General features: G+C 41.5%; 1 long non-coding RNA gene across 3 annotated transcripts; it reads right to left on the reverse strand.

The window, feature by feature from the left end:
- Positions 1-1,036: 1,036 nt before the first annotated feature.
- On the reverse strand, positions 1,037-59,566 carry LOC136009107 (uncharacterized). 3 transcript variants are annotated; one of them, XR_010610334.1, is made up of 6 exons: positions 59,480-59,566; positions 50,199-50,345; positions 32,784-32,841; positions 2,132-2,231; positions 1,984-2,048; positions 1,037-1,487 (listed from the first exon to the last, which is right to left on the reverse strand). It is a non-coding gene; the product is annotated as an uncharacterized LOC136009107 (long non-coding RNA). The 3 variants fall into 3 exon arrangements; XR_010610333.1 differs by lacking the exon at positions 1,037-1,487 and adding an exon at positions 1,644-1,860; XR_010610332.1 differs by lacking the exons at positions 1,037-1,487; positions 1,984-2,048; positions 2,132-2,231; positions 32,784-32,841 and adding an exon at positions 42,998-43,580.
- Between the last annotated feature and the right edge of the window lie 84,613 nt (positions 59,567-144,179).

Genomic DNA, 144,179 nt, shown 5'->3' on the forward strand with positions numbered 1-144,179 from the left:
GGGATTCTATGATTCTATGAAGTATTTGGGGACTAGATGAATGATCTAAAAAGACTGCAACAAGCACACGTGTTGTGAGTGGGGTATTCTGGCAACATATATGGCTGCACTGAGCCCAGAACAACCATCATCCACTGAACCTAGGTACAGTCAGCTGGAACCTGCCTTTGCAATAGAGTTGAACAGTATCTGTGCTTTCCTGTTGAATCTTCCAGTTCAGTTTTTACTGGCTCTGGCTTCATTATGTGAATTGTTTTTCTGTTGCTAGAGTACACTCAAGCTTTCAGTCTACTTTCAAACAGAGTAAAACTGCACGGGTACATCACCACCCGAAAAATGAGGTTCTGGGAGGTAAAACGTAATTACACAGAGACCCTCGGCAGGGTGAGAAAGGGAAAGGAACATTCTGGGACTGTGAGAGGAATACAACAAAAGAAGGTATGAGCAGGGTGGGGCATTGGAAGGGGTGAGAAGGTGTGGGCATCAGTCTGAGAGAGATGACAAAATGGCACAGAAGCATCTCATAACCACACACTGCTTTGTACCCATGCTGGAATAGGAAGGTTTTGCCCTTCCATGGCAAATTCTGATCCATATGAGCTTCCTACTCTTCTGCTGGTGCTTGGGGAAGAATTTTATAGCAGCTTGAGAACAGAAAAAGGAGAGACAGAAAACCAGACACTCTTTTCTATTCATCTACTTCAAATTACTGTAAACACCTTCTGAAAAGCTACCAGTGTTTGGAGATACAATAGCTCTCAGTCGGTTTCACTGCTGGACCTATTAGCTATTATACAGTTCAAATATTTACAAGCATTTTTTTGAATACATACATATTGCAGTCATCCTCAATAGAATATACAGGATATATAGAAATACGTATATGTATGTGTGATCAATTAATTTCATTCTAAACTGTGGTTATAGGAGAAGAGGTTCATGTGAGAAAACCAGTAGGGAGTCCCACAGCACCCCTTATCTTGGCCATATTAATGACAGAGCTGCACACATACACACCTACTACAAGTACCTTTATCTGAAAAACCAAATCACTTCTTGAAAAAACCCTTACAAAAGTCAAAGAAATGGCCTCACTGACTGCTTAGTAATTGTTCTGTTTCTGTCTAGTGGGAGAAAGAGGGAGAGAAAAGTCACCAGACCTCCCTCAGTCCAGCCCCTCTGTCTTAGCCACATGATCCCACTCTAGCAAATACTGTCATTCTCATACTATTTGAGTCAATGAACAACAACAACAAAATCTTATTGTCTCTCTCTTTTTACTTCTGAGCCAGCTGTCTATTGGGACAGTTGGTCCAATTGGCTGTTGAAGGGGAACTGGCACAAGTTAACTGAAGGCAAGCGAAGCTCTGGTAGCTAGGGCCAGGTATTCCTTTATCCCCAGCTGAGTACACAAGCTCTTATAGCTCTTACAGATAAGCAGGAAGGTGCTAATGTCACCTCATTATAGCCGGGGCCCAGCAACATTCCTAGATGGGAAGCACAAGTCACAAACTGTTGGCTCTATGCAGATGCATCACCTTGGCAACAGCAACAGTTCACCTTTCTGTTCTATCTCCTCTCTTGTCTGCTCACTCATACCTGAAACATTTGATTTTTAATCCAGACTGACTCTGCCTGCCAGATGCTGTTCAACCCACTTTGAAAAAACATTTTTAGCTCTTTATACTCAGCAATCTTTTACTCCACAGGGGGCTGAGAAACCACTCTGACATGCAAGAAGGGCTCTCACCATTTTGCTTGCAATAAACAGTGAAAATTCACAGAGCGGCTATTCTGCTTCTGTCTCAGGTTTGTACATTGTTCACAAGTAGAAATCACTCCTGCAGTTTCCCAAAAGCACTAAACCAAACAGAAACATTGTTTGATGAGCTACAAAAACGTTACGCCCTGCCAGACTTGCTACCTAGGTGTAATAGCCACGCTTCTCTGGGGAACTGTGAGTTTAACAGCCCAAATGCCTACCTGTGCTGCAGTGAGAGGCGGTGGAGGAGTAAAATTACTTTTCCAGACAGAACAGTGCACTTCTCCTGCATAAACACAGACCAGAGATCAAAACCTTTTGGGAAACACATGGCTTACTCATGGAGATAATCTGGCCTTCAGCACTAACCTGTGTTTATTGTTGAGCCACTGTTGCAGCTCACCGCAGAACTATTGATTCAGGGTAACGTTCCAAGTGCTTTATTGTCAAGTAGTCACTCACAAGGCAACTAGAGACAAGAATAATATAATTAAACTCTGAAGCTGTGTCACAACATCTCCAAAGAAAAAGCCTCTTGATGGGAATGTCTACACAAGAACAAAGGAAATGACACTCGATGAACTTTGTCAAGAGAACCACTATGGTCATAAACCACAGGAGCATTTTACAGGTAAGAGACTGTGAAGAAAGACAAGTAAGGAAATGCTGCTTTAAGGATGCAGATGCAAATCTGTGAAGACAAATGCAGAAGGACGAAAATACCTGTGTAAGGAGATGGGGAAGATCAAAGACACACGACTATCTCCATAAATCCGTGTAGCTGTATTGACTTAAAAGGAGCTTCACAGATTGACTAGCTGAAAAGATTTGCAATTAAGAACTGTCATTCCACCAAAAAACCTAGCTGTATCTGGGCATGTGTGATTTTTGGTTCTCCTTCAACTCCTATTAACACTGTATCAAAACCTGCCTAAGTAATTATGTTTTCTTTTTTAACAATTACACACAAGCCATTACACACTTCGCCATTAGAGTCTTAAAAGGCTTCATTTTAATGTGTCATAAACCTCACACCAGTTTATATGTATTTGATTATCACCTAACATCACTATTGCTCTCCCCTGTTCCTATAAATGAACTGTTAAAGAGCTAGCAGGTTTTGCTTTAAAGGACAGCCACACAGAGCTACCTACAGCAGCTTGGGAAACTCTTCTTCCTCATGTCACAAGAGAAGTATTACATCTTGAGAGCCAAGTAAGTATCATTATGTATTTCTCCTATCAGTAAGGCATAGCAAAGGGCAGGCATACAACTTCTGCATGTGGGCTGCCAGAATTTCACAGCTATTTTAAGTGACTGAGCTAGTATCTAGCACTTGCTGGCTCTCCTCTGACCTCTGTTCAGGTCTCAGTGCAGGAGCAGAAAGTTTGGGGGAATCTGGAAGGAGGAAAGCTTTTTCCAGCAGAACACATCTGTGGGGGCAGGGAGTACTTTTGTGAAGGTCAAACAAAACCTTGTAAGACCTCTGCTTAAAATCCCAAATGTCAAGCTGTCCGTTTTAATAAAATACTCCTTCCTTGGTTCCCTCAAAACTTCTTGCTCCAACTTCCCGAGTTCTGAAGAACAGAGTCCCACACTGAACCCTTGCAGCGTTAGAGTGAACCCCTCTTGGGGGCTTCTTCCACCAGCTGAACATTCTAGTGCCGTGGTGCTTAAACAAGGAACAGGAAGATGACAATTCAGTCACCCTGTGCTCAGATGGTAGAAAAACAAGACTCGAATATGTAGGGATTCTGTGAGGGAGAAGAAACTACTTTTTGTCTTTGTGCATGCTCTGAAGAAGACCAAAACAATTTGAAAGTAATAGGCATGGGGAAAAATAAGGGAAGTGCAAAATACTTCCCCAAAGGGGACTGAGGAATTTGAATTATAATAATTGCTACATATCAGTATAGTATTAGAATTAAATTATTCAGTGACCCAGTGCAGCAAGTAATAGGAGAGCCCTGGATCTCTCCCCAGGTCTAACCACCCTTCTCAGTGCAGGGCCAACACAGTAAGTATTTGGGCATTGAGACAGAAGGGTTACTTAGGACTTACGTATTCTGGTCCCATTCACTGATCACATGTTGGTGTTTGGAGGGCTTTAAGTTCCCCCAGTCACGGTTTAACCCCAGCTGGCAACTAAGCACCACACGGCCACTTGGTGTGACAGCTGAGCTGAGCCTTTTGTACAAGCATTGCAACTGCAATTACATTCGGAAGTCTGATTTCATTCTGTTTCTTCTAGCATACGAGGTCAGTCATGCAAGGTGTAGTGAAGGCTGACAGGCAGAAAGACAGCTTTCTCTCCCTCTCTGTCTCTTCCCCCTCAAAGCATTTTAATTTACTGAAGGAGTCTGTCATAACCCTTCCACACAGCTAGATGCACTAGTATGAGTATGTACATTCAGGATTGCATGGCAGGTGGTTAAATACAGTCTCTGGCTTTGCATTCTTCAGTCTTGACTGACTGCTCTATCTGCCCATCGTCTTCTGAAGGCCTTTCTTCTCAAAGAAAGGTTGGGTTAGATCTAAGACTTGAGCTGGAAACCCTACTGCTTTTTTTTTCCCCAGACTTGACACAGCTGACCCCATCTTCCCAGTTCAGGCTGTATCTGTGGACTGGAACAGCAGCACACATCCTAACAGTCTTCTTACCTTGTCCAGAAGTCCCCTTGTACTTGTACTGTATGTTTTATACTCAGAACACTAATTATGATCTTTGTCTGTGCCACTGCAGTTCTTATAGTAGTGACTTGGCACTGCAGTCTTTACAGTAGTGAAGCCAGTGCAGAGAGTACTTTAAGCAACTTATTAAATTGCCCTAAAATGTCTGTGTATGATAAAGACATGCTTTTTGAGTGTCATCAGTGTACAGAACCAGGACGAGAGCAAAGAAAAAAAGTGTTCTTCTTAGAAATGTCCAACTATGACCCACGTTCGCCAAACAGGTTTCAATTTCATTCGAAACATGTGTCCCCAACATCAGAAGGACACGGCCCCATAAACAGACTGGAACTACCAGCAGAAGATTCATATAGAAATGTAATTCAGGAAGAGTTCCTGAGAATGGAAAACATGCAGGTTATTTTTACTTTATTAAAATTCCCCCAGTTCCGAGCTTCAGGATGTGTATGCAGCCTGTACCAAAACACGGTTTTGAAAGGATTAGCAGCCACGAATAGATGGAAGGAACAAGATACAGAATGTCACTGTGCTACATAATTTCCTCTCCATCTCTCTGAAAGGCTTTAGGATTTTTTGAAGATTAGTCAGACTAAAATTTTCTTTTAATAACAGGCAGTTCCTTCAGGTGTCCATTGCAGAAAGCTATTTAGAGCCTTCTGATGTACTGCAGGTTTTATAGCTATAGATAATCATTACCTGTGGAGAGCTACATAATCCACAGCCAACTAACTGTAAGGTTGCTTAGCACACAATATCAGAACAAGCAGCAAGACCCTTAAAGCTGCTGGGACTCATTTGCTACAATAACAGTTTATACTGTGTGATTGCCAACCCAAAAATATCCTCTTCCTCCACACAAGGAGATGCAATTTACCTGCTTTCTGATGGATCTCATTTTCGCCTCAAAGGTGATAATCTTAAATCCAATACCATATATACAAAGTATGATTCCACATTCTGCAAATACAAATCCAGACCAGTTTTCATCCTGCTGCAATATTAATATATTACTTTCCAATTTTGCTGGACACAACATACAATGTGCGTGTGTCTCTATATGCAATTTGTTCATCAGCTCATCTTCATTTACTAGAGGCTGGAATGCTCACTGATAGGAAACATTCAAGCACACATGAGTTGACTTAATTAATATTTAACAGGCAGTTTACAGAACTGCAGATTAACTCATCTGTAACTAAAATCCGAGGCTTGTGTTGTGTTCAGATCCACATGCTTCGCAATGAACTTTATGGGAAAAACCAACACACAAAAATTAGCACCAAAGAAACCAAATAAAATTAACAGCCCCCAAAATGATTTCTATATGTAGGTATTTCCACACACAACTTTTTGTCCTCCCTGAATATGATTTGTAACCAACCGGAACAGGACTGAACACATTCAAGTCACGTAACCTTTAGATTTCAGTATTACTGTCTCACTAACTTTGTGTTGATGCACTCATTATAAAGATGATTACAAGATGTCTGAGATGCCAGTGTGGGCACATGTGAGTTAAGCCAGAGAAGGATTCGATTTAACAAGTAAAATATATTAAACCAATGTGGGCACATGTGAGTAAAGCCAGAGAAGGATTTGATCTAACAAGAAGAATATATTAAATAACTTCCCTTATGAAAACTGTTTTATTTAATATGGTTCTAAATGCTCTAAGAGTTTACAGGGGAATTTATTTCTGAAAAGAAAACAGAAAGAAGAAAACCAAAGAAAAATAAGAAAAGGGAAAGAAAAAGATCAGCAGAGTACTGGAGATTCCTACACACGGAAGCTCAACTGCCTGCACTCTGTGCTATGACCTCCTCAAGAAGGGTAAGACACGGGAGAGAACAGGCTTCCCATTCCACCATCTACAGTTCCTCAAGATGTAAAAACATGTCAATTCATGCCCAGAGTGACCTCAAAGAAAGAGAAGTCAGCTAAGGGGAGGCTGTCAGCATAAAACTGAGGAAGACACTGTTATTTTCCAGGATTTTTGAATAGAACTCCTTTAATGTCTGACAGACATTTTGGTCAGCGACAGTAATGCACTAGCAGTATTTTATATGGGACCTCAACTGCCAGGGAGCCATAAGCAACATAATTAGTGTTTTATTTTCATGAATGTGTGAATTCAGTTGATAACAAATGTAATAGTTATTTTGCACAGCTGAATTGCTGTTCCTAGGTGGAACTGTCAGGCTACCATACAGAGCATGTCACAGTTACAGAGCAGATCACCAGGGGCTGGGGAATAGTTGTGCCAGGTAGATTAAAATAGTCAGAGTAGATATGAGACCTTCGAGGACAGCTTTGTCCTGAGCGTGGGGCATGACTGCACTCTTCATCTATGACTACTGTCATATGTCTGAATATTGTTCTGGCTTGATTCTTCTTGTCCATAGCTCATATTTGTTCAGGGACAGGGAGCAGAGCCAGAGCAAGGGTGTGGGATAAAGCCGGACAGAACTTAACTGACTTGCCTCTTCTTATAATAATTATCATAATGAAGATTAATACATTGAGTAGTGTTCAAGAAGACAGAAAGAGTTGAGACATTATTCAGTTCATCCTACTGAAAAAGTCATGTTTACCTTTAGCCTCCCCTTTCGGTTTTAACAAACGCAACAGTACTGACACAATGCTTTCTGGATCTGTTTGTGTGCCAGTGATTTAATAGCACAACTATGCAAGGTCAGGCTTTCATCTTTATGTAAGAAACTTCCAAGAGTCACAGTGAAGAACCCGCTACCATATTTCACTTAGGAAGGGAAAAACATTACCTCTGACCATCTACTTTGTTTTTAAGCATATTTAATTTCACCCATAAAGTAAACTATCAAAAGACAACAGGAGTTCAAATCTTTTGCCCTGTTCAAGCAGAGAGCTGACAGCTCATTACTCCTGGTCAACAAAGGCAGAGAGGACTTGGTGGGCTCCAATCCCACCAGGAAAATGGAAATAATCCTTTAGGGCAAGGATTTTAAAGCCTGTGAATGATGCACGTACAGAAAGACTGATATGAAGTAAGAATCTCAAATTGTCCTTTTGTTAAAACAAGCCAACAACCTTACAGGGAAGGGTGACTTCTGACCCCACAGGATGTGTTCCCTCAAGATCGTGGTAGGTTCTTTCTCATCAAAGTTCCCTGCAATGCACTCTTTTACCCCATTACAACCTGCTTTGATTTAGATTAAAACCCCACAACTGTCTCAAGGCCCAGAGAATGTGCAGGCAAGGTTCTGACTTTGAGGCATTACTTACATGATGCTTACTTCATTACTTAGCATTCAAAGGATTCTGAAAGGTTGTACTCCTCAGTCATGATGGACATCACATAAGGCTGTGGAAATGTGATGTGCTCTACTTACAAATGTCTCAACTCCTCACCAGTTACAAGCTACAAACCTGTAAAACCTGCACGGGTTCAATACAGTGAACTGCTAAGGAAAGAAGGAATATTTTTTACAAGTAGATTTATACACCAAAAAAAAAACCAATAAGAGGCTTCATGGCACTTCCCTTTTACGTATCACAGAAGTATTGATGAAAATTATGCAGAACATCAGCTTGAAGAACAGGCAAGGAAATTCAGTGCTTGCCTGAAGTTTGGAAGACCTTAGTTTCATCTCTACATATCACACACATTCAAGATCCCAGCAGTCTCAAAGACCGGGCCCTTTGTCTCTGCATTTCAGCTTCTCCACTTATAAAGAGGCATAAAAAGGATTTTTCCTGCCCATGGACACACCGGTGACACCACCACTTAAAGATATGAATAGTTAGATATCTTAATGAATCTTAGATATCTTAACTGCTCGAGTGATGGGATTGTAATACATCAGCAGATACTTTGACCAACTTAACATTTTCAAGACACCTTCTAGGGTCTTATATTTAAAACATCAAAAGACTTTCACAATATAGAATCATAGAATCATAGAATAGTTAGGGTTGGAAAGGACCTCAAGATCATCTAGTTCCAATCCCCCTGCCATGGACAGGGACACCTCACACTAAACCATCCCACCCAAGGCTTCATCCAACCCGGCCTTGAACACTGCCAGGGATGGAGCACTCACAACCTCCCTGGGCAACCCATTCCAGTGCCTCACCACCCTAACTGGAAAGAATTTCCTCCTTATATCCAATTTAAACTTCCCCTGTTTAAGTTTGAACCCGTTACCCCTTGTCCTGTCACTACAGTCCCTGACGAAGAGTCCCTCCCCAGCATCCCTATAGGCCCCCTTCAGATACTGGAAGGCTGCTATGAGGTCTCCACGCAGCCTTCTCTTCTCCAGGCTGAACAGCCCCAACTTCCTCAGCCTGTCTTCATACGGGAGGTGCTCCAGTCCCCTGATCATCCTCGTGGCCCTCCTCTGGACTTGTTCCAACAGTTCCATGTCCTTTTTATGTTGAGGACACCAGAACTGCACACAATACTCCAGGTAAACAGGGCACAGTTTAGCTTCACAGAGCACCTGCAAACGCCATCCTTCCAACAGACACTGAGCAAGCATAAGGAGCACGAAAATACAGAGTCCAGACCATTTGTCCTTTAGCTTCCCATTTTGCAAGATCTTAATGGGTATACACTTTGGTAGCCTGCTGGAATTTGTGCTGAACTCTCTGTGATTAATGCACTTGTGATTACACAGCCCTTCTAGAAATAGTTATAGATGTACTTATAGGAGAAGATATACTTACACTTACTCCAAATGATCCTTCTAGATCATTTAAAATACATGTTTACCTCCTAATTGATTTTAAATGCTCCCTAGTGTGTTTGTTGTGATGCTGTTCTTAACACAGGGCACATATTGAGCATGTATGTCTGCATTTGTGAGTAAAATAGAAAAAGAAACCAAACAATCTAGAGATGTTTTGGCCAAGAGTAAGTGAAATAAAAGTGCTTTGTTAAACAGCGTGTTAGACTGATACATAGAATCATAGAATAGTTTGGGTTGGAAAGGACCTCAAGATCACCCAGTTCCAACCCCCCTGCCATGGGCAGGGACACCTCACACTAAACCATCCCACACAAGGCTTCATCCAACCTGGCCTTGAACACTGCCAGGGATGGAGCACTCATAACCGGCCTGGGCAACCGATTCCAGTGCCTCACCACCCTAACAGGAAAGAATTTCCTCCTTATATCCAATCTAAACTTCCCCTGTTTAAGTTTTAACCCATTATCCCTTGTCCTGTCACTACAGAGCGAGATCATCATAGGACAGAGATAAAGATATCTGGTAGTCCCCCACGTAAGGTGATTTACTATGGAATTAGGCAGACCATTCTGGTAGATTCCTAGAAATGCCAAATCCTTAAGCTGGCTGCCCCACAATAAAGCAGGAAAATGCTGAGGACTCAGAATCTGCTTTTCAGTATTGCTTCTCCGATAGTTTCCAAAGCCCTGAAGCTAGTGGAAGGTGCAAGCATCCCCAGCAAAGCTACTTCTATGATATGCTGGTGACTGCAAACCTTAAAGAGCAGCTCATCCAACTGTGCTTCTGTTACCAGCTGGTTTCATTCTGAGAGTCTCAAACACCAGTATAAATAAATATTCACAAGGTGAAAGCAGGTATTCTCACCCTTTCTGTAATTTACAATGTACTGTATGCTTCTGAGTTTTTTGGAAGTCACACTCAGTAGCTAATAGCAATACTTAGTAGTAAAGGTGGATGCTTTCCCTTTTAGTCTTAAAGTCATCATTTAAGATAGAAGTAGCGCTTTTCTCTAGAGGTAGGAAAATAGAAGGTGAAGGAAGCAAAATGGGCTGTAAAACAGCTGTGTGGCTGCCCTTGTTATACAACTTCTCTCTGTTTTCCTCATTTAACTCACACCATCTATCCATCCGTCCGTCCGTCCGTCCCATGATGAGGACACCTGAGGAGCACAGAGATGGACGTGGCTTCTGAAGGATGCTGAGAGCTCAATGTTGACTAGCAACCACTGCACACTGGCTTTACTACAGGGCAGTCTCATATGCTACCTCCTGCCTCCTCCCCTGTACACCCATTTCACCTGGTGCTGTGAAGCCTTCGTTTTCCTTGTTGATAATTTCTAGTCTAGAAGAAAGCAATCCATAACAGAACATCCCTGTGTGCTTTTTAATGCTGAAGATGTACACAATAAACAACAGGAAATTATTCTTGACAGTAACTCCATAAATATGTGCTATACATTATTGTGGTGGGACTCGTAATTGACTAATTGCTAGAACTCATAGCGGCCTTCCAGTATCTGAAGGGGGCCTATAAGGATGCTGGAGAGGGACTCTTCATCAGGGACTGGATGATAGGACAAGGGGTGATGGGTTCAAACTGAAACAGGGGAAGTTCAGGTTAGATATAAGGAAGAAGTTCTGTACCACGAGGGTGGTGAGGTGCTGGCACAGGGTGCCCAAAGAAGTGGTTAATTCTCCATTCCTGGCAGTGTTCAAGGCCAGGCTGGACAGAGCCTTGGGCGACATGGTCTAGTGTGAGGCATCCCTGCCCAATGCAGGCGGTTGAAACTGGATGATCTTAAGGTCCTTTCCAACCTAAACCAGTCTGGGATTCTATGAACTGAGCTATTAACATTCAAGAGGCAATATTACTCTAATGGCATCTGGAGATAGATGCCAGCTCTGTCAATACTCACTGTAAGGTGCAGAAAATTAGAAACTGAGTATATTTGGTTAGTTATCACTACTGACTGTTATTGATGGCTATTTGATTATTAATCACTATGTCAGAGGCTAATCATTCCATTTTCCACAAAAAAGCCATTTTGACTAGCTTGACGTGATTCCTCACCCATGCTCAACAAGGGAGCAGAAAATGAATGCAAAAGCCACGAGTATCTATATTCCAGCAAAACCGGAATGTTAATCGAACCATTTGTTCTGTGTGGTGTATCTTGAGAGAGTCAGCTCTTTCAGAGAACTCTAGCTGAGCAGAAAGACACCTTCCTGCCTAGCAGAAAGCAAACCGAGTTGGGCAGTGAGCTCTGCTTTGTGGTGCATTTCACCTACGCTGCAGAAATTGCAGAATATCAGCACTTTAAAATGATGAACATGTGCCGCACCTGGTTCCTGAACAAACAAAGCACAACGTGGGACTCTCCCCCGATGACTTATTTTTGATGAAATCATTGAGCCAAGGCAGAAAGCTTGAATTACAAAAAGCAGCAGCCTGAATAGGCCTGCTTACTCCTGCTTCAATTACCTTTTCTCAGGGAAGACTGCCTACTTTATCAGTAGCTCCGTCAACACTTTCAAACCCCTCACAGGAATTCAGAACATTGAATGTAAATAAGCCACCTGCTTCCAAAGATCAAAACAGGACTGATTTATTTATTTATTTGAACTGATAAAGATAGGGGCACGCATGCAAATAATGAAACACTCCCTAGCTCTTTCCTTAGTCTCTGTGTTTGAGATGTGCTGATAATGCCTGAACTGGAAACTTCCACTGGACAAATGTGTGACAGCAAAGGAACTTAAAGATGCATGTACTTGCCTATGTAACATCAGACAAACGCAACCCAGAATTTGAGGGTTTGTGCATGTATCACCTAAACAGTTCACTGCAGTACAAAGGAACTCTAGGAAATAACAGGGTCTTACCACAGAGGATGGTGAAATCAAAGACCCCCTTTTTCAGGCAATGCTGTCAATGTTGCAAGGAAGGCACTGACCTTCGTAATCCCCCATGGAGGACAGATCCACATCTGTTGTTGGCATGTGCAAAATCTACCTCTGTGCTCAGAGCTGGCTGAAGGCTGGGGCATGAGGTCCAGCACAGCAAACAGAGCACCCTCTTCCAGAGTGTAAAGTTATCTGGGTGACAAAAATGCTTAAGTACGGTTTTGGTTTGGGGAAAATTAGACCAAGCTCATCCTTCCTTCCCTCTCAACATTTTATACTGCCATAAGAGTAAACACAGACTCTGAACAGAAGACAGAAATGGAGTATGTGTAGTGTGACAGACTCATTAGCATAAGTATCCTTGTCATTTTAACCTTGAGCTGTCAGAGCCTGTCAAGCCTTATTTTCCTATCTGCCTCCTTTTTATGCTTTCTCCATCTCCCCTCAGCTCCAGCTTTCCTGAGCAGGCAAGAGGGGGAGATTTTAGTTCACATTTCATAAGCCAAAACTCACTTCTGAATTCTCTGGAATTCTGCCCATTATCTCCACATCTGTGCTTGACTGTCACTTATCTACACAACTAAATATTTATTTTCACTTTTCATTATCTTAGGATGTACAGCATAAAGCAAATACATATATTTAATTCTTGAGCATTTTCTACCTGACTTACTTCACCAGCAGTACATTCTGCAGCGTGTATATGAAGAATTTCGTGCAGTTGTAACAGCTCAAAGATGCTCTCACAGCTGCCAGTGGGAGCTTTGCCATTAGCTTCAACAGGGATAAATTCATGCTTCATGTTTGTAATGCAGGCATCCATAGGAAATAACTTACTATCTTTTTAACAGCCCTCCTCTTACCTTTAGTACAAATGGAATTACTTACATTGACTATATTCCAGTACACACTTTTAATAACCTTTTAGGAGCCGTTTTCTCACTCTTTGTTTTAAGGTTTTTCTAAGAATACAATTCTCAGAGCATTCCTTTCAAAAACATGCTTCTTAACCAGCACATTTTTGGTTTCAAGGCAAAGATTCTCTGTTATTTGTTCAGTCTTTCCACTGACATTGTTCAGAATAAGATTTGAGATTTGACGGCAACACATATTCCTGTGTCAAACATAGTCCTTTCTCGTATGCAGCACAACCAAATTAGACAATAATGACAAGCAAACAAGGCTTACAGGTGTTGGAAACACACAGACAACAATCCTACCACACTTATATCAGTGAGTATGATTTAAAATGGAGATTTTGATATTTCTAGCATCCCACATGCTTTGGGTCATATTCAAGCAATGTAGAAGCAGAAATGGTGTGAAAGATAACTATAGTGTAACAGAAACTCTATTTTATGACAGAAAACAGTTTCAGATAAGCTACCCTGTGTAAAAGCTATGGATCAATTTAGGTGAACAGACAAGTCAGTACAGAAGAGGCTCTTGAAAGAAAACTAAGCAGATGGTTCACTGGCACATCATATATCTTCATCTTCTCATCTCATGCTGGTGGGAGATGGGGAGAGGGAGATTCAGAAGAGAAAAAAGTGTTTTGAAGGAAACCAAGGGCACACATGGGTATTTCAGTTAAAAACTACATGCAACCAGGTTCAGGGTTTCAACCCGACTCCAACCTTTCACAGTGGACATACCTACCCCTAATATTGCTAACTAACTCGTACCTGCAGCATGTCAAGAGTAAAAGAGAATGAAACTGGGAATTAACCTCTTTTTCTGAGGTTGCTTCCCATCCATTGAGGTAGTGCTGTGAAGACAGTGGCAAAGGCACGGAAAGGCAACTAGGCACATGCCATGCATGGAACCTGAGCCGTTTGTTAAACATGGCAAAAGCAGCCTGAGTTGTAGTCACATCCAAGCATCACAAAACAGTGACTAAGGTTAAAAATGCTGCCTTCATCCAGTTCCTATTTATATGCATATTAATTTCAGAGGCATAATAATAGATTGACTATTGGTGTTAGGAAGATAAAGGTAGCAAGAGTGGTATGTGTGTCACAGGTATACAATCTAGCCAAGTTTAAGGCTGAAAGTTTTCAGCACTGCATTGACATGCCTTGGTAAACTCTTTGGTTGATGATCACAGCTTCTTTTTGTCACATTTCCCTTGGAGTATTATTGATTTCTTTCTTTCTTTTTTCCTTCAACAGATACACTTCAGATACACTTAACTCCAAGAAAGAGATGAAAACTTCTAACATGCTGCCACAAATGTGTAATGTTGCTGGCGACGAGCATCGAGTCCCAGCTATCATTTTTAGTTGGAAACTGTTGTAGAAGAGGTTGCTAACTATTTTTGGAAGTAGTGCCACAGAAAAAGCAGCTTTGAATCCAAACCTTTTCTAGCAAGGAAAGCCCAAGTCTTCAGTGGCATCCAAACATTATTTTTTTAGAAACCAATGGATTCATGCTTAACAATTATTTATCTGTTCCCAAATCCTGATATGTTTCTTTCCATTGAGAGATGATATTCCCAAGAGGACTTCCAGGCATGGGGGCTTGGGAGAGGTACTAAAAATTATTTAAAGGCTTACTTGTAGTAGATGAAACCAGCAGCAGCTTAAGTCTTCAAATCAAGCCTCCAGCCTGCTTTACAAAACCTCTTGAAATGCCTGAACAAAAGACAGTAACTTTCCCTTTAGATACCAATATTCAAAATTTAAACCTTAACACTCCTATTCAGGCAACGCCCTGGGAGCATTTTGATATATTTCCTGAAGAACGATTTTGTAATGTTTCAAGGCATTCACATTTCTCCCAAGGTGCATGAATGCCATCCTCCAGATGCATGAAGCTGCTCTGCTCCTAAAGGTGAGGCAGCATTTAACAGTGAAGAGAGAAGGATCAATGGATATCTGTCAGGCATGAGTGTGGTGCACACTCGCCCAGAATAAACAGCTTTCCTGATCTCCTGACCTGCAGGTTAATGTTTTAGCGTAGCCAAGTACCACAAAATGCCCCATGCAAACCCCAGAGAGTGGGAGCTCGGGGATGAGCTCAGTCGAGGAATCAGTGCTCTATTACTGATGGAAATAGGAGGAGTAAGTTGAGTTCTGCAGCCCCATCAGCCTGTTCTAGGCTGGGATTTTTGACTTACTGGATCCTGAGTTCTGTGACCTAAGTCTGCTATGACAGCTGCTTTTTGGCTGTGGATATGAAAGCTTAGCTGTTCTTTGAGTAGTTACTGCTCCTGGGTGAAGAACTATATAAGCTAGCCCTGCTTCCCCACTACTGGTGCTCCAACAGTGCTGCTCACTATTGGCAACTAACGGCAACCCTTAGTCACACAGAGCTAGAGAAAGCTGCTAATGTCATCACTTATAGCTCAGGCATTATAGCACTTGCTGAAAACATATCTCTCAAGGTATGGTTCAAAATGCCTTTTGGGCCAGAAACCATCGAGCTATCTAATATACAGCTCAAAACCAATGAAACCATTCTTGCTTTTCAGAAACAACTGAAGATTCATCAAAACACAATTCTGATTCACCTACATTAGCACTTTGCCACAAAGTAAGAGTTATTTTCTCTCTTCCTCCTCTCTCTAGGCTGCTAGATATCTACACAGTATCAAAGAGTTTCAGCGGGGGGGCCTGGTGCACAGTGGTCTATCAGCAGGTGATGACCTCAATTTAACTGGAAAGCCAAATTCAGATTCTTTATCTGAACACAAGATGGCTTCTCTAACTACAGCATTAATGGGTGCTGGCTTGACGTCATGTTTTGAGTAAGACTTAGATTTGTAACTCAAGAAGAAACATCCTGGCTGTCGATACTGAGGGAAAGGAGGCATCCAACTCCAGGTTGCACTTGGCTACTCAAGCCCCATTTCTACCTTATCAACCAGTAAAAACTGGTTACTTCAGGCAAGTCCGTCATATAAAGCATACAGATGCCTAGCTTGTGGTTGGAGGTTACATGCAGTAGTGAGATGGTATGTATATCCAAAGGATTCAACTGTTGAAGGAAACTGGAGCTGTGAATAACTATTCAGGGAGAATGCAGCTTAATCATCAGACTGCCAGTTCTAGGAAATTCCCTCTATGTAACAGTGAAACTCCAGGACTGTATCTCCTCACTAAGGAAGGGTAGAGACAGTTTCTACTGTGAAAAGAAAGCACTGAGTTTCACATCATTATCTGCGTGAGCATGAGGTGATGTCAACTGAGAATGTGAAGGATGCAGAACAGTAACCAAAACAAGAGAAAAACCTCCTGTTTGACCTCAGGAGTGGCTAAGACAGCAGATATTTTTGAAGAAAATATGTCTGGCTTGAATATGCACATGGAAACAGGGTTTTAATTCACTGCATCAAGTGGAGATAGAGCGAGTCTTGTTGAAGGGCCAGATGGTTGGGTTCCTAATTGGTATATGCAGTTTGTTATGCTTGCAGATTACATCGCTCTCATCTTCATGTAATGAATTGCTTTTCCACACGTTTCACATCAAGTTACTGGGAACAGAGAATTCTTCACTCGGTAGCAGTGAGAGTACAATTGCTGTAGGTGCAGTGGGTTTCTCATTTTATTTTCACTATCTTCATTCCAAAAATTCTTCAGCAGACAGATTGTCTGGCCTGCAAATATAGCTACATAGAGGCATTTTCCTCACTGTGGGTACTCCAGGGAGTCAGGGAGAAGCAATCTCTCAGGAGGCAGGACAGAAGCGATACCGTGTCCTTAACTTACTCTAGCTCCATCTCTGGGCAGACTCAAAAACATCTCTTGCAGAAGGTTTATAACAAGTAAGAACAGGGAACTTTAATCTAAAGATCCACCGAAACACCAGCCTGGTTCTGAAGCTGGGAACTTGGGAGAGCTGATTTCTGGATCCCCTGAATAGTTATAGTAGGTTCTTCAAATGTTTTCTAATTCGGTGCTGTTACTCTTTTGGGGCTTAGAATTTGTGAATAAGGGAAGAAAACAGTAAGAACAATTCTGCAGTCAGGCTGTACCAGAACTGATGGGTGGGATCACCCCTAAACTCATGAGAACACCTGGACCTGCTGATCACCCACACTGTAAACCTCACACTAATGGCACTTCCTTGCGTATAGTTCCCAGCCTGTCTCATCTGTCAGGGTGTTTAGAGCTTAACTGCAGCACTGGTGCTAAAAAAAGCTTGCCTGACAGCAGAAAACCTATCATTCCTTGCTTCTTCCTTCCCTTTTTTGCCTGCTTTTCAAGCGAGCTTTAAGAAAAGATGTACCAAGCACTATAAAGTGACTGGTTCTTATGGAAGAAGGGAACTTGGAATAGCATTAGCATTTTGCCCAAGAGATAGTAAGTCCAGGTAGATAGAGTACCTTCAATGCCAACTGCAAACATGGGGTAGTAAAATATGCTTCACTGTTAATGGCCAGTACCAAAACAGGCACAGAGACTCAGCCATGTAAGAGGAACTGCCAACACAAGCTCAATGCCCATGAATGTCAGCAGAAGCCTTCTATCAGACTCAGTATATATTAAATAGGGAGATTTTTTTGATCATTGCTCAAATAGCTTGCACTTTTGCTCTTCTGGTGTGCCAATGGGACTCACTCTTTGTACTTACTCTGACAAGATCTTCTGGGTGAAACATCTGCTTTCACATCCCCTTCTTTTACCACCCCAGAAGCAATCTCCTGTTGCTGAAGATAGCTCTGCAGATATTAATAATCCTCAGATACATTGAGGAGCATTGTAAATAAACAGCATAATGAGGACATTCTTAATAAACGACAGTAGTGGTACCTTAGGACAGGTAATCACATTAATTTCTAATACCAGCATACAAAAAGGGTATCCCTGGTGCTGAAGAGGCTTTTCTTAGCATCTTCCCAGACTTTGAGTCAGATTAAACCTCTACCATTTTCTTGTTTGACTTCAATAACAACCACAATTTTGTTCTGACTGGAGTAATGGAATATGAAGAAATGAGAGCAGAAGTACAGGAAGCTGTAGGTTAAGCAGAAGAAAATAATTGTGCTGTGGTTCACTCTCTGCTCTTTCTTCAATACTCAGGCTGAACAAAAAAGGGAGAGTAAGAAAACAAAACTCAAATTCAGCACTTACACTGAGAAACAAAATGTGCATTTACTGTTCCTGCTTAGATCTTACGGCTCCCATTGTTCAACAGAAAGAGAAGTTTTAGTTTAAACCATTCTCATATATGCTCCAAATACTTCAAAAGCAAACATCCATTATTTGATCTTGGATGTCCTTTTCAAACAGCTGAATGGCTTTTAGTTACCTTACAGCCGTCTTCCACAGGAAGCTGTTTTGTTCTATTCAGTTTAGCTGGACAGCATACATGCAATCCTCTCTGGTAGTTCCTTTACCAGTAAGACGTCCAAATCCCAAATCGCTCCCTCCTCTTTACTCACAAGGCCACAGCATTGTGCGTGCAGATGGTGGCAGAGGATGGATGAGCCAAGACACAGTAGCACTCCAGATTTTCTGCAACCCACATCCTCCTTAGCACACAACAACAATGGCAGCCTTTGAAGTATGTTCCTTATTGCAATAGGAAGAATAAATTTCTGATCTAATATTAGGAACTTTCTTCTGCATACAGGTGCACAAAATCTAGCAGATAGACTAGCTATTCCTGAACCTTGGAATAGATGCTCTGCTGTCATCTGAAAAGGAAATGCTGGCACAGAAAATGAGATCTGGATTGATGAAATATCACCGAGATCTGAATCTTGCTATGAATACAGATTGATGGTTCCTGGGGGTACTGTTCCGCTCCTGACATACCTTCAAGCTTGACTTTAAATTGCCAAACCAATTTAATCTCAACATTTATCTTGGCCATGCCCTACACATATCATCATCTTGTCTTTTACACTGCTGCTTTCTCAAGGTATCATTTTATTGTCAGAACCTCTCTCACAGGGGCAGTATACCTACAACAGGGGCACTTGACTGCAACTGTGTCAGACTTTTGATGAAAACCCATTATATTATACCGATGCAGTAATATATAGGAGAGTGCATAATTTAGCAAGTGCATATTTTTCGCACAACCATTTTGATAAGTAAAAGGAAAAATATTCCTCGTTAAAAACTTTGGAAATGTTTCACGAATTTTCATTAAGACACTAGGGAGGCCTAGAGGGATGGGCCAGCAAATGAAAGGGGACAAATGAACTTTTGTTCAAATGAATTTTTGTCGACCGGATCCACCCCACAGGGAGGTCTGCTGCCTGCCTGGGGCTCGGATTAGAGATGTTAAAAATAAGCTCTCTGAACTGGTGCAGCCGTCTGACTACTACCCACTGCTGGTTTTTCAGGTTGGCAGTGACGAAATTATTACGAGGAACGTAAGGGCAATGAAGAGAGACTACAGGGCCCTGGGACGGCTGGTTAAAGGGTCTGGAGCGCAAGTGGTGTTTGCCTCCATACCTGTTGCAAGCGAGGGTGAAGGGATATATAAGAAGACTCTGCAGGTTAAAGTATGGCTACGTGACTGGTGCCAAAGGCAGGGGTTTGGGTTTTTCAGTCACGGGCTGCTGTATGGGACACCTGGTTTGCTGGTGACAGGCGGGATACACCAGTCCCAGAGAAAAAAAAGGGTTTTGGGGCAGGAGTTAGCAGGGCTTATTGACAGGGCTTTAAACTAGTTAGGAAGGGGGGAGGGGATTTAACTGGGCCTGTTGGGGACAAGCCCAAGAGGAACATGCTAGGGATTGAAGGGTGGCGGGCTAAGGAGGACTATCAATCTCTTGTTTCACTTGTGGGAAAGGATAGCTCTTTAGACCCTGTCCCGCAGGGGAAAAAGAGTACTAGGACTGGCTCCCTGAAATGCCTGTACACCAATGCACGCAGCATGGGGAATAAACAGGAGGAGTTAGAAGTCTGTGTGCGGGCTAAAGGTTATGATCTAGTGGCGATTACAGAGACATGGTGGGACAGTTCACATGACTGGAATGTGGTCGTGGATGGCTATGTCCTTTTTAGGAAAGATAGGTCAGCGAAGCGAGGTGGTGGAGTTGCTCTTTACGTGAGAGAGCAACTAGAATGTATTGAGTTCTGTCCGGGGTCGGATGAGGAGCAAGTGGAATGTCTGTGGGTACGAATCAAGGGGCTGACTGGCACGGGTGATACAGTTGTGGGGGTCTATTACAGACCTCCTGATCAGCACGAAGGAGTTGATGAGGCTTTCTACAGGCAACTGGAAGTAGCCTCGCGACTACATGCCTTAGTCGTCGTGGGGGACTTTAATTACCCCGATATTTGCTGGAAGACTCACACAGCCAGTCATTCACAGTCTAGGAGGTTCCTCGAGTGCATTGATGATAATTTCTTAATGCAAATGGTGGACGTACCAACTAGGGGAGCAGCGCTGCTAGATTTAGTACTCGCCAACAAGGAGGGTTTGGTCGAAGTGGTGACGGTCAATGGCAGCCTTGGCTGCAGTGACCATGAGATGGTGGAGTTTAGGATCCTGTGTGGGAGGAATAGAATACCTAGCAAAGCCACAGTTCTGGATTTCCGAAGGGCCAACTTTGGCCTCTTCAGTCAACTGCTAAGGGAAGTCTCATGGGAAAGTGTACTAGGCGGTAAAGGGGCTCAAGATAGTTGGTTAGCATTCAAGGACCGCTTCTTCCAAGCTCAGGATCGGAGCGTCCCAATGAGTAGGAAGTCAAGTAAGGGATCTAGGAGACCGGCGTGGTTAAACAAGGAGCTGCTGGGCAAACTCAAGTGGAAAAGGAGAATCTATGGATTATGGAAGGAGGGGCTGGCCGCTTGGGAGGAATATAGGACAGTTGTTAGAGGATGTAGGGAGGCAATTAGGACAGCTAAGGCCTCCTTGGAACTCAATCTTGCTAGTCGGGTTAAAGACAATAGAAAGGGCTTCTTCAAATACATAGCAAATAAAACTAAAACAAGAGGCAATATAGGCCCACTGCTGAACGAAGTGGGTACCCTGGAGACAGAGGATATAAAGAAGGCAGAGGTGCTGAATGCCTTCTTTGCCTCTGTCTTTACTCCTGCAGACTCTCCCCGAGGGCCCCGGATTTCTATAGCCCCAGAAGGAGTCAGGACAAAGGAGGAGTTTGCTTTGGTAGATGAGGATTGGGTTAGGGATCAGCTATGCAAACTGGACATCTGTAAATCGATGGGTCCGGATGGAATGCACCCACGGGTGCTGAGGGAGCTGGCGGAGGTCATTGCTAGGCCACTTTCCATCATCTTTGGTAAGTCGTGGGAAATGGGCGAGGTGCCTGAGGATTGGCGGATGGCAAAGGTCACACCAATCTATAAGAAGGGCAAGAAGGAGGACCCGGGTAATTATAGACCGGTCAGCCTTACCTCCATCCCTGGAAAGATGATGGAACAACTTATTCTTGACTCCATCACTAGGCATATCAAGGATGAGGGGGTCATTAAGAACAGCCAACATGGTTTTATGAGGGGGAAGTCATGTATGACCAACCTTATAGCCTTCTATGAGGAAGTGACTAGGTGGAGGGATGATGGTAGAGCGGTAGATGTAGTTTTTCTTGATTTCAGTAAGGCATTTGATACTGTCTCCCACAGCATCCTCATAGATAAGCTGAGGAAGTGTGGGCTTGACGATCAAGTAGTGAGGTGGATCGAGAACTGGTTGAAAGGAAGAAGGCAGAGAGTTGTGGTCAATGGCGCAGAATCTAGCTGGAGGTCTGTGACTAGTGGAGTTCCTCAGGGGTCGGTGCTGGGACCGGTGCTGTTTAATATTTTCATCAATGACCTGGATGAGGGAACTGAGTGCACCCTCAGCAAGTTTGCTGATGACACAAAACTGGGAGGAGTGGCTGACACACCAGAGGACTGTGCTGCCATTCAGCGAGACCTGGACAGGCTGGAGAGTTGGGCGGGGAGAAACTGGATGAAATTTAACAAGGGCAAGTGTAGAGTCTTGCATCTGGGGAAGAACAACCCCATGTACCAGTACAGGTTGGGGGGTGACCTGCTGGAAAGTAGTGAAGGGGAAAGGGACCTGGGGGTCCTGGTGGATAGGAGGATGACCATGAGCCAGCAATGTGCTCTTGTGGCCAAGAAGGCAAATGGCATCTTAGGGTGCATTAGAAAGGGAGTGGTTAGTAGGTCAAGAGAGGTTCTCCTCCCCCTCTACTCAGCCTTGGTGAGGCCGCATCTGGAATATTGCGTCCAGTTCTGGGCCCCTCTGTTCAAGAAGGACAGGGAATTGCTTGAAGGAGTCCAGCGCAGAGCCACAAAGATGATTAAGGGAGTGGAACATCTCCCTTATGAGGAGAGGCTGAGGGAGCTGGGTCTCTTTAGCTTGCAAAAGAGGAGACTGAGGGGTGACCTCATCAATGTTTACAAATATGTGAAGGGTAGGTGTCAGGATGATGGAGCTAGGCTTTTTTCAGTGATATCCAGTGATAGGACAAGGGGCAATGGGTGTAAACTGGAGCATAGGAAGTTCCACGTTAACATCAGGAAGAACTTCTTTACTGTAAGAGTGACAGAGCACTGGAACAGGCTGCCCAGGGGGGTTGTGGAGTCTCCTACACTGGAGATATTCAAGGCCCGCCTGGACAAGTTCCTGTGTGATGTACTGTAGGTTACCCTGCTCTTGCAGGGGGGTTGGACTAGATGATCTTTTTAGGTCCCTTCCAACCCTTGGGATTCTGTGATTCTGTGATTCTGTGATTCTGTGAACAGTCACATGAGAAAGAATCTCCAGTATCTTAAATTCCCCTTTACCCCTCTTACACCAGAAACATTTTGTGCACTTTAACTTAACTGGCACATTTTGTTTCTTCTCCACTGCTCCTTTATTCTACTCTTTTTTAGACCCTCAGAGCTACAGAAGAACACAGACCTCTGGCTGTATTTATATTGCAGGTTTAAGGGGTGGTCTTAAGCGAATATTTAGGCATGCTAAGCCCCTCAACTGCTACCTATCTGTTATTATTATCAGATGAGCTTGGACTGGAACTCAAGATTGAGATACAAGCTCAGAGTACTTACTGTCACACTAAGTTATAACCTGAAAAACCCTAATTGTGCTGTGCTCAACCCCACCATGACTCATTCTTGACTCAAAGCATGCTCTAGCCTTACCTACCACGTGCTTCTGATTATGTACGAAAGACCTACCTTTATATACAAGTATATAAAAAATTGTATGTGCACATCTATGCATGTGTGTACATTTATATATGTAAATGTGCATACATGTGGATGAATAATGCAGATAATAGGTCAGATACATAAAGACAACGTGCTCAGTAACATGTTTCGTCTTTGGCTGAGCTTATACTTCTCATAGGGAGAACATGCCTCTTTGGAAAAGGCTGCCTTGGAAACATAACAGCAAGAGGATCTTTCACCCCGTAGAAAAAAGGTAGACAGAAAATCCTACTTTTGGCTTACATGTTTTAAGCTTTAAAACTGTTACCCACTATAGTTCCTTATTTCCAGGAACATGAAAGCTTTAGATAACAGCGTTATTATTCTCTTGTAAAATGGACACACTTTACCATGAAGATCTAGTCAGACTTTTAGCTGTGGTTTCACCCTTCATTGCTCTTTGTTGCAATGTTTATTTGTGTAACAGATTGCAGTTAAAGCTGAGGTACTCAATGCCTTCGTTGTCTCAGTCTTCACCAACAAATTCTCTCCCAGGTCATTCTGCCTAAAGGTAAGATTCAGGGAAGAGACTGACAGAAGCGGAATAGGATCAAGTCAGTGATTGCTTGAGAAATCTTAACCTATGCAAGTCCATTGCACTTGATGAGTTGTATCTAGGGGTGCTAACAAAGCTGACCAATGTCACTGAGACACTCTCTCTCATCCTGGAAGGGTCATTTAATCAGGGAAGTCCCACAACGGATGAAGAAAAACAGATGTGGCACTCATCCTCAAAAAACGCAAGAGAAGCATGACTCAGGGAGCTACAGGCTGCTTTGCCTTACTTCAGTGCCCAAAAAATCATGGAGAAAGTCCTCCTGGTGCACATTTCTGCACAGATGAAGAAACAAAAAGGTAACTGGAAATTAATAACCAGCATGCATGCACCAAGGATGAATGATTGCAACCTGATTGCCTTCTACGACAAAATGACTAGATTAGTACATGAGAAGTGAGCGGTACCTTTCCACACAGTCTCTCACAGCATTCGTAAGACCTTAGTGTCTTAAGACATAGTGTTAGAACACTATGACTGGACTATCAAACAGGTAAAAACTGGTTCAAAATGGTATTGGTAAACAGTTTGCACTCCATTTGGCTGCTGGTTAAAAGCAGAGTACCACAGAGGCCTAAAGTAGTTTAATATCTTTATCAATTACCTGGAGGAGATGGAGGGCCCTCTAATCAAGCTTGTAGAGTATTCCAAACTGAGGTGTATGTTTAGAGGCAAGGTAGAAATTCAGAGAGGGCAAGAGAGGCTGGAGAAATGGGCCAACAGGAACTGCAGGGAAGTCAACAAGGATAAATGACATCTCTGGCAACTTCTAGGGGACTAACCCTGCAGCTGTACAGGCTGGGGAGTGGACGGCTATGGAGCAGCTCTGCTGCTGGTAGCAGATGAGAAACAACAGCCATAAATTGAAACAAGAGAGGTTCAGTTTGATGAAACTTCTTCCCTGTGAGGACAGTCAAGCAGTGGAACAGGCTACCTGGAGAGCTTACGCAGTCTCCAACCTTAGAGGTTCTGAAGACTTAAGTGGATAAAGCCCTAAGCAACCTGGTCTCAGGTTAGTGTTGGCCCTGTTTTGAGCTGGAAATTGAATTAGCGGCCTCCTCTGGTGACTTTCAACATAATGATAGCGTTATTGTGTGTTTGCTGCATGCACACGGCTGGGTAACTACCTCCACCCTTACGCACGTACACTTTGAGTCTTTCTGCCTAGAAACCACAAAAACACTGAGATACTGCGCACTCTCTTCAGACATCTATTGTCAAACATAATCCACTGACCTATATAGTGCCAGAATAAAGGCTGCCACTACTGAGCTGCCATCCCCCTTTTGTAAGATTCCGCCTTTGTGCAGTAAGAGGGTTATAAATTTTACACCTAAATTCAGTTGTCATTTTCCTAAGGAAATATCAAAGAACACTAAAGTCTTTAGAACTGACAAAGAATTCATGTTCAAATCAAAACAAGTTTAATGGAATTCTCTATTCTTAAGAGCGAGGGGAGAAGGAGTTTTTCCTGAATGCTCTATTTTCCTCCACACAGACTGTGTCAGTCATCTGCTTCATAAATAGAGTGAGTAGGAAAAAAAGAAGGCATTTTGCCAGGCAAAGATGACCCATGAATGCAGAACTATGATTAGTTCCATTTTAAGAAATTAACAGTAATGAGGTGGGGAAGATATTTTTATTAAACATTAATGGTACATTTACGTAGCTGTAACTCTTCCTACAGCCTTACACAACTCGAGGAGCCTACTCAGTTGCTTCCCTTCCCACTTCACTTGTGCGTGGCACTGCCACTCATCTTGGTGGCATTTAAAGAGAGTGTCTCCTGTCAGTGCAGCATTGTACTTCAGTTAATTTTTAAGTATGTGAGTGTAGGAGGTTTTGGCCTCAGAAATACACGTGTTTATCTGAGCTATCCAAACCTCTAAAGTGTGGGAGACTGGGCCAAAAAACTCCCTAAAGACTGCTGTTCTCACGAAATTGCTACAGTGAGCTGCAAAACAAACAAACAAAGAAGGACATACGAAAACCCAAAGTGCTTTCACAAATTGCAGGTCGGGAACAGTACGGTTTCAGGCTCCATTTTTCTGAAATGCCTTCTTGGAAAGAGTGGGAATGTAATTGACTTCCGGTCCATCTCTCACTGATAGGTAAAGCCACTGAGAAAGTAATGCCAAGAAAGCTACAGCAAAACATCATGCCTGCCAAAGTCCTGAAGCCTTTGCAATCAGGCTTTGAGCCAGGTCACAGCATTCAGAAAGCAACAGCAGCACTAAAAGATTGCCTCCCTGTGGCAACGGATCAGCTCTTTCTCAATGCTGAAATTACTCCAACTCACCATTGTCTCCAGCAGTCAGTCCCTCAGGGTTGCTGTCCCACTTAAGTGACATTTATAAAGGTAGTTTTTATAGCTGTACAATGAATTACTATTATGAGGATCCAAAGAGTAGTAATGGTAAATTGTTACTCTACTAAGGAGTAGTGGAAAAAAGATAAACGAGATTACAGCTGCACCCTGTCAGGAGATGTATCAGGTTTTTTTGGATTATGAGAAATCCTGTTCTACATTGGTTTAGGTTGGAATTGAAACGAGTGACCTGCAAGTGTGCCAGGATGCTATCCATACCGGATCAATTATGAGACCACCTGGCTGTCCTGGAAGTCCAGCAGGCACAGAGCCCTGCCAACAGGCTCCGGAGGTATGTGTGGATAACCTCATCCTCCCGGGGCCCAGGACAACAGATGCAGTGCCCGACTTCAGCAGTTAATGGATGATGCTGAGACAAGACCTAGCATTAGCATTTCCTACCACAGGAATGTTAGTTAAATGCCAGTTAATACATTTGTAAAGTCTACTCTGGAAATTCTTTAGAAGTCCCTTCCATGATACAAATTTCTGAGTTTTCTTTGAGTTCTACTGTTACCAGAAGCTCTTTACTGTGAGCGTGGTGAGGCACTGGCACAGGTTGTAAAGGCTCCATCCCTGGCAGTGTTCAAGGCCAGGTTGGATGGGGTTTGGATCAACCTCGCCTAGAGTGAGGTGTTCCTGCCCATGGCAGGGGTTGGAACTGGATGAGCTTTAAGGTCCCTTCCAACCCAAACCACTCCATAATTCTAGGGCACTATGGTATTAGAAGCAATAGGTTTACTACTGTAACAGAATTACTGAGGCTGACACGGTTTCAGTCCTAGGAATGAAAAAACCCAAAAGCTGAAATGTGGAGGACAGATACTGAAATATTTTAGGGGCCCTCTGCTCTGATCCATGTCTCTTAGGTGGTCAGAAGCATATTCCCTAATATATTTGTTCTGTGGTTCTGCATTTCTTTTCCAGGTAAAGTCTTGGGTGTCTTTTTTTTTCACTCTTCTCTTTATTTTTTTACACTTAATTCCTACATTTTCTGCCAACCTGACAGAATATTCCATAACTGATTCATCTCGAAATCATCACAAGTATTTAGAGTGCACCAAACTAGATGTCTGGGTAAGGGCAGGTCTGTGATAACAGCATTTGCTTGATACACATTTGCCAGTGTTAAGACCACGAAAGAATCAGTTCTTGTCCTGAGTTTGGTTCTAATCTTGGAAGCATCTAGATACACCAAGCTCTCTCCTGTCCCCAATTTATTCTGCTGCTGTAAGCACAGTCTAAGCTTCATTTATTATTATTTGGGTGTGAAATGCTCTTATTGTAAACTGAAGAGAACATGATTTATTATTCTGGATATGAAAGACATTCAGCATAACAAATATCTTGAACAGTTCATGCTTTTGGATACTTGCTTGGTAAAGAGTATTTCTAGTATAAGACACAGGGTGAAATGATAGAACAGGAAAAGTAACAGCCATGTTTTAAAAGCCTAACCAAATGAGGCAAGTTGACTTTGAATACATGTTTGCATTCACAGGCTGACTCAAAGGCTACATAGTTGATGAAAATTATTTCAAGGATCCATGGTGTAGGCCCTGATAAATTTCTAACTTTTCAATCTGCTGTGTGATCTGGTTAATTCTAGATCTAACATCACCATGAAATTGCTGGGTACATGGAAGGTTATTGTCAAGTACTAACACAAAATTTAACAGCACAAATCTGTCCTGAACAGTACGCAGTAACGTTGCCCTTCCTACATAGATCACTCCCTTGACTGCTGTTAATATTTTCACATTACCATGTCCTGGTTTCGCCTGGGATAGAGTTAAATTTCTTCTTAGAAGCTGGTACAGTGCTGTGGTTTGGCTTTAGTATGAAAGTAACGGTGACGACACACTGATGATTTAGTTGTTGCTAAGTAGTGCTTACTCTAAGACTTTTCAGTCTCATGCTCTGCCAGTGAGGAGGGGAACGAGAAGCCAGGAGGGAGCAGAGACAGGACCCCTGACCTGAACTAGCCAAAGGGGTATTCCGTACCACAGCGCATCATGCCCAGTACAGGAACTTGGGGGGGAGCTGCCCAGAAGCCATGGATTGGGAATGGGCTGGGCAACAGTCAGTGGGTGGTGAGCAATTGTATTGTGCCTAATCTGTGTTTCTTGGGTTTTATTCCTCTCTGATTCCCTTATTATTACTATTGTTATTATCATTATTACTATCGTCATCATCGTCATTGCTGCTGCTGGTGGTGTTGCTATTGTGACATTTAACGTTATTTAAATTATTAAACTGTTCTTATCTTGACCTACGGGTTTTACCTTTCCCAGGTTCTTCTCCCCATCCCACCAGGGGTGGCAGGGGAGGGGGAATGAGCAAGCACGTGCATGGTACTTAGTTGCCAGGTGGGGTTAAACCACAACATAACAAATGAAGACAATTTCAAGACAAAGCTCCTGGTCTCTCAGTCCTGATCCCACTGTCCAAAACCTTTGTTTTATCAAAGGGATAGTGCTCTCTCCGTGTTATTACTCTATACTGGTACTGCAAGAACAGCTATAAACTATCTAGCTCATTACTGGATAATGTTTCTGTTTGGCAGTGTGAGAAAGGTTCATATAGAAAGTCACCAGCTGATGCTAAGCAGTGTTCCTAATTTTGATGGGGATGGTGCACTAAAGCAACATTTGAGACTCTTGGTAATAGACTTTGAGGTCCATAATGGGTTGTTGGGCATTTTTCTAAGCCAGGCAGTTCTTAGCAGAGAAAGCTTTGTGGTTTTACTGCTTGCTTTGCTCACTGCATCGGACTAAGGCAGCCACAAGTACAGAGGTATAAATATCGTTAGCAGACTGTCACTAGCATATTGCTGACCTGGTGGATCTATATTACTGTAGTCAAATTTAGTATTTTCCAGGAAAGTCAGCAGCTGATGGAAGCTCTGAGTGTAATACACCACAGTGTGTATGCCCTTACTCCCTTCCTGTTATTCCTCAAAAAAATACATCTCCTTAAAATCCAAAGTGTAGTATACATTGATGAAAACTATGTTGTGTAATGATAGGGGACCAGGACCAGAAAGTCAAGACAGCTGGGTTTCCTTCTATAACCTGTCCATAGTTTGACTCTGTCACAATTCACTCACTTCCCTGTGGATCAGTCTTCCCCATTAAAATGTCTTAGGCCAAAATCTAGCAAGAAGGCACCAAGTAAATTAAGGGTCCTTGCAAACAACAGATAGTAACCCAAATCCCACTTAAATCATAGAATCACAGAATCATAGACTAGTTAGGGTTGGAAACAAGTTCACATCGATGTCCATCTGTCCCCCAGAAGGCTGGAAAGATGTAGGCAAGAAGCTCAGAAAACACCAAATGATTCATTAAGACAAGATGCTCACATCATCTTAAATCTGGTTTCAGCCTAGTTACTTTCAGCACCTGTTCATGAGATGGTTGCTTCAAACTGTCCTTGCCACCAGCTCAGTTACTCTATGCGTCCTCTACATTTACAAGTCAGTTCTCAAAAGAAAGCATTCAACAGGAACAACTAAGGTAACTTGAATAAGATCAATAGATTCGGGTTCTTCCCATCTTCATGTAACACACACTGCAGAGGGGAAAGTAAGGTTCTGTTTATGCAGGCAGAATGTGGGTTTGCCCTCAGAAATGAAGAGCGCTTTCTCCTCCACTGCGACTTAAACACACACACACTTTGCATGGAATAAAAGCAGCTCAAGAAATGAGGCTGAGGTTTTGAATATCACTAGAACTACCTATTCATGATAGCAATCATAATGCTTGCTACCTTAAGGTGACAGAATGAATAAGGCTAGACTGTATCTGAGTAATGCAACTTATTAAGATCGGCACTGTTCTACACATGTGGGATTTTGCATTAGCGCTTATCTGGCTTATATTAAAAAAAGGCTAGACTAAAATACTTGAATGAGTAGATCAGATTTTGCATTCTGACACTACTTTGTTAAAGCCCCTCCTGCCTTCTGGGAGGCACTGCTAAAATGAGTAAAATTTAAAGAAATACAATAAAATGCATTAAAGAAAGCATACCAGTCATGAAGTCCATAATCCTTCATCACTGGAAACATCAAATCTCTCCCACTTTAAACAGACAAACTCTATCTTGGACAAAAATGTTAGCCAATGAGAGAGACGGTTCTTCAAAAAGCCAGGAATATATCTGCAGAGATGTGAGGATTGTTCTTTGCCTACACGAGCTCCAGGGTTTAATAAAAGAGAAAAGATTAGTTGCCTTGGGAACTACGCTGCCTCCTTTGCTCCTCACAGTACTGACTTTTTCTCTTTTTCTTTTCTAATAACTTGTTGCCTCTTCTACATACACTTACAGGAACACAGCCACACACAAACGGACTCTCTACTACCATTTCCACACATTCTGCATGCACACATCAATCATCTGTAGTGGGGAAAAGTTGATGCCTGACAGGAATAAAGCAGCACAGTGCAAAGGGTGGAGACTCACCTGCATGACTAAGCATGCAGTCTTGTATCTTGTACATACAGAGAACTGGCAAACCTTTTAATGACCTGGTTTCACTTGGAAGCTGGAGACAGGCAGTGCTTGTGAGAAGATTTTTATACCACTGTAGTTGATAGTGTAAGGGCTTCTACTGCTGAATTTGTGTAAACCATGCCAAATTAGTTTAAAATATCATTAGTTTAAAGCATGAAGTTTTAGCATTAACATGTTTTACTTTGCTGTGAAATCACCTAGGGAGTAGTCACTCATATGCACAAGTAAGGAGGCTTAAGATGCTGGTATCTGTTTTCACTTACCCTCTTCTCATCTGAGGAGCTAGCAACACTAACATTATGACCGGGTTTAGTATGCTTCAGCTTGTCTAACATGGCCATAGACTGGAATAGAATAGATAGGAAGGAAAGAATAAACTTGGGAAGGAATCCAATATTTGATTTTATGACACACTGTGTGACATTAAAGCAAGTCCTACAACCTTAGACTCTAATAGTCCCTCTTCCCTTCCACTCCAAGCCATGGCTGCTTGTTAAAAACACAAAGGTAATGCAAGAACACTGAAATTGCCAGCAAGACTTATTTCTGTATATTCTAAATGTACACATGAAGAAATGGTTTGGTCTTGACAGCTTGGCCCCTTGCACTCTTCTGTTCAGGTAAGTCCAAAACCAGAGTCCTTTCTTCCTTGCAGGAATCAAGTTTCACACTTGCGGTGGATGGTTACCTCCCAAAGTATAGGTGTTTTACAAGAAGATGTAGTCTTTATGCAATTAAAGCACTCATGCAGATTCAGGAAAGCACAGATTCTATGTGCTTTAAGTGCACATTTCCATACTTAGCAAGCAAAGCCTTCAGGGCTCCCATTGGAACATCTCTGTCTTCTCTGTGGGCTAAGAGAGAAGGAAACTTGGCCAGGGTGCAATCCAGTGCAGACACCTTACTCAATGTATTCTAACCTTCTAGTGGAATGTGCCCCTGCCCATGGTAGGGGTTGGAACTACATGACCTCTAAGGTCCCTTCCAACCTAAAGCATTCTGTGATACTATGAAAGGGCAGTACCCCATGTTTACTAGGCTCAAAGCACAGTTCAGGCATACCACTACATACATGTCATGACTCATCATGTTCATGAGGCAGGAAATGAAAGAGTAGTATTCATAATTACCATACAACATAGCTCAAATGAAACTCAGCGCTGTATTGAATAAATATATACAAACCTCATATATATACGTGGTCTGTTCATGCAGTACCTAAAATTGAGGTATTTTTAAAAGTAAAACAAAATACTATATAAGGCAACACTCAGTGACACAGACTCCTGCACTTCCCTCCAGTCTTCACATTCATGCTTAGTAACCCGAAGAGAGAAGACAGGAGAAAGAACAATAAACATGCTTCTGACAGGCAATACAAGTAGCAAAGGTTCAAGTTATTGTATCTTCCTGGCCTCACCACATGTCACTTAAATCTTACACCTTAGCACCTGCTAATACAATTCTAGAACTCCAGAAAACTCTTGAGCATGGTTCTGGCAGCTTGCTTGAGGTGGGTTGGACCAGATGACCTCAAGGAGTCCTTTCCAATCTCAACCCTTCTGTGATTTGATCATACGTGACTTTTTAGCACAGTGCTGAATTGTGCATGGTGCTGTTATACGAAAGGCAAAGAACACTGACAAAACTTCTGAGTTCAAGGTCCTCCCCACTGAGGTCAACAATAACACTGTCATTACTTCAATAGAGCAGTCCAGAGCTCAATTCACCCAGAGCTAAATTCAATCTTACACTACAGAAATCTAGCGATTTTCCCAAAATAGTAAGAAACAATTCTAGTATTTCACAAAGTATCAGAGGAACTGAATTCTCTTTGGAAAAGACTGGCCACAGGACTGGCAAAACACCAACCCAATTTCATGGCATTTTTAACATTTTCATCTACCACTGCCATTGACCAGAAATGCCAACAATGTCCCACTAGAGGCTGATATTGTAGCATCTCAGTTATGAAGTATTAAAGGAAGATTTTTCAGACTACATTTTCTGAACCAGAAAATCCAGTCAGTTCAGATATACATAATCAATTAGGCCAAGAAAAGCATCAAGCCCCATTAGTAAACATGCATTAAGGAAACACATGTACATACAGTTTGTGACGGGCACTGATGAAACTGTCAGTCTAACACCGATGGGATCTGGTGCAGTCTGTAAAGGAGGAAAATAAAACATAATGTTTAAGTGCTCTGTAAGGAACACATTTAATTTCTGGTAGTGCCCGTTGATGAAACACGAAGTCCTGCAAAATCTATTTCATGAATGCAACTTTTTAGGATGTATCAAAGTAATATTTTTAATTGGCCTAAACATATTCCTATCTTTTTATTATTTACATAATGGAAGCACACATATTAATCTCTCTAGCCCATACGACAATGGCACTGTCAGTGTGATATTTAACTTCTGTTATAGAACATGGAAGCAAAAAAAGAACACATTATACTGTATTTCATGACATTGTGCAAAATCAATGTTGTAAATCCATTCACAATCTCATAATCATTTACAGTCAAGAGCTACACAGCACCTCTGCTAGTTAGCTATTTGCTTTAGTGACAGATTTCTCTAGATGATCCAAGTCTCATTGATGCTGCACTGTAATGGAAATCTACTGCACACTTGGGATGATTTTCTGTATTATAAGGGATAAAAAGCATTTCCACTCTCCAAGAAACACTGATTTAGTGTCAAATTCAAAACATTCACCTGAAAATGTATACAAATTTTAGAGAGAAATGACGAGGAGGTAGAAAAGACAGCAGACTTAAGAAGAACATTTGAGCACAGTATTTACTAACCGCCTTTTCCAGAGAGTTCTGTTTCTATTTTACTCTGCTCGTGTTACAACATTCTCAGTGTTCTCTGAGTACAAGAATAGAACGATGAAATTATACAGAATACTCAGTTCATTACAGTTGAGTGCACTACCGTAAGCTTATCAAATGAATACTGGTGGGTTTACTGCTTGTTCCTGAATAGACTTAATTTTAGTAAGTTTCTTATTAAAAATTCATGTTTAATGGAAACAAAAGAAAAGGCTATGTTAGCTGTATGTGTATATTACCTAATGCTGGTCAGGTACTATCATGTTCTTTTCCTTGATCTAATGAACTAATGCAAGCAGCCAGTGTTTATGATCAGATGTTGGGGTTTGTATTTCTTCATTGAGTGGGTGGCAATAAGAAGACTGGAGAATGTAATGAAATTTTTATATATTTTGCTTTTAATATTCAAGGAAAGAGAGGAGGTGAAGGAACCAGAACAGAGGCATTGAACTACCAAGCAGATAAAAAGCCATAAAAGGAAAGAAAGACAGCCAATTTTCATTTTACTTCTCATTTGAACTGGTTTAGCCAGCATGAAATTCGATGCATAAAATTGCTGACTCCTAATTTCATTGGATAAAAAATAAACCCTCTGAAAGTTTGCCCATATACATTGGACGTGGAAATTAAGCTGGCCCATTGCTTATGCTTGAAACAATGAGCAAAGCCTTTCTTCCACACACTGCTGCTTGTTATGCATCCTCTTGTGCTGAGCTGTCAAAAGGAACTGCGACAGTTTACGCAACACACTATGCCTTTAAGTATATCTCTTCTTCATGAGATCTGGCTATTTTCTGATGCAATTCCTTAGGCCAGGTTCTATCCCTTCTTAAACAGCCACAAATATCAAGCATTCCTGTTACTGCCATCATTTTGTAACACTACAATTATTCACCTTATCAATGAAAAATCAACTCCTGGATATTAAAAATAGAAAAAAAATGTTATTTTCAGTTCAGCTTTAAAAGAATAGCTGCTTGCAATTAAAAAGCATTACTACAGTCATCCTTGTGTTCACTGCAAGCCAGATTTTCTATGTCCCTTAGGCACCCCTACCATGGAAAACACAACACGCAAAAATGCACACGCCAGTTCTTCCTTCTACACTGCCCTAAAAAGTACATGTCCTCAGAGCTGGGAAGCAGTAGTCAAGGCTGTGACACCATCTGATCCTGTGAAGATCACAAGGGTCAAGTCATGCGAGGAGTATATCCTGAAATAAAACCAGGATTTTGTGACAGCTCAGGAAATGGGTATCAGCCTTCAAAGAAACTTCTTTCGTTTAAAACAGAAGGGTCTACTTCTGCAAGAAACAAACACTCTACTGTTTGTGCACAACAATAGAAGTTTAGCAGCACCTGAGTGCAACCTAAAGACAATTAACTTCAGTAGCCAACACAGCAGGAAAAGTAAATTGATACTGTTACAAACTGCTCCCTGTCCCCACAAGAGGATGAAATTGTATTTCTTGCCCTGATTTCAAGGCTGTTTTTCATCCTACTACAGTCTCATAACAGAAGCGCTTGCTTAGAATGGCCTTACCTTCTTGCTTGTTTTTCTTAGTGTCCTTTTACTTAATCAACATATTCACACATAAACATTCCCATAAGGTACCCACTATTCACAGCCACTCATCTCTAGCAGTGTCACAGTCACAGATTTGCAAGAAGTTTCCCAAAAAGGGAACAACGTTAAGACAAAAAAAAAATACTGCAAAACTAGCTGCTATTATTAGCAATGCCTTTTTACCTATATAAAGATGCATCTTTAAAGTCTTCCCATCACATTTAACAAAGCAGCACGGTTTTGGATAGGCAGCATGAAATTTGCAGTGTGCTTACAGTTGTGCTGCTTAGCCTTTGTGTAGCTTCTGAGCAGTTTGTTAGTTAATCAATAGAGCATCACTGCCATCGTATCTGAGATCTTCAGAAACCCAGCTCAGACTTGGAATTTAGAACTCAGAAGATGGTGGGTTTCTTATTATACAGGTGAAAAGTAGAGGTGTGATAATCTAAGAATCAGACATTAAAGGAATCCCGAGAGGGAAGTAACGGATATAAGCATTTTCCCTCAGAAAAGCCAGGATTTTCATTTGGAATCCAGACTCATTCCCACCGCTGTAGTTTTCTTCATCACTGTTATTTGGTTTTTTCTTTACCTTTTTCTTGCTTTACTTTTCTGTTTTGTTTTTTTTTTTTTTTTTTTGTTTTTGTGAGAAGCAGCAGAATGCATTCGCTATCTGCACTGTTTTCTTCTGATAAATGGATGTGGAAAGATAGTCATCACTGTTTGGTTATTTAAACTACAGCAACACCCTCTTTTTGCAACAAAACAATGTAAGCAACGCACTGACTTTCATGTTCCACCCTCTAATGAGCATTTGAGGCTAAAACTGTAAATAAATTATGGACTTCTTATCTCCAGAACAGACACTAATCAATTAATCATTGGGTTTTGGCTGTTGTAAGTGCTCCACAGAAATTGTTTCTATGAGATATTTATCACTTGCCAATCAACACACCCCACGGGGTTAGAAATAATTGTTGTCCTATTTGTAGCAAACCAGATAATGCAGTTCAACTTTAGCAATAAAACCAAGTTAACATTCAGCAAGGCTTTTGGGCTGCTCATTTCCGAGTTGGAACTTCCACAGGCTGGAGGTTTGCAGTACACTAAGTTAATAAATAGGCGACAATAACTAAAATATAATAATAAAAATAATTAAAAATAGAATAATAAAGGTGTTTTGGGTCAAATTCAGCCCTGGAAGGACTATACTAAAGGGCATGGAATTTTGCTAGGAAGATTACTGAACTATTGTACTTGAATATTGGAAGCGTAGTGCTGATTTGACACAGCGACATTCTGCTACACGTTTCTGCTCCAACAGAAAACTTTTTACAGTGGTGGTGAAATCTTTTTCTCCAGGGAAGAAGTTTCCCTACTTCTCAACACTGCAACTAATGGTTTAACCCACCTGTATCATATAGCGCTTTCTGTCTATTCAGAGAGCACTTTTACAGTTCCAAATTCAGTACTTCAAATGGGAAAGAAATATTGACTCTTTCCAAACCAGCAACTGCACTTAGTCATGGACCTTGCTGCAACCTGTGGAGGAAAACACAGTGGAGCAGGTATCCACAGTGGAGCAGGTATCCACACTGTAGCTAACATGGGACTTCACACCGGAGCAGATGGATTACTTCCTGGAAGGAAACCTACAGTGGAGCAGGTTTATCCTGAAGGAGTCCATGCAGAGGACCCACACTGGAGCATGGGAAAAGTGTGAGGAGGAAGGATTAGCAGAGAGTAACTCTTACAGACTGACTCAAACTCCCATTAACCGCCCCCTGTGGCATTCAGGAGTTGGAGGAGGTAGAGGAGTCAGGAATGAAGGAGAGAGTTGAGATGGAAATGAGGGACATGGGGGATGGTGTTTTCATTTTTTGTCTTTGTTCTTTTCCATCCAACTCTATTTTAACTGTCAATAAATTAGTTTTGCCCCAAATCAAGGCTGTTTTGCCTGTGATGGTAATTGTTAAGTGATGTCCCTGCATTTATCTCGGCTCACACTCCCTTTTATCTTATTTCATCTCCCTGTCCTGGTGAGAAGGAGAGTGAGAGAGCAGGCAGGTAGATGTCTGGTAGCCAGTCAAGGTCAGACCACTAGGACAGTTTACACAGCCTTTGCTACAGATGGATTTCTCCACTGAGTTAGGACCCCAATTACCAAAGAGATACAGCCAGCACATCAGACCTTACTCGCAGGATGCCGAGTCTGCTTTCCTGTCGTACAGCAAGAGGGCTGCAAGGCTTCCCCACAACACCTTAAAGAAATGTGGTGGAAACAAATGCATTACAAAAACGTGCACCCAGAGTGAAAGAAGGAAGTTCTCAGACAGGCTACATGCCTCGCTGGGCTGAACAGCAGAGACTCCTTTTCTTGTATTTCTGCTTAGGGATATATCCTGTTACAGTGAGTGCTACAAAACAGGTGGCATCATCTTTGATGAGACGGAACGTTACACTTGAAGGTTAAACCAGGGATTCTCTTTCCAAGTCACACATTAACAAAATTCCAACCCTATGTGCCTCAAAAATTAACAGGAACTTTACTTTCCAGGGAGCACGGGGTCAGACTTGAATGTTTTAGACCTCTGTACAGCTACCCATGAAGGAACATCTTCCAATGACTTGTGTGATTTTTTTCTGTGACTAGAAGAGACAACAATCTATCTTGCCTCCTACTCAGTGTATGCCCTGTTTTGCCTGTGCTATCTTCTGCAAGCCATTTAGCATACCCTACATCTCGTACAGGAGGTTACTCAGTCTAGCAGCTACTTCAGTCTTTTTTTCTTCATGTTTCCTCTTTAATTTTGGCAGCACCATAAGAGCGCAATGTAGGCTGAAACAGCTGAAAAAAGCACAGTAGTTGCTCCAAGAACTTCCAATCTGCAATTGAAATGACTCTTTATTTCTTCCCACATGCCTGTTAAACACTTCTAAAGCTATCTGTAGTTCTAGAAAAGCTGACCTTCCAAAAGCATACCAGAAGCAGACAAAAACCAGGCGCTTCCTTCACACCCCTGCGCATCAGCCTTCCAGAAAATCAGGTTTCAAAGTCCTTACCAAGCCTAGAGTATAAATCTTCATCATGAAAAGTCAGAATAAAAGAGCTTCTTCACCCCTGCTCCCCCCCCCCCCCCGCCTATCAGTTTCGTCAGATAAAAGAATCCCAAAATGGTTGAGTCTGGAAGCAACCTCTGGAGATCATCCAGACCAATGCTGCTGCTCAAGGCAGAGTCAATCAGAAAAGGTGGCTCTGGATCTTATCCAGGGTTTTGAGTGTCTCCAAGAATGGAATCTCCGGTCTCCCTGAGCAACCATTTCAGTGTTTGATCACTGCCACAGTAAAAAACGTGCTTCTTACACTTAAATGGAGTTCTATATATTTCAGCTTGCACCCACTGTCTCTTGCCCTTTCACTGGACACCACTGGTAAGAATCCAGCTTCATTTTTCCTTACTCCCTCCCGTCAGATATTTAAGCACTTAAGCATATTGCTGAGATTCCCCTTTATTCTTCTCTTCTCCAAGCTAAATAGTCCCTGCTCTCCAGCCCCTGTTGATGTATCAGATACTAACTCCTCCATCATCTCTGTGACCCTTTGGTGGATCCACTCCAATACATCCATGCCTCATACAGGCAGACTCACAACTGGACTCAGCTTTCCAGATGCAATCTCACCAGTTTTATAGGGAAATGTCTCTATCCTCCCCTCAACAACCTTAACTCCTTTCCCACCTGCAGCTCATGTAAATGAATACACTTCTAGAGAAGTCAACGGAGTTACAGCAGCTTAGAATGGCTGAAAAGCTGTCTCAAAATGTCATGATTCTGTGATATATTCTCAAGCCATTCCCTTTCTAGTCACCTTGTGGTTGCTTACAGCTTCAGTATATGCTAGAATATTTGAAGACACATTTCTTTCACTACGAGTTTCAAACGACCTTTTAATGAAGGACTGAACTGATTTTAAAACCCAATTATGTTGTTAATTAAACTTCTATTTTCTCCTCTTTTCACCACCAGCTTCATATTTTCATATTCTTGTTTTCTGGTACAGTCCCTGAAGTTTTTGCTTTCCTGGGCATTCTCACAGTTACCTTTACAACCGCTTCTGAAATACCACCTCCAGCATTAACTTTATTAGATTCTTCTTGAAGCGGCAGTGGGTCAGTTTCAGCAGCACCATTCTGATCTCCTCAGCCAGCATCCTCAGGGCAGACTTATTTTAGTTTTCAAAGTTAATAAAGTAGTAGCAGTAATCTGCCTTCCAGTGAAATGTTCCGACTGACTGGAGCATTTTGCCAATAATTTATTTTTCCCTGCGCTAATCTCTGCAAATGGTAAGTCTGCTTAACTGCAGTCCTTCCTGCCCACAGACTGCCCTTCAATACCTCTGCTCCATCATTAATGCTTTTACAGCCCATAGTTTTCATCAATATATCTCAGCCTATGGATTGCCCCCTGGACTGTTGGTGTCAGCATCAGTGTAAAGGAGGAAATCCAGCAGTTTAAGTTTTAGCAAAACCAGACTTCCAATGGACAGGGATTTCCACTGAGCATTTTGTGGCTTGCTGCATAATTACACAAGTTCAGTATAATGCTGTCTGTTATTAAAGTTATACGCTGACATCCATGTGCCTGACATGTCTGGGTAATAGCAGCAGCTACGTTTTAGACAAAATCTGGTATTTATTGCTTTTGGAAATAGATATTCCCATGGGGGTAAGATTTGGTTTCTTGCATTTTTGAGTCTCTGGCCTAAGTGGTACTACAGTGTTTCTTTTCTCCAGTAGTAAGCACTGAATCCCGAACAAGGGACACGGTATTCCCTCTGATGCAAACAAAGGCACAAAGAACTTTTCTCAAGGAGCTGAATGGTGCTGCTGTTCTACTGCACAGAGCCCAGCTCAAGAGTAAAGGTGATCCCTCTAAATCAGAGGGATCCCTCTCAATCCAGAGGGATCAGGAAGGCAGTTAAAATCTAGAAACACTCTAAGCATCATCCTACATTCTGGTGCTCTCACTCACTTTAAGCAGTATCAGAAAGACCACTTGCATATGGAGATGCTAACATGGAACTGGCATATAGAACCTGTTCTTAAAGAGGTAGAAAGAAGAAAGATTGTTTTAAGAGTGATGCCGTAAGTGAAAGGTTCTATGTGGAGGAAACTCTCAGTCCATGGCCTGCTGGTCAAGATTTCCAGCTGCAATAAATATCACTGACAGTCAGCAAAAGGCATGAAAAGCTTTCTTTTCAAAGGTTTTGGGCACTCCTTTTTCCCCACGGACTTCACCAGGGAGCTGTCAGTCCTCAAAACTCGGGAAAAAAATCAAGCTCATTACTTTTCCAAACAGCCATTACTTTAGGTGTTTTAAGCATTAGAAACAGGGAGCCTGGAAGGAAAGGGGAGAGCTAACCTACAAAATAGGCTTATGAATAAACTGGCGAGTGTAGCATCCATAATCACAACACGATTGGGAAAAAAAAAATCAAACAATAAGGTCCGGGCAGGAAAAAAAATAGTGTCATTTGTTTAAAACATCCAAAACTGCAACTTTATTGTTCAGATGCCTGACAGTTAAAGATTTCCTTCTTCCCTTCTGTTTCCAACAGACATTTTAACCTTTGCCAAAACTGCTACTTATGCATTAAATGTTATAGACGGAAGTAATTTTTCACTATATTCTGCAGAACATTTTTAGGGGCGTAATTTCTCAGACTTAAGTACCAATCCCTTTTGAACTACAGATTCCCAATCAGCTAGCCTTTGTAATATTCGGACCACTTTGATCCATGCTTAATTCATCAACATTCATATTTACACAGGAAATACTGTTAACACTCCCTGTTTGATCTTTGTTACAGTATGTCCACTTTGTTTCCCTCAGCCTTTGCCCTCAGTACAGAGCGAAGAAACATTGAAGCAATTTCACGGTAGAGCACAAAGCAAGAAAGGCAAGCACTGAGATGGCATCAGATGTTTAGTTTGTGCACTTGCAGCTTTGCTATACAAAAGCATAAATTAGAGCAGAAAGACATGCAGGAGGAATCGCAATGGTTCCGATTGTGTTGTACATACCATAACTAAGTAGTCAGCAGGGAAAAAGCGTTAATACCTTGACCGAAGGATAAAAAGTGTTATAAAACCAATTATGTTGAAACATGGGCCAATCTTCTCATCTGGAGAGAAAGGCTTTCAAAGGCACCATGTTTAAAGAGTAAACGGAGCCTTACTTTTAATCAAAACAGTGGAGAGGTAAACAATCAAAGGCCAAATCTGAACAAGGACTTAGGTCATATTTACAAGGCAGCTATAAAAACATGACTGCCAACACCACTCAAGTAGGCAGCTTAAATTTACTTGAGTTTGTTTACAGTACATATCGGTAGTTTACTGCAATCACTTTTCAAACCCATCAGTTGCTTTCAATTGCTCTGCAGGGTAGATACACCTAGGCTGGCTTTACACTACCCACCTGAGGTGCTCTAGCAGCACAACAGATGTCTGATTTCCCCATGTACTATAAAACCTGCCTGGTTTTCTGAGGTTTCAGCAAGTCAGAACCCACTTTGTTTTATGACAACTAATGATCCAAGCTGCAGCTGGGCACCTGTTCAAGGTGGGAGCTGTGGATTTATGTCCTCTTGAGCAGAAGAGGAAACAGAGGAGCCTGGAAGCTCTCAAGGCTGAGTGCTCAGGATCAGAGTTCTGAATGTGGGTGGGATACAAGGCTTAGGGAACTGAATCCTAGTGCAAATTTCAGGTCACAAACCAACAGCATTTTTAGGGAGTAGCCAGTTAAAATTTGTCTTAGTTTGCATAATAAAGAAGAGGCTGAAATCTTGGAAGGAGTTCACATGTTAGACGAGGTGAGTGCATGAATCAGCAAATACACTTTGACTTCAAATATTCATGTACAGTTGATATCCCATATATTAAACATAGTTGTAAAGTCAAGCTCTGACAATGAAGGGTTAGGTGGGTATACACCTTCTGCTGCAGATGCAATGCTATATAAGCTATCCTGTACTGTATTTTGAAAGGCATGCTTCTACTCAGAAACATAGGTGAATATTGGACAGATTTCAGGGGTAAAAAGGACACATTTGAGGAGTTTGCTCTGTAGTGTTTTTTCTGCAGTGAAAGACTTGATATCTGACATTCATCTGCCTCCTGCCAAGCTGAAACAGGAAGCAAGCAAGGTAAAAAAGCTCTGCATTACGTTGAAATAATCCTTAATTTTAGCACTGAAGAGTGGTAAATTTGCATCATGTTTGCTTCTGCTGTTCAAACACACAATATGCTCTATAAAGACTGTGATAACTTTCAGGTGACTCTGTAGAAAGATAAACCTATTAGAGGAATAAACACATAGCCCTGTTTGTCTAATACACAAAACCCACATAAAAATGCTGCTAAAGTCCACTTCAGATACCTACTTACTTTATTGAATCTGGTTATGACTCCTAATGCCCTTTTGAATTTACCACCCTTAACTTCAGAGATTTTTCAAACAGCCGGGACGTAAACCAAAGACCTACTACTCTGTGATGAGCAGAAGCAATAGAGGCAAAATGAACTCTTCTCTTTCTTATCCAAAACAAGGTTGGACAGGGCTTGGAGCAATCTGCTCTAGTGGAAGGTGTCCCTGCCCGTGGCAGGGGGTTGGAACTGGATGAGCTTTAAGGTCCCTTCTGACCTAAACCATTCTAAGATTCCGGTGGTCTAAAATGCAATGCAATGCAAATAAGCTACGTGTTACCTATATTCAATGAGCAGCAATGAAAAACAACTCACATATGACCAGTTATGCTTCCCAAACACTTACTCAGCATCTTTCAGCACTCTATCTCAGGACACTGAGAATTCACAAACACTTTTAAATGATAAACTAAAAACTTTGCTTCGTGCTTTATTTTACTTAGCCGGAGTATTTAATGGATGATGATCTTCAAAATACACATTTTATTTAAATATCAGTTCAGACACAGCACAGCAATATTTTGCTATGAGTCCCAAGTTAAAAGAACATGGTCAAGGGGAACAAAAAGCCATTTCACCAAAGCCAGATGTGGAGAAGCCACAGCCAAGTTCCCGTAGTCTTGACAGATGTTTCAGAAAAACAAGGTATTCAAACGTTTTAAGACCTGGTTTTAAGCATTTTCCATCAAGTCCCTCATTTCTTCCTCAGGAAAATCAGAAATATCCTTCAAATTAAAACAGAAATTCTAACACTGTTATCCGACCCCAGAAATTTTGTTGTTGCTTTATTATATCTGTGTTGCTTTACTTTACCAGTTGTTTCCAAAGCTCCCAGAAGAGGCAGAGTCCCTGTTTCAGGCACCCAAAAAAACCCCAAACCAACACTTCAGAAAGACTATGACTTTGTGGAAGGATTTCAGCTCTGGCTCATGAGGTTTCTGCTGCGGGGGTCCCTCCCCCACTTCCCCTTAACATCTTATTCATGATGCCAGCGTGAGCCACCAAGCTCCTAAGAAGAAAACAGAAAACTTAATGTAAAATAATAGACAGACCCTCGAACATTAGATTTTGCTACTAATACAAGGGTAATAAGGATGGAAATAAGTAACATTATATACAACAGCCAGAAGGAAGGACTAACTCAAATTTAGAGTTATGCCATCAACATCCAAAGTAAAAATTAATACAGTTAAGAAATTAAGAAATACCAAACCAGTATCTGTCCAGAATTAAGAGGTTAGCTAATTACGAGCTAATTGTTTTGCCTGTTCACATGATACTAAGATTTCTGCGTTTCTACTGAAGCCAGGAGCACAACTCCAGGATTCCGGACATCCTTGCGACATTAAGCTCTTTGAAAAGTAGCACTGAAACTTGTTCTAACATTTCATTCCTTAGATTTATTTCCTTTTAAATTCAAAGTACACCCATACACTATTCCCCTCTTCCACACTACTAGTACATGCCATACCTTGGGTTTTTAAAAATGCATTATACAACAGGCCTTATGCATTCACACCAAGCTGATGTTAAAGAACTCTTAAGTCCACTGCATGTGATCTCCTCATTTTCAAAACAGCTATTGGGAGGTAGGACCTCCAACTGCCAAGTGAGCATATCTGTCTTCAGAGCTGCAGTCAGCTTTGGCCAGAAGTCATTCCTCTGGCCCAATTGGAATGTACGTGGCTCATGAATGTACTCTATAGATTCCTATAAGCTGACTCAGCTCACTTTGTCCTAATGCCAGGGATCTCACTGCAGCTTATGGCTATTCACATTCACTGAGCATCTGCCTCCACATGGAGAACCAAAAGCTTGTAGATGTTTGTGTCTAAAGGCATCATCTCTGACTATTAGAACACCAGTGGAAAAGGTCCACTTTACTGCAAATTGCCCATGAGCCCTTCCTTTGGCAATAAAAGAAAAACTGCTCCACTCATGCCAACTTCTACAGAGCAACAAACAGTTCAGGAGAAGTAACAAACACCACCCCCCCTGCTGCCCCACATTTGTGTATGAAAATCTGCTTTTGGAACTATTCACGTTTCTTTTCCTACAAGCTTCAGTTCTGGAGGGGAGAGGAGGAAAAGGAGTGACAGTCTTCTTAGAACAATGCACTGAGATGTGTTTGGGTCCAATAGCCAGAGACTAGTAATACAGCTAAGAGGCAGGCTCACCGGTGTGCACATGCATGTGAGAGGAGCAAACACATACCCTATGCTCTACAATGGTAAATAATAAAGCATGTATCTGGATATCTCATAATGAAAGTAATCATTAAACTTATGTAGCATTTGATGGAGAACAGAAAAAAACCCCTCTTTATGGTCTTGATGCAGCTAGGTAATTGCCCAGGCTCTTCACTGCAGGTAAAGTTTGTGGATTGTCACTCAACTGCCTTTTAAGGTTAGCATTTTCAGTGCTAGAAGGCAATACTCGGTGATTACAGGGCACCTTTCTGAACTGAAAATGAGTATGTGTGGTTTCAAGTCAAGATAACTACTTTTTGGTGCACATTTACAACAGATGACCTGTGAGCCAGCTAAACATCAAGGGTTCAGAAAAGTAGAAGAAAATATGAGAACTAACCTTTCTTTTTCTGTACGTGGCTACTGCAGGTGCATTTACGCGTGAAGTCTGAATACACTGGTCATGCAGCCAAGACATGAGCGTAAACATACAGATTTCATAACAAACGGCAAAATTAACTAACAAAAACAATAATTGTGTTTGAGGTGTGATTACCAGACTATCAGTTCTATCAAGTCACATTAAGTTGTCTATAAGGCAATTCTGATCAATACACTCTGTGTTCTCAGTTAAAAGGTGAGTGTGAGAAGTGTTGGAGAGCTGAGTTCACTGATCAAAATCTGCTTGGAAACCAGTACATCAACATGATATACAATTGATCCACAGTTCAATAGGATGCTCATTTAATTTCAACCAGGCCAATGAATGGCTTTCATTCTTATCTAAATAAGCAAGGTGCTTAGGAAGTGTAACAGCCTATTTGACTCCTGCGATCAATGAACCATGTATCACCTGGACTGAACTCCCCCTTGCCCAAAATGATGGAAGGAGCTCTGCTGAAAGAGCGCTGAGGTGGCTACTAATGAAAGCTGAAGATCTACAGAAATAGATCCAGTTTTGTCTTTGCCTCTTAGTAATTGTCTCTGTGGCAATAAACCACCCTTTTCATTATTATTATTATTTTTTAGTGGGAGAAAGGAGGAGATTTAGTTACAGTTGCTGAAACTGCTCTGAGCATCTACTGTTATTACTGTAACAAGGATGCTTTTGTACTGTGGCACCTTGTCATTTCCCTCATACAATCTGAGTCAATTTGGGCAGGTGCAACTCCGTTAAATACAGTCAACTTATGTAATAGAAACATTTATGTACCTATACATTATATAATTCTTTCATTCTACTTTGAATTAGAGTTGAGAAAATCTCCAGTGAGAAGCTAACTGCAGTATCTTGTTTTTATACTTCACTGCTTTGTACTGTACTGCCAGAAAGCTATTTTTAGACCTGCTCTGCAATTGCACAGTTGTTGCTTATATCTCGTCTAAAGGAAGTCAGGTTGCCCTACTGAGACTTCGCCCTTCTCTCAAGGGTAAACTGAAATCCATTAAACTTGAATATATGCTGTAAACCCTGCACATTAGTGGCTGTGATGGAAATATTATGTAGTTATTTATAACAAGTTATCCATTTGAGGAAGTGAAATAGATAGGCATATCTGAAAATTATTGCCTCTTCGTTCTCCTCTTAAAGTCATTGCCTTTGTGCCTAAAGCTTGGAATTTTCTTTTGCTGGCACCATGACAAAGCAAGCAAATGTATGTCCACAGAACAGACCAGTGCTGCCTACAGCCCCTCACCAAGTAACTTGCGAAAGGTAGCACACACTTTCAACCAGATCCTATACTGCTCCAAAGAAATCCACACGTATTTCTGATTACAGTGGATGTTCCTCAAATGCAGCTGCTCATGTTACTGGGGATAAGCAAACAGCAGAGTCAGGGAAAAATGTTAATCTACCTATAATATAGCTAGATAGGCATATACCTATAATGACAGAGATTAGCATCTATGCACACACACATGCACGCACACACACAAAGTTATTGTAAAACTGACTATAGATACAGTGCAGGTGTCTTGTCCTGACTTGGCTTTTATAAATTACTCAGATTCAGGTAAATATTATTTAACCATCATCTTTCACAGTTCATGCCAAAACAGGGAGCGGCAGATTGAGGAAACAGGAAAGGAGGAAACAGAAAATCTCAATAAGGGATTCCTTGGAGACCTTCTATAACCTATAAGCCATGCTGTAAGATACCAGTGCCCCTGAACTAAAAGAACAGACTACTTAATACTAGTTCTTCTAGTATTAAGTAATCTTCTTCTCCAGTCTTCTTGTAATCTTGTTCTCTGAATCTATGTTATGCATCCAAACGTACTCAAAGTTTAAGGGCAAGTGTTATATCCTAAAGCAACACCCAGTGACTTACAAAGAGGACCAGTAGCTGTGGTTTTCCCTGCTATTTTTTGAAGGGATCCTGTACAGTCCTCACATTAAATGCATCTTGATGAAATTATACACACACTGGATGCAGGAACTGACCTTGTCAGTCTCTCAGATAAGCCCTTCTACCTTCATCAACCTACAAAAACGTTCTTTATCACTTACGGAGAGAAGCAAAGACATGCACTAACAGCTAGTTGATCTTACAAGACTTGATGGGCTCTGCAGTCAGCTGTCTTATAAAGTGGTAAGAAAAACAGCCATAGTAAAATCCTTAACAGTAAGAGCTAAATTTGTCAGACTGAAAATGTAGCTTTAAATATTCTAGCTCAAAATTCTGACCAAGATTATGACTACTCTGAAAAAAACCAGAATACAGACAGCAGCCATATCTAGGTTTCTCAGTTGTGAAGCTGAACCTCAAGGCTTCTGCTTCGTGCGTTACTATAAAAGAAGGCAGGCGTCATGAGTGAAAAACAGAGTATTGAAAAAAGGATGTGTGCATATGTGTGTGTGAAAATATATCGCCTTTCTTCTTGCAATCACTAACTGCTGATCTCCGTTCTACTTGAACCAATCTGTGCATTATCTGCATCATAGTCTCATACATTTGGGGAAAAAAAACCCAGATGTCAACAATAAGGGAAAGTTACATAGAGAGTAATGGGAGGGTATTGCTAAGTATGAGAAAAACATGAAAACAAAGCCTGGCACGGCACTTGACTGATACGTGGGCAGATTCTCCTACCTTGTCTCCTGGCTTACCATGAATGTTTTGTGAGTTTGACACTGCAAGTGAGCCTGTTGCTCTTCTAGCAGTGAGAAGAAAAGGCAAGTAGGTGGTTTTTATTCAGGTAATTGAGGGAACAAATCAAAGGTACCCTTGAGAACAGACCCATCTAAAAATAATTGCATTAAACATAAGTAATCCTGAGCTAGAATGACATGTTCAGGGTATAGAATTATTTTTCTAAGGCTACATTGAGCTTCTAGGCTCAAAGAAGCCACATGGGAAAATCAAATTGATGCTTTGTGGAATTTAAAGCAGTTGTGATTTTACTAACATGTTCTGGCAGACAAAAGCATGAACTGTATATATAAATGCCCAGGATATGTTTTGCTTCAAGTTCAAAGCCCAAGCTGTCACATTTCCATGGCCATTTGCAGTGCCTGAAAACAGAGTTCATGTGCAAAGAAAGCTTGAGACAGACACCTTGAAACAAGACAGACAGGTAAGCAGGGACCAAGAGCTGTTTCAGAGATGCAAAACCAAAATATGCCAAGACACTGAAAAAGTTTGTGTCAGCTTCTTATCCTGCTCTACAAAACATCCTGAACTCAAACAAGCTCGTGTGCATGAACTGAAGAGAAACTTTCCCCTCTCCAAAAAGCATCTCACCCACCTTAAGCCCAAGAGCAGTAAAACTGATAATACTTTTGCTCCTCTGGCTATTTACCTTCTTTCTATTTAAACATACGCTACAGACAGGACTGTGATACCCATGATTAGTAACACCATCCCACCATCTTCCTCTCCAGTCTTGCTTTCCACACTGAATTCTTTTCAAAGCTTTCTTTGATGCAAGGAGATATTTGTTTCAGTGTGACTCCCCCAGTTCCCCAGGCTTGCCACGTGTCACTGCTCAACACATCCCTCAAAGTATTCTGTAGCTTCTAGGTGCTGTGTACTGGCACCTTATCTGTTGTTGCCATAACTGCATTCCTGATACTAGACATACAGTGCCCCCTTTGCTTGGCACCATCTCTAATTGAGTAAAGGGCTGGAGAAAAGGCCTGCACTGTGGTCACCTGCAGCTCCCAGCTTGCCCCTCATGAAGCAGCCGTATTTGTGCTGCTTTCTGATGGGATAGCTCCCACTCCCCCAGGCAACTATTCACTGCAGCAGCAGCACTAGATTTGCTTGACAGGGAGCAGACACAAAAAGAAGATCATCTCCTTTTCCACATGACCTACCCCTATCTTGCTCTCGCTGCTGTGCTCACAGAGCTGAGCATGTTCACTATGCCATCAATGTATTAAGAAAAAGCACAAGGGCCTAAAATACCAGACTGCAACAAACCAGCATAATAAAATGGTATAACCATCTCATGAGACCAAAGGAGTTCTTAAGAATACATAGGATGAATAAGCACTATCACATTCTTCTCTATCAGCTTTGGTACTTTGTATTCTTTTGCTCACAGTTCTAGTGTGATGATATCTGGATGAGGCATAAAATAATCCCCATAACCTGCAGAAAATCTAAACATTTCAGAAGAATCCTTATCCCAAACCAGGGAGGGGCAGGGAGGGGAGAAAACAGAGTGTAAAGAAGTTCACAGTGCAGAAATCCTTTCTTATATGTCCAAAGCAAATTAAATCCCTTTCTTTTGTTTCAGTAACTCGTAATATTCTACTTCACTAAGAACTGCTTTCTATTTGAGTTACTTTAAGTGTGAGATCAAAAATACCCCTATTTTCTACCACAGAACTGGAGTTTCTCAGTTTGCCATGTCAAGCAGTTTTACAAAACCAAAATGCTTGTCCTGTGTTAAATTATTTATGCTTTCTGTGCTGGCACTTGGTGAAGCCCATTCTGCAGAACCAGACTTCCTCCACACCCTACAGAATAGCTTAAGGCAGCCACCTCAGCACTGACAACTCCAGGATGGAACCAAACATTTCACAGCTAGTTTGAAGGGCAAGCGTTAGAGATGGTGGAGACACAAAAGCTCTACTGTAGCCCCCAAATGACCACAAATAACCACAACAGGCACTTAACATATTAAGCTTCATCTTCTTTATATATAAATACAAAATCAATGCTATGATTTTGTGCAAAGGAATGTCACTTTGATCTTCTAGTCTTTGACATCTGTACAGCGCTTTCTGAATATTTAATTGTGTTAATTTCTCTCCTGAGCAGAATATACACTAAAATCCAGCAATGGACAAAGCACTTTGGGGGGGGGGGGGGGGGCGGGGAAGGCAAGCAAACAAAAGCCCCTACATCCTAAGCAATCTTTGGAGTCAGAGGCCAGATAAAGCACTAAAAAGACAGATACATATTCTCTGCAGTTTCTTCCCCCACCTGTTTTTGGTTTTAGTGGTTTCTGCTTGTTTGTTCTTCCTCTTCCTCACTCCTTATAGAAATCTCAGGTCAACTTCCTTTTGCAAAGCTCCCAGCCAAGGTTTTTCAGAACTTTGGGCTGACACCACAGGTTCTTCTTAATTGCCACTAGGAAAAGAAAAGAAGTGATTTGCAGGCCATATTTTTAATTACTAGCTTAGCTCTTTTTAAATGTCATCTATTATTTAAAGCTCTCTTTTTGACTCCTGCTGTATGTGAGCTGCATTTGAGGCCTGTCAGGAATAAAACTTGTCATTTGGAAGACAGCCACTGTCAGCTTTGAGAAAGGTAACCAGTACTTTACCTCTTTCTGTGAGAAAAGACAATACCCAGGAATCTAGGAGGCTAAACCAACTGTACTCTTATCGTGGCTGATATTGTGGCAGCTCTCTCCCACGTGAGACAATGCTACACCATTAACACGGAAGCGTGCTGACGAAACCAGCACCAAGATATCACCACAAGCACTCCAAACAGGTGGGCACTTGCAAATCCAAATGACTGTTTCAGGAACTAAATACAGAGATAAAGTATTAATTCACGTGTTCATTCTCCAGAAAGACACACTTGTGTAATTTAAGAGGCACCAGGGTTTACAGAAGAAGGAATGGGAACTGGGACTTCTGTAATGGACTAATAGTCATGGCAAAGTGTTTTGGTGCAGTGACGCTGCTTTGATAAAACATATACTCCCAGCTTTCTCTGCCATATGATCCAAATGCATTTGACCCAGAATTTCAGCAAAACTAATCCTGCAGTGGAGGATGCCCTTTACTTTGCAAAGTCTTTATCCTATGCTTGAAAGAAATAAAAGGGCAAACAATTCCTACAGTGAATAGCATTAGAAGTATTCCTCTCCTAAGTAACCCAATAGAATTCTATATGTAAGCCACTTAACATTTTATAGAAATAGGTGCCTGCTGTCACAGGGAACAAAATCCCTGTAGTACCTAAGGGTTGGAAAGTACCCCCTTTGGTTTTGTTACTTTCAGTAACAGCTGGTATTCTGGCAACAACTACAACCAGTCTCTCTTTTGTTTCTTTGTAAAATGAAGCTTTACACTGTAGGACTTCTTTGTTTGCTGTTCTAAAGAGAAAGTAAGGAGGAAAACTATGTCAGACCTCATGGCATTTGAGGAGGATCATGTGAGACTATACTGTTACTGGTTCGTAGTTGGAATGGCAGCAAACAAGGAATTCTATCACCACCTTTTCTTTCTTTGTCAAAAGCATTACCAAAATGGATGACAGGGGCTGTTCTCATCACATTCTCATCAACACACCCTATTATAAGACACCATGAGTTTTTCAATTTCTTAATATTTTATAGGAAGACACATAGAAACAAGCAAAAAGACTTCATATTGACTGTTTATGTTAGATCACAGCTTTCAGGCATGACTTCCAACGTATATTAAACTCCTCATGATTACCACACATTCCTGGGGTCAGTATGTTTATACTAGCTATACTTATTCTTGAACCTTTCCGCTGTAAAAAAAGAACAAAACTGAAATGGCTTAAAATCTACACAGAGGAGGGGATCACCTAACTTGAGCCCACATGTACTGAGTGCTGTTTAGTTTAGGTTCTGAGTAGAAACAGAGTATCTTTGAATGCATAAGGACAGAATCATATTACTGAGCTAGGTATACGATAGCAGGCGCCTGTATAAATTGCTATGACAGTGTGCCAAGGAAGATGTGACACCTACCTCATGTAGATCAGGAGGGAGAGGAAACTAATAATATTTTTCTTATCTAATATTTTTTTCATAGCTGATTTCGAGGGCATGTTTACAGGGAAATGAAGGCTTAGAAAAATCATATTGGCAAGGCGAGAACCAAAATGGATATTGTCTGACTAGCAAGACTGTCACATATATCAAGTTCCAGATTAGTAACAGGCAGACACTTGAAAGGCTGGACACAGATCTCCTCTTCTGCATTTAGGAACTGATTCCAATTTGCCTAAGCAAATGGGGGAGAAAAAGAAATCAGTGCTCTGTGATTCAGTTATATAAGCATTTTACATCAGAATCTCAACATAGTTTACTCACTGTTTTTACTATCTGCACTGGAGATAAGGACTGGGCCTTTGAAAATGAGGTTGATCACAATGCAAATCAGTGATTTTGGATACCCTTGTTTTCAATTGGCTCCTTGATCCCAAAACCTTGGCGTATGATCTTTAGAAGCATTATACTGAGTTCTGTCACTTCAATAATGTCTAACTCTGTCATGGGGTCTCTTCACTTTGAAAAAAACACAATTTGCATAAACTCTAAGCACCTAAATGCAGCACTGGCCTATGGAAACTAGATTCAAGCTTGCATGAGTACCATACCTTCAGAAAAGACCAGCGGTACAGCTAATATCTCTTAACCATCAAGCTAACATAAGAAGGGTGTGCAAGAAGGTATGTGAATAACAACCTCAGCATAGCTACATGTTGCAGAAGCAGCAGTATAGACCTAATTAAACACCTAATTCACCTCCTGAACCCCAGTTTAAAATATATTTCCATAAATCATCCTGCCTTTGTACTTAAAAGACACTAACCAGTTATTCCCAATGATGTTTGAGCAGACAGACACTTTTTTTAGCCACTGGTAAGCGTGAAACCTTGGTAGTTTGTGAGTGGAAGTGAAACATGCCATCCCCTCTCTCAGCAGCCACAGTCTTGCATCTCTCCTACCCCAGGCAGAGAGAAGGTGCCCAGTGCAGTGCGACTTTCTCATGAAAGCAGCTGAATTTGATTGCAGCCAATTCCGTAAGGAGAGAGTAGTTGCTCTGCTTGGGAGGGGGGGCATAATTTCACAAGAGCTGTGAGAAAGCATCCCCAAATCAGTTCCTGACTGGATAGGACCACACTGACACTAATTACTTCAGTCCAGAATATGACACTTGTTTCAGAATTCCTCTGTACCTCTTTAAGGTACAAGGCATTACAGTTCTTCATAGCCCCCAGAGTTTCTGCCTCAACTATGACAATTCTCAGTTTATTGTGAGATTCAGTACTTGTTAAAAACACATTGGCCGGAACATGAAAAGTTTAGTGAAATTGAGTCTCAAAGGGAATCGCGTGTTTCATCTGAGACCTTCATAAGTGATCTGAAAATCAAGGTAAGCTGCTCTTTTCTGTATTACCCCTCCCACTCACACACACCACTCACACATCAGTTATCCCACAGATAATTTGACGACATTATTATTCCTTTGTTAACTTAAGCAAAGTGGGTCTAAACAGAGATGTAAATAAATAGCGAATAAATTTAGTTATAGCAAGTAAGTTTAGTTTTCTTTGGTATATCTGGAGTTAAGGTTGCATTGCTAACAACTTTTGATCCCATCTGAATAAACACATTTGCCTTCCAAGCCATTAGCAAGATAATTCACTGAATTCTGTGAATTTCAAGGGTCCCAGCAAATGCTTAAAGCTCTCCACATAAAGGAACTGAATAAATTCTCACCTGAATATGGATAGCTATAATCAAGAAGTTCCAAGTCACATTTTGGTCTCCCTCTTTATAATGGTAAAGAGAATGAGACTTCCAAAATATTCAAAAGCAGAAGAATGAACATGAAGAAATCTGGGAATTACATGGTAATAAATACAAAATCTTTCAGATGAAGCAGCTTTCAGAACTCTGAAGGAACCTGCAGAGGAGGTCACTTGAAGCAACAGTGACAGTGGTGCTGGTTATCAGGCAACATGCAGACAGATCTTGGTCAGTCTGATTATACATCATCCTGCACTCTCTTCACCCCAAAGTGTTTTAAGCCATCTGTTATGAAAGGGCAGAATTGGTCAGGAATAAAGACAGAGCTACTGCATTGTCTTCTGTCAAATTCTCTGCCTGGCAGTCTACACAGACTTGACAACAGGAAGGCAGCCAAATAAACAGTAAGACTGTTACATTACATCCCACTCTATCTCATGTATTTCTTTTGTTCAGCCACTGTCCAGTCTCACAATTAGATTTTAACACCTCAAGTCTGACTGATTCTGCTGCCCCTGGAGCTCAGACCCTTGGAAATCATTTAAACTTTCATGTCTTCCACTGCCAGTAATGGACTATGGGACATTATTACAAATGCAGCCATAATCTTAATGTTTTATGGCTCTAGATATTAAATGCAGTCCAACAGGTGACTTCAGATTCGACTGCATCCATAGGTCAGCAAGAAGGCAAAGCTATTTCTTAAAATAAATAGGTTATTCAGGCCAAGTGAGGTTGTCCCAGAACCCTCCTGGCATGCAGCTAACTAAATACTCCAGTTTCAAACCAGTACCATTTCTGAGTAGCTCTAGTTTAACATAATACACAGTAGTGACCGAGGAGATGTTTCTACCCAAATTGCCAGACTTAAGCAACAAAAGTCTGTGACTGCTTTGAAAAGCAGGGATCCCTGGATGCTGTTTGAGAACAGCATATTCGACTTGGGTATGTCTGTGAGCTACTCATGCACTCACAGAAGATGAGCTTAACATCCTCCCCAAAGAGTACAGCTTACCAATCAGCCACAGGAGAAAGGACAAAAGCAGTGCTATAGTGTATGTCATCACCAATTTACTGTTACTGCTAAAGCCACTATCCATAGGTCCTGATATGGGTTGTCTGAGATTTTCTCATTAGTCATTTCCTTTTTCTGTTTTGCTAGACATTTCTGACATTGACATTTGCTATTCACAAGTTGTCTTTGTCTAGGAGCTGGGGACAAACCTTTTCAACACAGACTGTGAAACAGAGAAATAGAGGAAATGAGTTAGAAATTGAAAGGACAGCTTTGGTAATGGCTTTTTGTTCATCTAGTCAACTGTGCTATAGTACAGCTGAATGAACTGTTTCCAGTGTACTTCAGAAAAATGTGAAGGAGCAATGAGCATGTATTTCTTTTCTCCTTTTAGTACAGCATATAGAATCATAGAATCACAGAATAGTCTGGGTTGGAAAGGACCTTAAGATCATCCAGCTCCAACCCTCCTGCCATGGGCAGGGACAATTCGCACTAAACCATCTCACCCAAGGCTCTGTCCAACCTGGACTTGAACACTGCCAGGGATGGAGCATTCACAACTTCCTTGGGCAACCGATTCCAGTGCCTCACCACCCTTAAAGGAAAGAACTTCTTCCTTATATCCAATCTAAACTTCCCCTGTTGAAGTTTGAACCCATTACCCCTCATCCTATCACTACAGTACCTAAGGAAGAGTCCCTCTCCAGGCCCCCTTCAGGTACTGGAAGGCTGCTATGAGGTCTCCACGCAGCCTTCTCTTCTCCAGGCTGAGCAGCCCCAACTTCCTCAGCCTGTTTTCATACGGGAGGTGCTCCAGTCCCCTGATCGTCCTCGTGGCCTCCTCTGGACTTGTTCCAGCAGTTCCATGTCCTTTTTATGTTGAGAACACCAGAACCGCACACAATACTCCAGGTGAGGTCTCACAAGAGCAGAGTAGAGGGGCAGGATCACCTCCTTCGACCTGCTGGTCACGCTCCTTTTGATGCAGCCCAGGATACGGTTGGCTTTCTGGGCTGCGAGCGCACACTGCAGCCGGCTCATGTTCATTTTCTCATCGACCAGCACCCTCAAGTCCTTCTCTGCAGGGCCGCTCTGAATCTCTTCTCTGCCCAACCTGTAGCTGTGCCTGGGATTGCCCTGACCCAGGTGTAGGACCTTGCACTTGGCACAGTTAAATTTCATAAGGTTGGCATTTGCCCACCTCACAAGCGTGTCATGATGTCTTTAATGCTGTTTCAACTTGCACAAATAAAATTGCCACCAAATGATCCTTATAGTATAAGTTGTTATTGTCTATGAAATTTGAAAGTAGTAGTATATAAAAAACAACCCTTACCACTTAAGCTCCCAGGGAACCACTGGTAACCTCAGAGAAAACTATCAGCTTGACTAACTCGCATCATGTCCTGCTCAACTGACTTTTTACACTACCTGTTCAACTGGATCAATATAGCATAAAACTACTTGTGTGAATGTGTTGTAAACTGCTTTCCAAATACAGCTCTTGGTGTCTGATACTGATGTTTAGGGGAATGTAGAAGGTATCCGACATGAGGGACTTAGCTTTGAATACAAAGAACTCACTAAATAAAAACCTGATTTAGAACTGTATCTCAGTATTCAGGGATTTCAAGACATCCTGACTCCTGGATTTGCTTCAGTGCAATTTACAAACCAGTTAAAAGTAGCAATATTTGTTTTCCCTACACAAACTTTCTTATTAGGGAAAATAATATGTATTTGCATACAGATGTATATAGAGAAATCATACTGCACATATCTGTTTGATAATTAATAAATGTAACTGTAAAAATATTCTTCAAAGAAAGGGGAAAGGAAATAGTAAACACAAGATGTATTAAATTTTAACAAGGACTATTATCCATATGAGCTAGGAAGCTCCTGGAAATCCTGGAAAATCTATAGACAAAAGTCATTCTAGACAGGTGTAATGGCCATGACCAATGTTAGGTTATGTGATTATGGATCTTGATGATGCGGTTAAAACATTTCCTACAACAGATGAAAACATGAAGCAAACTGTAATGAAGAGAACACAAAAGAGAGAATGGGAGACAATCTCAGATTTCGTTTTTAGCAAGAGTACTAAGCTTAGGCTGATACCTCAAACAGCCCCTGTGCTCATGTGCAGGAGTTATGAAACCACTCACGCTGAAATGGTATGAGATGGCACAGTAAAAGCAGTAATAAACAATGGGACCCACATTTATATGTTACACTGAGAAGAAAGAGCATATGCAAGGCTGCTGCCCATACCTTGATAGAGGCAATTTATTCCAGTTTAAAATTTAGCTGCTGTTAGGAAACAAACAGCTCACCACTGCATTCCTCCCTCTGTGCTCCTGTTGGTGTGTGTCTTGCTTCAGATATTGTGAGGAGGAAATGTGCAGCCTTGGGGAAGCTCTCTAACTCTTCCTAGTTGCTTGAGCTTCCACTGACAGCGACAAAAGCTGGTGCTTTGCTTCTTATTACTATCTCATACCCGATCAGCCATGAATTTCACATTTACCGAATTAAATCTACTGCTTACAACACTGTGACTTCACTGCGTGAAGGCAGAGACAATGTCCTATTTATAAAAATACACACACTATTTGTAGTTCTGTTTGGCCCAAGGTGCTGAATGCTGTTCTGACTACCTTGAAGAAATTACAACTGAAACTATTTCTATAAAGGAATTATCATTTTATATAAATTATATAAAACGTGAGCTCGGACTTCTGGCGTCAAGAAAGGTATTCAAACACAGAACTCTGCATTCAGCCAAGAGCACAAAACAGCACAGTTGGCACAAACCAAAAACAAATCCAAAAGCAAAAGGCCTTCCTTTGTCTACAAAAAAATTGATGTGAAATTCTACTAACATTAATTTTTAGGGTTTTTCTTCTTTTCTTTTGTTCCCATCCCTTGAGATATGGGGGCAATGTAAGTTTTGATAGGTAAGTAATAGCTACCTGCTGTAGATTTATAATGTTCTTGGAAAAATACCTTACCTTCATTCAATGGGCAGGGAAATGGAAGCACAGAATGACAAAGCAAGCTGGTAGCTCACCCAGCAGAACAGTAACAGGAACAGAAGTCAGCATCCCTGAACCACAGCTCCAAATCCTAGCATCCAGGACACGCTATTTCTCATAATTCATAGTGACACACAAAAATGCATTTTTGCCTTCAGAAAAACATTTGTATTGTTTCTACTGCTATCCCTTGTTGAACCTTTTCCACAGTGATGCTCCTAATGCACCAATATAGTTTTCTGTTACACTGTAGAGCTGCATCCCAGATAAACACGCTAGGGGAAGTCTAATTATGAGTATATTGGAACCTGCTCATTTAATTTAGTTTTAATGTTCTCTGAATGCAAACTTTTATAGTGAGTGAATACTGTAACTGATCCACTGTGAACAAACTGCTTGAATTAATTTCACTCCTGCCACAAAGCCTTGTCTTGAGACTTCAGGCCCCAGCATTAAGGGCAAGTAAAAAAGGACTTAAGAAAACAGTAATGAGCAGATCGATAACGTGTATTACAATAGATATCAATGTTTACATGCATGCAAAATGATTACAAGGTGACAAATTCTGATACGACTGAAGCCTGCCCAGTTGCAAGGTGACACGGAACCTGCTTGGATTCTCTATTATCTCTTCTCTGAGTAAAACAGACTTGGATGGGGTGACTACCGTGAAGATTGAGTGACCTCTTCCTTGTACAAAGCAAGACACTCTGGAGCTGTAATCAAAGGATCTAATCAAAGTATAAATCAATCACTTCTTCAAGTATTTCCACTGTACCAGACCTACAGAATCATGAGATTGCCTACTGGCCTCCCAGCTTTTATAATTTGTAAGAAATTGTCCTCAAAACAGAGGCCTATTCCACCCTATAAATCCAAAGGCAAGGGTGCACCATTCCCATGCTGATAAAGGGACATTCTGTTCCCCTGTCCCAAAGAACCCAGAAATACAAAATGAAATAACTTCATCACCAAGTGACCTTTCCAGCTCCTCCTGTAAATTGCATCCATCTTGACAGCTATGAATACTGAACCACAGTCAGCCCATACCTCCTCCTCCCAAAGTTATTTTTTTCTGTCCCTCAGGAAAGCTATTGTTCACAACAGTATTCCACATGGAATACAGTTAACATAATATAATATAACACATGTAGCCATTGTTACTGGAAGACGTTTTGCCCTAAGAAGTCAGAAAAACTGTTTAAGGTTTCCTGGCTATCTATTGCTGGAGTTTTGCTATAACTGTACAGAGATATCATTTGTTGCCTGACATTACTACTTCAGTACGGTGCCTTAGCTAGCTTTGTCCTGCTGTTTTCTTTTTTGCTTTTCCACTTATGTAAAGCTTTGTGTGCAGTAAGACAGGACTACTGGATTTTGTTTTCAAGATAGTCTTCTCCTCCTCCCAAGAGAAACACCTTCTATACCAAGTAAAGCTGCTGCAGCAGCCTGTGACTTGATTTAATGAATCTCATGTCTGACGTATACACAAAGTCCAGTCCATTAAAACTGAGCTTTGTGAGCTAAGCCTTATGTTTCAGAATTGACTTTAATGCTTTTTAAAGACATCACCGGAAGGTAAGAAGACAAAAAACCTCCAAAAACCCAAAAAAACCCACACACCAAACAACCACCCCAAAACCTAGAAAAGAAAGAAAAAGAACCAGCGCTTCTGAGACCTGACCTGGGTTTGAAATTAAAGCTCTTCAGAGACCTCCCATTTTAGCTCTGTGAGACTTCCCATGGTGGAGCTTTAGATTAAAGCTTTTAATGAAGCTCAACCACAGAACACAACTAAATACCAGCCTTTTATCACTGTTTCGCTGAATTACAATTAATTTCAGCTGATAGAAAAACAGCAAAGAACATTGGATAAACAGTAGCAGCTGTAAGAGGCCAATGTAATTTCAGCACTAATTTGCACAGCATGGAAGTTCCCCACACACGCATTTGTCAGTCCCAGCTCTCTAATAGGTGTGAGCTCCCTGGCTTCTCTTTTCAGCAGCCCTGGGTGCTGGGAGGTGGCAAAGCTATCTGAGTTTCTAATGTCTGCTACATTAACAGTACTGGTTTCCATCTCCATTACTAAATCTTTAAGACAGAGTCAGAAGCAAACATGAAAGTTACTTTTCTTTTTATTCTACCACTTGTGCGTTTTCACTAGTGTGGTTATCTGATGTTTCTTCAACCAAGCATCAGCTCTGGGGGGGACAATTTCACTTGAAACAAATCTAACCTAGAAAATTCCTTTAGTCTCATCTTGAAACTTCGCAAATAACTTCGTAACAAGTGAACAAATAACACCCCCTTGCCACTCAATTCTGGAACAATAAAATAAAATTAAAAAGCCTGTTTGAATCATAAGAAAGAATAGGCTGTGTTTTACTTGTTGAAAAACTGAAAAGATGGGGTAGGTAAGTAATATGCAGTTACCCAGTGGCCTGGAAAATTGGCAAGCTGTTCCAAGACTGGACCGGGTCTAGCTGGTATTGAGTTAACTGTCTTCATAGCAACCCCTGTGGTGCTGTGGTTTGGATCTGTGACTGAACAGTTTTGGTAATACACAAGTATTTTGACTATTGCTAAAAAGCACTTGCACAGCAGCAATGGGTTCTTCTTTGCCATTCTGCACCCCCATCCCTTCACTGAGAGTAAGCTGGGGGGTGGAAAAGTGTTGGGAGGGGACACCGGGACAGCTGACCCAAATTTGCCAAAGGGATGTTCCACACAAGATAACACCACAGTTAGCATTAAAATGGGGGTAGAGGAAGAAAGGTGTAGGGTTCCTTGGCTTACAATGTGATCATTACTTAGAGACTGGTGAAGCATCAGTCTGCTTGTGGGAGATGGCGAATGACTGATTTGCTTTGGTTAGCTGGGGGCTTTTTAGGGGCTCTCTGTGTGTTCTTTGTCTTTTTCCTACATGTGTTAAACTAACTGGATCTCGAACCATGAGTTTCGTGTCAGGGTTTCTGTTCTCTCCTGTCCCGCTTGGTTGGGGTGGGAGGGGGAGCAGTAAGTGGCTGTGTGCATGTTCCGCTGCTGGCTGGCGTAAAGCCATCACAAAAAGGAAGGGAGAAGAGTCAAGGCAAAATTATTCCTCTGGTAGCAGCAGTCACTTTCAGACAAAAGGGGACAAGTTCAGAGCGATACAGATGAAATCCTGTACATGCACAACAGAAGCATGTCAAATGAAAGTCATTGCACAAGGAGAATTCGGTTTGTCTTGAATTACCTTTAAATGGGGGGGGGACGACGACAAATCCCAAACTGAAGTATCAAAATGTCCCATTATGACATATTTCTGAGAAAACCTTCCTTACCTTTCCTGAAATATCTCTTGTTTTTCCAAATCAGTCTACCGTACCATATGGGAATGACTGAAAGTCCAAATCCAAGCAAAATCTTGACTAAGGCTCTGGCCTGAGGGGGAAGCAGCATTCCCGGGCTCTGGTCTGAAGTGTAAGAAGCTCTCCCGGGCTGTGGTCTGAAGGGAAGAAGCTCTCCTGGGCTCTGGTCTGAGGGGGGAAGCTTTTGTGGGCTTTTGTCAGGCCCCTGGCTGGCTGGCTGTACCTGCCACAGCTACTTCCAGCCCTTTAAAATACTTCTTTAAACATTTATTAACATTTTTTTGTTTTACAAATTCCTATTTTATTTGATTTTTTTTTTTTACTTATATTGGTTGATTTTCCAGCTTTACTGTATTATATCCCAGTCAGTATCTGCCTAACGGGCCTCCCTGTCACTTTACAATGAAATAAACCTTAGGGCAGTGTCTCGTTCTTCATAGAGGCAGAATCTCAATGATAAGGAGCCATTTAACTTAGGAAGTAAGATTAAGCCTAGCTCCACTAACATCAGTGCGGCAAAACTATCAGTGATCTTTATTCCAGTCCACACAGATTCCCAGTTCAAACTCACACTAGCTCATCTTTAGGATGTACTCATCTCCAGCATGCTCACTGGGGCCTCAGCCTGGTTGGTCGTATGCTCTTTCCATTCAAGACTTCCTACGGTTCTGTTACATTAGTTTTGCTTTCTTCTCCCTCTCAATTCAAAATCCTAAATACTCAATAGCGGCAGCTTTGCTTGCTGATACTGCAACCTTTCATAGGCAACTTCTATGCCTTTTCCTAAGAGGTCTTGGAGCTGCCATGATGTTCAACCCAGTCATCTTATCCTCATCGTTCATGGGGTTTAACCTTACCAACAGTATTTCTGTTCCCTTAAATTCTGCTGTTATGTGAGAATTAACATCTCCAAAAGTGATTCAGAGCTTTACATCTTATTGAACCCCTCCTGTACAGGAAATACCAGAGTGAAAAGAGTTTCATACTCCACTGCACAAAATTAAAGAGGAACTGATGGGTATAGCGGGAAAGATTAATTGCTCGGTTGTGAATGGAAATATTATATACAGTGATACCACACTCATGGCCACGTACCAAAGCACATCTTCATATTAATCTTGTAAATAACATTCAAAATTAATTAGAAATTCAAGCACTATCATTCCTTCTGAAACACAAATGGTTTATTTCAGCTGTAACCAGAAAGATAATAACCAGCACAAGCATCTGAAGGGAAATCATGTTCCAAGACGGCAGTGCTCAGAAGCCCCAGTGCCTTTACACTGCTGAAGCAGAGCAAAATTCTTTCACGTGTCAGCCTGGATGGAAGCCATTCCTGGAAAGATGTGCATCTCAGACTGGTACGGCGTGAATGGCTCGCCTGGAACATGACTCGTGTTTGGGGTAAGGTTCTGGCAAGTAAAAAGTCTTTGTTCCCTGCCCTTTGCCAAAACCTGTGGTTGACACTCAGCTGTTTCTGCCTGTACCCTACACTTCATACCCTGAAGTTTTGGGGAACCTGTTCCTAAGGTTAAGCCTTCAAAATCTAATGAGGAAAAAGGAACACTTTTCACATCCTAGCTCCCATTCTTTGGCTTTAACCTTCTGCCCATCCACACACCACTTTCATCTGCTTAATACATGTAGGTCAGGCACTAATTTGGGCTACACATAGCCTAAGATTAACCATTTTCATGAGTGTGTGACTACTGCAGAATTGCCACAGCCAGCTACTGACTTCAGCGCTCTGTAGTGGTTTGGAGCAGCTCAAGGTCCACTCTCGGTTGTATTTGACAAGCAACACACCCAGTGCCATGATTTTTAGACCACAGTGCAGGAATTGCTGGAAAACAGTTTTAAATATACTTCACTTATGATGAACTTCATAAGATTACAGTTTTTAGCACCTGTCAGAATTCCAGCTCCCTGAGTACAGGGAAAATGAACGGGATAGGAAATTACACGAGAAAAGGTTTACTTGTGGGTATATTTGTATTTCCAGTGATAAAGAAAAAACTGTAGTAACAGCTTCATTACTGGATTTTGTCATTGCTGCCTTGACCAGAATTTCAAGTTATTAGAGGCTGGGGATAGGGAAATAACTGTGAGGAGTAAATACAAAGATGAGGGGTTGTTTCCCTCTTATCTCCCCAGAATTCTACATTCTTGGGAACCGGTATCTAATGTGTGGCTCCCATCTCTCTTCCTCTTGTACTTTTATGTATTAATTTCTTGATAGATATGTTTCTGAAGGCTTTAGCCATTTAAGATGAAAGAATATTCCAGTATCTGAAGGGGGCCTATGAGGATGCTGAAGAGGGACTCTTCATTAGGGACTGTAGTGACAGGACAAGGGGTAATGGGTTAAAACTTAAACAGGGGAAGTTTAGATTGGATATAAGGAAGAAGTTCTTTACTGTAAGGGTGGTGAGGCACTGGAATGGGTTGCCCAGGTAGGCTGTGAATGCTCCATCCCTGGCAGCGTTCAAGGCCAAGTTGGACAGAGCCTTGGGTGAGATGGTTTAGTGTGAGGTGTCCCTGCCCATGGCAGGGAGATTGAGACTGGATGATCTTAAGCTCCTTTCCAACCCTAACTATTATATGATTCTAAAACAGAATAGCATATTGTTTCCCATATGAAATGAAGCATAACAATTAACAGTATTAATTGGGGTTTTTTTAATAGTATGTAAGACAATCAATTTTGAAGCTTACCTCTCAGCAGAACAGACAATTCAATCTCTGTGAAATTTCACTTCAAACATGTTTCTGGGGTGACAAAAGACAGAACCTGGTATATCCAGGTGACTTATCTGCTTCCACATTTACCTTTTGAATGCTGCAGTGCAGCCACAGTGGAGGAATTTTTCCTTATGTGTGAATATAAGTGTTGATATCGCCTGTCAAAACACACCACAGAAGTACTGACTTACATTAATATGGGCACAGTTTAAAGCAGGTAGCAAATGCCATTTTGTTATTATTCCCTATTACCACCTTCAATGGCCCCATTCAGTACTTCCAAGCACAGGGCTCTTCCAAACAACGTGAAGCACACTGGTTTATGAGCAGCAGGTCCTGACAGCAGCAAGGACCTCTCTCAGCCATATCTTGGTCCTGTGACAATCAGAACTCTATGATCCCACAGGTGGTTCAGCAAGTAGAGTCTGCAAAAACCTTCCCAGCGAGGGAACCTACAGCCCTTGTTCATCTCAGAAGAGACTGGGAGCACTGAGCTTTTTGTTCAGCGGCTCCTTGGTCACTCAAAAGTCCTCTATTTCAAGATGCTTGCTAACCACTTCAAATGGAAGAATAGTTCTTTAGTAGAAAGCCTCCTGAAACAGGGTCTTACTTCACACTAATGGCTGTGTAGGCCCTGATGCAATACTGAAACCTGTGGGGAGGGCTCTTACTAGAAGCAACAGTACAAATATTGGCAGAAGAAAGTGTGATACCAGAATATTTTCATACAAAATAATGGTGACTTATTCACAGTATTTCTCAAGACAAAAATACCATTCTATATGCACTAGCACATGCAGTCTTCTTAAAGAAGTTGTTAGAAATCAAATTAAATTGTTCCTACTCCCCGGTACATTTGCTGCAATAGGAGTGATCCAATTTTTCTGGGGTTTAAAATAATGTACTGGTTTTGGCTGGGATAAAGCTAATTTTCTTTGCAGTAGTTAGTATGGTGCTATGTTTGGGATCTGTGACCAAGCCAGTGCTGAGTGCATGCTACTGCTGAGCTCTGCTTACACAGCATCAAGGCCTTTTCTGTTTCTCATGCTGCCCCTCCATCATCTAGGCTGGGGATGGGCAAAAAGCTGGGAGGAGACACAGCTAGGATGTTGACCCAGATTGACTAAAGAGGTATTCCATGCCATAAGATGTCATGGGCAGGAATAAAAGCTGGAGGAAAGAAGGATGAAGGGGTGACATTTGGAAGCATGGTGTTTGACTTCTCAAGTAGGCATTGAGCCTGATGCAGCCCTGCTCTCCTGGCGACGGATGAACACCAGCCTGCTGGTGGAAAGTAGTGAATGGATTTCTTATTTTGCTTGGCTTGCATGCACAGATTTGCTTTAGCTATTAAACTGTCTTTGTCTAAACCCATGAGGCTTTTCACTTTTACCATTCCAGTTCTCTCTTTCATCCCACTGTGGTGGGACTGAGTGAGTGGCTGTTGGGCTGAGCTGCCTACTGGAGTTAACCCACAACAAATAACGATTGTTCTACATGTATGAGACACACATCACCCCCAAAAGTTGAAGAATTTAACTAAACACTTCTGGTTTTCTTACCCTCCACTGACTTCTTGGTTCCACACACCCACAGAATTTAACTATACACTTTAAAAATGTGGAAATCAGGCCTCAGCTGTTGTACTTTCAATTTCTCAAGCTATGGGCACAGGTAACATAACCTCCTTTAATCTGGTCACTCTTCTTATACATCAAAGTATCAGATCACGCATTTTTGCCACATCGGTTCAGCGCAAGTTCATGTTGAGTTGCTAGTCTCTATGCCCGTTACAAAGAATTGTCCAGGGTAACATCTCCTGTTCTTCATGTATAAATATACTCTTTTGCCTATGACTACACCACATTTGGATGCAAACTTTAATCCATTTGAATACAAATTTTCTATAATATGCATGCTCATTTTTTGTCTGCCCGTAAAGCAGCCAAACACAAAACCTTTGAAAAGCCAACCTGGATAACAATTTTAAACAAAGCTTACATATTTCAAGGAAAGTATTTAGCACATCTGCTTTTTATAAACCACTTTTCACTAATGTCAGCTAAACTCCTTTTGGCTTTTATATGCATACCGTATCAGCTTGTCTGGTGTTCTGCTTGGCTAAAAGCCCTGTAGAGAATCCGATCCATTTTCTAAAATCAGACAAGCCCTGCTTATTAATTCCTTGGACAAAGAGTATCAGAAGTAGGGGAGGAAGGCTTCTAAAACCAGTAACAGCTTCCGCTCATGTCTAGACATAACTGCAACACAATGAGAGATGGGTAAGAAGGTCAAGCATTTATGTAGTTCTTGGACGGAGCTGTCAAAGGTTTCTGCAGGTAAAACTAATATCAGAAGGTGGGAATATGAAAATGAAATTTCAGAAACAGTTACCTGAACTTTATCATGTGAGAAATCCTAACCTCTCCTTCTATAATAGCATACCTGCCTGTAACTTACTCTGGTAATAAATCCAATGCTATTCTAATTGTTTCACTGGATGGCAAAGATGGCTCAAAGTACACCTATTACCCATCCTTTCAGCTACGTTTTCATTTGACACAGACATTAAAACCCCTTGATCAGCACCTTGGTCATATGTCTCACTGTGTGGTTCTATAGAAATTAAACCAGCACTACCCAGAGGGTGACAATACATGGCTGCAAAGAAACACAGGAACAGGGAAAATGTGCAACTATCTGAATTAGCCTTGCCTCCAAGCAAAGCATTCCCTGTAATGGACACCAATGAGCCCAATGGGAATTAATGAAAGTCTTTTTCCCTCAACTGAATCCAGAGTCAACTTTAATTAGAATTCATAGCCCACAGCATCAGTGTTACCATCACTGCAAAATCAATTACAAAAAATGGCACAAGTTACTCAAACTGAGATTCAAAGTCTGCCATAATTTCAAGAAGGCGACTGTAATTACAGTGTATTACTACAGCCCGTGAGATTAAATTACACATTTAAAGCTGGTGGAGGTTTCTAGATTGAAAAGAGATGCTAGATGCTAAGAAAGCAACTTTGGCTGTAGTCTCAGGTAAGAAGAGTAACCATAAAGTGGTTATCATATCGTATATATATTCATTTGTTGGTAAGAACCAAGACAAAGTTTAGAGTAAGTTCTCTGTGAAAAAGCTTTCCCTTTGATCAAATCTACATTGCCTTTATAACAGTAATTCCTTAAAAATACAGAAGAAGCCTCCTTGGAAAAGGCAATACTGGGAAACTTCTGGCTAAGTAAAGTCATTGACATTACAAGTTATTTTCACAAGTTTATTAGCTTCAGGCTATAGAAAGTAGAATATGTTAGCTATTTATTCAGTACCACAGGATGAAAAAGCACAAATTCAGGAAAGTTTATTAGGGTAGAAAATAAAGCCAACCATTTTCAGAAGGAGCCTGACATGATTGTCCCAGTTTAGGATATCAAGCATACCAAGCGAACCTCTGTAAACCCTACCCTTCAGTCAATTCCTTCTGCATACAGAATCGCACACTGAGGACCACCTGGATGCCAATTTTTTTAATCTGGAGGGGTTTTTTTACTACTTTGATGACTTTATCAGCATCTAATTGAAACTTCTGGGGTTTTTTGGTTTTGTTTTAGAAGAGCCACACATCTTGTTTCTGAAACTGAAGGAGCAAATGTTTCCATTCAAAAACAATGAGGGGTCAATGTGAGGGAAATAAAGATCCATCACCTAATTCTGTAGGAAGTTAAATAATCCAGTAGGAAGTAAAAGGCTTTGCCTTCTTTCTTCCAAAAAGCAGGTAACAAATGCCTTCAGTCAAAGCAACTCCAATGGGATTTATTGCTTCTTGGGGTTTTTGGTTTTTTATATTTGATTGTGTTTCGTTTGGTTGGTTGGTTTGGGGGGTGTTATTTATTTACTTATTTTCCTCATTTTCTTGTTAAGAGTTAAAGCAGGTTGTGGTTTTAAGAACCAGAAATACAGCACAAATTCTTCATTGCTGTGGTGGTGATAAAATGGTGTTTTATGTAGTCTTAGAGGTATTAAGTATAAAATGAAATTCGATTTTATACGTATTATATTTTAGTGTATTAGGAAACACACTAGCAATCTCCCATTGATACATGTGTCATTTTACAGAGAGCACAGAAGCATAGAATGGTTTGGGTTGAAAAGAACCTTAAGATCATCCAATTCCATCCCCCAGTCTAGTGGGATGCCTCACACTAGACCAGGTTGCTGAAGGCTCTGTCCAAGCTGGCCTTGAACATTGCCAGGGATGAAGCATTTACCACTTCTCTGGGTAACCCCACCACCAGTAAAGAGCTTTTTCCTTAAATCTAACCTGAAAAGATATTTTATAATGATAAATTATTACATTTTGATCTATATGTTGATTTATGATAGGTAAGAGTTTACTGAAAACACGCTTATGTTGAACTATGCATTCCCTGGAATTCCTGTTTGATCAGCCAGTGGCTTTGTCATCTCTAAGTCTCAGCAAGAATGCAGAGCAGGTTTATCAAGCAACTATTTAATCCCTGGCATTTCTCTGAAAAAGATGAAGCAGAAAACTCAATTAGTCGCAATAGTGCTCATAGAAAGAGAAAATCAAATGACAATAAGGGCAAAACAGTTGCAGAAAGTGCTCAAATTAAAATGATGGGAAAATAAATTGTTTCCCATGCACTGTTTTGAAACTACTCTTTTCCTCGGAGACGAATCACTTCCACCTCCAAAACTTAGCATTAGCAGTTCTCTATTTTACTTAATAGAAGCTATCATTCATATTGGCAGTTACTATGATATGTTTCTTTGGATGCAGTTCTCACTGGAACCATTTTTGGAATAAGTTACAACATGACAGCAAGGAAAACATTCACTGAGTCTCTCAACACTGCATACCAAAGGAAAAAAGATAGGAAAAGCTTTTTTACCAGGGTAAACAACAGAGATCCAGGCCAAATTGAACGTAAGCCAATAATATGCCCTTGCCACAAGGAAAGGTAATGGTATCCTGGGCTGCATTAGGTAAAATATTGCCAGCAAGCCAAAGGAGGTGATCCTGGCCCTCTGCTCAGCACTGTTGAGGCTACACCTGGAGTGTTGTGTCCAGTTCTGGGCCCACCAGTACAAGAGACACAGACATACTGGAGAGAGCCTAGCAAAAGACCATGAAGATACAGTACTTGCGAACTTCAGTATAAATAGTGGATGCATATTCACCTTTCTCTGAGAGATCACTAGCTAAAAGGTTCATTAGTAGTGACAGGACAAGAAACAATGAGCACAAATGGAAATAGGGGGGGCTGAACACAAGGAAACACTTCTCTGCTGGGGAAGTGACAAAGGACTGTGACAGGTTGCCCAGAGAAGTTGTGGAGTCTCACTCTTTGTGTCCACAAAAGCTATCTGGATACATTCCTGGGCCACCAGGTCTCTGTGGCCCTGCATGAGCAGGGATGGTGGACCAGGTGACCTCTAGAGGTGCCTTCCAACTTCAACCATTCTGTGATTCTGTGACTCTTTCTGCAGCTCTAGGATATATAAATTAAACTACTTTAAAATAATTTTAGGTGATCAACATCGTAGTGATTCAATACGGGATATTTGTTCCTCCACAAGCTGTTGTTCTTGAAAATTCGGTCTATAAGAAGCCTAAAGAGAGCTGCAGTACGTGAGCTAGCAGTGTGCGCTTGCAGCCCAGAAAGCCAACCGTATCCTGGGCTGCACCAAAAGCAGCGTGACCAGCAGGTCGAAAGAGGTGATCCTGCCCCTCTACTCTGCTCTTGTGAGACCTCACCTGGAGTATTGTGTGCAGTTCTGGTGTCCTCAACATAAAAAGGACATGGAACTGCTGGAACAAGTCCAGAGGAGGGCCACGAGGATGATCAGGGGCTGGAGCACCTCCCATATGAAGACAGGCTGAGGAAGTTGGGGCTGTTCAGCCTGGAGAAGAGAAGGGTGCGTGGGAAGGCAGCCTTCCAGTACCTGAAGGGGGCCTATAGGGATGCTGGGGAGGGACTCTTTGTCAGGGACTGCAGTGACAGGACAAGGGGTAATGGGTTAAAACTTAAACAGGGGAAGTTTAGATTGGATATAAGGAGTGATATAAGTAACAGTTTCCTGTTAGGGTGGTGAGGCACTCTAATCAGTTGCCCAGGGAGGTTGTGAGTGCTCCATCCCTGGCAGTGTTCAAGGCCAGGTTGGATAGAGCTTTAGGTGACATGGTTTAGTGTGAGGTGTCCCTGCCTGTGGCAGGGGGGTTGAAACTGGATGATCTTAAGGTCCTTTCCAACCTGAACTATTCTATGATTCTATGTTAATTGTGTCTCAGGCTTTTAAAGATAGACAATCCACTTATCTCCTTTTAAACAACTGACTAACAGAAGATGCTCAAATATCCGCTATTTCACTTATTTCTAGCAGATCTGTTAATATCTTAAACTGAAAAGGAGATTCCAAATAGCATCTAGTCCCATCATGGCTTTGTAGTTTTTACTACCTTACCAAAAAAAGGCTGTTGAACCTGTTGACAAATCACCAGTTGCAATATATTCACTGTGATACTGAATATTCCAGTCCCTTAAAATCCTACTGCTGATGTGTCAGCAAGCAGGGAAATTTTAGGCTAGACTGCACAAATCTCAGCATTAAAACCAGACAGTTCAAACATGTACAGCAACAATCAAAACCATCCACTCTTAAGTCTTTCTTTGTGGCCTTTCTATGGAAATTTGCAAGGCTTTATGGGATGCAATTTGCTTGGTGAAGAGTCTGACAGACTTAGCAACAATATATTTGGAAAAGTCATTTTCTGTCATGGCAGATAATGAATAGTTTAGGATTTCTCAAATATCAGTAGCAGTTGCCGGATGAAGATGCTATCTTCTATTTGTGGGATTTTCAGGATGCTGACAGTTAAATCGTTCCTCCTACAGCTATGATGAAAAAGAGAACATCAGCTCAGATCCAAGACAATCTCTCATCTTCTTCCTGATTAAACAGAAATATAAACAAACTCTATAAAGAACCATGCCCCACTCTTGGGTAAAGCCACTGAGAAGTCCAGTTACTCCGGAACACTTAATTACCCAGACTGGAACAGGAGATGCAAATGGGACAATGAAGAGCTCAATTTTCCATGTGGGCATTTTGAAGTTCAATACGTTTTTTACATGTATAAAATAGGAAGCATTTTCGTTACTTTTTTCACAGCAATGAGAGTATGTGGTATTCAAGAAGACTAACGCAGTAGGAGTCCAGAAATTCGCCTGAGTGCTTGCCACAAAATCCTTACGCAACTCTAATGACTTGTCTGGTTTTGGCTGGGATAGAGTTAACTTTCTTCATAGTAGCTGGGATGGGGCAACGTTTTGGGTTCGTGACCATAACACTGTTGATAACACAGGGATTTTTTTGTCATGCTGAGCAGCACTTACACACAGTCAAGGACTTCCTGCTGGCTGCATCTTCTATGCCACAACCTTAATGTCAAACCAGCATGTCGCAGGCAACGTCAAGCCAGGCAAAGCTGCTAGAGTGCCTGATGTTAAGCAGGTATGTGCATAACCACAACACCATGTAGCACAAGCTTCAGCAGGGCTTGCCTGAGCAGCGCTTGGAGGTGACATGCCAGTAGTACTTTCTGTTCCATCAAGGCTGTTCTAAACCTAGCTGATCCTACGGGGCCACTTTTTTAGAGAAGACTTTTGAGTAACGTTTAGATTGATGCTAATCAGTTCCACTCACAAGTACAAAAGAAATGTTACCCTTTAATAAAATGAAAAGGTCCAAGGGAGAAAGTACCGAGTTTTTCCTTCTCACATTGTAGACAGAGCAAATCTTGAAATGGAGAGGAAAAAAAAGTTCTTTTAGCAGCTAAATTCATTATCCCTTTTTCCAGCTATTTTTGACATTTTTTTTCTTTTTCAGCAGTTAACATTTGAAATACTCAGTTACTCTGTTTCATCTTGCACCATACATAGCTTTCACATAGCTTTCACCACTCTATCAAAAGCAGCGGCGCTATGCTATGGGATAAAAGAGCATTGTTCCCACATTCTATTACTGGTTGGCAGGTGGGAAAAATACCTAGTAAGAAGCTCACACAAATTGGAAAGAAGACTTAAAAGGCACTAGAAGCCTGAGTTAAGCTTTAACTGTTTTTTCAGAAGCTGTGATCTGTAGGCTTTGTCTTCAGCCAACGTCCACTCAAAGTGAAACAGGCCTAAAAAAATCCCCTCTGCAATAAATAGATACCTCATGGAGATATTCTGGCCAGCAAGTCTCCCCCTTTGTGCTTTGAACAAAAGCTGCAGGAAAACCTTGAAAAACCCTCCATGAAAGATAGAAGCAAATGGGAGATTTCTTTTTTTCCCCTCCTTTCTCAGTAAGCACAGTTCTTCTACTTTGCCTCGCAGACGCTCTATTTTAATAGCATTGTCAGGGCAATCCGGTGTCTGCTCCAAGTTCCGAAGGACGTGTTCTGAAGTGTTACTTTGCAATCCATTTCATGTTAGTCTCATAAGTAACCTTATCAAAGAGGCATAAATACTTGGCTTGATCTCAGCACAGTGAGGACCATCTTTCGGGCAAAGACAGGACGCTGAGAAATGAAATACATACATATATATTTGTTATATATACAAATGGTAATATTTATAGTAGAGATTAACTGTAAAGCTGAACGCACTCATGCTGGAGGGGTCTCTGTTTTTTTGTCCCAGACGATGGAAAAAGCCTGGCATTTGAAATTTCAGGTTGAACGGCAGCATTTTAAAATGAATCCAAGCCGGATGAGGTACTGTATGACTGGGGAATAGGAAAGGGCAAGAAGTGATCTTCTCAGCTACAGATCTGTTATTTTGCTCTCAAGACAAGGTAAAGCTTCAGAACATTGGGAGATAAATGGCAGATAAGATAATGCAATATGACTCTACCAGAGAAGGAATATTCTGACACGAGGTACTTACTTTCTTCACTATGACATTTACTTTCATACAGGGAACTAGAAAAAATAATCTCTCTGGACGTCTACAAATGTTTCCTATCATGCCAAATGGAAAACTATTGTAAAACCTGGCAAGTCTGGGTGTCAGAAGAACTATGAGGTAAATGAGCAACTGGCTGAAGGGAAAGCCCAGCATGAGTTACACTGAAAAAGGAGTTTTGAGACTGTAAGGCTCAAGAACACAATCTGGGACTTACACTTTCATTTAATGATATTGCAATTAATACGCACTCATGAAATTTGCTGGCACTGTGAAACTGGGAAGCAGTCATTACAAAGGAGTCTTGGAGACAGAATAGCTGCCCTTGAGGACTGGAGCCATAGAAATGGGCTCAACCTCTCCGTTACCAAACACAAGTTCACACCCTTTGGAAGAAATAATAAGCTGAGAGCTAACTGGCAGCAGCAGAAGGAAAACTGTGTATGGACTTTAGCTGGTCACAGGATATTAACTGATGAAGGTGAACATGGCCACAGCTGTAACAAAGGCAAATACAATCCATAACCAGGATCGATATGCAGCAGATATATGCAAATAAAAGGAAAAAAAAAGATAAAAATGAAAGGAAAAAAGAGAAAGTGAGCAGAAACAACCCTGTGAGCCTTCTCTTTACAGGAGAAATTCAGGACACCGAATGAAATCATCAACATAATGTGCAAGAATATACATTTTCACAGTGTTCGTAATTAATACTGTGGATTTTATTGAATGAATTAATTCTGTGTGATGTCTTGTAAGTCAGAAGTATAAAAGGACTATAAGATTGTGGAATTGGATGCAATATTCCAAGGGAGACTCTTTTTCCTATGGTCTTGAAGTCATGTACTTTCCACAGAGGGGGTTTCAAAACATGCACTAAATAATATTGCTTTTTTCTTTTCATGTATTTGGGTAAGAGAGCCCAGTCTCCTTACCCCACTCCTCTTTACAACACAGCTCTGTTGTGAAGAGTTACGTGACAGGTTTTCTGTCACGCATAATGGCATTTTTCCAAATCAGTCCCCTAAATCATTTTCTACTACACTCACAATACCTACTTTAACCTACCAACACACCCTCTAAGAGGACATATACCCCTGCTGTAGGCTTTAATATTTTGCTTTGAATAAATATACCCATGATAATGCTTGCATGAGGTATTTTAATAGATGAGGTTGCAAATTTCCTTCCAAATTGCAGAGCTTGCAAGTACACCCACATGCTTAAGCTGATAAATGAAATGCTTACAATTCATGATTATTATGAACATTTTTAATAAGCCAAAATGCGGAGGAGGACCAAGCAGTTCTGAAGAAGTTAAAGATACAGAACCACTGCTGCCTCCAAGGAATGCTATGGATTTGGGGTTTTGCACTTATCAAGGTTACAACAAACATGGTAAGAGGTCTTCATGGGTAATAACTCCCTTGCCCCTCCTAATCCAAGACTGAAAAGTAAAGAATCATCAGACTAGAAGTAACATAGCTCTTCTATCATAAAATCCACACAGCTTCCTAAATCGGCTAATGGGTGCACTTCACATACTTCATAAACCTCACCACTTCCATCCACAGTAAATCTTATTTAGTTAGATTTAAGAACTTTAGAAACAGGACAGAACCAAAAAGTTTGGATTTGGAAACGATACTAAACCCATCATCAATGTTTTAGCATCAAACCCTATTGTTAAAGTACATCGTTACAGTGAAAATGAATTATGTTGATGAAAAAATATCTGTGTACTACTTTACAGCAGAAACTGCTGGGTTTTGCTATGTGATATTAGTGCGTACAGTAAACATACATTTAGGTCCTTTGTGTAATATATGAGGATGCTGATAGAGCAGCAGAACACAGAACACAGACCCAGCTAATATTTAGTTGGGAGTTACACGCACATAGTTATATACTATACATATACATAGCATCAAATCCTATCCCGATCATTAAGAGTCAAATTCTGCCTGGTCTTTCAAATTCTGCACCTGGTTGTAGTGCAGACTGAAGGGGAGAAAGGGTTAAACATCTTCATTTTTGCTGCAGCCTTCTAGCTGCTTATGCATGCGGAGTTAAGTGGAGCATGAAACTGTGCAACCAAGGGAGGGAGGGAGGGAGAGAAGGAGGTAGAGAAAAGTTTCCTGAACCACTTTCTACTTTGCCCGCTGTTCAACACAACACAGTAACTTGGTGGGACACTCCACTGCTGAATTCCAGAATTCACGATTACAAATGGTCACATCACAGATGCTCAGTTCAAAGAGTTGATCCAAAGTCCACTTTGATCACACGCACACAATAAACAATTCTTAGTACAAATCTTAGCAATGATATTAAGGATAAAGGAAAGGAAGAAGGCATGAAGCACACAACTATTCTTGTATCTCTGTTATAGCACGGACTTGATAAAATAAAACTCCCAAATGATCTTAAAGGCAACTACAGTCATGCTGGAGAAGAATCTTATAGAATCACAGAATAGTTAGGGTTGGAAAGGACCTTAAGATCATCCAGTTCCAACCCCCTGCCATGGGCAGGGACACCTCACACTAAACCATGTCACCTAAAGCTGTATCCGACCTGGCCTTGAACACTGCCAGGGATGAAGCATTCACAACCTCCCTGGGCAACCCATTCCAGTGCCTCACCACCCTTACAGTAAAGAACTTCTTCCTTATATCCAATCTAAATTTCCCCTGTTTAAGTTTTAATTTGTTACCCCTTGTCCTGTCACTGCAGTCCCTAATAAGGAGTCCCTCTCCAGCATCCCTATAGGCCCCCTTCAGGTACTGGAAGGCTGCTATGAGGTCCCCATGCAGCCTTCTCTTCTCCAGGCTGAACAGCCCCAACTTCCTCAGCCTGTCTTCATACGGGAGGTGCTCCAGTCCCCTGATCATCCTCGTGGCCTCCTCTGGACTTGTTCCAACAGTTCCATGTCCTTTTTATGTTGAGGACACCAGAACTGCACACAATGCTCCAGGTGAGTGATCTTACTTGACCCTTAAAGACTCAAAGAAACCCTGTAGCTCTTTTACAGATATCTGTAGCTTTTTTGTCTTCCTAACGCAAAGCTTTTTTGTAGGTGCATATTGTTTCAGGAGTGCAACTTGCTTCCATCTCAGCTTACAGAAGTATGTGCATAGTGACACAGCAGAAACTCATTTGCTGCAGGCAACAAATTTCAGCGCTAAAGAAAGGTACATATTTGCTTCTCTTTGGAGAGAGGCTTCACGTTTGCTGAAATTAAGGTTGTAGAGTGTTATTGAGGAAAATAGAGTTCTGAATACAACATGACAATTGGAACTTTTGTTGTTGTATGCTCTGGTTTTACTGTTTTGGCTAGTGTAGACCAGACATCAATACATGAACAAGGATTTCTGCGGTGCCTTCTATCCTTTTGTCTCTCCACTATCTCCAACTTGTCTGTTGAGGAACTGTTCCCACCTGCATGCCTGGTACTATACCCCAGATACTGGCAAGATACTGTGTTGTGCCTGAATGTCAGATGAATCAGGACTATAGCAAACGGGTGGGAGACAAGGAGTCAAAGGCAGGAAGAACATTAACAACTCTTCTCAAAGGAAGCTGTATACCATGGGTTCCCTCCTATTAGGTGCGTAAATAAGACTTCAGCAACAAGCAGTCCCCAGCCTCCTCCCTTTCCAAACTCACACACACCAACACCTGTATCTATGCGTCGTCAGGAATTCAGCCATGATGTTAATGAATGGACAGGCACAGATGCAGTCCTTCCCTCTGAATGTGGTACAGAACTGTACCAGGCTAATTGGAGAAAACAACAATCCTCCTATTCCCTCAGTAAATTCCAGCTCGCAAGGAGCTCCATAACTTGCTATTTTTAATTTCAAGATAATTAAAATACTCCCTAAAGTCTTAGAGATCCCCAGCGTCTCCCTTCAGTAAAATAAAATAACCTTCCTTCTTTCTCAGTTTTAAATGTCAGTTGTTACACTACAGACATAGATCTAATACAGCAGGTGGAATAACTAGGCCGCTACTGAGGACACAATTGAGGTTACCATCCCTGGGGTTGACCTGTACTGTAAAAAGCCTGACAGTGACATTGTCCCACATCTACAAGACGTACTATGTTTACTTATAAAGCAGCTACTGAGGCATAAAGGAAACCATAAGGTTCACAGTGTGAAATGAGATATATCTTTTCTCAAACTGATCACTTCTGCAATCCTGCAAATTTTATTCAACTCTGAAATACAGAGAGAATAAAATGGATTCTCAGCGCTTCCAAAGCTATTCTTAGGAACAAGAAGAAAACAACACCATCTGAATTTTCCATATTGTCAAAATAACTGCAGATGAAATTCAGTGAAATATGATATTCCAGAAGATTTTTACATTTAGGGAAGCAATTAATGTAATGGAATAAATAAGTCATTATTTCCAACTGATGTTAAGTACATTGCACACATATTAAGGAAAACATCTATATTTGTCCTCCTGAAGTTCAAGTATTCATGACAAAGTCTTAGAAGCTCATTAGCAGAATGATAAACCAAGTACGTGCAGATTCTTCTAGTTTGTTTTAATCACGCTCACTGCACATATCTTCTTCAAAACTTCATAGAAATACTGAATAAAATGAAGTTCAAGTCAGGGCAGGACCTCAATCAAAAACACTCCCATCTGCTTCGTAGGCTATTGATAACTTCTCTCCAGGAGTTTTTCTTCAATTGACTCTATATTCACTTTATCTCAGTTTTGCAGGCCGTGTTTCTCTAGTTTAGAGATACATCTAGGATTATATTCTTACAAGCAAAGATACACTGCTGCTTGCAGCTATTAGCCTGCCACAGAGAACAACTACAAAAAGTATTTAGAATAACATTTGGCATGAATATGGGTTTTTTAATGAAATACCATTCTCCCATTTTCTTATGCATTGATAATTCATCTTGGGATCTTACCAGAAATCAATCTTTGGTTACAAGATTTGTGGATAGTCTTGCCCTCCCTCATTTATTTCATGGTTTTCTTTCAGTGAACTACTATGTTCCTCTATACCTCTCAATTTCCCCGTATTCTTCCCATTTTTCCCAAAGTTAGTTGCTAGTGGAGTGGAAATTGTTTTACCCCTTTACATACATTTATGAAGACATCTCTGGTACATCTAACTTGTGTAAATCCTTCTTGATCTAATTTATTAGTACCTTGTAAGAACTGGGATAATAAATAAAAGCAATCTATTTGGAAAGAGATAACTTGTCTTCTCCTGAAGTGAGAAACCAAAACCCCTTAGATTTCTTTAAAGCACTCCACGACTATGAAGAAGTTTGATCCACCTGATACATTCTACTCAAACAAGAATTAAGAGTTAAAATACAGTTGTCTGAAATAATCAGAAAAGAAATGGAATATTAGAAAATTAACAAAGAAGAAACAAGGAAACATCTAAGTCACAGCATAAATCCATGGTTTTCCCAACCTTGAATAAGAATTATGATTCTGGTCCTCTCATCTCAAAGAGAACAGAGCTGAAGCAGAAAAGGTTGAGAATGACTGACACAACCAGAAACACAAGATGGCAAATATGAGGAAGATCTGAATATCCTCTTATTCTTGTAGAAGATGAAGCTTCTACCATTCATAAAAGAGTGTTGACATGGCCTACCAGTCATGACCAACGTGGGAACGGTTCGATAGGGACCGTTTACTGCCTCCTTCAACACAAGCTCTTTAGAAGCATGTTGGAGCAAAAAAAAATCAAGAGATAAAGGAAGCACCTTTTCATGCAGGATGCCATAGACCTCAGAAGCCTTCTGAGGGGCACTGAATGAGAGGAGCTTACAGGGTTCAAATTGCTACTGGACAAGAGCAAATGAAGGTGGAAGACAGCTCTGTTAGTTTTGCAGCCTTCAGCGCTTTTCAAAGTAGGGGCATTCCCTGTTGTTTGCAAACTCCTATCTGGGAGCTGGTGAATGTAGGGACATGAGAAAGTGTGGCTGTTTGCCTTGCTCATTTTCTCCCAGGGGGCAGTTGGAGAGCAGAATACTGGGCTGGTGGGACCCCAGCAGCACTAGCTGATACACTGGGAGCACTGTGCCAAGCCACACATGATGTGGAAGTGGGAGCAAAAAGTGTGCTAGTATTTCAGCCTTTTTGAGCTCACTGCTTTGCGTTCACCTTCATTGCTAAGGAATGGAACTAAAAATCCCCTCGCCATCCTTTTAAGTTTAATATCTTTATAAACCCTTTGCTGATGCTTCTTTGGTCCTTCCTAAGTAGTAGGAGAGATTCAGCCTGTACGAGGCTTTCTGTTGACTGCTAGGTGCCAAATAATGGCTAAGTAACTTTCAAATGTCACACATTCTCTGACATGACATGGTGTGGTGGTGTCATGTGGAACAATTCTTTTTCCAGTCAGTTCTCATATAGCAGCGCAGTGGGCTTTCACTTCACATCCAGCCTCATACTCTTAAACAATAAGCCTGTTCATGTAAACCTACAGGAGTTGGGTGGTAATACGTGGATTCACTAGGCAGCAAACTTCACAAGAAGCACTGGAAGGTTCCCATGGCACATGAGGAAGCTGGGTAACTCCAGACTGAAATCACACATGTGAAGAACAATTAATAGAACTACTGAGTCTATTAATATGTTTCTGAAATACTGGGAGCAATTAAACCTGTTCATTAAGTCATCCAGAGTCCAGGATTTTACAGTGGGATGTTACTGACACAGGTTAATTGAACTGGGTAAATCTCATGTTGCAGTTTTCATGTCATTAAACTGCAACTTAATACCATTAGGAAAAAAAAAAAAAAAGGACACAGCAGCAATAAAGGTTCCTAACAAAGAAATGATCATTTGTAGGAAAACAAAAAACTGACCAAATCAGCCAAAAAATAACAACTTCACTTAGGGGCCTTATTTTGATGGCAACAGGATGAATATTGAAATTGGGGCACAAAAGAATGCAGTCCTCGTTAAATAAACTGAATCATCTACTCAGAAACTATTTTCTTTTAGTTCCTGTAAAATAATGTCGAGATGGTTTTCCTGTCCTGGAAGTATTATCTTGTTAAAGCCCAAGTCATTCCCACCAGGCTGTCCTAGACCATATCTGATGATCTCCTGTGATGGTCTCCTGTGACACTAAACAAATACTGCACTACTGCCCAACGAGCTGGAGATGTTACTGGAGCAATGGCATACACCTCACAAACCTCATCTACAGTCACTGGTTTCCATCTCAGTGAGCAGAATACTTTCACTTCCCCATGCCCTGTATTGATAACAGGTTAATGCAGGTTAGAGAAGAGTTCACCACGACAAGCTTAAAGAAACTGCTGTGGAGCCACAGTAGCTGTCAGCAGTTTCTTTGATGCATTTCTTGAGGCTGGAGTAAATCCAGACTCATTTCTGACTGAACTCCTTGTCTGCAATGGTGGAGTGACTTTATGATTCATCTCATGTAGTAGATCAAGCGTGATACACTTGAGTAACTACTAAATGACTTTAATAGCACATAAAGGTAAGCAGGTGTCTTTGCAGAATCGGGACCCATGAGAAATTTACCTTTCTAGATGATAAATTTGATAGCTATTGGGTATTCATCTAGGATTTAGAAGCCTGTCATTTTAGACACATCGGGTTTTAATCGCCTATTCTCCCCATCCCAAATGGTTTCAAATATGGGAATTATTAATGACCCATTGTCCCCGCTGTCCATAATTGCTGATTTTGTATCATGCTTCATTAATTACGTTTACTTGGCAATAAAAATCTAATTGAATTTCTGATCTGCTTTGAAGCAAAAGCACCAGAACAGGCAAGGAAAACAACAATATGCAAAATGGAAAACTAAACTCCTCAGCCACAAACTGATCAAAAAGCCACTGATTCCAAACAGAGGTAACGTGGGTTCTGAGACCACACACCTGAGCACAACACACAACTGGATTCACTGCAGTATCCCTCTGTTCCAGTATATCACAACAGATGTATTTTAGTCAGCCCACACATGCTGTGTAAGTGTATTTTCAAACGTAGCTGCCTGCTCAGTAAAACAGGGATTTGGGCATAAGTGTTTGCTGTTTGTTTCAGGGGGGGGTTCTGCTTTGTTTTTAAAGCAGGTCATAGAGCTTTCAAGGGTGCATGAGCTACTTTAGGACTACACTGCTGTCAATATCAGCGTGTGGTGCCAGTACAGAGCTCAGCTAACACGCCTTGCTAAAACTTGCTTTGTATGTACACACACACACAGACACTATCACTTTATAGCTCCAAGCCAAACATCCAAACTCTATGAGAGATCACTAGTCTCTAGTTCTAGTTCTCTTCACTACCAACTCTGAAGACATAAATAGCAAAGTAGTGTATTTACCTGGATTTGTACCAGGAACAAGCAAGCAATCTGGATTTGTACCCGGAACATGCAAGCACTTGCTGATGCAGAATGAGGAATGAACCAGACTCTCCTGAATCTCATGGCAGCACCAGGTCCTCCCACATTGTGTTCCTGAGATCCAGGGCTCAGGCTGTCAAATATGAAGCAGATTCAGTCATGAACCACTGAAAGACCATTCTAAGTCTTCTCATAAGGTACACACCCCATCACCCCTGAAGACTGGCTGCTCTCCCAGATATTCAGCATCACCATCATCTTTCTGAATTGCATTTTTACCAGCCTAATTGCAGTGACTGTCACAGGGTTGGCAAACCCCTGTTGCTATGACTGGTCTGTTCTGACACCGGAGACTGTTAGCTCCATTATCTACTAACCAACTTAGTAGTGTAGACACAGCCTTCATGATGCCATCAGCTTTCTCAGAAGGAAGGTAGACAGGCCACTGTGGTGACACACTTTTTTACTTTCCCTCTTGAGCAGGACCAACCTGATTACAGTAAAGGACACAAAAATAACAAGTAATGATTTTTGGCTATAGAGAATCAGTATCTCTTTGACAAGTGGCTAAAGAGATGAAATGTAACTTTGGACAATCTATTGAACCTCCTGAAACATACATTCAGCAATTCTCTCTCCCTCTATGGCAACATCCTCTGATGTTTCCATGGCTCCAATTACTGTGCGTTCCAACTTCTTGAAAATCCCACATTGTCATCCAACTAAATTCCTTAGCATTCCCTGAAGCACCTTGTAACCAGCACTGTTTGTTGGTAGGACAAGAAATACCATGAGAAAGAAACGGTTTGCTCCTATTTGCACTAGAGGGTGAGAATGAGAATTAAGGGGCAGAACTAATCATTTTAACTTCATGAACGTAATGGACTAGTTTCAAAGGAAAGGCTAAAACACTCCTCAAAGGATGGGAATAAATGCCTTCCAAAGTTAATATAACATGTAACTCAATTGTTACTTACTTCCAGTGTGAAGCATGTTCAACAGCCTCATTTGCAAAGGTATTCTTTATTAACTCCCTTGAGAACTACACAGTTGTACATTTTTAAACGTACGTATCTGTAGTATAAGGGGTCTCTGATTGTTTTCTTCTGTTCAACCAGGAGAAGGAAGATTATATATAGGAGATATATATATATATATGGGATATATATATCCTACATAGGAGATGTATATATATATCTCCTGTTCAACCAGGGGAAGGAAGAATAAATATAGTATGAATAAATAGTACGTGTCTTACTTGAGTCATGTGGGAAAAACCCATATTCTAAGAGCTCCAAAGCATGCAAGAGGCTTACTAAATAGTATGCCTGAGAACTACAGTCTTTTGGACCTATTCCTGAAGCTCTGGTTTTCCTTGTGATGAAACAAGATATATTCCGGTCCTAATACAGAACATCTGTAGAAATAAGTAGCTTTAATCAAAGGAAATGCCATAGTGTATGCACCTGAAAGGGACAGGGTGTGCATCATGGCTTTTAGAGGAGTTTTTGCAGCAAAACTTCAATCAACTACTATTTCAGCTGAACACACTTACCTATTCCTAGGTAAAAGCCGACTGCAATACGTAACTTGATCAGGGAATGCCTAGTGGGGTTTCCAATGGATGTGCACTCAATAAGAACACACCACCAGGTTCATCTCAGGCGAACAAAACCGAGGACCATGCTTGCAACTGTCAGCAAGAACTGCTTTCACGGCATAGACTTCAGTGTCTAAAACTGTATATTCAACTCTCATTAACCATGATTCTGGTGCTTGTGAATTCTCCAGCTTCAGCTTCTCAAGGATATTAAATCCCAGTTGAATTTAAGGAAAAACTCCAAGGCACAGATGAGCCATTTCATTTCACCATTATCCCTCAGTGCTCTGGAAAAACAATCTCCAATTAGCAGCTGCTGAACAGCTCCAATTGCTGTGAGGACTCATTAAGCTCTCGCAACCCTGCACTCCCGTTTTTCTACAACTAGGCTCCTGCGGAATTCCTTATAAGAGGCTTTAGCCACAATTCAGATGCACATAGGAGACATCGGACATTCCTGTGCTCTCTAATATTAGTTTCAAAACTTCAGGTTTCATTCCTCTTAACAGGTGCCTCTTTTTCCCTCTGAGTTCAAGGTTCTTAGGGCAGGAGGATGGCACACACGAGGCTCCCTGCCCTGCATGTAAGGACAGGAAAAATGAGGGAAACAACCCCCATTTTTAAAACAGGAAAAGAGGAATCCCCAGGGAACTACAGACCAGTCAGTCTCACCTTGGTGCACGGCAAGACCATGGAGCAGATCCACCCGGAAACTCTGCTAAGACACATGGACCATAAGGGGTGATTTGTGACAGCCAGCAGGGCTTCACTGAGGGCAAATCGTGCCTGTCAAATCCGGTGGCCTTCTGTGACAGGGCCACACTGCTGGTGGATAAGGGAAGAGTAACTTTACATCATCTACCTGGACCTGTGCAAGGTGTTTGACACTGTCTCACATGAAATCCTTGTTTCTAAACTGGAGAGGCATGGATTTGACAGGTGGACTTATCAAAGGATAAGGAGTTGGCTGGATGGCCACATTCAAAGAACCTGGAGAAGAAAGGCTCGCAGGGAGATGTTAGAGCAGCCTTCCAATACCTAAAGGGGGCCTCAAGAAATCTAGAGAAGGGCTTTTACAAGGGCTTGCAGTGACAGAACAAGGGGGAATGGCTTTAAACTGACAGACGGGAGATCAAGATTAGACATTAGGCAGAAGTTCTTCCCTGTAAGGGTGGTGAGGTGCTGGCACAGGGTGCCCAGTGAAGTGGTAAATGCTCCATCCCTGGCAGTGTTCAAGGCCAGGCTGGACAGAGCCTTTGGCGACATGGTCTAGTGTGAAGTGTCCCTGCCCATGGCAGAGGGTTTGAACTGGATGATCTTTAAGGTCCCTTTCAACCCAAATTATTCCACAAGTCTAGGATTCTTTTCCTTAGCATCATCAGCAAAGTTGTTTCTCATTTAGACTTAGGGAAGTAAATAACCATAAGACATTACTGTATGGTGACAAGATAAATGCTGACACATTAATGGAAATTACTGCAGATGCTTTTATCTGTGCTTCAAATGGGTTGCTGTTAATGACAGCAAAATTAAATGTTCATTTGACCAAAGTGAAGAACATGTACTTGGGCACAGTGATCAAGCCGCTAGCCTGAAAGAGGTTTCAGATTGTTATAAGGGCATAACCTGGGACTGAGCACACGATTAATCAGGCTTATTCTGAATAACTTCCATGTTGGCAAGCTCCTAAATGAAATACAAGAATTAAATAAGCTGTAAGATAAAACAGGGGGTTTGCCTCTAAGAAACTGAAGCTTTCCTGCCTGACCACAGGAATTTGCAATTCCTCTGAAGGCTTATTCTATCCAAATAGCAAGCTATAGACTTTCAGCAGAGTAAGCTGCTATGTGGAAAATGAAGGCCTGATCGCTGCTGTTACTGCCATGAGCAGAAGGCAGGAATCACAGGAGTGTGATTCCAGCAAAGTACCATTTGAAATGAGCCTTTTCCTGAGGTCTGCAAACCATTTTCCGTACCACTCTTGAAACAAATCCCTTCCCACCTTAAAATTCTTCCTCAAAAGAAGTGATTGTAAAGGAGTAAGTTCAGAACACTCAGATGGGCCAGGTCTGCAGCTTTTCTTTCACCTGACCAGTTCAGTGTCATTATGCTCTCTGTTGGTAAATCTGCCTGTTGTTTCACCCTCTGTGAAGGAACACTGCTGCTGTGTTGTGGTCTGCTCAGTAACTAGCATTGCAAGGTCAGAGAGGGGAATATGCCAAGAAATATCTACTTTGATTCTATAAGAGCATTACAAGGACGTTCTTTGGAGGCAAAAGGAAAAAGAACTATCCCGTCAGGATGAACATGTTTTCAAGAACAGAAAGAAGTCAAAGTATTATTTCAGATGGGCTGCATTTCTGCTACTTTTTGTCTACTAATGCAAAACCATGGATTACATAAAAAGCAAATTTCGTATTTCATAGTAACATGACCAATTCCTCATGTACTTCACCAGTTTTCCATTAAAGACCAACACAAGATAGGTGATGAAATATGAAATGTCTATCATTAAATGCTAAGTAATAATTCTAATACCTAACAAACATCTTGTTACTTAAAAAGTACATGAAGATCATATAGCAGTTAAGTTCTGCTTGCCAGAGAGAAAGAAAGAACAAGGCATGAGTGATGAAATGGGAACTTCAACACACTTGACTTTACATAGCTGACACTTGTCCATTGATGGGGAGGTATCAGCAGGACAGAAAGCCAGACTACAGAGAGGGATATGAGTGAAGGAAAACTAAATAAAGATATCCGTGTTCTCATTTAACAAAAGCAAAACCACTTCAAAGAACACATTTTTTCTTCTAGAAAATATATCTTTAGGCAAAAAAAAAAAAAAAAAGGAGAACAAGAACCACAATCTCAAACAAAACAACTCCCCAGCTGACACTTTGATACTTTTTTATGTTTAATTGTACTGCATTTACATGCCACTTCTCTACAGGAAGAATAAGGACTTCAGTGATGGGTGTTAGAAGAGGAATAGTCCACATATATATCTGCATCTCTTGCACAGCAAATTCCTTTCTCTTGTACAATGTATGCTGTTGTGTTTCCAACAGTATTGCACAGGTGAATGGAAAGGTGGTGATTGTTACGGACACACTGGATCAACCAGATATCTAAAACAGCACAACGACAATGCAGTGAAGAGGCAGGGACAGATGAAACAAGTAAATCAGCAGCTATCTATCACCCTATTTCTATATTAGAGCATTTGTTAGTCATTTCTACAGGAGGATTTGAAGAAATGAAGAAAAAGCCTTCATCCTCACCTGAACCTCTTTAAAAATGTTTAGACTAAGCATTAGACACTGTATTCAGGAGACAATTATATCATGTATATTTGGTTTCTGTTTAGTGTCTGAAAGACACAGACCAGCAGTGCCCATTCAGAGTACCGTATAGCTTTGTGCTAACCTACACTGAAACACAAGGCAGTGGTTCATGAAGCCAGCAGTAAACTCAACTCCACTGACTCAAGCAGAGTGATGCTTTAATTTACAGTTTTCAGCTACTCTTACTGAAAAGCGTATTAAATAAATATACGAAGGGAATCGGTGGCCAAACGTGCTGAATCGTATATTCACCATAGCTAAATGTGTTAAATGTTTGATGAAGGATATAAATAATTAGTAACACCCACATACATTTAAGAAGCTTCTTCAGCTCAGGCATGCATATATCTGACAGGAGTTTGGAGTGGCACAATGTGCTTTCTTTGCTATTTCTCTTCCCTAGTACTATGTGTGGCTAACCAGGGACCCACATTCTTTCCTTGTGCCTGCCAGAGAGGCAGCAGCCCAACATTTCACTCCGTGCTCTTTAAATCCCTGAACTATAACAGGGAGGTACTGGTGTTCATTAGCTGCCCACTAAGACTTCTATGTCGTGGAACATGACATAATCCATTCATTCACATTTCTATTCATGTCGTTCTTGCATAGGCAAAACACTGCTAGCATACTCCCCCAAGCCTTATTTAAATGACACCACACTTCAGGAGAGCAGACTTTGACCTCTTGAGGGATCTGCTTTGTAGGGTACCATGGGATAAAGCCCTAGAGAGAAGAGGGGAGCAAGAAAGCTGGTTAACACTCAAGGATCATCTCCTCCATGCTCAGAAGCAGTGCATTCTGACAAAGAGCAGGTCAAGCAAAAATATCAGGAGGCCTGTGTGGATGAACATGAAGCTCCTGGACAAACTCAAACACAAAGAGGAGGCCTACAGAGTGTAAAAGAAGGACAGGTATCCCAGGTATCTGTGAGAACAGCCAAGGATAAAGTTAAAAAAGCTAAAGCCATGACAGAATTAACCTGGCCAGTGGTGTCAAGAGGAACAAGAAAAACTTCTAGAGGTGCACTGGGAATAAAAGTAAGACTAAGGAAAATATGGTTCCTCTCCAGAAGGAAACATCAGATCTGGTCACTCAGGACATGGAGAAGGCTGAGGTTCCCAATTACTATTTTGCCTTGGTCTTCCAAGAGCAAGAGCTCCAGCCATGCCACCCAAATCACAGAAGGCAAAGATAGAGATTGGGAGAATGAAGAACCTGCTGTAGGAGAAGAGCAGGTTCCAGATCATCTAAGAAACCCAACCAAAAGGAGCGTGGGCAGCGCTGGTTGAGGGAGGGGATTCTCCCCCTCTGCTGTGCTCTGGGGAGACCCCCCCTGCAGTCCTGATCCAGCTCTGGGGCAGCAGCACAAGAGGGACATGGAGCTGTTGGAGCGAGTCCAGAGGAGGCCATGGAGATGCTGCGAGGGCTGAAGCAGCTCTGCTCTGGAGCCAGGCTGAGAGAGCTGGGCTGGGTCAGCCTGGAGAAGAGAAGGCTCCTTAAGGGGAGACCTTAGAGCAGCTCCAGTGCCTAAAGGGGCTACAGGAAACCTGGAGAGGGGCTTTGGACATGATCAAGTAGTGACAGTACAAGGGGGAATGGCTCTAAACTAGAAGGGGGTAGATTTAGTTAAGATGTGCCTATATTCATGGCAAGAGAATATATGTAAGATGTTAGATATAAGGAAGAAGTTCTTTACTATGAGGGTGCTGAGGCGCTGGCACAGGGTGCCCACAGAAGCTGTGGCTGCCCCATCCCTGGCAGTGTTCAAGGCAAGGTTGGACGGGGCTTGGAGCAACCTGCTCTAGTGGAAGGTGCCCCTGCTCGTGGCAGGCGGTTGGCACTGGATGAGCTTTAAGGTCCCTTCAATCTTAACCATTCTATCAGTTCTTGAATTTTAACAATTTTTCTACTCACAGTCAGTCTTCTAAGCTACTTCTAATCACATGAGTCCTGAATTGGGGAAATATAAATAAATTCTTTTGATTATAAAAGAAATCCATATATATGTATTTATACACATACATAGTCATAAAATTGGTACCGCAGAATTCACTACTACACAGCCTGCAGATATCCTGACAAAAAGCATATTTTAGGGAATCAAACAGAGCTGTAGACATGAAAACATTATAAGTATGCTAGAGTAAGCATAAGTGCATGTGCTAAAAATAAGGAATGCTCTGCAATCTTCATATTCAACCTGCAATGGAAACACTAACTTAACTGTAATACACCATCTAACATCTAAAGACTCCAAAAGAGCTGCCTATTTACCATCGGTTACTATTACCTTGATCCGGCAATGACTGTTCTAAAGAGAAAAAGGAGTCCTGTGAATAAGCTACCTTGTTCGTGTTTTAATTTAACTATTCCAGAAATTGCACTTGAAAAGAACTGGAAGAGTTCCAGTAGAGCCAGGCTTCAGGAAAGGGCTCTAAGCAGCTCCTGAGCAAGAAAATTAACCCAAAGTCCTCAAAATTAAAAGGAATATAATCACTCTTTTTCCTTTTTTTTGTTCTAGTGAGATGATGGAGTCAGGGTATGTTGGGTCTAAAAGACAAAGTCATAAGGAGATGCTCTACAGTTACCAAGAATGCTTGTTTCATTCCCATTTACTTTGCTTGCCTACAGCTGAAGCAAGCTCCTCTATGTCTGCTGGACTACTCAGGTCCTTTAAACAGCAACAGGGGAGGGCTTCTGTACAAGCAAAATCTTAACAACTCCCCATCCTGAATGCAAAATAATGTGTTTTATGTCTACAGGGACCATGATTAGAGATGCCTCACTGCAGTATCGTTCCATAGCAAGAAAATCTGCTACTTGGATCCATAAAGTTAGTGGGTCACAGCTACTCTTTCTGCATTTCCCAACCACAGAAAATTACTTGAGGTATTGGTCAGTCTATCAGGTGACAAAAGTGAATGAAATATGATCATCTCTATAAGCACTCTTGCACTTGGGAAAATATAACCCCTCCTCAATTTGTTTGCTTTTTCTGCCTGAACTCAAGCAAAAATCCAATTATGAATTTTACAGTGACACACAGGATACAATCCTTACGTACACGTGTCTGTGCAACCGCACATTAAACCTCAAAAGCCTTAGGAAAGGTTGCAATTCCTTAGAAGGTTTCTGCCTCAATATGTAGATTTAAAAATCAGAGCTCAAAGCTGGATCATTTTATAACTTTAAATCAGGAAAGAATGAAAGAGACTTCAGTGCACCAGGTAAGTGAACAGATGGACAAAAGAATCCCCTTATAGTAAGATTAGAAAGAACAGTCTACATAAATAAACACAGTTAATGGAAGCACCACGCCATCAGCTCCTTTCTTGAAGAAGGTAATAAAGACTAATACCATATTTTTTACTTCATTCAGTGAAGAAATCCTTTTTCAATCTGCAGAAAAGCAAGAATAACCTGCACTAAAACAGCCGTTCCATAAACAGTGCTAAGATGCAGGGGGTGGGGGAAGAGTGCCAGTGATCTGTTTTGATTTTAACACAGGACCTAATTTCTCATCAACGTCAGCTTGGTGTCTTTGTCTCGTGAACAGGCTCAGTACATTGAAAAGGTCACGGAGTTTGCTCATGCCTTCGGGAGGCCATTTCACATCTGAAGGACATTTATGAAGATCAGAGGCAAATAAAGGACAAAATATGCCTACTTCCAGTCAGCCATAACATATCCTAAGTAAGCAGCAAAATTCCTCATGAACACTGCTGAGCAAGAAAAGCACTGGGAAAAGCAAAGGGCATGCGCAAATACAAGTAAGTATCCAACTATCGCATTTCTAGCTTTCAACTGTTTCTCACAGTGCGATACCCCCAAAGTATTTCCTTCTCCCCAGCTCAAGAAGCATCCAAGTTAACACAAAGAAAGCACAAAAAGGATAATTTCTTAGCCAACAGTGTCTGTGATCTTCTTTGTCCTCTGGAGAGAACACACTGCAGATTTCTTTTCTTAATCAGCTTAATTCATCCCTCCCTGATCTGTGCCAAGTGGCCTGGGACCAACTTGAAGCAAACCCTTTGCTATTACTAGCTCAGGAAGATTTAATGTCACGGATGGAGCACCTTATTTACACCAGGGTGGCCACCCCAAAAACTGGGCATTTAGAGTGCAAAGTAGGCTCTATGCTTAGCAACACCACCCATGTCTCTAGGCTTCCAGACATCCCAAGCAGTGACATACTACAAGAAGTCCCAAAAGAGTATATCCGCACCAGTAACGTGTGACATTACAGAAGAGACTGTCAGAAACGTTCTAAGTCTTGATATTCATTCAAGTCAAGTTGTCAATATCTTCAGCATTCATAAAATATCTCCTTCAAATCCTCTGAGAAATAAGGTAGTGAAAGGGAGTTATCGAACAGAGAAGCTGTTAGATACACATGGATGTGTTTCAGAATGAAATAGCTACTACAGGAGAATAATGTCAACCTGACAAATGAGAGAGAGAAGCTTCATGTTTTCTGATTTCCTTCCACATCATGAGTTTTGCAGATAAGAAGAAACAAACCCTGTACAAACATGTGTGTTTGGATCTAGCAAGTGTACCACAGACACTAAAGAAAGGTCTTTAGTCTGTACATGGTACAAAGTTTTGCACCCACTTTACAGACAGGTGCTGTCTGCTGACAACGTTTTAGCAGTTCCTTCCATTTGACTCCAGTAAGAGCACTTGCAGGTGCTCTTGTGTCCTGTCCACAGTCTTCAGGGGGCAGAAAAGTCCTTCAAACTTCCACCAGTTTATCAGGTTTTTTAAGTAACTTCAAGGACTTCTGCCTTCAAGCTTCTTCAGTTTCAGGTGATGAACTCAGTGATAATCTCATCTGAACGAGCTTCTAAAAACACCTGAAGAACTGTTTGCTACGTGCATATCAAAACACTGTATTGAAATGTCTCATCATTGGTACACAGCATGTACACAGTAGCTAAAAAATACTGGATATTTTGTGGTATCTCACTGACACCACTATCTTGGGGATTCTTCTTCCTAATACTTTGAAATAGTAATTCCACCGTTTTCCAGGACAGTGCCTTTGAAGCACAGAGGAAGTTACACTTTTCCCCGTAATTAACATTCCAATTGCAACATAAGCAATTAAACGAGTGATGTGGCCTGACATCCTGCCTCCTGATCACATCAGATGAACTCAAAGAGAAGAAACGGATGCATACCGGAAGAAATTAATGTAATTCTCCATCTGAGCATTTTTAAATAGATTGAAATGTGTATGTTTGAGTGATGGCTTGAAGCCCCTGGAAAAATACTGAATGAAACTTGAAATCAATCCTTTTTCAAACGGACCCAAAAGTGAGGCTTCTGGTATCTGTCTGCCTCTTCCCTCCTTCCACCCACTTTTGAAGGCCAAGACTTAGAACAGAATCACAGACAGGTTAGGGTTGGATGGGACCTTAAGATCACTCAGTTCCAACCCCATGCCATGGGCAGGGGCACTTTCCATTAGACCATGTCACCCAAGACTCTGTCCAACCTGGCCACTTATCTCAGCTCTCTCTCGTATGAACAAACCAATGTGTGAAAATACCGGATCACTGGATATGAGCAACTGTGACTCACTGCTTTCTAAAAGCAGCTATATGGGGTTTCCGTTGATCTTCCATGTGTGATAAGATACCTGGCTTTGGAGGAACGTAAGCCCATCAGATTGCACGGGGAAATCTGTGAGCTGAAACAGCCCCTTCGGTTCAAGGTCAAACATTAATATTTTAAGGACAATTCGACTTCTATTTAAGATTCTCAACAACAGAAATACAAAGCAGAAGCAGCAAAACTTACTAAAATTAATCCCCCTGTGACTAGCTGTGCCGCTATTTAAGAACACAGCATTTCCATCAACTTCACAAATACAGAGGAAAGCCCTGACTTCAACTTCCACAGCCCTTATGCTTTGATCAATGTATTTTGTGCTACTCTTCAAAAGAGCTGACATCTGCTTAGTTTGTTCTGACACCATTCCAGTACTATTCACCCCACAGAACTTTGCAAGGGTAATGCAGACTTGATTTCCTACTAAATTAGTTGCATTGTAATGCATCATTAAGTCATGTCCTTAGAGCCTGGAACTGCATTTCCAAAACTAAGAAACTAAAAAGTTTCACCACCCATTGGCTTCACAGATCTGCCCTGTATTGTCTTTTATTACCTAATCATAAATCATGAAGCTAACTCTTACCAGCACTACATTTTCTACCCCATATCTCTACTTCTATGTTCTGATTTCTGTTTATGACCTTTTTTCCCCTCCCTTTCCAGTCAGCATAGCTAGTGTAGGTAAATATTCCCCTATGCATACATCTTCTGTGCTCTTCAGTTTTTACAGATTTCTAAAGTGCCCAAATTAACAACCCATGACAAGGCAATTCTTCTGCACCATTAGCTCCGCAGGAGCTCGTGCCTCTTATAGAGATTACTTGCCAAAACAAATGCCAATAATGTGCAGTACACCCATGCTGTTTGCTTGTATTGACAGCCTAAGGCCTCAGCTTTAAGCAGTTCAGGACAAGAATGGATGCCAAGAATCAGCTACTCCTTCTCTGCAGCTGTTTTGGAAATCAGAATCCCAATTTCTTTATCCTGCCCGAGGTTGTTCTCACAACTACAGTAACTGAAACCCCAGGGGCTTAGAGCCACTGCACCCACAACCGTCCCAAAGCTGGAGAACTGAAACACTGCCCTGATCTGGGGAGCTGTCAGCAGGCTGCGGCTGAATGGGAAGTTGTCACAGTTACTGTTCTGCAAATTAACCTGAGTGCTTACCACAAGCACAACTTCGGACACTGCCACGTAGTAACATTGCTACTGTGGTCAGGAAATAAGTGTCTTACCGCCTGCCTTTTGCAGTTCCCTGAATGGATCCTTTCTTTTTCATTTAAACTATTACTTACATTTTATATTCCTTACAGTATGTTCTTTTGATTTCCCACTCCTTTATTTTTTCTCTCACCTTTAGCAGTTCTTATTGGAGGTTTTTCTGATCTATGTTAGCATTACGTCAGCAGGAAACCGCAGCATGAGGGTTAAAGCCAGCCACAACACCAGTCCTTAACCAAAGCCCAAGCATCGCATCTCTTGTTCTTCCTTTTTCCCACCTCTTTCCAGAAGATAGGGTAATGAAAACAGGGATGAAGGAGGGGCCACATTCCGTTTGAGGCTTAAAATTTAAATGTAATAAACCAAATTATGTGCTTTATATCACAACATGGATACATAAATGATCAGGTAAAGAGATTAGAAGCAAGTAGTATTTACATTACTTACATAGTGCCCTTTTGCTATAAGAAGGATTTGTGTTTGGCCATTTCACAATACGGACATTAGTGCCAGTATGTGCTATGTAAAGTTCTTTACTGTCATACTGCCATTGTATTGGGTGAGTTATCTCAATAGTGGAAAGGCCACATTCTGTCTTCCCTTTCATACTTGTCATGCTTATTAAATCACAGAAACTGCAACAGGGCAATTAATTTCAGATGTTTTTCATTATCATGATAAAATTCAAGCATTTGTTTCTTTGCATTGCATAATGAGGGAATTTATTATTTTTACAGATGGAGAACGGTTTATAGCCCAGAACCACCAATTAACAGAGAAAACCAAGACCATTTATTGCACATATTCAGTAATTCTGCTAACTGATCCCTCTGAGACATTTTAGAGCCTCTGCTCTTTCCATTATATGGAAAATACAGGATTTAATTATACTTTTAAGTGAAATGTGATTATATAACATAAATCTCACACCAGGTACTAAATAGAAAGATTGCATAAGGAGACACAAATTCCAGCTCCATTTTTCGCGGTGGTGGGGGGGGGGAATGGTCTTGAAAAACACAGCAGTAATGATTTCCTGGAATATTAATGCAAGGCTTTGTATTGCACCAAGGAATGACAGCAGTTTAAGGAAAGATGATGGCAGCAATTTTTAGCTCCCTGAATATTAATAGCCTTATTTTCAATTCATTGTAACTGTCACATTATGTAATTGTGGAGGCAGATTCTACCACCTACATCAAACAGGCATACACCGTCTCCACTGGAGAAGCAAATCCTAGGTGTGTGTACCGAAAGAGCTGGGAATACTATGTGATTAAGCAGGAAAGGAAATCATTTTCTTTAGCTGTACCATTTACGTATCAGAAAATTCTCTGTGAACTCCCCCTTCACTGAAGAACCTTCTCGGACCTTTGTATGTGCTCTGGCATACGTTTAAACGACAATCCAGACTGCAGTTAAACAACAGTATTAAGTTGCCACAGACACAGAATAGATGTCACTGGCAAATCATTTCCTGTTACCCTTTCAATAATAGCACTTGACACCGAATCAGGGCACAACCACTTTGCTGAGGCTGCTCTACAGTGAACTATCTCGAGTGGTGCCAAAGTAATGCCACAGAAGACATTAAGGCAAATAAAACTATGACAGTCGTATTTCACAGGCTGTGGCCTGCACCATTTGCAACCTACCCAAGACTACTGGAAAACAGTTGAATACACGCTTCTTATTTCTGGAAACTAACTGCTGAGGTGTGTACTTTTCCCTACAATTTCAGCCTAACTCATTACACAAGATCACATACCCTGTTACTGTTGTTGTGTACGACTTGAAGACCTCCTATAGAGTTAGGAGGGGAGAATGCTGAGAAGTATGTAGACTACTGGCAATATAGGCAGAGGTTGGTTATCAGATTTAAATACAGCCTTGTTCATCAGGACAAGCAGAGAACATGTCAACCCTTATTTAAGTAGCAAACCCTGAAAAAAAGAGGAGAGTGGGGTAGCACATCCAGTGAAACCGTTTATGACTGGCTGGTACGCACGGGGGATTATCACACAATGTATTAGTCAAAACCAGCCTTCTTTACCACTGAAATCTGAAACATGCTTAAAGAAACACATGGAAAATTTCAGAGCTTTATTGTGAAAAGAGTCTTATCTTGTTAAAACTTACTCAAACATATCTCTTCGTGATTTTGCTACAATATCACTTCCTAGAGCTATAACACAATGTTTCCTAAAGAAACAAAAAGGCATCCTGAAGCTCCCATTCACTGCAGTGAATAGCGGATGAGGACCTACAGAAACATTAACAAAAGACGTATTGGTACAATACACCACATAATACATCCATATTAATTAGAACTGAAGTGCATTTATACTGTTCAATCAATTACTTTGTAATTAAAATTACTCATTTAACTAGAAGCAAGAATTAAATGTCTGAATTGCTCAATTATGAAACAGAAGGGAAAAGACTAATGCATTTATTGCTTACTAGCAATCCAAGACAATCAATTTAAACTGTAGAGCTCTTAAGATGTACTTGCATACATGTAACTGATGCAGTTAAAATACTCAAGATTAATTATTAATGTCTAAGCTTGTAGCCATTCTTCTGCCCACATCCAAACTTAGGCTGTGCTTCTGCACAGGGAATGCAGTAGATTTAGCTGCTGTCACTTTTTTTCCGTGTAATTACATACTGTTTCCAGATAAGTACTTCAGTGTCACAGACATTTATATAGACTTCCATTTAATTACAGGGACAGAAATAATTTACATAACAAGCCCAAAATCTGGTTCAGACCCCATGGGCCTTTGAGACAAGAGGAAGTGGAGACTTCTCAAACAGTCTGATGACAGGTCTTGGGAACCACCGTTTAAATCTAAGTTTAACATTGATGAGAAGCGGTGGAACCAGCCTCATCTTGTTTCAGAACCACTGAGAACACGTTCTCACACTGGATGCAAGCACAGTTCCTTCGCTGTTATCCTACCATGTTATCCTACCATGCCACCACAGCATTTGTAAGACAAAAGACAAAGAAATCCCTGCCATTGCACAGGTCTACAGGTGGGAAACACAGGTGAGTTAATTCCAAAAGAACCACTGAAGACACCAAGGCAATAAATGAAGAAGATGAAGGGGAGACTAGGGGTTGAAGAAGGGGTTACTGGAATGTGAACGCCAGGATTTAGCTTTAGGTTTTTTCTTTCATTTGAGGTATATCTCATTAAGTTTCATTTCAGATGTGCCAACACATTGTCAAAAGCTTTCAGATGGTCAAAGGACAGATACCTAGCAAAGTTCCCAAGAATAACATGAGCACTGGGTAGCTAACCTAAGGGCTTAACATCCCAGTTCTTTGCAGTAAACTCACTAATTCAAAGCACTCTCACAAACCAAATACAGGGCAATTTTATTAGCTTAGCAGATCATGCAGAGGTAGCAATAGACTACAACTGCCTCTTCTGAGCAATTTTTAGGTTCACTGCAGGAGACAGAGGCAAAGTACTGACAATGCACCACTAGGTAAAAGAGCCAGGAAGCATCATGTTCATGCAAGAAATGGGCTGACCCTCAGATGGGTGCAGCAGCTGCTTGCAGGGGGTATCAGTGCCCAGCCTGGAATGGGACACTTGGAGCTGCAGGTGAAAATCGAAGCAAACTGGCTGGTGCTGCAGGTAGAAGATGCAGAAAACAGTACCAGGGCAGCCCAAAGCTACTGAAAACATATCTGTGCAATAGTTCAGATCATTAACTGTTCAGGCCTTTCTCACGAGGACCCATGTTCAAGTGAGGTATACAAAAACTTACATTCAAAGCTGTGAGTCCCCTCGGCCAACAGTTTACCCTCTAAATATCAAATCTTCACACACACTATTAAAAAATCCTAAACACATAACAACAAACACCTTAGGATTTAGAACCCTTAGGAAAAAAAATCTTAAGGCCACAACGATGATCAGGGGACTGGAGCACCTCCCATACAAAGACAGGCTGAGAACATTGGGGCTGTTCAGCCTGGAGAAGAGAAGCTGCGTGGAGACCTCAGAGCAGCTTCCAGTGTCTGAAGGGGGCTACAAGGATGCTGGAGAGGGACTCTGCATCAGGGACTGTAGCGATAGGACAAGGGGCGATGGGTTCAGACTGAAACAGGGGAAGTTTAGATTGGATATAAGGAAGAACTTCTTCCCTGTGAGGGTGCTGAGGCACTGGCTCAGGGTGCCCAAAGAAGTTGTGAATGCTCCATCCCCGGGTGTTCAAGGCCAGGCTGGGCAGGGCTTGGAGCAACCTGCTTTAGTGGAAGGTGTCCCTGCCCGTGGCAGGGGGTTGGAACTGGATGGATGAGCTTTAATGTCTGTTCCAACCCAAACCATCTGTGATCCTACAGTTCCTAAACAGGGAGCGTGCTGCTGTTGTGCTGAGGTAGAACACCCCTGTGGAGAGAACAGCCACCCCTTGGAAGGACAGTGGGAAAGGATGCCCAACCCTCACTGGGCATGGCAGCAAGTCCACTAACATTCTGCATGTCCAAGAGCCTGAGCAGCACAAAGAGAGGAAGGAAGGATCAGCGCTGGAAGGTGGCTGCCAGGCAGGGAAGACTAGAAGCTTGTGACTGCTGGTATCAGAAATCCCAGCTGCTTCACCTGCAAATCACAATGGGTACACTGCGCTGAGCACTGGTGAGCATCAACAAGACCCTTCAGGGAAATGGAACCCAAACCACGCACCTATATGAAGGAGGAAAGTGAAACAGGTTCCCCTCCTCCCTGAATGAGTTGGAGGCACCTCATAAGCTATCAAGCCCTGATGTTTGCTGCTTGCTGGGGGCCAAGATATTGCAGAGGGACTGCCAAGGCTTGTCGATCCTTTGGACTATTACTGCTTGCGATGTTTCCATGCGGGCACCAGGAATTCTACTGGGATAATCCAAAGCATACCAGGAGTGACTTCAGAGCTATGGGAGCAAGGATAAAGGTCCTGAGGACCCAGGCAGTGCCTTCTCCATCCTGTCAGGCAGAAGGAAAGGCTGGAGAAGTGCTCAGCATAGATGTGAATACTTGAAGAAATGTTTTAGAAGGGTCTAATCTTTTTCCTAATATTTCAAACCCCGGATGCAAGACAGTTGCCTGAGTTACTCCAGCAGCCATCAATACAGCCAGAATCACTAGCTGCTTTAACTTCAATGCAAAAACACAAGGGGAACCCCTGACAGTTCTCCCGGATTTTGGATAAGGTCTTCACAGTGGGTTGTTGCCATGTCCTTGAATTTCCTATAGCTTATCCCAAAAGAGTTGTCAAACTACATTTGGGTAAGTTTGTGGATTTTAAAAGTAAGTAAGCGCTTTATTTGTCCTTAATTTTAGAGATAGCTGAGAGGTCTTTCATTATATATTAAGTGATTTATTTTCTAATCACTCATTCATCTAACATGAGATCTTCCCAGTTCCACATCAGTGAAGAACCTTTGCAGTCCTTTTGTCTTTAAAAGATTCATACTCGGTCTTATTTACTCTGAATTCCTCATCAATATTTCAGACAAATGACAGCTTAAAAAGATTTTGGTAACTTAAAAGCAACATGACCCGTTCTCAACGTGCTGCTATTGCTTTCAAACCAGTGTAACTCAGTTTAAGTTTGATACATTACTCATTTATGGTCTGTTGAGGTGAAAAAAGGTAGCTCGTGGAGAGGAAATGCCAAGTGAAGTGAGAAACGGATGCTACTCAGAAGAAAGAGAAGAGGCTTCCTACAGCCAGTGAAAGCCTGCAGCTCTTCAGACACCTCAACTGATTGGTGGTTGTACAAGAGCAACAGACTAGAATGCAGATGGAGACTCACAAAGTGGAATATGTTTTTTATAGGACTGTAGAATAGGCCAGGCTGGAAGGGACCTAAAAATATCATCTTGTGCAACCTTTTGTGGGAAAGGAAGCCTGGTGAGATTATCTAGAGCTCTGTCCAGGCGCATCTTGAAAACCTCTACTGATGAGAGCTCTACCACATCCCTGGGATGGCTGCTCCAGTGAATTACTGTTCTCACTGCAAAAGAAATACTGTTTCTTATACAGAGATGAACCTCTCCTGGGTTTTGGAACAACCAAGCATATTTCTGACAAACAAGAGCATGCAGGCAAAGAGCAGTAAACCTGTATGACAGGGAGGGATTGAAAAGCCTTATAGAGACAATACGCATCTTCTGTCACAGTTATTCATTCCCTCCACACATCCTTCTGAATCTACATTTAAAAACACCCAAAAAGACAACCTGCGTGAATCACTGTCTGCCAGCTTGAAGGTAACTTTCACTCACAACACGGAAGACCCAACCCTCCTCCTCTGTCTGCAGCTCTTCATTTACTCACTGACATTAATTAGCAGCAGCAGCCATTGCATTATTAGACAGTAGGTTTCCCCCTCAGAATAAAAACATCAGAGGCTACGTCTGGAAAGACCAATATGCAACCCTTAAGGACAACAGCGATACACACTATATGGAGGCTATGCATTTTCAGATAGACTATTTTGATTGTCCTCATGGGTTCAATGTTGAGCAGCCACCATTGGGACCCACAGAACTATGAGAAGAGGAATATATGGTTTTTTGATCAGTGAAAAGCAGTCAGTTTGGGGGCAAGAAGGGAAGGCAGAAAATGCCACAAAGTAGTTAAAAGGGTTAAGCACATGTGCTACACCATGGGATGCACTGCTGTTACTGAGAAACTGAAATGCTATTTCTTTTCTTAAATGAGTATCTATATTTTATGTCTGTAATCTCACAAGATATAGAAAATATGAAATCTAGCAATGTATTTGTAGGCATGTTACAGTGCTTTTTTAAACCCCGAAACAAAAACATGTTACTTCTCTGTATGCTGACTGAAGAAACAGAAGAGAAGTGATGTGTGTACTACAACCTGAAGACAAAGTTCCTTACAATTCACGTGATGAACTCACCAGTGCAGCCTACAGTGAAAGCAGCGCCGCATAGCACTGAAAGGTACACTTATTAATGGCTATTTGCAACATTCAGAAAGCAAGGCTTGTTCTCTTGTGTACTTATCTGTAACTTTGAGGAGCTTGCGTAGAAGAAGAGCACATCTTTCATTTGCTAGACTGAAATTTCAAGTTCACAGTAAGTTAATAATTTTGCAGTACAGACTGGAATATAGAGTCAGAGAATCATAGAATAGTTTGGGTTGGAAAGGACCTTAAGATCATTTTGTTCCAAACACTAGAGCCTGTGCCAGCACCTCACCACCCTCACGGTAAAGAACTTCTTCCTTATATCTAACCTGAATTCCCCTGTTTTTGAACCCGTCACCACTCATCTTAATGCTACAGTCCCTGAAGAAAATATGTCCCATTTATGTATGCCTTATTTATGTATACTTGAAGTATATACATGAATACATAAATATACATAAAGCATATACATAAATCATAAGCACAAACATAGGACACACAGCTAATTATAGTTTGTGTCTCAGTCCTTCTCTTCAACCCAAGTATCTTTAATTTAAACATGAACTAAAGATCAGTACACAACTATGTTTTACCACGGTAACTCTCTTACTCCTGACCTCATGCCAAGTCATCATAAACTTGCTAAAAAAGGGACAAGCAACAAAAGATTTCCACATTTCCATTCAGCCAACTTCATCTATTTCTTCAAACTGGTTGTTCGAACCAAGACCAGCAGGAAAGCATTTTACAGCACTGATCTGGTTTACCTTCCTTCAGAGTAGCTCTGAAAAGGCAATCCTCTAGCTAGCTCCAGCCAGGCTTTTCAGATCTCTTCACACACCCACCCATCACAGCTGCTGTCAGCTCCTCAGCACTTCCTCCAGCTGCAGCATGAGTGGAGCTGTGATACGTCAAGTCTGGCTAAGCCTGCTGCAGCATATTAGAGATCCTGTAGCCAATTTGAGCTTTGTGTGCCTCAGCCACTCTTTCCCACTGAACTGCTAGTGCTGTTACTGCTCCGTGTCATTAGCAGTTCATGATCCAATGCATTTTCCTACCTGTCTCGCCACACCCTCGACCACAAAGTCATGGTTTTAGATGGCTGTAACTTTCATGGTGGTCAGCTTTTGCAGTGGTGCGAGACCTAGGCTCAGGATAATAAAACCCCAGGGAGGTAATAGCAACGTTAATTTATGTCACAAGTGAGTCTTCCTTCTCAAGTACAAGCTACAAAGCAATCCCTTTGGATGCCATAGTTTCTAGCCCTGTAAATTATACTCACAAAAAGTCGTTACCTTATTGTGAGATAGTTACACCTATCAATTCCAAATGTATAGAAGCGAATAGTTGGCTTAGTGAGGCACAGCTTTGTGCTCAGGTTTCTGCTAGTGAGGCTATCCTTAATAGTTAAGGGCTACTCTTGATAAGGCAGCCTGGAGCACCTACAGAAAAATCAGACTGACTGCCCCAAAATAAAGGGATTTTACCAAGACTTATCATAGAATCCCAGAATGGTTTGGGCTGGAAAGGACCTTAAGGTCATCCAGTTCCAACCCCCTGCCATGGGCAGGGACACCTCATATTAGACCATGTCGCCCAAGGCTCTGTCCAACCTGGCCTTGAATTTAGTTCTCTGTGAGACCCTTCTCAGACAGGTAAGCTGCTTCAGCATTCCTCATTCTTCCCAAGCAAAGTATGAGGATAGTGAGGCTTGGTTGGTTGGTTTTGCAGGATTTCCATTTTCAATCTTCGGAGGCTTCCAAAATCATCAGGGGTCAATCCATAATGTTGCATCTAAACTTCCCCAAATGGCTGCTTTAACCTGGCTCTAACCCTGGACCACCTGCCTTCACCCAGTTCCTGGCAGGAAGCCTCTTGTCAAACAAGCAAACAGGCCCGCTCGCTTCTCAAGAAGTCATTGCGACCAGCTTTGAAATCAGTATAATCACCACAAGACCAGGTTTGGGGACTCATTTTGTAAGACTCCTTGACACAGAGCTCTGGCCTGAGGCCCTAGGAGCTTAATTTCTCATCATCTTGTGATGAACATGAAAGGGAATAAGGTGTTCCTGTTTCAGGCTGCTCTCGCACAAGCAATCCAGTTTCCAGAAGCTGTACTTTCTGTTCTGAGGTTTCTGCTGCCATAGGGACAATATCCACCTCTGGTATCTGATCTAGGTCCTAAAAAGCATCAGTGTGCCTGGACTTTGCAAGTTTTGTAATACGTGTGACCATACAGCTCTCAGACCAAGGACACGTCCATAGCAACTGCCTAGGTTGTGCCAAAAACCAGAGTTGTCATCAGTTATTATTCATTTGCCCTCAAAGCATGATCTTCAGTGCTGTGCATCAGCAGTAGCAAGGAATCCACAGAAGAATGTCACCTCATTAGGACTACTTTCCCCAAGGGAGGATGAATAATGAGACAGCTGGTTGTCACCTAGTTATTCCTCCAAACTACCATGAAGGAAGATCAGGCTTAAAGTTTGCCCTCCTCCCCACCATCGAGCCAAAACACCAAAGCTTTAGCTGGAACTGCATAAAACTGTAGCAGACCGAAACCTCTGCTTTGGGCCAGCATAAGTTCTGTGTTAATCATCACAAAGTTTTCGATCAATTCTCTCTGAATTTTCATTCCATATACAATGGTCTCAAAATTCATTTTGCTTCCACATGCAGCACATGACCCTGAGGTCTGGGTTCTTAAACCTATGCCTGTGTCAGAGGTAGCAGTTCAAACTTACTGGTGGCAAAGGGTTTTGCTTTAGTGATTATGTAGTGTTTCAGTTGAAATCATACTGCATTATTCCGCAGCAAGTGATGTTTTCTGTTGTGAACAGGCAGAAAACGTTTTTCTTGATATTGCCAATCCTGTATTACTTTTTGCAGACATTTCAGCTATTTAGAGAGTTATTTCCCCAATTTATCACCAGCAGATCTATTTTCAGTATGAAAATGAGTCCTGGTATGGAGCGATGCAACATTTCTACTTCACCTACCATATCCTATTACATACGTATATATATATTGATATAATTTTCAATTTGTTGATTTCCTGTAAATGTACCGCCTATGAATAAAAAGATACATTTAAGTAGTAATGTGACTCAAGCATTAGTGCTTATTTAAGTTTAATTATATGAAAAGTAAGTGGGAGTGCCTGATTAAAAGCTGATTTTCTGAACTGTGTGTTTTTCCTAAGCTATGGAAAATTAACAGAAACTCCCTCAGCAAAGAATGTGAAGTGTTTTATTTGTGGTTTTATAGTATAAAGGGTAGAACTTTACTTTTGTACAGCTACAATCATTTCAGATTCATTTCAGACTTAGCTTACCACCTTGAAAAGCACTGATTTTGAGGTGGTGGTGATACTTACAGGGAAATCCTAAGGAAAAGCTGTGAGTGTGCTTGTCCTGCCACCTATCTTTTGGACATCCCAACATAAAAACTACTCATGGTAAACTTTAGACCTTTACTCTGGTGTTATCCGGTGCATTCCATGGCACAAAATCGGATGACTTTCTTGTTTTAGGGCACAGTTGCCTTAAGATTTCCCATGCTCTTGAGGCTGCGATACTGGCTTAGTTTCAGGAGACATGTAGGTTGGTTTCTGGCAGAGACTTTCCCTTAGACACTACCTAAATCAGTGAGACACTGTGTGCTCAGCTCCTCATCTGTTATATTCTGTCTTCTATTGAGACGAGTGCTTTCTGTGTGAATGCGCAGCTTCCTGAGTCACCTTCTGTTTCTGTTTCAAGTGCCTTCCAGCAGCTCGCTGGTCTATGGCAGGTGGCTGTGAAGTGCTACCCCAGCACAGATAATAAAGAATGAATGAAAAAACCCAATGAAATTACTAAAATAGTCCCATTTAGTCTTTGTGCCTTACAATAGTATTGTTAATGAACAACACAAGTGAAATAATTCTAGCTCCAATTCCCCCATTCTTTCAATCAACCATTTTTAATGCCTCAGGAGACCAATGTTACACATCTCCCAAACCCCTCTATCTCTCAACACAGAGCTATTATTAGTTTAACGGTTCTCTATTTCCTAGGTTACCTGAGGATAGCTGGAGTCTTTTTAGATTCAATTGGATTGCTGGTATACAGAGACAAAACGGAAACCAATAACAACATTTCACTGGATTTGTGAGAGGGTTATCCCTGAGAGAGTTGCTGGGATTGAGGCCCCCTCCAGACACAGGAGTGCAAATATGACAGACAGCCCGGTCTGAACAGGCAACTCATCCCTTTACAGCTTGGGCACCAACCAGACAGCAGTGAAGAAAGCCACAAAAGCAAGTAGGCAATTACATCTGCAGGCAGGAGGCTGGGGACACCAAAACAGGCAGGCTCCACAAAGCTGCAAACAGCTTTTGCACACATGGAATAGCATGAAAAACGTGCAAATGCCTTTATGGCTCTCACCATAAAACATATAGCATGGGCATGGATTCAGGAGCAGAATTTCTCTCCCACCTCCACAACAGTTTTCAGATTTCAGCTTCTGGATTTGTGCTCTCTACACATATACACACACATATATTTAGAATTACTTTTATTTTAACATAGCTAAGATAGAACTAAGATGCAGAACTAAGATACTCCGGGGTTAGCTACGAAAACATCAAATATTGCTTCTCAGCCCTGAATTCTTACAGGATGGGTTTTAACAAAGACACTGGCCAGACACTGTATGGCTTCTTCCCCACAGCTGTCCATATTCAGTAAATCAACCCTAAGCCTTCCCAGGAGCAAGCAAGCAAGGACATTTGCTCTGTGAGTTTGTTTTTCATTTACATAAATAAGCAATGTATCCCTTGACTCTATTGCTACAGTTTATTTATAATCATTCATCAGTATATATAGTAATACATTTGGTAAACTGCACCACACAAAATCAAGTTGTCTTTCCCAAAGAGAAATGGTGTACAACTGCAGTCACACAAATGCTTATGCATGCTAAACTTCAAGGAAATTATCAAGGAAATTGAAGCAAATTGAAGTTCCTAGGGCATAAGAATGGCTGTTCTGGGTCAGACCATGGATCCGTCTTGTCCAGCACCATGCGTCTGACATCAGGCAAAACCAACATGGTTAAAACCAGGGAAGCAATACAGCACTCTCCTAGACAAAACCTTTGTTCACTGAAGGTACATACTGAGCCTGAGGTATCTGGTCTGTATCTGGCAACCTTCAGTGACCTTGCTCAATCTTCCTTTGAGCCCATGCAAGCTTTTAATATCTATATCATCTAGGAAGGAGTTCCATAGCTTATCAGACAAAGACTTTTCCCCAAGGCCTGTAATAACAGGACGGAGGGCAATGCTTTAAACTGAAAGAGGGTAAATTTAGATTGGATATTCTCAGAAATAGAAGTTCTTCCCTGTGAGGATGGTGAGGCCTTGGCACAGGTTGCTCAGAGAAGCTGCAGATGCCTCATCATTAGAAGTGTTCAGAGTCAGGCTGGATGGGGCTTGGAATTAGATGAGCTTTAAGGTCCTTTCCAACCATCCCTTCCAACTATCATTCTGTGATTCTCTATGTATGTTTGTGTTGTACATGAGTGCTCTGTGTGTGTGTGCCTACTGGGAATACGTGCTCAACCCTACAAGTGGTTGCACGTGGGGACATGCACCTGCAGCAACACTGCCTCTCTTGGGCTGCCAGATCTGGCCCAACTCCCCTAACAGGGCTGCAATTTCAAAATCACACCAAAACTTATTGCACCTCGTCTTATAGATATGATCAACAGCTTCAGTGGGAGGGCCAGGAGGATGATCAGGGGCTGGAGCACCTCCCCTATGAAGACAGGCTGAGAAAGTTGGGGCTGCTCAGCCTGGAGAAGAGAAGGCTGCGTGGAGACCTCAGAGCAGCTTCCAGTATCTGAAGGAGCCTATAGGGGTGCTGGGGAGGGACTCTTCCTCAGGGACTGTAGTGACAGGACAAGGGGTAATGGGTTAAAACTTAAACAGGGGAAGTTTAGATAGGATATAAGGAGGAAATTCTTTCCTGTTAGGGTGGTGAGGTACTGGAATGGGTTGCCCAGGGAAGCTGTGACCACCACCCCTGGCGGTGCTCAAGGCCAAGTTGGACAGAGCTTTAGGTGACATGGTTTAGTGTGAGGTGGCCCTGCCCATGGCAGGGGGTTGGGACTGGATGGTCCTTTCCAACCCTAACTATTCTATGATTCTATGACTAGGGAGTAGCAGGTATACAGTGAGAAGTCACCCAAGACATTATTGCAGCCATTATATCCTCCATTCTGAAGTGGAATAAACCCAGCAAAGTTAATAATATCTCTGGTGAAAATTTTATGGAAATACCAGAGTGCTTTATCATCATTTTTACAGTACTAATCAACATCCAGAGTACTGAATCATACTGAAGATGAAATAGCTACTAAAGCAACTGGGTTAGGCCCTGGAATAGCTCCTAACATGACCTAAAAAAGGAGCACCCCAAGGTTCTGGTCTGTCAGGCCACATTTTTGATAGTGAATGTTGGTTTTTCTTCCTTTGGAGTTCCAGTGTGGGTTTGGGGGGCAGGGGTCTGGTTTGGGGTTTGTTGGGTTTTTTTAGGAAATGGACATGTTGACAAAGTTTTCTTTTGTAAGAATCTTCTAAATGTATTTAATAATTTAATTTTTTATAATGAATTCCACGTTCCATTAGCTGTAAGCAGCAAGTATATAAAATGTGATGTTATGCTTGGCTTCATTTCTAACACAAATACTGTTTATCTCCAATTGCCAAGGCTAGATTGTCACAGAACATGTGCTGGCAGCAAGAGGAGAAAGCAAGAGAGAAGAAATACTGCATATACAGTTATACCAGAAAGGCCTTGTCTAAGCAAGAGTTGGTATGTAAATCTGGCACTTCCCTGAGACTACCGAGAATAAGAACAACCAACTAGCTAAGAAAAACAGAAAGCTAACCCTTCTACCAGTCCCTTGCGAATGGTTCCTATTACTCAAGTTACTGTACAATTCCTGTACTCCAAGGTAGACTTCATAGAATCATAGAATAGTGAGGGTTGGAAAGGACCTCAAGATCATCCAGTTCCAACCCCGCTGCCATGGGCAGGGACACCTCACACTAAACCATCCCACCCAAGGCTTCGTCCAACCTGGCCTTGAAAACTTCTATTTCACAATGAGTGTAATGAAAAAGACCAATGCTTTTCTGCTTTACAGCTCAAGCCTAGAGATCTTCCTTTGCAGTGTGACCCTAAACAACTTCTCATGACAACCACATGACAAGCTGCTTATGACTAGCTTTGAAACTCAAAAGCTTCCTAGATGTAGCTTGTGACTGAAGAACTGAAGAGCTGTCCATTTAGATTTTCATATCACAATCTGAAATAATCTGATCTCTACTACTTAACAACACAAGCAAAGGCAGAAGAATGTCTATAATATCTTGAAGACTATTGGACTTGTCACATAACAAGCTCACCAGCATAAATCGTGTTGCAGGCTCTTTTCTAAGCTACTGCTACTTTTCCTGCCTCATCCCTCTCTGAAGTCAGTATCAAACCTGGATCAGCTGCTCAGCCAATAGCTTCCACTAACCTTTGCATCTGTAATTGCAAACTACATAAACTGTCATCTGAAAATAGCATGCTTAAAGCTGAAGGTTTTGTAAATGACACTCACCCACAGACTTACACTATTAAGGCAAATACTTTAATGGGTGTGAATGTAAAATATGATCTTCTTGTTGGAAAATAATATGTTAAAATTATAATAAAGATGAGGGTATGCATTTCCTGATGGTTAGTTCAATGCTGTATACATGCAAGTAGAATTCCCTCAAATATAATGAAATAGCTGCTGCCTTTTTATGCCAGCTTTGAATAATGCTTCTAAAAGCAACAAGTGTAGATATCACTACTTATATTTCCCACCTAATGGATTTTACAGCCTGAAGAGATCATATACAGTCTTTTCACATGTTCTAGATAATTCAAAGATGTGCTTGACAACTCATGCAGAATGCTCTTCAATTCTGTTTCAGCTATTAGAAACATCTTAGAAAGAGATTCTTTAACAGTTAAAGACTTTCTATGATCAAGAATCCAGCACGTTTTTACCCAGATTGTTTCAGTGTTGGTTCACAAACAGCGAGTGTATCAGCAGTGTATCAGAAATATCAAGGAAAACTATTTTACGGTTGTGCCTGTATTTTCAGTGTTATAAACCTCTTTCATTCAAACCAGGAGTCAGGCTTCCTTCTTCCTCCCCCTCCACTCCATCCTGAAATAACAGGACTCATTTAAAAATAATGAGATTTTAAAAAATAATACATTTTAGAGGTTTTTAGGTTGTGTTTTGCTGAATGGTTTATAAGCTTTCGGCTTCCCGCTTTCAGCCTTTCTCTGTACAGCTATGAAATCTAAGCGTTCGCATTTTTCATAGTGAAAGCTGAGAATACACAGCAATCTCGTACCTTCAGGAACTGAGGCTTTAGGAAAACATAGCAAATGCTGCAAAATGCATGTTACAGTCACAGGAGTTGGCAACCCTGTATTTTAGTTGATATCTGTCAATGAAAGCACATTGAAAAAGATGTTTATTCACAGTGGATGGAAACATGAGTGTTTGCAGAAGGAGAATTAAGTTTACAGTAATAAAAAGAATCAAATACCCATTCTGCGGCTTTCCTAATAAGGTAGATTCTGCCTCTCATTGATATATATGCAGCAATCTGTGAGCAATTAAGCTTGCATCCTATATTATTGAAGGCAAGTGAATTTTGACATTGCTCAGACTGCCACATCTCAATCCAGTAGAAGGCAGAACTACTGAAGGCAATGATACCCCAGGAAGAGAAATGCTCTTAACCAGCTTGGCTTTGAGTTCACATAGGATAGCTTTCTATATAGAAAAATACTTCCTTATAGATATAACGCTCTTCATCACTCTTAATGCAGTCTTGTTTTAAACTAACATAAACGCTCTTTTACCTGCTAAGTTGACTGCATCTGCAAAAGGAATTAATGCTCCAGACATCATGAAGTTCTTTATCAAAATAAATTCTACCAATGCACACTGAAATATGCAATTAGAAGCAATCCAATAACCTGCTCTCATCAAGATACTATACCAGTGATTGGGAAAGGGCTTTATCTCTAATATGCTTTCAGAGCACTGTGGGGCTGACATAGGTACAACCTTAGTTCAAACAGCGGAATATTCCAAGGAAGAATATTTCAACTTTCTTATGCTAAGCTTTAGCAGAACAAAGGCTGCCTGAGAACAATAGTTAGTGGCAGCACATTTTAAAGCAAGCTATGTATGAAGCATAAGAACATGAAAAGCAGCTTTACTTTTTTTCCTAAATATAAGCTCAATCTGCAAGCAGTCAAAGCCCCTTAGCTCTCAGTAACTTCACTTTTAAAGTACGGGGGGTTGTATCTAAAATATAATGTGTGTGTGTGTGTGTGAAACTGAAACACCCAACCCCAAAACATCAAAATGAAAGAAGCTAAGCAAACCTAAAATATGACACAGAAAACATGGGGTGAGATTCGTCCCCCTGATTATTGCACTTAGAAAGCCCTAAATAGAAGAACAGCATCACAACCCATCTGATGATGAGATTTGCTTGTGTTTGTTTTTTTCCTCCATTGGACATTTTCTCTGCATGGTGGAAAGACAGACGTCTAACCACTTGCTAAAAGTGCTCCTGAATGAACCTCCAAGAGGCACCCCTGAAGGGCAAAGGAGTCCAGGAAGGCTGGACATTGTTCATGAAGGAAATCTTGAAGGCACATAAGGAGGCTGTCTCCATGTGATGAAAGACAACCCTGTGGGGAAGAAGACCAGCCCGGCTGAACAGACAGCTCTGGCTGGAACTCAGGAAGAAGAAGAGCTTATGAACTTCTTTGCCTCAGACTTTAATAGTAAGACCATTTGTTCTTGGGTACCCAGCCCCCTGCGCTGGAAGACAGGGACGGGGAGCAGAATGAAGCCCCTATAATCCAAGCAGAAATGGTTAGCAAACTGCTACACCACTGACACACACGAGTCTATGGGGCTGGATGCGACCCACCTAAGGGTACTGGGGGAGCTGGTGTAAGCATCACCAAGCCAGTTTCCATCATTTCTCAGCAGTCCTGGCAACCTGGGGAAGGTCCCAGTCGATTGGAGTTTTGCAAATGTGACACCCATCTACAAGAAGGGCTGGAAGGAGGACTTGGGGAACTACAGCCCTGTCAGTCTGACCCTGGTGCCAGTAACAAGTGATAAGACAAGAAAAAATGGCCTCAAGTTGCATGCGGGGAGGTTTAGACTGGAGATTAGGAAAACTTCTTCACTAAACAGGTTATCAAGCACTGGAACAGGCTGCTCAGGGCAGTGGCTGAGTCACCATCCCTGGAGGTGTTTGAGATGTGTACATGTGGTGCTTAAAGCCATGGTTTAGTGCTGGACTTGGCAGTGTGTGGTTAATGGCTGGACTTGATGATCTTAAAGGTCTTTTCCAACCTAAACAATTCTATGATTCTCTATATAAGACAAACATGGCAGATCTGTTATGTATGTCCTGCAGAGACATTTTGAGTCTTATGCATCCAGGACCCCTATTTTGGCCATCCAGATCAGTCAGAGACATAGAACAGGTACTAACTCTTTGAGAAATACATAATACATAAGTGACTGTAATTAAGCTGAGATTTAAATCATACATAAACCACCAAAATCCTGAAGTCATTCACCTGGCTCCTGAACTTGCAGAACTTACAATAAACAGACGTGCAATATGCTATAAATTGCTTCAGTCTTTGAACGAGGATACCACTAGAAGTATTAAAATAATATAATAATGACATAAGTACTCTTACAAGTTCAAGTGCCTTCAGTCCAATCTAACCAGAATATTACCGCATCATCTGTAAGCAGCTATCCATTAACTGCAGGGGACTAGATCAATGCTCTGAGCCCAATGATGGAAGGTATTAAAGACTCAATATTGCCTTGCTTCACCTTGCAAGGTTTTATATCCACCCCAAGACAGAGAGGCAAGGAGGGATACTGAAGTTACTTGTTTTTAAATACACACTCTTCACGCAGGAAGGATTCACTCATGTTGCTGTCTTTCGTAACACTACTGCATCAGAGCAAGTTTTTTTCCTTTTTGGTGGATTAGGGTTGTTTGGCAACACTTCCCTTCTATCAGACAACACTGATCAGACAAGCCAAAATGTCTTATACAAATCTAATTAGGACACTATTTTTAGGGGATCCATTCCTGAATGCCTTGCTACATTCTCCTGTCATATAAGAGAGAATCAAAGCTGGCAGAAATTTTCAGCGGCAATGGCACATTTTTTCTATGTGTTGCTCCAGGGATGAGCAGAAGGGATGGAGTACTGGAATACTGCTGTTCCTGCTGCTGTCCAAGAGACGAGACACAATTAGTCCTGCTGGCTGCCTCCCCACCATTACCCAGTGCTCACTGCGACTGTCCAACACCTCCCGCAGCAACAAATCTGACTTTATGAGGCTGTGCTGGACAAAACCAGTCAATGGGATCAAGGCTATTCTGCCACTTCTAGGAGACTGCTGCCTACTTTAACTTGCCCAGAACAAGTTATGGAGAGTTCCAAATGGAAAACATAATTTTCAATTATAAAAATCCTAACAGATGGAATATAAACAGCATGGAGAGAAAAGAATTCTGAATTTTTCAGTTTAATCTCAGAGCTGGGCAAAACCCTGAAGTTGTCCAAAACAGATTTCTCCTCTTCTGGTCAAAGTTTGCTTTAGCTTTCTTTGGAAAACATGAGTGGAGTAGGCCAGTAAAAACTTATGCTCAGCACTTATAACTGAAAGACGGAAAAAGTAATCCCAAATTTACAAAATAAGCAGGAAAATCTCCAGGAACTCTTTATATCCTTATGGAGAAAATGTCCAGCGTGCAGCTAGGCAAGTCCATAATATTTTGGGTAAGCAATTGCCTGACAGGTCAGGCTAGAAGAGTTATAGTTAAACTGGGGTTGCATCAGACTGGCAGCCTGACACCAATGGGGTTCTCCAGGGCTCAATTTTAGGGTTAGGCAGGGGGTCACAGGGATTGAATGTACATTAAGTCAGTTTGCTGATGATACTACATTAGGAGGAGCTGTAGCCTCCCTTGAAGGTATAGATGCCTTACAGAGAGGTAATCTGTATGAAATTTAACAGCACTCCAGTCTTAAATATGTAAAAATACGCTGTATTTTTAATCTTTTTTCAAATATGTATGAGAAATACAGGGAAAATTAAAAGCAAATGCAGATGGTCTCTAATTTTTGCTGTGTTTAGTCTGAGTTAGGGATGGTCTGTCATTTTGAAAACCCGATGCACGTAAGTAAAGCTGCAGCAAAAAAGAGATGGCTTCATAACAGGCTCTTGGAAATAGTAAAGCAAAAAGAGAGAATAAAATTAAGGAATGAAAGGGACAGGAAAAGAAGGTTGAAAGAAACAGACAGTAGGAGATATGGGTGGTAGGATTCACGATAAAGCCAAGGTGGAATGAATGGACAAAGGTGAATAGAACAGGAAGATATGTCATTTACATATGAAAGTTCTAATCTGGGTACAAATTAGTCATTCATATCTAATCCTTTTCAGTCTTTGCTATAATTCAACTGGTTAAAGAAAAAAACCAACATGTAAATCATTGAACTTTCTTCCTTACGAACACTGCATTTCATTCAGTTTTAGACTGAAAAATGGAAAACCTCGTGTCACTTTACTGACATATTTTCAGTTCACATTTTGTTTTATAGCTGCATTGGAAATGTGCATCATTTTTCCCTCTTTGTACAATTCTTCTGGTACACAGGATGGAAAGTATCTTTTTCTTCCTATGTAGCTAATTTCAAGTATTTATGCTTCATCCCTCATAAAACCGTGCGCCTAATACACTGTTTGATGGGAAAAGAGGCAGCAGGCTTCTTGATCAGAGTAAGAATCGATCTAAGTTCAGCAAAACCCAGTTGTGAAAATGTGGCTCTCTGGCATTAGTCCTGTATTTGCTCAAGTACAGTGACAGCAGCTTGTCAGGACAATTACCTAGTCCTCAGCTTAAATCCTTAAACTCAGACTTAACAAAACATAGCATCACTGATGCATATTAAAGGACCATCGGATTGTCAGGCCAGTATTTGTGCCTATGCCTTTCTTGTCATCTATCTGTTGCTGGGAAAATGAGAGCAGAGAACCTTCTACTGCTTTTCTACCTCACCTTTTCTTCACCACTGGCTCATCCACCAAGTTTCAGTCGCTAATGAGGTACCTCAGAGTGTACATTAATGGTCTGAGCCTCATCTTCTTCAGGACACACAGGTGGCTCAGGGCGGCTCATGGAGATGTGTCTATTGTATCTGAAGGAGCACTCATAGAAATCTCAGCCTCACACAAGTAATCCTGAATAAAACCCACTGAATCTAACAAAGGCGAGTTGAGAATCCATAAATTATTTGACCAGGGAAGATGAAAGAGAATTACTTTCCTGCAAAACTGAAAAAGCCCAAGTGTAACCTGGACTTCTGCTGAAGACAAGAGTTCCATGAATTGCAAAGTATACTGAGGGTGGGGATTAGCCGAAATGCCCGCTTAAAAGGAGTATTTGACATTCCAGCAGAGACCAGATGTGAAATAGACCAGAAGACAGTTTCTGAGAGCTGTAAACCAGCAGATAGCCTACTCGCCCTTCCCACAGAGAGCTTTCATCAGCAAATGAAGAGACTTTTCAAACCTTTCATAAGGAATGGCAATCAAGTTAAAAGAAAAACAAGAAAACTCGCTGATGTACTTATTTGGAACACACCAGTTCATCCGACTGTAGGGCTGTTCTAATGGCCCAGTGATTTTAGTGGCTCATACATTACAGCAAGTACAGCAGAGGAGGGAGCAGCTGAAGAGACAATTTTAAAGGTTTAGAAAGAATTCATTTGTCCTGCTGTATCTGAAGGAACAAGGTACATACTTTCGTCTTTCAAATCAGGCAACTTACAGTTTTAGGATTAATACCTACAGTTCATATATCCAACATGGCAAGCAAGAATTGCATATAGGAAGTATCCTTGTTGATACAGAATCACAGACCAATTTGGGTTGGAAAGGACCTTAAGATCATTCAGTCCCAACCCCCTGCCATGGGCAGGGACATCTTCCACTAGACTAGGTTGCTCCAAGCCACATCCAACCTGGCCCTGAGCACTGCCAGGGCTTCTTCCTAATGTCACTTCTCATTTTCTCCTGTTTAAGTTTGAACCCTTTGCTCCTTGTGCTATCTCTAAGGTCCTTGAAGAGAATGCAAATACCTGAATAAAAAACAGCTGTATAATGAAGAGCTCCATCAGACTTGCTATGAAACGGTGTTGCATATTACCCATTTGATAAGTAACAAATACATCAAAAACCTTTAGTGGGATTCAGGATTTACAAATGCCATAATTAGTTTCTGTAGTATGCCCACAAAGCAACTTAACTGTATTCAATACAGGGCTTAAAACTTTAGTACTTGCAGGTGTTTAGTATCAAAGTAAGTATACAGCCCATGAAATAGAGTGCTAAAATGCACTGTTAGACAGACACACTCATGTCTGCTTCAGTAAAGGCAGATATATTATGCTGCTCATGATATAGAATCAGGGAACAATCTGGGCTGGAAGGGACCTATAAAGATGGACTATGCAAGTGGGTTACTAGGACTTGGGCTCTCCTCTCTGTAGGATCCCTCTGATCATCCAACCAAGTTCTCTTTCATCTTCCCTGACACTGTGTAGCCTGCTCACCTCTTCCGACAGTTTAACTCAGCCACGCACCTCCTCACCCGGCTCACACCTCCTGCTGGTGGCAAGATACAAAATTCAAGACTCAGCTTTTGAAGTTAATGCCGTGTTATCTTTCTTCCTCCTTTTCTGCTTCTCTCTGCACCATGCAGCATGCAAGAGCTCAAAGCCTTTAAAGATTACTTAACAAAATATGTTGCATATCCTCTCCTTGAGGTGTTTCTATCAAGGGAGAAATAAGTCCTGTGGTAGCTAGACAAGAAAGCTACACAAGGAATAAAAAATTGGACATCTGGGACTTCATGGAGAGCACACGGATTTTACAGAGGTGAAAATCACATCATCTTTTATGATATTACCTCTGATTTATGCTACAATAACTGCAAGGGAAATTCAATCTCTATTGTGATTTACAAGCTACCGAGTGAAAACTGTCAGGGCACAGCAACGGCTGGCTGCTTATTAAGAGACAGGGACCTGAGGACCAAGCATGAAAACAGGAGCAGCAGGACACAGGTCTCATCTGCCAGGGCTCCATTCCACAGCCTCCCATGGTGAAACAAGCAAGGAAGGCCCAAGGGTGGCAGCCAGGGGTGGCCAAAAGCTGGAGGCACCAGATAACTTTGTGGGGACAGGGCACAGCTCAGATAATGCTGGGTCATCAATTTGCTCGTCAGAGCTTGGATCAGTGAGGGCATGGCCGTGGCTGAACTAGAGACCAGCACTCCTATGGTGTCAATGGGGCAGGGACTAACAGCCCCAGGATGAGCAGAGCTGAAACGGGCTCCCTGGCCCATAGGTACCCAATGGGGAGAAGCCCCAGGTGAGGTTGGTCAAGGCCAGAAGCCCTGCTGGTGCACTCAGGGCCCTGACAAAAGCAATAAATGCTGTGTACGGTATCTTAGGTTAGGAGGCTGCAGGAAGTTAGGTCAGACGGTCCTAATGATGGCTACTGAATCTAAAATTGTGGCAAGAGCACCCCTTCAAAATGCCTGCCCAAAACGCTCTCAGCTACAGCAGAGGAAATACTGAAGCAATTTCAGGCTGTCTCAGCAAATGGACATAACACATGAGTCTGGTCAAACTATGCCATCTTGCATGCTAATTTTAGCATTTAATTAAGATTCCCATTAATATTCCAAAATACTAATTTAAAAGAATGCAAAAGGGTCTAATTCTACTTTATTAAATCTCCTTGCTGCCCACTTGATTTTGAGTAAGACATTTCAGGGTCATGTGTTGGATCAGGCAGAGACTTCCAAACACATGAGCAAGAAGAGAACCCACACCACCATCCCCAATAATTAGCACTGCTATTCCTGGTCCCAGTCATACCCCCATAGCTGAGAGCATGATTCACTACTCAACTAGGTCACCTTCTATCTTCCTCTTCCAAACGGCAAATGGCAGAGCATGGCATGCATTCACATGGTTAAACTATTCTGACCCATAAAAGCGGAAACTCATCTGTTTTGCCTGTTCGGAGCACAGTCTTTAGACCAACAGCATCCTCAAATGTCACTTGAGAGTGCGCTAGACGGCACAGATCAAATCACGCAAGGAAGAGCAACAGCAAATGAGTAACATGGCTGTTCATATGACAGTGCTTCAGATGATATCTACAGTTGGCTAGTGTAGATACAAATTTCGGGTCCATAGAAAGCATTCCATTTTCTCTGAGGTTTCACTTTTCCCCCTGCTTCCACCACACTGCAGGATACCCAAGTCTGTAGATCCATGGCATGTTTTTTTCCCTGTCTCTGGAAGCTACTTTCAGCTACCCACATTCAGATGCTCCCAGCTGGCACAATCCCTTCTCCTTTCACAGAGTCCTCCTACCTCGATGAGAGCATAAAGCAGTGAGGCTTCTTCTCAGGTGCCCAGAAACACACCTTTTACAGCTAGAGGAAGAAACATGAACCAGTATACATACTCTTACCACTCACACTGATGCTTACATTTGCTTCTATTTGGATGGGTGGGGGTGTTAGAGAAGCAGCTGCTCATTTTAAACTTCTTGGCTTCACACACCAGCTCAGGCATTTGTATTAACCTAAGAGATTGAATTTCCAAGCTCCTCATCATAGGGTGAAGGTATTATCCTCACAGAGGGTAACTAATGAACTCATGTGAAAATAGTGGCATTGAGCGCAGCACCAACCAGCAACTAATAAAGAGAGCTAGAGGCAGCATGAAAGGCTGTGTTTTCCTCCTGCAAAACACGGGTCACACAGGAACACGGGGACTCCCTGTACAAAAGGATGGGTTTCCGTGCAGCGTGCCAAAGCCTAAACCTTTGTGTATTTTCTTTGTTGTTTGTTTGGGGTTTTGTTACATGTTCTAAATGGTTTCATCTGTTTTCTTCAGTTGTTCTCTTCGTTGGGACTCAATAAAATCTGAAGGGCTTTCATCAAAGGCACTTTTATAATTTGTATCAGTAGTAACAGGAGTTGCTTTAAGCCTTACGTGTTCTTTATCCCCTGTGCTAGCAGGCAGAGTACATGCAGAGCAGCCAGTGTTAACCTAAAACATGTTAGCCTCATGTTAACATAAAACAGAATATTAGTGCTGAAAAACGCAATAGTAGCATGGGTGTTCAGCACATACAGAAAGCGCTTTTATCACACCATTAATGCCCAGGATGCTGAGGCTGCAAGGGAGGATCTGAGGTGAGGGCAGGGAAAGCTGTTACAGTCAGTGCGTGCAGACTCAGGAGAGTGCTGCAGCTCAGTCACTGTGGCTCTGGTGAAGTTCAAGATCCCGGGCAGAGCTGTGACGGCACTCCCCCCAAATCTGAGTTTAAACAAGTATGGCCACGGTGGTTTAAGCCTATTCCCAGCATATCATGCATAGTCACTCTTACCACAAGTCTCTAAGGGAAGTATCATCACCTTTTACTGCCTTTCTATGAAACCTTACTGAATGCAAAAGGACAGGAGGCCGTACAGCCTGACGCCTTCTCATAGTCAAGCCACCGAGCAGCCAGCTGCAGAGCAAGCTGCTCTTTGGTTGCCCTTCCACCACGTTTCCGCTCATGGCTATGGACTGTCAGAGCTCAGTGTAGCTGAAGTGTGAGCTCCCATTCTGGTACTCTGTTGTTTAGAAACTGAACTGCTTTCTTTGTTAACCGGCTCACGTAAACTGTCACCTTTTTTCTCAGGGAGCTCTTTCATTCCACATCCTCAGTGCCACCAACTGTAAACCAAGAGAAATCTGTTTTCCAGATTTTTTGTTGCTGTTTGAAAGCTATTCGATAGAGCGTACGGGTATATTGTGAAGGACAGCCATATTCGTTGATTACTCGTCATTACAGCTGCCTCAATGTCACAGAAGAATCATTATTTCATTACTGTTTCATAGCTGCTCTACAGTTTCTTAAACTGCACAGCTGATTAGGAACTGCCTCAAGATCAACAGATAGGTGCTATGCCCTAAGCTGTCACTGCCAAACCCAAGCACATAAAGACAGGCCCCTGGAAAATCTCTTCTAAATTAGCATAATGTTTTTTATATGAAGAACAACTTTAGAATCAGATTTTTTGCTCTGCTTTTTGAGCTTAAGATTTCCTGCTTTGCAGATTTAGTCTGTGACTGTGGAAGAACGACAACAGCAAAGCACTAAAAAGTAAAACCAAGAGAAGAAATGGGGTGAGCGGTTGGCTAACGGAGGTAAGAGTGGGTTTAATGAGACCTGAGATAGTCACTATTTGACACACCTCAGTAGTGCACAATATAACATTGAGTCACTTCCTACTGTTGAAGTTTTTGAGCCCAGTTAGAATCACAGCATCGCAGAAGGTTTGATGTTGGAAGGACCTCTGTAATTCATCTCATCCAAGCCCCAACTCAAGCAGGGCCACCTCAAGCCATTTGCCAAGGAACATGTCCAGACATATTTTTAATATCTCCAAGGATGGAGACAACAGCTCTGGGCAACCAGTGCCAGTGCTCAGTCACCCTCACAGTATTAAAGAGTGTCTCTTGCACTGGGGGGCCCACAACTGGACACATGTGCAGTACAAGTCTACTTGCAGTTTCTGTAGCGTAAATTACTACCCCCAAACACATTCAGCTTGCAGCTCTAACATAGAATCATAGAATCATAGAATAGTTAGGGTTGGAAAGGATCATCCAGCTCCAAACCCCCTGCCATGGACAGGGACACCTCTCACTAAACCATCCAACACAAGGCTTCATCCAACCCAGCCCTGAACACCGCCAGTGAATTTCCTCCTTATATCCAATCTAAACTTCCCCTGTTTAAGTTTTAACCCATTACCCCTTGTCCTGTCACTACAGTCCCTGACAAAGAGTCCCTCCCCAGCATCCCTACAGGCCCCCTTCAGGTACTGGAAGGCTGCTATGAGGTCTCCATGCAGCCTTCTCTTCTCCAGGCTGAACAGCCCCAACTTCCTCAGCCTGTCTTCATACGGGAGGTGCTCCAGTCCCCTGATCATCCTCGTGGCCTCCTCTGGACTTGTTCCAGCAGTTCCATGTCCTTTTTATGTTGAGGACACCAGAACTGCACACAATGCTCCAGGTGAGGTCTCACAAGAGCAGAGTAGAGGGGCAGGATCACCTCCTTCGACCTGCTGGTCAAACTCCTTTTAGAAAACTGTGTTTGACTGAAATCCAGCTTTTAAAGAGCTTGATGCTGGGTGACACGGCTCACGTGTGCATTTTTGGTTTAGCTCTTCACAGACAGCACACACAACATGATGAGACATGTTAGATTGTCTGTTACGGTGTTTTCCTGAATTACTGCATCCCCCACCTGCTTTGCAACACCACTTCAGTTCTGGTGATCTTACAGTCACAGGTATTTGCTGTTAATCTACAGGTATTCTATCTATTGCAACAGTACCATCTTCCTTTATTCTCTAAATACGGAATTTTCAACAGCAAGTTCCACCTTGCAGCAATCACACTGAGAGGAAGGATGAATGCAGATTATAGTTTCTGGTGTATAGATTGATACACACCATATGTATACCTACAGATGTTTGTTCTTAACCACATCTGTAAGCAATGGTCTAAGCATATTTCGTGTGACTGAACAAGATGTAAAATCCTAGAGAGAAATATGTTTCCTGAAGGCTTGGGTCAGAATATGTGCCTCATGATTATTATGCAGGGATAAACTGCACTGTTTCTGTTACCTTCTTGGACCAAGAAAACCCACTGTTCATGGTACTCTGTGCCAAACTACCCATCTCTTCCATACATCTGTTTGTGTCTATTCCTCTGTGTAAAGTTAGTGAAGGAATTGGCTACCTAATATTCCCTTGATGTAAGGATGAAACCTTGAGATTTCCGTTTCAGAAGTGCATTTTACAGCTACAGTGAACAGCTTATGTCAAATAGGGAGCAGTAAGTTTTATCTGCCCACAGTAGCCCCTAGAAAAGATTATGTCTGAGAAAAGACATGACCATGATCCACCAGCAACTGCTGCAGAAAAGGCCTGTTTCTCTGCTGCAGGGAGGTTTTAGCAGCAGTAAATCCTCAGGATGAAGAGAGATTTGCACCAGTAAAAGTGCCTTCTGCAGCTGGCTTTGAGGACTGTAGCAAGTGCTGCCATAGGGGAGCCCTAAGGATTCTGTTTATTCAGCACATAGCTTCACCGCAGGCTGCTTAGGACAAGGGTGACAGAAGAGGCAGGGAAGTGAGTGAACACCCATCTGGTCATTTCCTCCCTGGGCCAGCAGCCAGGCTGAATGTCTGCTTCAGCTTCCCAGACCTTAGAGAAGACAGCTTTTAAAGCCTCACCTCTCTCAGACTCAGGAAAGGTCACTGTGTCAAGCCTGAGCAAAGGGAAAATATCAGAGAAGCGCAAAGCAACCAGAGACTGCAGCAAGAATCCTCATGTCCAAGAGCAGACTTCTGTGTCTGCCACAGGAACCCATGCAGATCCAGTCCTTGTATCCTCATTCTCCCTCCCACCCTTCCTGGAATGGTGTTTCCCAAAAAGGTGACCAGCAATAACAGAAAAAACACAAAAGTGTTCTATAAACATAGATAATGCCAGTTCCAAAGGAATCCTATTTGCTTGGAACAATGTTTCATTAATGTATGTATGGTGCAAAACAGCCTGAGACATAGGGCTAGATCGTTAGCTGGTGGTTATTACAGTTCCACTTACATCATAAAACCACAGAATACTTTGGGTTGGAAAGGACCTTAAGATCATCCGGTTCCAACCCCCCCCTGCCATGGGCATCAGATGAATGCTGTCTATTTGCAGCAACCTTGGATAACTCAAACCCACTCTCTCAAGATACGTCTTTGCAATTGAGACAAATCTAGACAAATATACTATGATACTCACGTACTTTCAATCTTGCAGATAGAAAATGATTTAATTTTCATAGAGAACATCTACCCTATTGTCCTGGATTCTTGAAATACCATTTCTAGTTGTAGTGATTCTGACTGGAGACTGTTGTGCATGGTGGAGCTGGGGATCCCCACTGCAGTTCACATGGGCCGGCGCAGCCCTGCACTGTTTGTGTGTCCTGTGGCTGTGGGGTCACCTCATCCAGTCGCTGTGGCACCTTCACACCCTTGCCTTAATCCAAACCTGCAGACACAAGCTCAGGCAGGGGTTGGAACTGGATGAGCTTTAAGGTCTCTTCCAACCCAAACCAGTCCATGATTCTATGATCAAAATTCTATGACAGTCTGCTGCACCCTCATCAGAGGCCTGGGCATTGCTACTCAGCTCAAGGTTCCCAATCCTCTCTTCCATTAGCTCTAAAAAATGGCATTTTAAGCAATACTTTACAGTGTCTGAGGGCTTTTCTCAACAGAAGCATAGCAAACCAGCAGCTCCTGGTGCAAAAGACTAAAACATTGTTTTAGGTACCTGAATAACAATACCTTATTAAAGGAATGCTTTTCCAGACAGAAATGTTAGCAAGACTATCAATTTTACGATTTAGAAGCCACCTACTTTGGCTGAGTACCTCCTGTGTAGAAATATTTTGCATGAAAATACTGTAATTACACTCATCTTAAATCTGGAACAGAAACTCGCCTGAAAATGTTCCACAATTCATCACTTCATTTTTTTTCCATCCCAGAATTAAAACTGAACCCGGTTTTATACCACGCTGAGAAAACGGTGTGGTGTTTTGAGGCAAGTTGTATCAAATGCCTGAAGTATTACTACAGCAAGAAAACAATACTTTCTGGAAGTGACACCTTGATCCTAATTTTTATTACAGCACCTCAAGCCCTGTAGCAGTTCAGTTCAACATGCACCAGAAGCTTTCTGTGTATGAAACACAAAATACTGCTTAAGCAGATGCTTCTGAACTTCATGGGTAGGTCCTTAACTACAAGATCAGGTTTTCTAATTGTTACAGCTGTCAGTACCAGATCTTTTGCCCTCAGTACCACTGCATTTAGTAATGATACAATAGTACAGAGGGAGTGGATGTGCCCTATTACTGTATGAAGACAGGCTGAGAAAGTTGGGGCTGTTCAGCCTGGAGAAGCTGCGTGGAGACCTCAGAGCAGCTTCCAGTGTCTGAAGGGGGCTACAAGGATGCTGGGGAGAGACTCTTCATCAGGGACTGTAGAGATAGGATAAGGGGTGGTGGGTTCGAACTGAAACAGGGGAAGTTCAGGTTAGATATAAGGAACAAGCTCCTCCCTGTGAGGGTGCTGAGGCGCTGGCACAGGGTGCCCAGAGAAGCTGTGGCTGCCCCATCCCTGGCAGTGTTCAAGGCCAGGTTGGACAGAGCTTTGGGTGACATGGTCTAGTGTGAGGTGTCCCTGCCCATGGCAGGGGGTTCGAACTGGATGATCTTAAGGTCCTTTCCAAACCATTCTGTGAGTCTGATTTCCTGCCAAAACGGCCCAAGGGCTTCTGAAAAATAATTGTCTATGACAATTATACTCAACACATCTAAAACACATTGTATGTCAATATGTATTTCAACTGTGTCCACTGATTCATGCCCACTGATTCTAAGTGCACAGTGATTAACTCATCTCTAACAGTCACACAGAGAAGCTAGAGTAGAAATCCAATCTCCTGAACTACAGCCAGATACCCCTTCTATGAGAGAATTACAGTCAAGCTTTTTAACCCTAATGACAGCACAAGGATCACTGAGAGCTACTCTGTAAGCAGATGCAAAAAAGCATGAAAATATTTGTCAACAGCATGACTATATCCTTTAATATCTTCACCTTCCCCCTTGTCCTTCTGAAAATCTCCTCTTCAGCTCTGATGCAGCCACAGCAGACGGAGCTTGTATTCAGAGAGGAACAAGAAAGTGTCAAGGCTGCAGGCCCGAGTTCACTCAAACCTTCTGTTTAAAATTTAAATACTGAATTTCCTGCTGCTGGAGCATGCTGCTTTAAAAAATGCATAAAGCTCTGAAAACCAGTAACGTGCACAGCGGTGGATGCAGTAATGTGCAAATCCCTGCTGCACAGTATTCTGACGTTCCCTTCTCTCTAAATAAGAATGTGGGCCATGTACCAGGGAAATGCAATGTAATAAATGCATATGAATAAATAACCTAAAGCTGATTAACCTGGACGTATGCACTTGCCTTTCCTTTCTTTCTCTGTCTCTTTATCTCCTTCTTCCTCTTACCCTTCATGTTTTTGTTCATTCTGCCTTTCTCTGTGTTCATTTTCCTTTCATGTATGTTCTCTCTTTTCATGCATAGGTTTTACATTGCCATGTCCTTCCTGCCATTCCACAGACTAACATCATCAGCCTTCTTGCTTCACTGAGGAGTTACACTATCATCCTTGACTTACCCTCCTAAGTGGCTTCTGCTACACTTACCTGAGTAACAGAAATGGGCCTAGAATACTCATTAGCCTGAGGCCACATGGCAAGACACAGCCTATCTTGATACACTTAAACTTGCCTTCCTCCAAACACAGTGCCCGACTGCAGGTGGCAGGCAAAGCCCTGGCTCAGATGGCATCCTACAGGCCTTTGTACCTTTTCAATCATTGCTTTTCTAACCCAATATACATGTCACACTCTCCTCACCTCTGCTCCACGTGCAAGACTTCACACGCCTACAACAAAACTTGTTATCACATCTTAGCCCTTCTGCCCAAGTCCTTCAGTCTCCATAGAGTACTAGTTGCTCCTGCATGTCACCTGCAGCTCCTGACACAGTCCCAAAGTCAGTGGCTTCTGGCATCTCTCCTGCTCCCACTTCCACTGCTAGTGTTGGTGCCAGTCAGTCTTTGATGTCCTCTGAAGCCACTTTTGGTGTAAGGTTAGTAGATTACAACACAAGATACTAGCACAGCATACATCTACTTACGACAGCCATCGTTCACAAACCTTTCACTGTGAACCTCTCTCACCAGCCCTCAAAAAAGCCAGAATAAGGTTTCAACTACATGGATAGGAAAGAGGAGGCTACAGGCTGGCTTGCCGCTGTTTATGCAGGCTGAGAATTTAACAGGATTACTCTAGATGACTGGACCAGAGAAAGCCCACCAAATGGGCAGAGCCTTTACTAACAGGGCTCATGCCATTCCCCAGACTGGGAACAGTGTTAGAAACTCTGGCTAGCCTGGATCAGAGTCCTGGGAAGTCTCCCAGCAGCTCAACAGTGCTGGACAACTGCTTACCAGTGCTCCAAAATGTGCTGTGGCATGCTTTACCTTATAACCAGAGACACAGTTGTTTAGATTTGACTGAGATGAATTGCCCAGTGAGTGAATAAGATGCTCTCAAATTAGGTCGTGTTTTGAACTAGTGGAATTCATGTTGTTTTAGAAGATAAAATCAAAAAGGTGGAGGGTTTCTCTCAGAGCCACACATTGAGTTGGATGTCTTATTCCTATTCATTTTAATTAGGCATCTGAAGCTTGCAAGTGGTTTTGAAAATCAGAGCCAATTTGTTCAGTTTGGCACTAGAGACAGCTTCCCCTTCCTCATTAGAAATGTGATGCACTGTGTTTATATGTAAATGAGAGGGTTTCAAAGAAAAGTTTGCATGATGCTTTAATTATGGGAAGTAACAGGCAACTTAACATGAAATGTGTCATCATTTCTCCCTGCAGTAAGAGTTTATTTGTTCTTTTTCACTCCATTTGCTCCTCATTTTTTAATTATTTTTATGCATTTACTAGAAAAATGTTGTGGAAAAAATAAATTGTTTTTTGATTTTAACAGAGCATCACCTTGTTCATGCAGGTACCTCCCAAGTCTCACGCATTATCATGCAATTGTACGCTAGACATCATCACCTGTGAACTAATAGTAAGGGGTAACCAGATCAATCACAGTACCACAGAACACCAGGTTGGAAAGGATAGCAAGAATCACCTGGTTGGACCTTTCTTGGTGAAGCATGATCTAGACTGGATGTCCTGGCACCCCTGTCCAGCCAAATCTTAAAAGTGTCCAACACTGGGGAGCCCACCACTTCCCTGGGGAGATTATTGATTATTCCAAAGGCTGATTGTTCTCACTGTAAAATCTTTTCCTCTTTTTTCCAACTGAAATCTTCCTGGGAGTAACTCCTACCCATTACCCCTCATCTTTCCCATACAACTGCTTGTAAAAAGGGAGTATGCATCTTCTTTGTAGCTACCATTTAAACACTGGAATACAGTGATAAGGTGTTGCCTGAGCCTTTCCTCAAGGCTGAACAAGCCCAGTTATCTCAGCCTTCATCACGTGGCAGGATTCCCAGTCTCCTGCACATCTTTCTGAGCCTTCTCTGGACCCTCTCCGGCCTTTTCACATCTTGTAGAGCAGGGACCAAAACTGAACACATATTCCAGATGTGGCCTGACAAGGGCTGAGTACAGTGGGGTAATGACATCTCTGCTGGGGATGCCCAGCTCATTTAATTATGGCTGATACCAGTTCAGCTTATTTCTGAAGTGGATTAATTCTTTGCTGTTCCACATATTTGCCGACTCTTCTTAGGCTGCTTACTTCCAAGTGCTGGTGTCTCTGAACTCCTGTGAGTGCAATGACTGCCTACATAGATAAGTGCTACTGAGACACACCAGCATCTACCTGAGATTGTGTTTCTAGACCTTACCTAGCTCTTCAGACAGTTAACAGCTGCCTTTTTGATATAAGACAAGAATCTCTCTTCCCCACTTTGATTCAACAGCCCAGTCACTGCAAAATCCTGCCCCAGAAGATCTGATCCTGATGAGGTGAATTATTTTCTGGTTATATCAATATTTATTGTCATAACATTTGCTTTCACGTCGCACTCCAGGCTGCTGAAAAGGCAAGGTAAGAGTGCTACTAAATGGAAGAACTGAACTGTGAAAACGTGGTTACAGAACACAGCAGGAACCACAGATCTTCTGCAGTAGTTAAGTCCATTTTATGGCTACTCTACTAGCAGCACAATGAGGGTTTGTTCTACCTTTCTGTATCCCTGCTGCAAAATGCTAGTTTTAATGCAGATGCATGCAACATACTCGTCTGTTTGCTTTCTACCTTCTAAGCAGGGCTGAAAACATCAGTCACAGGCAGTACTATAAAATTATATAGGGTCATGCTATGCGCTACAAACGTAGTGCAGGGAGCATATGCAGCACTGTGCCTGTGCTTATATGAACCATATGCTATATCCAGTGTTTGCCATGTTATACATAACCCCCAACTCAAAAAAACCCCACATTACAAGAAGAGGGATCACTGTCATAAGAGAGAAAAGAAGGGATCTGGACATACAGATTAAGGTTTCTACCATATACAGGATTCTTCTGCCTGTTTGGTTTCCATCCTCTTCACACTTCCATTATTTGCAGTAGGTTGAAATCTGGCAGAAGGAATGAAATTTGTATTTTATCAGGATGTTAAACAGTGCTGGTCCCAATACTGACCTCTGAGGAATGCCGCTTGTCACTGCCATTGTTCTCAATAAACGCAGTCTACCTGAGACTGCAGCAGTTCTGTGGAGGCAGCTCCTCCCATGAAGAAAAATGCTGCCAATTGTTTGCATTCGTCAAAATGAGCTTCTTCACTTGTAAGGCTGTTAAACTGCTACCAAGTGTCCTTTCTCTTCCAATGCCTCTGTGAAGTCCTGCTACATACCTGCTAAGCTCATCTGTACGTTACTATGAAGTAATATACCCAGAAATACATACACATGCTCATATAGAGATGGGCACATGTAAAAAGTAAGAAAAGACCTTTCAGGATCAATTGCAATAAGGGGCACCCACCTATTGCTGTTTATTTTGCAAAATCATGATTCTTACATCTTCTAAACTGACAGAGATGGGCAGGAGGCTGGAAAGAAAGGAGCAAAACAGGAAAAAGAAGGCAACACAAAAAAGGAAAAGCATTTAACGTCAGAGTTTGACTTCTCACTACATCAGCTGTCATTTTCCCTCCCGATGGTCTATTTTCCAAATAGAAAGCCTGGAGATTTAGTGATGGATCTTACAGTGCAAAATGAAGGTCATCAAACCAGTTTTCGACATGTCCAGAGATGAAGAGATTTCCTCAGCTAACAGTTCCTCAGCCTTTATATTCTAATGGACACATCTCTATTTAAAGATCGACCCACTAGTTTAAATACTACATAAGACCCGGATTTTCTAGGCAGGCTCACAGATGGCTGCAGAACAGCTTTAGAAAGCTTACAGCTCTTCCTTTATAGGCAGATCTCTGCTGCCAAGTTTTTGGTTTTGCTGCCTAATCACATTAGTAACAAACACAGAGAAATCTTCCTTGAAGTGCTGTAAACAAATAGCCTTTCAAACAGTGAGAATAGCACTGGAGATCCATTCAAACGCTCTATGGAAACATATTTTGTTTTGAACTGCTCTACACTGTGATAATCCTGGTTGCTTGGAGTCAGAGAAGGACATCTTTGCATTCTCATTCTGAAGTTCAGTATCTGTCTCATCTCTAAATGATGACTGCTGACCATGTTATTCAGTCCTGATGAACTTAAAGTATGCTTTACAACTCCAGAGAGCCTTCAAGCTGCTGGACCAGTTGTCAGTGGATGCTAGACATTAGCAGTAAGCAATAAAAGCTAGTGGGGGTGGTGGTGAGTGTGGAGATTTCAATGCTAATAGCATGCACTAAGTTTAGGGACCTAATGCTAACAGGGAGCACAACCCACTCTTCCTAAGAAAGTTATTCTTAAATACTTCCAAAAGACTCCAGAAATGGAAAAGTGAATTTCCTCAGTATTCACAGTGTCTGATTTATAATAGATGCTGCAAACACTTCAAAACTGGAAAGGTGCCATGTTTTTGCTTCTCGGAAGAGTGCTTATTGCAGATTACTCCTGGGTAGAAACTTTGCCATTTAACTGAACAACTTCATTTAAAGAAGACTTGATATTTAAAATAAGGGCAACTGCCAATTATTATACTCCTTCAAAAAGACAGAAGACATTGAATAATAGTGACTAACCATGTAACCTAAATGATAACACCCCCCCAACACACACACTTGGGTCTAAGTTTAAGAGAGACTAGTTAGATTCTTTGGTAGTCTGTTGGAGAGGGAAAGACAGCTCTAGCAGGCGGTCCACAGTAACCATGAGTGGCTGTGGGAAGGAACTATCCCCAGTTCCACCCTCCTAAATGGGAACATGGGGAAAGCAGTTTGCAAATGATGGTCAACAGATAGGCAGGATGATGACCTGTCTTTGTCCATAAAAAGTACTGCTGGTAGAGTTTATGAAGATCAGGGAACAAGGAGTGCTGTGTGTTCTTTGGAACATAAATCTCTCTGTTACCTTCAAACAATGCCAGACTTCACTCCCAAATAGCACAGAATTAACCCTCCCACACTCCAGAGTGGTGGGTGCTCTGTGCACAGGCACTGAGCATTTGCTGTGGGATTTACTTAGATTACACCTTATGATGACATTATGTTTGTTACAGATTTATACATTTGGCTTTTTCCACTGTTTTATCATGTACTGAAAACCAAAGAAACCCAGTAGCTGCAAATATTATGACTAATCCCCTAATGCACAGTAAGTGCACACTGCTGCATGCATTATTGTACACTACTTGTAACAAATACACAACGTACACCAGCCTGTAGCTGCACATCCAGAATGCCATTTTCACCTGATGCATGGTAACCGAGAGCCCTTTTGAGGAATTTACATTAGTGGGGGATCCACTCATTAGTTAGCATTAGTTAGCATTCCACTGCTAACGTATGTGAAACTACAAGTCTGATGTGACCTCCTAGTTCCTCTGCAGATACGAGCCTTCTTTATCGTACATTGCTAGAACCATTCAAGTACAAAAAACTAAGCATCATCCAAGTATTGACAACCTTGTTTTTGGAATATCACCTTTAAAACAGGTTTCGAGGTGCCTAAATCAGGCAAAGCCATCTTCATTTTTGCTGTCATTTCCCTCTTTTCTCTGCTAATCTGTAAGCACATATGTTGTATATCCTACAGAAGAAGAGTTCAGTAAAATGAGATTCAGTCCTTATGGTAGTGTAGGACATACGAGGATGCACCAGAACCTCTGCGTGAATGCACATGTGAGATGCAGCAAGTATACCATATCCTGACTGCACAATCAACCCTTCAGTAGCGAAGAGGTAGAACAAGCTGCTAAAGCAAAGTAAAGTTTCAAACAAATGAGGCATCTTAAGTTTCTGAAGGCTGTTTTTCTGCTTGTGGGCTTTCATACCGTCTGGCAGACCACTTTAAACACCCAAATAGGAGTATTTTAATGCAACTGTTAATAAACTATTTAGAAAACACCAGAAGCCAGGTCCTGAAGTTTGGTTTTTTCCTCTTTTCTTTTTAATGACCTTGGGACTTCTTTGGAGAAAAAAACCCAACAAGAAGCAAACTCTGCCCTCAGTGAAAGGTTTATGTGAGGAAGAAAGACAGAAAAGTGAATCTGGACATCGAGCCTCAGCTCCAGAAATATGAATAAATGGATGAGGCAATACAAATGCAGATGGGCAAGGAGAAGGAAGATCATACAAAAGACATCTTTTCCCTCCATGTAAACTACGGAGCGCAAGGTTTATTCCAGTCTGTTATCATTACAAGCCTCAGATTCCCTAAGGCTTTACTTACACAGTATTAGCAGGACCCCAGTGCACCTGAATTTCCAGGGCAAGTCGCATCCACACTGCAGAGGCTTCAGGATCTATTCAAAATCAGTATTGGCATGTAGTTAACGGAATCGGGTACTCCTGCACGCCTAAACCACCTCAGCAATGGAAGATTTCATAATCGGTCCATTCATCTTTCCTCCTTTTCCTCACACTCTCCACAAATACCTTGGTTGCTTTCACTCCTTCCCCTCCTACCGTATTTTCAGTGTATACCCTCAAATCCAGGTCCTTGTTCTGACTTCCAGCACAGCTTAAAAAGAAATCCTATCACCCTCATGGAAATGCACATCCAACTCTCACTCATCAAAGCAACATTTCTCCAGCACTGAAATTTCCTACTCCTTCAAGAAACTGCATCTTTCGGTGCTTCCTTCAGCCTTGCTTATTTGGCAGGCACATGCTGGCCTTGTTGAAACACCACAGCTATGCTAGAGAAATCAACTTTCAAGCCACGAAGAAGCGTTTAGGTACAACTTCTCTGTGGGGCAAGCAGTTTGTTGCAATAATAATGTTACCGTGAAAGAGAAGAGAGGTCTCCCACATTATGAAAGGATTGTTTAACCCAATGAAGCATTTCGATTATAACATGGAGCAGCGACTGGTTTCCTTAGTTTGTTAATTCCTGCAATGCATACTCACACATATCAAAATATTTGTCTTTATGGGGCAGATTACAAACCCAGTGCATAAACCGTTTCACAGTTAATCAAAGCATTAAAAAAATCAGCAACTGCAAACATCGAAATTCTTATCCCAATGTAATTTGGAATTTGGCATTATTACTTTGGCAGTGCGTTACAGATCTTAACATACAAAGGTACACAGATTTGCATGGGCAGAAAGGCTGTTGTCACCATTTCACGGATTCCCTGGAGTACCAGTTCCCTGCAAGGAACATTGAACATATCAAGACTATCGATCCATGCAGTCTTCACATCCATTAGATCATAGAATCATAGAATAGTCTGGGTTGGAAAGGACCTTAAGATCATCTAGTTCCAAACCCCTGCCATGGGCAGGGACACCTCACACTAAACCATCTCACCCAAGGCTTCGTCCAACCTGGCCTTGAACACTGCCAGGGATGGAGCACTCACAACCTCCCTGGGCAACCCATTCCAGTGCCTCACCACCCTAACAGGGAAGAACTTCTTCCTTATATCCAATCTAAACTTCCCCTGTTTAAGTTTTAACCCGTTACTCCTTGTCCTGTCACTAAAGTCCCTAATGAAGAGTCCCTCCCCAGCATCCCTATAGGCCCCCTTCATGGTTACATGTGTATGAAAGCTGACAAAACTGGTCATTACAGCAGGACCAACTGACTGAAATCAAAATGAGGGGGTTTTTTTGTAACTTCAAAGAGAGTTTGAACAGATTTCAAGAACTGGGATGGATCCAAACAGAAAAAAACCACTAAAATTATGTACAAAATATACAGACCCTCTTCACAACACACCAACCTCAGCAACTTCTACACAATTATGAAGTGTTGTATGGTATACCCATGTAGTACATTACTGGAATAACATTCAGTTACATATTTGGATCATTCATACTTTAAATCTGGTGCCATAAAATAACGCAGCTAGACCCAAACTCACAAACACAATGAGAAAATAAAAAGGAGGGAAATATTATTAAAGGATCAAGTTTTATCTATATTTGTAAGAATCAAGACATGTCTAGGGTTTGGGTTTCTGTCAGTTCAATAGCTTTGATCATATACCTCCTGCTTTCAAAGTATTCAATGATGATAACAGGAGGGTGAGACAGTGTCTGCCTTAGGACAGCATATCCAAATGGTCATGGAAGCACCCTTTTCTCTCCATTTTAGCTCAATGAAATGCAGCAGGGGACAGTTCTTGTAATAAAGGAATTCCTAATGAAGATTTATAGCATTCAATATTTAAGTAACCAAAGCACATTTTGTTACTATAGTAACTATAATCCCCTGCACACAATATGTAAAGTCTAAAATAAGGCATGCTATGTTCATCCTAGATGCTGATAGATAATCTTCTCTATCTTCTTACTGTCCCTGTGTTTAGAAGAATTTTCTTTCAATCCTTTAAAGGAGCATCTCCTTTAGAAGAGACAACGACGACTGCTTATTTTGCTACAAAATCACTGCGTGACGTTGTGTGGTCACTCAACTGGTTAATGAAATTCAGTAACAACATGGACTGACAGCATATGCGACAGGTCAAGGGACAACGGTTTTAAACTGGAAGTGAGTAGATTTAAATGGGATATAAAGAGCAAATTTTTTATGATGAGGGTGCTGAGGCACTGGCACAGGGTGCCCAGAGAAGCTGTGGCTGCCCCATCCCTGGCAGTGTTCAAGGCCAGGCTGGACACAGGGGCTTGGAGCAGCCTGGTCTAGTGGATGATGCCCCTGCTCATGCCAGGGGGTTTGGAACTAGTTGAGCTTTAAAGGTCCCCTCCAACCCTAACCATGCTATGGTTCCACGATACCAGAACGTGAAAGAAACTATGTGACTTTTTATGTCAACTGCACAATGTTCAGAGCCTAAGCTCTTTCTAAGTTCTTTTCAGTATTACAGATTATAATGATTCATTGAGGAAAAAAGTGGAAAGCATCAGGAGCAAATGACTGTATTTCATCAAGTACAGCTAGCATCTTCTCAGAAGCATTAACGGAATTGGGAGCTCCGACTGGAAGAAAACAGTACGTAAGGGGACACTATGGGAAATCTGTGACATTCTGAACTTAAAATGCTGCAGCAATTCAACAATAATTCCCTATGTGAGCATTCTTATTTTACATTGAGGGTGCTAAAGATGTTTAACAACCTCCAATGCCACACTAAGACGCTTTAAAACCCAGTCTATACTGCTCCCCTTATGCAGCATTAGCAAGGAGAAGCCATCAGGGAGTCCTTAGTGTGGCTGGAAAACCTGGGAACAAAAAGGTCACCAAGTTTTAAGTGTAAGACCAGTCTAAATTGTAGCTTGGCTCCCTTTCATGTCCTAGATCGGTGATCTCCAAAGCAGGACTGAGACAATCCACTGGGGTGTGGGAGGAAAATATTTGTGGTACCACTAAAAAAACCGAAATTAAAAATACTAAATAGGGTTTAGTTAATATTTACTGCATCCTTTTAAATGTCTATTTTTGTGTATGTTCTAAAATGTACATGATACATCAGTACAGTAGTACATGTATATAAATTACAAATACACATATATTGGGGGTGCTCGTAGGGATGCATTATAAAGAGGCCTGGAGACCACTGTCCCAGGCTACACACATTTTCAAATGCAGCATAGCTAAACAGTGTTTTACAGTGCCCAACACAACTCAGAGGGAGACTGAGGAAGAGATCCTTGTTTCTTCACACCACTTCCACTGCTCTGACAGGACTATTCTCTGTACAAGCACAGTCCTAGGTAGACCTTGGGGCTATTTCGAAACAACACACAAAAGCAGAGGGATGTATTTCAGCTGAAAGATGTTTATTCTTATGAAATGCCTTTTCTGCAGAAGGCCAACATAAAAACTGTATGTCACAAAACTTGCAGGGATGTAAAACTGAGAAGTTTTAAGAGGATCTCACGAGCTATGCAAGGGTGCTTAAAAACTACCTGTCCAATAATGACATTTTCCAAGTCTGGTAACTATACAGAACAGATACCTGAGAAAGTAAATAGTTCACGTATTTCTGCTTAGCCCGTTCAGTTACAGAATTCTATGTTTCAGAAACGCTGTCTGTTCTTGCTGGAACACCGTTTTGCCACTGTTAAGTAGGTAACTCCTTTGGGAAATCTGATTCTGAACATTTCTCTCAGTGGAGGACCAGGCCTTCAATACCTGTTTGTAAGGAAAGCTGTATGAGGAAGATGCGCTAGAACTGGCGGACTTCTTCACAAATAGGAAAACTCCTGAAAAACTGTAGGTTTGAGGAACAGAGGTTTTGTAGGAAATTAGATCAAACGCCATCAATGTTCTTGGTAAAAAAAAAAAAATAATCAAAGAATAATGGCTTTAAATAAAAGCAATTTTGAAATACAAAATCGCCTTGCAATTTAAAAGAACGGGAAGGCTTTCCAGAACTAGCACTTTAAAAGCGCCTATGACTTATTTAACACCAAGTTGGAATTATTTTTAACAGATCCAAGCACATATGCATTCACTTCATTGAAATTGCTTAGTTCAGCTTAAACCTTACCACATATTCCCTGCAAACTGACAACATGGCCACAATCACTCACCTCTAATACGTACAAAAGAAGGCCCATGCAATGGGTATTCACAGAACTTAAATGGGTTATAAATAACATTCAACAAGCTGTTCGTTTAGCAGTGGATGATATTCACCTACAAACTTGTTTGAGTGGTCTCATGGGATTCCATAATATCTGCTTCTTGTGATCAGTAATTGCAGAACCGAAGTAATTTTATAGGGTTCTTAGCAAAAAACTATCATCTGGAGAACTTCCCATATTATCTATCTATCCAACAGCCTTTAGAAAATGGAAACAGGGTAATTCTTACTGTCAAATGAAATATCTTCTGCCTTTCCTTATTCTTGGCCATTAAAATACTTTGTATTTTCATAGTTTTATAGCACAGATGAATATTGGTGTCAGGATAAATGAACCCCATCAACATAATAGAATTTATGGGATTCTCAAATGGGCCCTTGAAGAAACATTCTCTGCAAGTAGAGTGGCTTTGACAAAAGCAATTGCACCCTGAGGCAACTTCAGCAGCCCCAGCTACTCTCTAACCTGGAGGGCTCCCTGGAAATTCTTCCTTTCGACAATCCATCCTAATCCATGCATGTACGGAACTTTCAAACACATTCCAGTAATTTTTATTCCTGCATAGGCAGGCACACTTTTTGATTTAATTTGGGATTTTTTTGGTGAGTGTTGCAGGAATCATCTCAGTAATTATTATTACTAGAATTGTGTAAATGCTCACTGGGCTGGGAGTGGTTCTGCAGCTCCTACTTCACCTAAACTGTATTAAGTACAGTCCTCAGCATAAGCCTGACCTACAAAGCAACTCGGGGGAAAAGAGAGTTTTAAAAAAGCAACAATATGAATATTTTAACTTGGTATTAATGTTTTAACACATGCTCTAATGCTGGGTTTCCACATTGGACAAGAGCTATTCTGTGTCTCGTATGTACATAACAAGGCCTTAATGGTCTCAGGTGGAGCCTGTAGGGAGGGAGGACGTATTACCCTGCAGCTCTTGCTTTACCTAAGCTTCTCCCAAGATGCTCAGAGTACAGACAGAAGCTGAATGACAGGGAAAAGAGGGCTTCAGCCTTCTGTCAGCAATATGCCTACCCCTAAGGAGGCAGAGACAGGCCGAGTCTCTCCAAAACGCAATATATCAATTTTGTGAAGGCTTCTGGTTCTTTGGTGTAGCAGGAGGTGATTGTGGTGGGGACGTGTCTACAGAGTGCAGCTGGATCTACGGGGCATGAAATCTTACTACACTCATAACGCCTTAAGAGTATTACTCTTTGCTGTGTAAACTGGAAATAACAATCCACAATCTTTTCCATTTACATCTGTGGAAATCAAGCGTACTTCCACAGTAAATAAACATCATAATCAGGGTACATAAGTGATTACAGGACTGAAAGCTGACCTTAAGTGTCCACTTCAATTTACATTTTTTGGATTAATATGAGAGTGATGTTACTCTGTGTAATTAGGAATCTACTGAAAGACATTATGGTGAGATTCTTAATGAGTTTTCAACAGGATAAAAATAACCTCAAAATGTATGCTTACAAATAACTTGCCCTTAGTTTCCAACTCATTAAAGAATTATGCTCATTGATACTAATAGAGAACAAAATGCATTTAGGAAGGTGATAAAGGAGGAGGTGATAGTGGAGGTGACGAGATGATGCTGTTTCCCTTCCTTCTCCTGTGTGAGAACAAGAAACCAAAGTTTCTCTAAAATCTACGGAAGTATGGGGGTGGCCAAGAGATCATGACATAGTGCAATAATACTGAGCTGCTTGTCAATCCAGAGCTCCCAAAGGGTCTCTTGTTTTGGCCTGTCATTAAACCAGTTGTGGTATCGTTTGATTCTGATTTAGCTCTCCAAAGACACAAAGACTTAGTCTTCATTTGTCTGTCAGTATCAGCTGGGATTTTATCTGTGCAATGTTAGAAGAGAAAGGTATGGAGCAAAGCCAGTGGTTAAAAAATACTACAGAATTAATACCTGAACCACCTGAACACTCTGAGGCATAGCCACACAGATATGGATTCATTAATTAATATGGAACTCCAAGGCCAGATTGTGTAAGAAAGCTGGAATACTGGTGCAATAACAGGCATGTAACAAAAACCAAAACCAAACCAAACCCACAAATTGACATGACTACTTCTATATGCTTATTTGCCAATACATTTTCTTAAATGTGACTCTTTTTCCATCCACAAGGAGACGTTCTTGGAAATTAAGTGTTACTTGAAGACACGTCCTTCTGCTTTTTCTATCATCACTACAGGGTATATTCTTCATATGGAGCCTCCTGAATAATCTTGAATAACATTAGAAATATGTAAACGCTATATAACTTGTATGAATCCTTACTCAAATCATGTACCTTCTCAAAGGGACTTTTACACCTCACATGAGACACTCAGAGTTTAGCTCTAGGGGTAATTAACCTACAGGAACAACATGTTCTCTAGGAAAAGATAAAACAGGGCCTGAAACATTAGCCTGCACCCTTAGGAAAAATACTGCAGCTCAGAAAAAAAGACTGGCACAGTTTCTTTGTCCTTAGTCAGAAAAGCACCAGATGAATCTACAGACAATCTGTATCCTGAGGCAACGCACAGGAGTGGCCTCTAATTTAAATATTACGTCTATGAAATATGCCTTGTGACTCCTTTCTGACCATTTAGTTATTAAGATGCTAATAAGCAACTTCAGATTGACTTAACTCCACTCCCAGCTATGTCTTGAAAAGCTATCAGCGACATACTATGCTTCAACGCCCGAAGGAGCCCTTCTATTCTATCGCTGTCCAAGTGTCCAACATCAACGTTCAACAAGCACAAATAATGCGATGCTGATAGATTACATGCACATTGTGTAAGTAAAATACTCTGGAAAACTACTAATATATAATTCCCCTTTCCAAAGATCTTCATGACTAATGTCTTCTGCCTCATTGAGCCATTAAGGCTAGCTATGCCCCTTCTTGAGAAAACAAATTATTTCTTAAAATTACTTTTAACTGTATGTTTCTTCAAGAGCAACTGATCCCAAACTGCTTGATCTGTTCCTCAACAGCAACTTGCAAATTCCATTCTATGCACTATGCGCCTGATACAGCAAAATACTTGTTTCATTTCAAATATGTGGTTATCCTGTCTTAGAATCATAAAATGGTTTGGGTTGGAAAATACCTTAAAGCTCACCCATTTCCAAGCCCCTGCCATGGGTAGGGACACCTCACACTAGAACAAGCCACCCAAGGCCCTGTCCAATCTGGCCTTGAACACTGCCAGGGACAGGGCATTTACCACTTCTCTGGGAAACCTGTGCCTGCATCTCACCACGCTCAAAGGGAAGAACTTTTTCCTTATGTCTAACCTCAACTTCTGCCATTAAGTTTAAACCCATCACCCCTTTTCCTATCGCTACAGTCCCTGATGAAGAGTCCCTCTACAGCATCCCTGCAGCCCCCTTCAGACACTGGAAGCTGCTCTGAGGTCTGCACGCAGCTTCTCTTCTCCAGGCTGAACAGCCCCAGTGTTCTCAGCCTGGTGCTTTAACTTCTTTAACTTCTCAGAGGTGCTTTAACGCACTACTCACTTCACAAGTGTTTTCATAAATCAGTCCTGGATGATTTGGCCCTCAGATGAACAATCTAAATACCCCCCTCATTGTTTCTGTCTAGTCAAGCAGATCTCTGTTCACTTTCACAGGAACAATTACACTTCTAAAACGCTCTAGTACTGAGGATGCAATTTTCACTACATTGCCTGATCTCATGCCTTTTCTTTTACATCACTGGTTACCTACACATGCTGTGTAAATGCCATAAAATGCTTTTTCATCTGCAAATCAGAACATAAAAATATAACCTCTACGGTTCCTTGCTTGAAGTGAAATGAGTATCTAGGAAATAGAGCTCAACTTTAAGGATAAAATTTTCAAATGTATTCAGTATGCGTCAAATTCTACTTACTTAAAACCAGAAAGAAATTGAAGAACTATTGTGATTTTCCCAACACTCTGAATAAGTACCAAAAGTCAGCTTACAGCATATCCCATGTTGAATGCTCTGTAGATGGCAAAGATGCCTGATTAAGCTGCTGCCTGTCAGAGAGCACTGAAAGCGCTCTCACAAAGCCTACATTTCAACCCTACTGCCATGATTAATTAGTTCTCAGTCCTGCCCAGCCATGTCCCTTTCTTAACTGTCCAGAGAAAGAGTTTAAATGTAATTTAACGGACGAGAAAAGGGTGGTGCCTCCTTCTTAGATACCTTCAGCAGTTCTGTAAATGACAGCTCCCAGATCCTACTGTTTGAATAGATACTTTAACATTCATCTACAGATGGGATGTTGACTTCACATTTACTGCACACTTACTTAAGGACCAAACTGTGGCCATTCCTCAAAGTGACCTTCTGCTCTGTGCAGTCATGGTCCTCAAATAACAGTCTGAATCTCCATAGCAGATTCCTCTGGAAAATACTGTTGGAATGAAGACACTGGTACTGTTTCTCTTAAGCATGTATTCTGAAAAGCTGGACAATACATGATATCCACAAAAAGGATCTGTGTCAGACACAGGGTAGCTGACAGGGGGAGAACTAACTAAAGCTGAACATTGTGAGATGCATAAAAATGAAGCTTATAATTTGGTCAATTTTTGTCTTTCATACTCAATGCACTTAAAGGTTTTATTTTTATCCTGAGTCTACAGCATGTATAACATCCAGTCAACATCAAAACAAACTACTTGTTATTAAATATTAAATTCCTTAAGGGGTAAATCTGTATGTCTTTCATTTCTTTTTAGTTCTTTTTCAGCCAAATCTGGCATTACTCAAGGCTCGAGAAGCATTCAGAATCCATAAATCCCAATGAAACTAATGAAAGTTAAACTTGAGAAAAGACTGTTTAAGAAAAGCCCGGAGGATGCAATTACATGAATCTGCCTACATGAGACAACAGAGTGCTATTCATAATGAACTGGGTTTTACACCAGAGGAAATCCATAGCATCATTTGGGTTGAAAAGACCTTTAAAGCTCATCCAGTTCCAACACCCTGCCACGGGCAGGGACACCTTCCACTAGAGCAGGTTGACCAAAACCCCATCTGACCTGTCCCTGAACATTTCCAATGGCAAGACATCCACAACTTCCAGAACCGGGCAACCTGTTCCAGTGCCTCACCACTTTCATTGTAAAGAAACTCTTTCTTATGCTCAGCCTAAATCTCCCCTCTTCTAGTTTAAACCAGTTACCCCTTATCCTGTCACGACAGGCCTTGGTAAAAAGTCTTTCTCTGTCTTTCTTATAAGCCCCTTTTACATATTGAAAAGGTACAATAAAATAACAGCTCTCCTTGCAGATGTCTCTCATCTAGTTCTTGCCAAGGAGTCTGCAACTGTGCCTGTCGAAGGGTCTCTGTCCCCAAAGCTGCTGGAAGAACTTAAACTCCACTATCTCGCAGACTGACAAGAAGCACTCTTCTTAAGCATATGCAGAGGTCCCAGGAGTCTCTTTGGAGACTTTTTTCCATGGAAGCAATATATGCTGAATTCATTTCAGTATATGCTGAGTATTATTTCACCTCGTACCATCTGATATAAAGGTATAGCCAGGCCCAGGTTAGCAGGAATTTACCAAATGAAACAGAAGTATAGTGTTAATGATGAAGTTCAGTAAGAGCCAGAACATAACATGCTGAACTCCTGTATTGTGAATCCTAACCTTGAACGTCTGTGTACACACCTCCACTGATTTTCAAATCCCTCATTGCCTTCAGTTGTAAATGTAATTCCAGTCAGATATACTTAAAGGAAAGACTCGTAGTTCCTTCTAAATAGCTGCTAATGTGATGAGGAAACATGCATCATATTGTTAAAATGCAGCCTCAGGGTTTGCATACCATAGCTGGAACATCTCTGCAGTGCTGGGTCATGAATCTTAGATGAAAAAGTAACTGAATAAATATAGAACGGCTGTGGAAAAGCCACTAGAACCAAATTCCTTCTTCTGCAGGAGATGGCTGCAAAGCCACACTTCCTGGCTCAATGGCTTTTCATTCTCTTCTGCCACAACCTGAGCAGGACAAAAATGTTCCTACTCAAGCTAGACTCAAAACTCTCATTATGACACATGAAAATGCAACCTCCTCCCCAGCATGCACTGCCTGCCTCTGGCCCTGCTTTTGGATGAAATTGGTTCTGTTTCATGCCAACTCCAAACGTGCAGAGCTCCATTAGGGATGCTTCAATCAGACCTGCCAACAGAAGCCTGTTAGTTACAGTGCTGTCTTATCTCCAGAACCATAATGGCTACAAGCAAGAAGAGTACAAAGAAGACTGACAAGACTTCAGAGGAGAGCCAGAACAAGAGAGGAGCTCAGCTGATGAAAAGGTAGGCACTGACAAGATGAAGAGGAAATTCTGATCACTTCATTCTACCACTTAGTCACTGAGATTATACTTAAGACTTCCAAGTACATTTGAAAATGCTACAGGATTTCACCCCTTGGTGGCCCAATTCGGTGAGAATTTCCCCTGAATTACAGCCACTAACACCAGAGGTATTACTATGGGCACAGCATCCTAGTGTATGTATTTTCCAAAATTACCTTTGCGTAATTCTGCTTTGGTCAGAAAGTGAAATTTCCTATTTCTTTCTCTTTGCAAGATAATTTCATCAGGAAATACACTGAAAGAATTCAGGTTCAAACAGACTGAGGAAATTCCTAGTGAATAGCAATACAACAATCCACTACTAGTAACATCCTTTCTCCATATGTCGACATTGCCAGCATATCTATGCATGCACACACAGTCACACCACTTACATAATTAACCATGTCTTTGTGTTTCTTGCTTTTTAATCATTGTTGACATTATGTCACTGACTAATTAACTAGTCATAAGTGCTCTGTCCCCTCTAGATATTATTGTTTACTAAGGCAACTGGCTGGCTGGCAGGACACGAGCCACGTGTGCTTGGTCATTATATGGTAGTTGACATTGAAGGCCAAAACTGAACTTGAATTCTAGAGAGATCAAGATTTCTGCCTTGATCATTAATTTAGGATATAATCTGGGGTCAGTCAATGATCCTATCTGTGCTCAGCTTCCCTATCTGCAAAGCCAGGATAATAACATGCTGGAGAACTGTCAGAGTGCCAATTCGTGTTAACTGAAGTGAATTCTAGGACCTGAAAAGCCAACTATCAACCATCAATCTAAAATCCGCAACTAATTATGGTTTCAATAATACCACCAACAACACATAAATGCTACAAGTAGGTCACACATATAATAGCCAATGTGTCACAAAATCCCAAAGGCTATACTCAATATAACCCTTATTTCAGATAAAAGGGGATTGAGCAGAGCAGCAGATCAAAGCCACAGAGCAATGCAGTGATTTTAGGTAGCCATAAACAGAGAGTGGCAGTGATAAAACAGGAGCCCACAAGTAGAGCAACTCTTACTTGAGACAGTAAGAGTTTAAGTAAGTGTGCAATGATTGATTGCTGTAACTCCTGCTGACATGTTAACTCCATGATGTAAGCAAGAATAAAGCAAGAAAAAAACCTCATCTTTGAGATAAACATTCAGCTATTCATAGAAGCATAACCAGAAGTGATTGGTCTAATCTGATGATAATAGAAACCAAATTAATATCTCTTTCATGTTTAATGTTCTCACTGCAGTTTTATAAGCTCATAAAAAGCTCTGTTTAAGCATTGTCTTAACGTAACAGTGATTAGTATGTGATCCAGAAAGCATATAAATCTAAGCATGTGCTCATCAGTTTGTAAGCACATTAGCTGCTTTAGCCACACTGTACATGCGCTTAATGTTATGACTGTTACACACAGGCACCACATTTTACTCCTACCAGGTGATGCATCACATTAACTATAGAATCATAGAATCAACCAGGTTGGGAAAGACCTTTAAGATCATGTATTTCTCCTCTTCACCCTTGGTTATCCTTTCTCCTTCTGCAAAATTACATACCTGGCAGTCCAAGAACCTAATGAACTTAAACTTTCCCTGTAGTCCCTTTTTAATGGATGCAAAAACCAATGCAAAGAAATAAAAAAACCCCAAAACCTCCACTTCCAATGGATGTGCCATGGAAAAGGAAAGATGCAATACGCTGGAGATTATTTGGGGGTTTCTACACCATAAAAACATGTGCTTTTTCAAGGCAGATGTTTTAAGAGTAAGATTTTATCATGGAAAAAGATTTTCCTTGGTAATGTCTTGCCAAACATACTGTAGGGAAAAGGTAGCTAGGTAGAAAATAGGTAGAAAGAAGTCGCTACAGTATGTTGGGGTTTGGCACAATCACCTGCATTTGGGAAAACATAAGAGAACTGAATTGAAAACCCAGAGTATTTCCAGGCTCCTTCCTTCTTTGACAATGCAATAAATAGAGTTGTTTCTGAAAACATTCTTATATTTGCCTTTCCCATGCTGGAACGCGTTCCCTCCAGTGTGCTGCAGTTGTACTGTAATGCTGTATGACAGTTTATGATAGATGAACATCAAATGGGTTAGAGTTTGGTTCAGATAAATTCAGGTGCACAGCTGAACATTCAGACTTCTCTGATCCAGACACCAGGTTGATAATGCATTTCCTTAATGAGATTTACAGCATGTCCTGGGTTTAAATGGCTCATAAATTTCTGCTAATGTGCAGTCCACGAAGAGACACGCAGCTTAAATGATTTTGACCCTACACAGTTTGGGTACAGTGTTCAGGGGCCATACACAAAGTCTCCTTTGAGAAATCTGAGGAGAACCTGTTGAACCTCAGTACGAAAGGTCTTGCCCTCCCAGAAGGCAGAAATGTAATTTTAAAGACCTCTGAGTCCAAACGGAATGTGACACAAAATGATTTTCCACTACAGTTATTCAAAATCATCAGGTTGTGAACAGATGAAAAGAAATTTACTCTTTAGAACTACCCATCAGGCCAGTTTTGAGGTTAAGTCTCCTGGGAAATCTGAGAGGTTATACAGCTCCCAAAACCACTTATACCTGCCTTCCTTTGAACTAAGCATTCGCTAAATAGTACAGGAGTGTTACTGTCCACTGGGGAGCATGCTAAGATTGTCTAATTAATTTCTCTAGCAACCTAAACTAGATCTGGGTCCTCGGAGATGCCAGCAAATCAAAGTCACACAATGTGATCTCTCCCTTTTTCTCTCCCTTTGCCTCCTTTTTTAGAGAAATTATTTAAATGACGAGACACTATTTTAGGTCACTGATGGAAAGCTAAATTTGATCTTCACAGTTAAGAAACCTTCTGCTAATCCCCTCTACAAGGCATGTTTTTAACTTGTCTCAATTAAAAATAAAGAGCCTCTAATTGCAAATGATCTGCAGGCTGAATTTGGTACAGATTTTGCTATTTTCAGCAGTTAACTAAAGCTAGCAGCCCGATACAGTTGTAAAAGAAAATGTGTTACACTTTTTAACCTCCCAGTTCTCCTTTTTCTACTGAGAGTAAAAATTCATCATAAAGGAATGTGAAGTTTGCTTTCACCTGGAAGAGAGTATTGTTGGGTTTTTCTCATTGCTAATGTGATGCACCAATCTGGGTAAGATTCAGGAAAACAAAATTCCTATTAAGAACTCTAGCTTTTTTGTAGCTCAAAAGCCATCATGTTTATGCTAAAGGCTAGATCACACATCAAAAACATTGAGACGAATTGCTTCAAAACCCATGCCAAAATACAAGCCTTCCTAGATCACAGAATCCAATAGGCTGGAAAAGACCTTCAAGACCATTAAGTCCAACCTTTAATACCTAGATACTTTTGACTGATAATTTCAATCCTTTACATTATCTAGTGTGAGGCGACCCTGCCCATGTCAGGGGGTTGGAACTGGATGATCTTAAGGTCCTTTCCATCCCAAACCACTCTGTGATTCTGCACAGTTGTTTCCATAGGCCCCTGTGCTGTCCCATCAGCTCTACCACCTGCCTGATGTGCCCAGATTAGGATCAGAGACATGCTATATTTAGGAAGAGGGACATCTCCAGAAAATGATGCAGATGGAGAGTTTACTACCACTGTATACAGCAGCGCATGGGCAGCCAAGCTGCCCT

This window comes from Lathamus discolor, chromosome 2 (assembly GCF_037157495.1).
Source record: "Lathamus discolor isolate bLatDis1 chromosome 2, bLatDis1.hap1, whole genome shotgun sequence".
NCBI classification, from domain to species: domain Eukaryota; kingdom Metazoa; phylum Chordata; class Aves; order Psittaciformes; family Psittacidae; genus Lathamus; species Lathamus discolor.